The sequence below is a fragment of the Phalacrocorax aristotelis genome, chromosome 1 (assembly GCF_949628215.1).
Source record: "Phalacrocorax aristotelis chromosome 1, bGulAri2.1, whole genome shotgun sequence".
Taxonomy (NCBI): domain Eukaryota; kingdom Metazoa; phylum Chordata; class Aves; order Suliformes; family Phalacrocoracidae; genus Phalacrocorax; species Phalacrocorax aristotelis.
Genome location: NC_134276.1, coordinates 176,117,769 through 176,261,947, shown reverse-complemented (window position 1 = coordinate 176,261,947; position 144,179 = coordinate 176,117,769). Strand labels below are relative to the sequence as shown.

The window sequence follows — 144,179 nt, the reverse complement described above, 5'->3', positions numbered from 1 at the left end:
TCCAGCCTCGAGGCAAGCAGCAAGTGGGTGTCGCTGGTGCCCTGTTCTGCAGGTGCTGTGATAACAAAAGTTTAAATGATTTTTAGAGGGGTGAGAAAGAGAGAGCTCTGAATTTCTGCTGTGGATGAAAATATGTTTCAGCAAAAGGTACATTTTTGTCCAACAAGTGCCCAGACTGTACAATTTAGATGGCTAAATATCAGCCTGCAGTGTTGCTTAAAATGTAGGGCTGTACTGTGTAGTCTTTCATCAGTGGTTGCTTGAGGCTTGGGCAGCTGGATCTCCTGAAAACTCAGCTGAAGGAGCTGATGTGAATAGTGCCATGGCACGGGTACCCCGGCGTATCTGTTCTCCTGAGGCATGGGCTCCTGGCTGCACCCCCTACCTTTTGGGGGCCTGAGAGGGAGGACATGCTCCACCACCCTCGTATACAACTCCTTGATCCTGGAGTCAAGGCTTTGACATCTCAGAGATGTCGTTTGGTTTGTTTATAATTCAAGTGAAGTGACAGGACAGGGAGTATTGGATGGGAAGAAGGGAGGCCATGCAAAGAGTGCGGCTAGCTCATGGCGTCAGGCTGGTGAGCAGCATATCGATGAGGGTTTGAAAGATGTGTATTTTCATGTATTATGTGTACATGCGTATGCTAATCCTGGCCAGATCCTGAAGTCCTCACGCTACTCTGCTCAAACAGGCTGTTAACATTAGAGGGTTTGTCTGCATGAGGTGAGGTGTATACACAATGAGGACATCGGTATTTGATGTCTCGTAGTCAGGGAGAGAGCTGTAAAGCTTTACAAAAGAATAGATTTTTTAAAAACAATTTGAAGGGCAAGAGGGGGGTGAGGAGTTGGACAGGAAGGCAGGTCTCTTGCTCTATAGCTAGAATGGGTTTTAACACAGAAGAGCATTGCAGGCACAAGAAAGCTCAGCTTCTTTTTGGTTCAGTGTTTTGGCCAGCTCATCGTTTTGCTTGTTTTTGACTGAGTGGCTGGATTGGCTTGTTTCCATGGTCATCATTGTCTCATCAGTTTTATTAAATTCTTCGGCATTTTTCAAAGGGCCCAATTAAGACCATGTCCTTGAACTTCATCATTAGGGACAAACTGAGCACTGGCTCAGTTTGTGCGCTCCAGTTACATGCCAGATCTGGTGCAGCCATTGCATATTTGGGGAGTTGTGTGCTGCTTCCTTTAGTGGAACTGGGATTTCTTCTATCTGTAGGAGAAAAGTTTTCTATCTGGCTTGAATTTCCCCAGGCCTAGAATGATTCCCAGGAGGAAACTGGAACCCATGTTTCTTTTATCTTAAATAGATCTTCATAAGCATCTGCCATAAAGGGGGCTTTGAATTACTGGAAGCAGGGGCAAACGGCATCCCACCGGGAGCACTCCAGAGTGCAGGGGAACATTCTGTAATGCATAGGATTTGGGTCTTAAATTGAGGTTTAGCCAAAAGAAAGGTGTCAAAATATTGATCTTTCCAAACTGTATCCAGCATGTGTTAGAGCTGGCTGCTGAGATTTCACTTCAGTCTGAATCAGGATTGCTGATACAAGTCACTAATATAAATATTACTAAAAGGTTCATTTTTCTCTATTAGTGTGGCTGCTAGTGCTCTGGAGTTTTCAGTTTCATATTTTTTTCCTCAGTATTACTTAAAAAACATACGTATTAAATGCGTTGGCTTTTTGGCTAGATATAGATCTATTTTATTGTGTGGTCAGTGATGTTATTGCACAAAACTACAGTCTGGGTCAAAGTCATGCCAAATTGCAAGCGTGCATTCTTTATGCCTTTTAACAGGAAAGTAATGTTGAAGGAATATAGCTAATGTCCTACAGTATCTGGCAACAGATGCATTCTCCTACTTGAAGATTTCCTAGCATCTTATTTTTGTGGGAAAATGAAACGTATTACATTTTTCAGATTGGATGATCTGAGATACAGATCATCGTATGAGAGGCGTATGGACGTTTTCGTCTTTGCTCTGGCTATAAACATTACTGCTCAGGAAGTTAGGATCAAAGAGCAGAAATGATATTTCATCTTTGTTTTGTTTCTTAATGAATTAAACAAGTTATCTTCTCTTGTCCTGGGCTCTGGCAGATCTGAAATGCAGGAATGATGGATGTGGTAAAGGCTGTTTTTCAGTAACAGGTTCCTTCTCTCTTTTTTTCCTTTTTCCAGCTCACCTGTTTGTTTCAAATATATCTGTTGATTTCTCTAAGTACTTGTAACTAGGTTTAATTGCAAATACTGAAAAATACTGTTTCAGATAGTAGCATAGCTAGAGACAGAAGTTCAGATCAGCCCAAATTAGGCTGTATAAGCAATAAATATACTTCTGCTACAGCAAATCACTTCATTTGCAGTGTTTTAAACAAATAAGTAACCAAAGTGATAAATGCCATCCTTTTACCATTTTTTTTTCTCAGAGAAGACTATTAAAAATAGACTTAATACATTTATTTTCAATTCAGTACTCAGCTGGGTTTGGTTCTGAGTTATGGAGAAGCTGGATCCTACTTGTGTCCCTACTACCCCTTTCAGCAAGTCACCTCAGCCTAAAGCAGTGGGGGTTATCTCACATTAATATGCTGATATATGCCCAGGACCACACGTACGTTCCCCACATGCTGTGTATGAACACCCTGCAGTGAATAAAAGCTGGTCCAAGTAGTTCCATCAGATGCAATCATTGACAGAACTGGTTTTGGATGAGGCAATGAACTTGGGCTTCCCTTTGCATCCGTGAAACAAGCTTTTGCCTTTGGAAACTTGAATAAGAAGCTCATTTGCCAGTAGATTTCCTTGTTGAATAAATGAATGCAGGAGGGAAAGAAAAGTAAGTACAGCAGCAGATGTAGGTGAGGGTTTTACAGCCCAGAAGGCGCAATGAAAGTTCTAAGATGTGGACATTTTTCCCCACTGCAGTGTTATGACTCTCATATATTGTGAAAGGGAAGGTGATTACACCGTAGCTGTGTTACTATAATGTTATAAAATGGATGGGATGGTGTCTTTGAAGGGGACTATCAAATGATTCAGTAGCATGGATAGCTAACTGCGGATTTCTCTGCATGACAAGACCAAGTCGTAATAACAGCTTGGGAATAATGATGTTATATTTTTTCCATTAAATAAAGTTTTATTTCTGGAACCTTGACAGATTTTTAAAGTAGCATAGACTTTTCTTACCACTGAAGCCCACATCTTTATTACAAAGCCAAACTGTTCTCTCCGAAACCACATTATGCATGTTGTAACAGTACTCTCCCACAGACGATGAACACTTAGAACATATTTTTCCATGTGAATCATCCATTCACTTAAAAATAAGTTCTCTTATTAAACAAAATACAACATGTGACAAGTTTCGTAGGTTTGTACTACACCTCTCCTTTTCATGAGACTATTAACATTTTATTGCTGTTTCAAATAATTTTTGGATGATTGCATCATTTTTCATCTTTGCCCCCTCCCCATTTTCTTTTCAACATAATATAAAGCCGTTTCCATCCTCACTTTGTTGCAAGCACACCTAAGTAAAATAAATGACCAAGAACCGATCCTGCAGTAGGATGAATGCAAATAGCTCTGTATTGCTCCTTGAAATCAGTGGTCACACAGCTGCACATAAAGTTGCCTGACTGCATTTCTCTGCTGGATAAAGCCTTTAAATTGGTACAAAACCATCATTACAATCCCTGCCACTGATCACTGAGGAAAACAGAGTTTCTGCAATTTTTTATACTTCCCTTCAAAAACTAGAAGGTAATGAGAGAGCATGAAAAGCGTATGCTGCTGTTGTAAGGCTGGCACTCTGGGTGAGTATTCACCACCAGATGCTAAGTCTTGCCACTGGTGATACAGCTTTTCATGGGTATTATCTGTCCATTTCACACCCCAGCTAAAAGGTAAACAAGATCCCAAGTTCCAGGAGTTATTAGTTTTGATAATTGTTCTGCTGCTTGCTTTGTGCAATTTACTTCTATAAATACTCACTAGGGGAATCATTTGTCTAGTGTACCATGGCACAGTAATTTCCTATATAATTTCATCCAATTGCTGCAGGAACTCATTTGAGCAATTGTTAATTAATAATTAACAATCATTAACTTCAGGTAGTAATGATTGCTAATCAAGATTTCCATGCTTCTCTCTTAATTTCTGAAGGTTCACCATTTATCAAATTAGTAACATTTTTTGTTATTTGAGGAAAAGAAACAGTATGCATCCCATGCATTCAAAAGACTTGTTTGTAACATCTTTGCCTTTAAAATCATTGCATGCCTTTGGCCTGGCTGTTGTGAAAGTCAGAGGCTTTTTTGCTGCATAAATTACTTGAAAATATTTTGCAGTTTAAATTAACAATGCTTTCCCATTGTTCATGCTACTGACAATTATGCTGTTAGGACCAACCACGAAAGCAGTGACACCACTGCAACTATTTCCCTCATGGTTAATCTTCTTTGCCTCATACCTCATGGCTTTGAAAAAAAGCCCCAGCTATTGGTAATACTTTTAATGCCACCTTTATAGATGTAGCTAATAATAGTCTCTTTTTCTATTAGTGTGCCCTGATGGCCCATCAGCACCATGCTTGTAGCTGAGGTAAATGTAGCTGCATCAAGACTTTGTGCTGCTGTGCAACAGAGAAACATTTAATTCTAATTTTCTGTCACATTGCAGTGACTTTGCAGTGTCTCCTTGGAAAGAAGAGAGTGGCACAGCCCATGGATGGATCGTCCCTTAGGAAGAAAGGCCAGCCAGGTGTCTCTGCTCTCCTTCCTCCACACGTTCACCTGCCACCCTTGATAGCAACAGCGGTGGGAAGGAAGGAGCAAGGGTGGAGCGGAGCTGTGGCAGGGCTCCACCAGTGAGGATCTTCACCCTCTGTAGCTGGGCCGGGCTGCACCAGCCAGGCCCCATACTTCCAGCCCCACGTGGGACTTTGGGTGACCATGTGGGAGAAATCGGACTGGGGAAGTCAAAGATTTCCCCTTTCTGAGGCACCATGGAGCATGGAGAAGCAGCCCAGAAGCTGCCATGTTTACAGTGAGGTGTTTGCAAGCACTGGGAGGTTGAGGCCAACAGGATTTCTAAAGTCCTGGTTCCTGTCTCAGCTCCAGCACCCTGGCCTCAGACAAGCAATTCCCATGTGTGTGCTTTCGCTCCAGGCAGAAAAAGGGGAATAATAATTAACTCACAAGACTGTGAAGTACTTGAACAAGAAAAGAGCAGCACATAGGAACAGCGCCTCCATCCAGCTGAGCCTACCTCCATGGTGCCCAAGTGCATGCAGAACCCTGCCGTGCCAGGGCTGCACTTATCAGGGTGTGACCCACCAGCCTCAGGATGGAGAGATTAGCTGCTCCTACCACTGCATTTACCGAGATAAACTGCTCACACACTCACCTCGTGGGGAGCTGTAAAGACTAATGTTGGCAAGTCAAGGCCCTGGACAGTGAAAATGCTTTTGAATGGTGCTAACTATTTATCACTGCTGCTTGCTGCACAAATACTTGCTGTTACATTTATTATTAAAACACGTTTCCCATAGAGCTGCAGATTGTGAGACCATGAATAGTATTGGGCTGAAATAAGGGTGATCTTATTTCAAGGAATTCCAGAGGAATGAACAATAGTTTGCCACTAATTGCAAAGAAATTTGATAAAAACTCTGAACAGATTCCCAACAGCGCATATTTTCCAGAGCCTGCCTGGTAATTTTCAATAAAACCCAAGAACAATGTGAGCATTAACTCTTATGATAAATGTCATCCAGATTTGTTCATATAATTCTTCACTGCACTACATCTTTTCTATGCGTGTTTTCATAATTCATCGTGTGTGGCCACACTTGGGTTTGCTCAGTTATGCATCCATGGCAAAACGAGAGATGAAAGTCAAATGAAGCCCACAAGGGATGGCTGATTACCTTTCCCGTTTGACTCTTCTTTAGAAAGTACAGAAGTTATCTTCTAGCTTGTGGCTTCATTTGTAGACAGATTGCATCTGCAAAAACTGTTTCCCATGTAAAGGTTTAAATACATGCAGTAGATACTTTCTTGAAACGGACAAGGTCATGAGCAGTGATAGCATTTGGATTGCACAATGAACCGCACGGTGATGGCTTGTGGCAATGTCTGCAGCACTGTGTGCGTGCACTGCCTCCTCAATGAGTCTGCTGGAGAAGGAGAAAATGATGTCTGACCACTGACTGTGCGGCTTGGGATTGGGCAGGACATCTGCCCGTGCCATGGCAATGTCCTTTGCTGTGTTAGGAGGTTGTCAGTGGAAGCCTGATTCAAGAACCACTGTGCTCTGTGGAGACTTCTACTGACCTACCGAGATTTCCTCTTCGTGCTACGGCATGCTAAATAGCGCGATATGCTTGTTAAAAAAAAAACAACAAACAAACCAACAACCAAACCTTTTCATGCTTGGCTAGTGCTGCTCATATTGTTTGATGGCTGTAAATGTTCAGAAAGTTACCAGCTATTTGTGAGGTTATGCTGAAGGCTTGCCCATTGTAACAATACTGTTTCATTATTGTGAGTGCTTATACAAGGCACAGGTTGGTTTTGTTTAAATTTGTTGCCATTTAAAGTTCCAATACCAGTAATCAATACCAGATGTCTTAAGTTACCAGCCAAAAAAGACTGGTGGATGGTTGAAACAATTTGTAATATATCATGGGAAAGTTAATTGTTCAAATTATTCAGCAAATATTGCAAATTCACAGACAATTAGAACTCTCTTGAATATTTTGTCATCATAAAGATCTGTGTCTATACAGAATAGTGTTTTAAATTAATATTTCAGCTAGCTCATGTTTAATTTATTCTGTGTAGCTGGCCTGGTTTTGTCCTATTGACAGAAGAAGTAATAAATGTATGAATGTGCTCTGATTCCCCAACTCCCTATTTAATAAAATATATTAAAAAAATTAGGAACAAGCTTTAAGGCATGTCCCACTGTGTGGTTAGTTGTCTTAAGAAGATTAGCAGAAATTATGGCATCCCAGTCCTAGCTGCACTGGGGTCTTGGCTGCCAGTTGCTGAAAAGCTGGGATCTCCCCTCACGTACACGCAAGTAATTAAAAATATAATTGTTGGTATTTTAAGCTGACTAAATTAGGAGATGTCTTGATATTGCCTAAACTGGGAGATGTGCATGATATTCATTAGGCCAAACCCATTGCTGACATAAAGCCATGGAAAAAAATGGTATCAATGCAACTAACTCTGATGATCTAGAAAGACCTTTCGTATGAGATTTCTTATTTCAAAATAAAAATATCAGCTGTTATCTTTTTGTGTTTAAATGCCAAAGGATAGTGCAAATGAGATTCTTCGCACTGAACATTGTACTTGCAAACAATCTGGGTATAGTTTCTTTTCTGTGCTCTGCTTTAATATGTCCTTGCCACCTCTTGAGTCCGGTGTGACCACCACTCTGACCAGCAATTTGTCAGACTGATGGTACAAAAGAGGAATTTCGAGTGTCTTTCTTTCTAATCATTTAAACACACTCCGATTTGAAATGCTGAACACCATCAGATACTGATGTATTTTTGCTCAAAAATAACCTGCAGCTTGTTATGCGATGAAGCCTTCTCAAGAACTTTTGTGTGGAAGAAAATGGCTTGTACCCAAACAAAGCACTGACACTGTGCTGGGATTTGTTGGCCTAATCTTTCCGTGGACGAGAGTGTGACCAGGTATAGCAGCAGTGTTAAGTTACAGAAGCTGGTTTGTGGGCTAGAGTGAAAGAGCCAGGGTGTCTCTCTGGTTTCTGAAAACTCCTGCCCCGATGGCACTGCACAGCTGCACATTCAGTGATAACACACGGTTCTTAAAATACCTGAAAATGTGGTGTGGATACTCTCCACATACTTGGTCCCAGGTGTGTAGCTTACCCATGGGATCAGCCAGGCTAGAGACCGAATGTTTGAAAACTGGTACAAATGTTAATAACTGGGGTTTTTTTTCATAGAATATCAATTATAGATGCAATTCCAGGGTCAGGCACAAAGTAAAGACAGCACAGGTAGGACAGTTAGACAAGCTCTGGCAAATCTGTTGGGCTGAGAGGGACAGAGCATGTGCATCAGCTTCCCCCATTCGCTTTGCAGCCTGTTAGTAGACTCTGCCACTGAGGACACACATTCATTGAGGTACTTAGGGAATAGGAGTGGTCAAAGTGCAGTTACATATAGGTATTTCTCAACTTTAGTCTAATAATAGGAAAAAAACCAACCAACCAAAACCCGTAATAAAAACCACAATTAAACAAGACCCTGTTTTTCATCCAGTCAAATTCCAAGTCTATATCTGAATTCTGCTATAGTCAGAAGGCAAGCAACCCGGAAAATACTTATTCTTTCAAATATTTATGCTAAAAGAATGGGTAGCTATAGTATCTTCATTTTTTCTCATTTAAGTCCTTTTGTGTAATAATATATTTTTAAATTACTCCCTTCTGTCAACTTCATAGAAGAGCTATAATTTCTTTTCCCCCTCCCTTGCTGTGCTTTGCAAAGTCACATTACACTGCAACATTTAAAGCATGGATAGACTTTGACAGTACTTCATACAAAATGTACTTTTCAAGAACAGAAATAATAAATGCCCAGGAAATTGGTATTCTTTCTGTTATTGTCCATTAAATCCCTGGAAAGGGAAAAAATACACCACAAAGTTGCTAAAAGATCCGCCAGCCCAATCTGTTTTTTTTAAACACAGAGGAAAATTCAGGATACAGTGCTGTGATTCCTGCAAGTAGGACCTTTTGAAACGAAGAAAATTTCATTTGGAAACCACTATTATAATTTGCAAATTTATTTATACTTTGCCTTCTATTCTGCAAATAAGTTTTCCATACTTTTGTACTAGTATTAGATGTTGCATTTTAGGCCAGGCACATGTTGTAAGGCCAAGACTTCAGTTGTCATTAGACTTATGAATAGGTTTTGCCACAATAAGGAGCTCTAAAAGAAGTTAAGCAATCTGATATTCCTGCTATAGGAAACAAATATTATTCTATATACTTAAAAGCAATTTTTTTGGTTGTTTAATGATAATATTCTGTTCTTTTCCTAATTTATGTATTTTGGCCCTTAAGAATACCATTCATCTTCTGATTAGTTTCCCTATTACATGTATAATTAAAGACAAATCAGATTATGGTGATTAGCATGTATTATAAACCATTTTACTAATTTCTGAGGGCATATTCCTACAAGGGATAACATAGAAATTAGAAAGCTAATTAGGCCAAAATTACCTTTGCTAATGATTCTAAGCAGTAGTTAAATCCTCTAACAAAAGAGACGTTTTTGTGCTTTCGAGATTGAAGGTGTGACTCTCAGAAACTGACGTTAGCAATAGATCTGTGGAGTTTCCAGAAGATTTACAAAGGGCTCAGCTCTGAAACACCTGAACTAATTCTCTGAAAATCTGCTGCCACCGGGTCTAACTGTGGTTGCTTAAGACATTCACAGTATTGTAGAAGTCTGAGGGAGAAGAAATACCTCTGTGTGAAGTTCAGCTCTTCCCACCATTCTTGGGGCTCACAGGGACAAAGAAGGAGGTTTGAGGAGCGAGTGCCAAATTTTGCGTGCGGTGTGGGGCTATGGTCATATAAGAAGGGTGGCACGCCACCAGCAGGGTCGGTGAAGGCAGGACGTGTGGCCTTGCACTTGCGCCTAGACTATTGCCTGGACAAAGAGACTTGGTGTTGCAGTGGATGAGGAGTTGATGCAGGGTCATGGCCAAAGCATCAAAGGCAGAATCCCGCAGTGGAGGGATGCCAGCAGTTCTATCTGTCCATGTTGTGAGTGCAGTGGTACCACTCCCTTATTCAGAAAGGAAGTATACTGAATTTAGGACCAGCTGTAGCAGAAGAAAGCATCTCTAGGTGTTGAAGCACAGGCCCAGGGCTCAGGAGACCTGAGGTGATTTGCAGCCACAGAGTGGGTTCACAGCCTTTGAAGGCTACTCAGTCCCAGACTTTTACATGCATTTGAGTTCTTCACTCTCCTTTGAATTAGGAACCAAAATACCTCTGAGGGCTTCAATCTCAGTATTGCTGTCCTCAAGTCTCCTGTCTGTAAAAAGGAAAAAATAGTACTTTCTACTTCAGATATGCTACGTATGCTGAAGAGGAAGGAGTGGTTCAACGATACAAATGAAAAGGCATAAAAGTACCAAAAATCCCCCAAATAAGGAGTGCTGGAGCTACTGCAGGCACAGTCCTTCCCCAGGCTCAGACCCATAATGAAGTGGCACTATTCACCAGAGGCTTCCTTGCCCCCTGGTTCTCCACTGGGATAGATATCTGGTTTTGGCCTGGAACAGAGTGCTTCTTCCCCTCGTTCTCCATTGGGATGTATATTTGGAATATCAGAGTCAAACTGTTCCAGTTTAAAACATCTCTATTTTCAGATGCTAATTACCTGCTGAAACTTTCAGCCTCTGAGCTGAAGTTTTCCAGACCAGGTTCTGCCCCGGATTAATTTCATTTAAATGTGTAAGTAACAAAGCATAGCTATTCTTGTAGACAGGGAAAATTTTCTCCCTTCATCTGAAGGAAAAAGTAGGAAAGTGATAGATCGTTTTGAACAGCTCCAGTGTCAAAATGGGCGGGAGCAAGAAAAGACTGAAACACTATAGGAAAATAGTCCTTGGAGGTGATGAGCCTTTTGGTGTTCCAGTGAAGCTAGCCAAGGTTTGGGGATGATACTTTCCATATGCACAACTGGTTTGCACAGCTATTTCCCCATATTCTGCATAAAATGAGGCGGTGCTGTACATGGTGATACTATTCTTTGTACACACTAAAATACCTCACTAGCCGGTGAGGTGGGCTGTGCCTCCATTGCTTTGCAACAAGTTGGGGTGTGGGACGAGTGAACAAGTAGAAGGGAACAAGCTTTAATAGGAAAGACCTACTACTGCAGTCACTGAGAATGTGTGTGTGTGTGTGTGTGTGTGTGTGTTAGGCTACTCTTAAATGAAACCTGGCTTAGCTGACCCCAGCCTATGTGCATCAAGCTGTTGAAACTGAGGCAGTTTATGGTGTCAGAGAAAATGAACTATACATTTCAAGAGAAGTATTTGTGGACTTAGGAACTGCAAGATCTGCAGAGAACAGAACTAGGCAAAGGGGTAAAGGGATTTTTGGATTAATTGAGGCATATAAGGAGCTTGTAGCTGTGTTTCAAGTCTATCTCTAGCACAAGGGCAGTGTTGTTTGCAGACCATGGTCTCTCGTCAAAGGACTTGGGAATCCCAAATAGACCAATGGGACTAGTGTAAACTACTGTTTAATAAAAGAAGCAGTTTTCAATGAGTGTCACTGGCAAAACAGACTTGTCTTGGGGAATTTTACTTAATTTACTTTTTTTTGGCAAAATAACATAAAATTTTAATTACTGATTTGGATATTGAGGAAAGGAATACAATTAAACAAACACTTAGAGAAACACCTTTCCTCCCCATTCCCCAGACTAAACTTAAGCCAGGCACCTCCCGAGCCACAGCTTCCCTTGTTTCCACCAGCCCTCGCACTTAGTCCCTCCCAGCTCCTCCGGTGAGGTGATGGGCAGCACTGGATGGTGGGGCTGCACAGAAGGGTTTCTTTCAACTGCTCCTTCCTCCTCACTTGGTTTCCTTTGTCCACCAGCCACAGGGGTGTCCGTGGTTTGGTTTGGGTCGGGTCCATGCATGGCCACAGACCTCTGAGGTACCTCCTCTGGCACAGAGTGGTTTCTCCCAAGAGCACATCTCCAGCCATGTCCCCAGCAATGTCTTCCCATGTGTCTCTGCCTCCTCTCAGGTACCTCCCACACCTGTTTCTCCTCCTGTGTCTCCTGCCCCTTTCCTTAACCATGCCAGAGGTGGGCACCAGGGATGCCTGGGTGGCTGGGGCTCTGCCTCATGCCCAATACAATGAAAGAAACAATGAAACCTGTTGAGACAATGGTGAATAAGAAAGAATTTTCCTGGAGGGCATGGTGGCCCAAGGTCCTAGTGGCAGCTGAGCAAGCCACAGGCACTTCTGTCTTAGGGAGACTGTGGGGCACTGGCAGCTGGTGGGTGCTGCCAAGGAGGGAAGGACAAAGTACCAGATGCATGCAGTAGGTACAGAAGAAATGGAAGGGAGGTCAGAGCTGAGCACGTGAGTTACTTGGCCATGCTTTGGAAAGAGGAGGCGCCATCCCTGATGCACAGGGAGCAGTGTGTCTGAGAGGGGTGAACACTCCTGCCCAGGCAGTGAGCCGTGGCGGGGCTTGGGCTGGCAGCCTGGCCCTGGGAGCCTGCGGGAAGACATCCACACCCGGGAGGAGTGGTGGGGTTAGGTTGTATTACACCCTTCCTTTAAGCATTTCCTTTTGGCTAGCTCAGGTTTCTGCCTCTTACCCTTCAACATTGGCGTAGTCAAGGACTATAAATCCCTGTCTGGGAGGCAGCCAGCTGAAAGCTGGTCACCGCTGCAGCAGCTCTCTTTGTGGATTTAGGTCTGTTTGCTGGTTCAAAAGTCACTACTGGCAGCTCTGCTTCACATGTCCAGTTTTTGTGGAAAAAAATCTAAATCCCAGCCAGAATTAGGTGAACATTGTTATGCACACCATTACTGGACAGGGATTAAGGGGCTATCAAAAAAGAAAAAGCTGAGAGGCTCCTGGGGTTGTAAAACAAAATTGCCTTAAGTAGGTTATTGTCCTGTATCCTGAGTGTTAAATGGATGTGTTCCCTTTCATTTTCCCTGGCCATTGTTGCCATTCAGTACCTGTGCTTCCTCTTCAACACAAGGCCTTCCTACAGGCTTGTACAACAGTTTGTCTGCTGGTGCCTGTGAGCTTGGAGGTAGCAACTTCAGCAGTGACATGAAACAGTCATAAATCACAGCTCAGGCTGAATCTCCAGAGCAGCTCTCACTGCTCTCCTGCACTGGGTGTAAAGCCTTGCCACCAAAACTACCCTCTCTGCTTGGAGAAGACCTGCTTTGAGGCCTGGTCTGGCCAGCACGAGTGGAGCAGCCAGAGACTTTCTAACACATGTAGTCCCCAACCTTTCCTACCCCTGCCTGATCGTGCCGGGGGTTGCCATTGTTTGATTAATCTTCTTCTTTGCCCTTGTCCTATGAGGTTCAAGGGATGTCCTTGAACTTGAGATGACTGGACTTGTTCACACTGACTGTCCATAACCATCACTGCACCTTGTATTTCATCTTGTTATAACATTTGCTTAACCTCAGGAGGGTTTTCTGTTAAAGCAAGCCCTAGGACATAGCCTGATTAAACTGAGTGTAATTTTTATTGCCTAGGGAAGAAAGGTTTCCTGCAATATAACATGCAACAATTTATAACATTTTTCTTCCCTGTGGCACTTATAGAATATGTAAGCATAAAGACATGCAGCCAAAAATAGAATTCAAGACACAATAAACTTTAATTAATTTTCTGGAAGCATTTATCATGGGGGAATCAGTGGGAGGTGAGAAGCAGAGCTTTTCCCTGTATTTCATTTTCTTTAGCTGTATGTGACAGTAGCTGTCTCTCAGCGTGACTCTTTCTTGTAAGCATGCTCAGATGCAGGTGGAAGCTGGCTAGACTGTGACAGATGATGGCAAACCTCTATTATTTCACTGAAGATAGGTATTTTGGAGTGGTTTTACTTCACAAAGAACTGTCCTCCAAACTTTCCGTTCTCGCTGAACTCCAGGAAGAGTTCCCAGTGAGATAGGAATCATAGGAAAGGTAGCAATTTAATGAGTGTAAATCTACCACTACTCTGAAGTAATTTCTTTAGCCTAAAAGGTTAAAAAACCTGAAAGCATTTCCATGCCTGGGTAAGTATTACTGATGAGCCATTGCTAGAATATCATGCTCCAGGACAGACCTTTCACTACAGAACAGACAGACGCTGCCGGTTGCATACGATCACAGCCGGCTGAGAGCTCCAGCTAGGCTTACACTAGAAATGTTGGCTGCAACAGGAATGTTGGCTGGGGCAGAGGCATGTGTTTTAATACAGAAGGTCCATGCCAGCAGCAGCCGTAGTGTAGCTGCAGTCATGCTAACAAAAATTGCTCTTGCTAGCACAGCATATACGAAGTATAACAGCAACAGAGACTCTCTTTCCAGCTCTTGGCATCTACTTGGGGAATTGAAGCAGAGGCATCTGCTGTTCCCATGCAAGCTGGAGAGCTGAGGCATTGGAAGCAGTGTTATCCTCACTGGACTGGGCATAACATGCCTGCCAGGGGATGGTGGCTACTGCCACTGTCCTGAGTGCAGCCCCAGAAATCAGCGGTTCCCACTGGTGGAGCAGGTTGCACCTTGAGGCAGGGACAGGCTTTGGGTGCAGAAGGAGCTGGTTCCTCCTGTGCACTGGTGATTGCATGGATGTCCCTGTACCGGTGTCTGGTCTCCATGAGCTCAAACTGGGGCTAATCCCCATCATTGATAAGTCCTTATAAAAATCCTGCTAAGAGCTGTAAATCTTGCTAAACAGCCACTTGCCAAAAATCACAGCCAGCTGGCTCAAGCAGGCTGAGCTAACTGGTACTGACAATTTCTACAAACTGAGCACCCTCAAGGCCATGCAGAATGTACCGACATCAGTATGATCCTGGGGCAAGCATAGTGCAAAAGCCAAAAGGGTCTCAGGGAGATGAGATTTCGGCTTTGCTTGGGAATGAGATACCCCGTAATAACAGCTTACCTTGTTAGACACTAGCGGGTGCCAGTGGGAGGGAATTTATGTTCACTAGACAAATGCAAATTCCAGTGAGGAGATTAAACTTGTAAGAGTCTTAGGGAAAATAAACATCCTGGTTAGAGAGAGAGGCTGGAGAACCAGCACTAAGTATAACCATTGGGTACTTAAACCTCAGCAAAGAGTGTTAATGGATAACTTGATGCCCAAAGTGCTAAAGAAAACCTCAAAAGTCCATTTGAAAGGGGTTAGAGAAACTTTGTGTGTGCCTAAGATAAGGAAGGAGGCCAACAAACACAGGTCTGTTGAAGGCACTGGATGTCATTTAAGAGACAGAAAGAGGATCCAGAAAGCTGTTAAGGCTGTGGGAGGACCCTGCTTCCAAAGGTAATGGGATTCTGATTTTCCTGACCTGAGGTGCAGGATACTAGCAGGACAAAAGGAGTTCATTCTTAATGAAAGAGTAACCATTTGAGTAGAAAAAGAACAGCAGAAGGGCCCTTATTTCTATTCAACTCAGTAATTTTTTCTGACTGAAGCATATGCTTTTGGGGTGGTGGGAAGGGAAGATAGAAAGAAAGTCCCGCCAGACCTTTATCTGAGAAGCTCACACAAAAAAAAAAAAAAAAAGGAAAAAAAGGCATTTTAATATCCTTACATGTATCCTTATAGATTATGGGGAGATAAAAGACTGAACTACCTCAACAGCAGGACATGGACACTGCCAGGACGCTGATACTTTCAGATACTGGTAAAACTCTGTCCCCTGACTTAACAACCTCCCTAAGGTGGTATCTGGTCTATGATCACATCAAGTCTTTGAACACCAGGCCTATACGATTATGGCCTTCGCCTCCCAAGAGAGGATAAGTTTGTGCTACTTTTTATACCAGAGATCTTTTTACTTGTATGCATTACAAGTAACTGCATACATTCTTACATGCATCCTTTTAAGAATGTGATTTAACATAGTATAGGAGGCCTGATTCTGCACCACCTCAGTGTTTAAAATCAGAGTGAAACAAAAACGAATAAACAACTGCAAAGACTTTTGGGGTTTGCTAGCTTTTCCACTTATTTATTCTGTTAACCTTGCGCAAGTGGAAATGACTACAGAATGTGCAAGGCCCCAAAAGCTGCAGTGCAGTAAGATGTCAGTGTTACACCTCCATAGGTCTCTATACTCTAGCTTTGCTCTAAAAATAAACACTTCTTCATGTAAGCCCCCGACTGTGCTATGGCTCATCTTTGTCATTCTTCATTGTGCAAAAATGAGCTTTGCAGACGCAGCAGGAAATCTAATTTCTTCAGACAGTATCAGAAGACAGAAGCAGACAGATATAGAGCTGAATTCATTCTATGCATGAAGGTACAGTGGGCTTGTTTATATAACAAGCATTATGTTATAAAAAAATTTGTGTTTTAAAAGTGGTTCCATGTCTTAGCATCCAGGATGAAAGTTGAGAAACCTTTCTAGTTCCTGAACTTCTGAAGAGCATCTAGGTGAGCTCACAGAGGGGATTTCACTGATCCAAGCATCTGTTAGAAGGGCAACTTGGTGTTTTGCAGACAATTCAGGCAGATCCTAGAGTGCTAGTGACACTTCTGTAATGTAAATTTTGTGAAACTCTCCAGCGGGGCAATGCTCCTTTGATGTGTCATTCACGGGAGGGAAAGAATTGGGGTCAAGTGTGGCTGTGGATGGTAGCTTCAGCTGCAGTGACCACAAGATGGTTGAGTTCAGGATCCAGAGGAGAGAGAGGAATATCGGTGATAGAGTCAGGACTGGATTTTAGGAGAGTGGACTTCAGTGAGGGATTTGCTAGGTAGCATCCCTTGGAAAGCATCATGAACGGGAAGAAGGCTGATTTTCAAAGGAAAAATAGAGTGTGCTCAGGAACAAACCATTGTGTTGTGCAGGAAGACTGGGTGTTGCAGCAAAAGGCCAGCATGGTGAAGTGGGGAGTCTCTTGATGCACTACGACACAAAAAAGGAGCATGCCAGGTGCTAATACAAGGGCAGGGAGAAAGGAGTTGTATGAAACCATAGTTTGGGTATGTACATACAAAATCAGGAGCTTAAAGCCCTGGAGCTGGTCTTAAGGATACCAAGAATTCTACAGGTATGCTGGTTGCAAAAGTGCGCGTGGGTCTGTTGGAGGAGACAGGTTAGTGTTGGACAATATGGAAGAGGCTGAGAAATTCAAATAACTTTTTTTTTGCTTTGGCTTTCACAAGCAAAACTTGCTCCCAGACCACTGTGTGTTTCAGCACAATTTGGAGACTCAAGGGACAGGCAACAGTGGGGGAACAATGCAGTAGGCACTACCTGGAGACCCTGGATGTTTTCAAACCTATGGGGATGGATGAGATTTTCCCAACAGTGCTGAAAGAATTGTCTTCTGTGATTCCATCATGTGTTGCCTGTTATCTCTGACAAATCATGGTGACTGGGAGAGGTCTGTGACAACAAGAAAAAGACTAACAGTCAGTCCTTAAGAAGTCAAAAGAGAGGACCCAGGGAGCTTCACTGCAGTGAAAGCCAGGCAGCTTTCACTAGGTTCCTGGAAAGACTGTGGAACATGTTTCCTGGGGATCCATTCACAGACATGTGACAGTTAAGAAGGTAATCAGAAACAGGCAACATGGATTGCCTTCTACAACAGTGTAGCTGTCTGTGTGGAGAAGATGAGGGCCATGAATATAATACACTTGACTTTACTAATGATTTTGGTGCCATCACCCACAGCGTTCTCATCTGGAAACTGAGGAAATATGGCCTGGAGAAACAAACGGTTAGGGGGACTGAACCTCTCAGCTCAAAGGGTGGCTCACATTTGGTTGGTGAACATTTATGAGAGGAGTACTGCTGGGGTTGTTTAACATCATCATCAACAACCTGGCTGATAACACAGAATGAACCGTCAGCAAATTTGCAGAAGATATTTAGTTAGAATAAGCATCTGACAAGATGGGTGGCAGAGCTTTAATCCAAAGGACCTTTGCTAAATGTGAGGACTAGGCCAACCTAAACAGTTTGAATGGTTTAACAAGGAGAAATGCAAAGTTTTGCACCTGTAGCAGAATAAACCCATGCATCAGGACAGGCTGGGAAGTGTCTGGCTAGTGGTAGCCCTGCTAAAAAAGCCCTGCGTTTTTATAATGGATGTGTGCCAACAGGGTACTCTCACTGCAAATTAGGCAGCCCATACACTGGACTACACTAGGAAGAGCCTAACGTAGCACTCCATTAGGAAGAACCTTGGGATGGCAACAGTCCTGCTTGGAGCAGGAGGTGGGAGTAGACGGCCTTTCAAGGTATATCCCAACCTACAGTTTCCATGATCCTATAGCCTCAATCTCAATAGCAGCTTAGCCTCTGAATAACTTAATATTTTTTTCCTCAGAAATTATGAATGAAAGGCTCCACTGATCTATGTATATATCAGTGTGAACTTGAGACAGTACTTTAATTTTCCATACAGAGTCATCTCCTTCCCCAGAAAAGAACACATACTGTGAAATCATAAGGTGGGCAGAAAGTTATGAATGTGGTCTGTGAAAGTTGGGAGTTTGGTCAGTTACACTCCTACCCTGGATATTTCTGCTGGCTTAAAACTATTTGCTTTATAGCTTAGTAAATTGATGCTGCTTTTTATGAATTATGATGGCTGGGAGAGACTTGGTAATAGTCCTTTCTTGTTTTCAGTACAGGCCTGTATAATTGCAGTTAATAAAAGCAATGACTTCTTAAAATGCACTTTGTGTATTGCAGCTGTCCTCAGGCAAGAGGACAGCATGTCTGGTTAAACACTCGGCCTTCAGAGCAACAGCAGAAAGTCTGATATTCTCCTCTGAATTGTGTAAGAGGAGAAAGAAGCATATCCCTTCCCAAGGACAGGGGATTGAAATTATATTCTCTGTCCTGCTCTGGTTTCCCCAAACCCTTTTGGTGCGCTCATCTATACACCCACTCTTTTTCTAAATTGAAAAGGGAATGCTTTGTGCTTTTGGGGATTAGTGACTTGAGCAGAGCCACTGGGATGAGATCAAAGGCTTGTGGGAAAATGATGAGCTAGCCTTTCTCCAAGTAAAAACACAGCAGTAATCCTCCCGGTGTTCTGTTGTTGCAGTGGCACGAACACTTTCACCCAAATTCATCCCATCGCGTCATATGCACTTAATGAGCCACCTAAATTGAAAGTCTCATTGTCTTAAGCTCTCTTATTGCCATAGGCAAGGAACTCCAGAATGCAATTTAGTCCTCCTACGACCTGAATTACTCTTTCAGGGTGCTTGTCTCTCTCTGGACACCAAGGAAGCCCTGGGTGACTAATGTAAGCACTCCAGACCTTTCTTTTTGTTTATCAGCGTGGAAGTCAGGATCTAGATTTTTTTTGTCTATGTAAAGCTTACAAGTTGTAGTTAATTCTGTTGGCTGAACGCTTCAGTGTGGTGAGTCAGCCTGGGGCTGACACATTGCTGATATGCACTACCCAGACAGTCTAGAGGATACTACAGAGGAAACAGAAGAGTTATTAACCTCAGTGACTCTGCTGTGGACCGATGGACAAGAGATAAGCTAAGGGTAAGGTTTGAACTTGAAAAACATTCAACACATGAGCCAGCACAACAGCTAAATACTGGTAACATGCTGCAGCTGTCCTCCCTCCATTTATTTCCTTCTCTTTCTTTCTTGGAGGCATCAGAGGTTTGTTGTGCTGGTCTGTGCATGTTGAGGGGACAGACTTCCAAGAGCAACTCTGACTCTGTTGCTAGCTCTTTGAAGCTCTGAAACATAAATCTAGGTGAAAGAAGATCTGCCACAGAGATCTGACAACACTTAATTGGTCTTCTTGTCTCCCCGCCTTTCTCTTTTACGTATGCCTTCCTCCAGTCCCACTGGACGATCCAATCCCACTGAAGAGGTGTGCAAGCATGAGCTGAGGGGCTGTACCCTGAGCCTGTACCTCCTGTCAGCTGAGCTCTTCCAGAAGGAGTATGAGATAATCAGGGTAACATCCTTCAGTGCATCATTTTGCATTCATGTGCTGCTGCATGTTAACTGTGTTGAAAAATAGCATTTAGCCTTTGCATAGATAGCCATTTGGATTGCCTCCTTTTAGATGTTTCCTTACCAGGAGCTTGTCTGGAATCCTCTTGGGCCTCAGCTGCTGTGTTTGAGAAGGTCTGATTCAATCATGTTCTTTCTTAGCACCAGGTAAGACATCTTCAAACACTTTTTCTGAAAGGTGACACTGCCTTTTCTTCTGCCTTCTCCCATTCCAAGGCATGCAGTGATGTGTCCCCTTCCATTTACCATGCTCACCAGGATTTTTTCTGGACACGCCAGTTCCGCCATACTTTAAGAAAAGTATCTATTGCCAGTGTATGGATGGAAACAGAAAGGGGCACTGCAGACACAAGCTTTAGCTCTGACATCAGGAAAGGTTTTTTAAAACCTCTTGTCTTCAGGCATGTAAAATGGGTGCGAAAGAACCCAGTCAATAGAGCTGATTCCAGGTGGCCACTGGGTTTTTTTAGCTTGCCTGAGGTACCTTCAGAAAATCCCCATCTTCTTCTATTGTGCACCTTCCCTAGGCCAGGGCTGGACCATGCTGTGACTCCTGAGGTGTTGTCTGCATCCCGGAAATCCTCTTTCCTGCTGTGAGCCTGGAAAACACATCCCAAACCTCAGGCGTTGTTCCTATAAAATAAAGATGTTGGTACCCATAAAAGATGCTGGTTTTCCTGTTCAGATGTCAAGATACACATTTAGCTTTTGTTTCATACAGCTACCCACTTGTTTGAAGTTGTGAGCACATGCTGAGTGTTAGTTTCCTTCTTTCCTTGTTTCAAAGTGTACACTGCATGTCTATATAAAAGTATCTTTAAGCATAGGAAATCCTTCTTCCTTTCATTGTGCATCTATTGGATGTCATCCATTTGTGTAAACAACAAGGCAAATTTTGAAAAAGTGGAAAATCCCAAGCACTTAATTGAATTAACTCATTTTTTGCCTTTCAGTAGATTGTATTTACCTCATTCTCATTTTGCAAAGTGTAACACTCCTGAAACTTTCCATGTGCTTCTGAGGGATCCAAACCCCCTAGGGGCTCAAGGCATCCAATTAATCAGGGATGACTCAGATTGCTGTGTAAGCCTGGCAACAGACAGAGTGGTCTCCATCTCACTGGAATTCATCTGGAGGATGTAAATTATATTTGAAAAATAGAAATTATTAATTCATCTAGCCAAATATAAGTTGTATAAAGTTAGCAGTTGCAGAACTCGGAAGAGCTCTTCTATGGGGCACGTGCTCTCAAGCCGTGTAGATAGCCAGCCAGGCTGTGGAGTGATGGGGAAGGCTGTAACTGCTGCCCGCTGCAGCGTCTGACTTTTCAGCCCTGCAACAGAAGAAACCCAGAAGAGCTGTAGAGTCTCCAGCAGCCAGAGCGGGGCTGATCCAGCTTGGGCTAGCCCAAGGGACCTTGCTTGGTATGACTACAGCAACAACAGCAACTGTGTAGTCAAGTGTTTCCGTATGACTTTGAAGGTATTTTTTCTTTTTCATAAATAGATAGCTATCTTGTTTCCCCAAAGAAGAAGAGAGCATGGTTTCACTTCCCAAGGGCACCCACGTGCCTGTGTGCAGGAAGGAAACATCTGTGCACGTGAGCAGGGTTGGTGAGGAGTTTTTGCTCCGTGCTGGTTTGTGGCAATTTGTTGCAAGCCACTTGAAGGTTTCACTTGAAATGAGTAGAGTGCTAATGTCCTGGAGCTCAGGAGTATTTTAGGGCTGGGGTTTTATGTTTGTTTTACTTTTTGCTTGTTGTACATGAGATGACAAAGAAAATTAATTGGAGAGGCCATAGCTGCACTGTCACTGAGACTGAGTAATGGGCAGCAGCCTGCCTGGAGATCAGGTCTGTGTCTGGTCAGATGAGAAAGTGTGCCCGGCCTGACCAGGAGAAGGCCATTTCCAGGGGACCAGGCAGGACCTGGAAGGCATCAGCATGCTACCCATACTCTGTGTGATGCCCACACATTCTGCGTCACCTACAATGGTGTTCAGGACCTCTGTGCATCCCCAGCAGCTCCAAACTCCAAGGAGATGTTGGCACAGCCAGAGAGTCTATGGGACAGCAGGGAGCTAGTGCCCTGCAGCTCCTCTCCCTTACTGTAACCTACCAACAGTATTAGTGGGTCACATTTTATGAGAGAAAGCACACAGGTAGTTTATAGCTGTTGGAGAGGTGGAACAGATTAATTTCTCAGAGGCTATCAACTTCAAAAGAGCAAGAAGCCAGAAAGATGTAACACACAGCTACTGTTTGGATGCTGGCTGTTCACGCTGGTTGGAAAATGGTTTGGAAACTTATGGGACTTTAAGCTTCAGCAAACCAACATTTAAAAAGAAATAGGTTCTCCTGCCCTCCTTATCCATTAGACGATTATGTTGATTCAAAAGGTTTACAGTGCTGAAGGGCCTATTCAAAGTGATGGGGGCTCTGAATCCCACCTGGATCTTAACAGATGTCTCCTTAGAAATCAGTGCTACAGACCTAATCTGGCAGTCACTGCTTTGGAAGAACCCAGAAGATTTGTCGGTAAAAGGATGGCAGGAGAGTATTCTGTGGCATTTCTAATCCCGGTTGCTATAAACTGTAATAGGATCTGTAATGCTTCAGTTGTTTGGATAGGTAGCTTGGCATTTGTTTTCTTCTTCTGGCATTTTCCCAATTTTTTTTCTTAGTATAAATGCATACATAGGAAATAATATTCTATTTTATGGAATTGGTCAATAAATAAATAAATCAATTAGACTGAGCAGCAACTGATCCCATTCTGAAGTAGTTCCCTAATTAGAAATGGTCCTTGGCTCCTCATTGATCTCTCTTCTCCAAGCCTGGCAGCTCTTTTCATTCCCAGGCATTCTTTTCATTCCCAGCTTGTAATGTCTGAGATGAAACACTATTAAATATAATTAAACATATTAAGGAGACACAATCTGTTACCGTTCCGGTGTCTGTAATAACAGAGGTGTTTAAAAAGCGCACAGAAAAAGAGAACTCAATTTTTTCAAGTGTAGCACACCTACCACTCAGTAATGGTTCTGTCAGACTGAATCTCCATGCCCTACTGTTAAAAAGCTAGGCAGCTGGTATAGTATTAATTTCCAGAAATCTTTTTTTTTTTTTTAATGCTGTCTGAAAATGGCCTCTTACTTTACTCTGATGATTCTAAAATACACCAGAAATGTATTTTCCTGCATAGCTGTTCATTCTGCCTTAAGAATATAGAAAAAACAGATGGGACTAATTTTCTCTTACTTGGTCCAAACATTTCAACAAGTGGGTTGTTTTTCTTACCAGCCTTTGAACTCCCCATGTTCTTAATAGGATTAATTGGATAAATAAACTCCTCCATCTTTGGCCCTTTATTAATCATACACCTGAGGCAGAACATGCAGAAGTTAATGGAAAGAAAGGGTGTCTGCTTGGGTTAAAAATGAGCTAATGTTGCATTATTATTAAAAGGCATAAAATTCTTGCATGAAACAAAAATTCATTTTTTTGGCATAAATCTCTGGTTTTATTTCTGCTATAGTTCAACAAATAACAAAAAGTGAACAGGTTGGGAGATAGTTTGGCAAGGGAAAAGAAGGAAGACTTATTATAATTACCTTATGGTTTACAGGTGTTCCAGGTAGGCATATAGATGTCGCTTTGTTGCAGAGTTATCCCTCTACTATTTTGCCAATGTTCAAACTAATTTATCCCTTTAAGGCTCTATCTACCTCAACTACAGTTGGAAGAAACCAGGTTGCAGTCTAGTATGCAGCAAAAGCAAGGTAAGAAAATCAAACAATGAAAGAAACCCAGTTTCCAATATAGACAGGAAATAAACATTTCAAAAAAATGAAGTTATGAGGTAAAATAGGAGGGACATTCTCCTTCTTTTCCTTCAGAGGTGAATGAATTAACAATTCAGGGATGCGATGAGATACAAATATCACCGATAGATTTCAAAGACAATATTGAGAAGGAGATACTGAACTAGGGAAATCAAAGCTGAGCAGTGCTGTAAGTATGCAGATCACAGAAGAGGTGCAGGTTAAACTCCCATTTGTCATCCTAGATGGCCTTCATCTTCTTCCCAAGCTCTGATCATCAAGGAGCTGAAGCTGTATTAAAATGTGCCCATGGGTGGTACCTACCTTTAAGATGAAATATTTTGATGCTGGCAAGGACTGCCATGACCGAGGTGCTCTGACATGCCACACTACGTAATGTTTCTTGCTTTCTTCTCATCATCTTTCCTTTTTGTAGAGGGGTTACAGATTATGGAATAGAACTAATGCTATGGTGGAGTGGAAGTAGGAGTGGGACTGAAGCATCCCTCGTACCCGATGACTGAAGGTGTGTCATTGATACATTGTCCCAGAGTGTGAGAAAACATGCACTGCAAACAGGTACAACAGTGGGAGAGAGCATCATCTGCTCCTGTTTTTCTGCTGGGCTGCCAAAAACTCCGGTTTGCTCAGATCTGCTAGTAGGGCTGCTCATGAAACTCCCTTCATTGGTTCAGTCCACGTGAGCTGAGTTAACCAATACCTACGAATGGAGTTGTTTAGACTAACAGAAGTGGTTAAGGAGATGCTCTCCTGAGGCACAGGAGGGAGTGGTGATGAGGAGTTTGCAGCAAGCTAAGAGCACTCTTCTCTTCAGCTGATGCAGTTGCATTTTTCCTTGATATCAGGCCCTGCTGTGAATTTGGCCTGGTGAATATATCACCCTGTAAACATGGAGCTGGTACCAACTGTGGATTCAAAGAGCAGCCATATAATTTTAATGGTTTTGTCAACTCCTTCAGCTAGAACTGTACTAGGACAGTTAGCTGTGGCACCTGAGAAACTAGCCAGATCTGTGAAAGCAGTTTTTTCAAGCAATCCTTTTATTTTTGGTATATGGCACTCATCAAAAATAAGTCAAGTTGTGGAATAGTGTGTAGGTAATTGCACTGTACTGTAATTTCTGTTTATCTTGGATACTATAGGAATAAACCAAGCAGAGAGAGAGGCATATTTGACAAGAGGTAAAGGAGACGGCCCTGCCCAAGGTCATTTTAGTTTCTGGACATTTGTCACAGCTGCAGTATTGTTCTGCTTTGGATGAGAGGGTGTGCAATGTGTTTTTAATGAAATATTTAAGACACTGTTCCCAATGTGAATGAGGTCTAATGAACACTGTGTACTAATCTCTGTTAATGTTGGCTGTGGCTGTGACCTTGGATAAACCTCTGCATCTCTTTGTGCACATCCCCATCTATAAAATGTCTTCCTCACAGGTACATAGTGAAGATTCATTAGTTAATGTTTACAAAGTGCTTTGAAGATGTAAATATGGTTATTACTTTAATGACGCTGAAGTTTATGAGATTAAGAGGGCATCTTGCCCTTTGCATCCTACTCACCAGTTGGGGGCTACAGTAACCATCCCATAAATAAATGCATCATTCGCATCAATCTTTACACATATCTGTTATCTGCTACTAAATCTCCTTACAATTCTACATGGTCACTGGCTATCCACTGTCAGTGATGCCTGATATTTTATAGCAATTAAGGAATAAATTACTTAATTTTTATGAAAATGGTACACTAGAGATGAAAATTTTTGCATGCACCAGTATGATTTGTCACTCCAAGCATCTGCAGGATGATTTTTTTCAATCATTCCTTCATTTATATAATCTAGAGCACCTCATTTCCCAGGCAAACAGCAGAATCCTATCTGGACCCAGGGGTGCCATAAAAATGAAATAAGATTAAAATTCATAAGTTTATTGTGTGCCAAATCTGTGGAAGACATTGGCAGGGTTTATTGTAAGTGTCTTTGCTGGGCTTCCAGATTAATATACCCAACTGATGTACCTCTGCTTCTTACGCTGTAGTTTAATATGCTACAGGAGATCTTGCTAGCACAGTGAAGCAATAGAAGTCTTGATAAGCGCTATTGAAAAAGTGTGAATACTCATAAAAGTCGGACTAGAAACCACATGTATTGCTGAACCTCAGACTTCCACCAATGAAAACAGAATCAGACTTTGTCCTAAGTTGGTTGGTAATATCTTTTTTTGGCCTTTTTGGCAAAAAGGAGCTGCAGTGCCATGGAAATGAGCAGGAGCTGTCAACTCTTAGAGTAGTTCAACATTGCGCTGAATTATATGTTGATGTACAGTCCCTATGCTAATGATAAATAAGTGTACAGTTATTTATCATTAACACAGTCCATGCCCCATTTCCCTAAGTTCTTCTGTTCTTTTTATTGTTGAATTAGTTCATTTCTACCATGAAGAAAGGAAGGCTATGTGGAGATATGAGGAACAAGAGCTGTGTGTTTGGCATGGCCGTGAAAAACTGGATGAGGCTGCTTTCTTTTACCAGGAAGCAATTACCAGCAAATCCATGAGCATCTATTCATTAACGACAAGACCAACTGTGAAGAGACAGGTTTTTTGGCTTTGCTGCCATCTAGCAGAAGATAGACAGCCTGACACTCACCCACCCACTGGGAGAGACAAGCAAATTAGATTCCTGAGACATGTTGGGGATAACATGGATTTTGGTTGAGGTCTGAGCTAGCCATTCTAGCCTAAGGCCTCTGCATGTTGCTAGTTGACTGTTAAAAGGTGGCTTGGTTTTGGAAGAGTGGTTACTAGGCTGCTATTCCCTCCTGCTTGTCTTTACTTGTCTTCCTCTAGTGCAGAACTAGCTGAGACCACTCATGTCACTGGAGGAGTGAATCAGGCTGCTGCTGCCTGGTTGGTACCGTTACATTGAAGGAGACATATGCAGACAGTGATAAAGAGACTTAAAAGAATTCAGATATGCCCTCTGAAGACAAACCTTCTCAGCAAGAGAAGAGCCTATTTCTTGCTGAGGGCTGGATTTCTGGGAAAAGGAAAGCACTCCTCATGTGTACAGAACACGTTGGATAATAATCAGTTAATAAGTCCCCTTGATCTAGGTTTGGTCAAGGCTCATGCTAAAAAAAAACACAAAACCAAACAAAACCAAGCTTGAGCTTCTAAAGCATTTCAAGCAAGTCATTAGCTGATTCTCAGTTTATACTGCTTTATCATCTGAACAGTCTTGAACAAAGCTTAGTTACGTAATGACCATGTTAGGCTCCTAAATGAGTTTCCTTTCCTGTAATTATTAATCCTCCAGCTTCCCTCTTTCTTGCAATCTCATTTTCTCCTGCAGTGTATGTTCCTTTCGCAGAGACAGATAACTGGATCTTGCAGGCAGTCATTTATGGTCTGTGTTCATTAGTTCACAGGCAAAGGAAGCTAAGCAGACTTTACCCTGATTTTCCTTTTGTTCAATGGAAACTGAACATTTATTATGGTTTTGTTGCTGAGGGAAAGTTCAATTGCTAACGTAACACAGGCTAAAAAAAAAATCACAGAAAGAGAAATGTTTCATGTTCTGGAACAACTGAGCTCACATGTATTTTCTAGGGAAGGAAAAAAAATGCTAAACCTGAGCTGAGGTAATCGAAATGTGCCTGTGAGGCTAACAAACTTTATAGGAATCTTGTGATTAGGCTCAAACTGAGAATTAACCAGATCACTCAGCTTGAAGGTTAAGCTTTAAAAGAAACTGAGGCAAGTTAAGATACAGGAATATACAAATCACCCAGGTAAGTCTGCCCTGTAGCAGTGTTCATTATATGATTGAAGGTAAGTCATTTTTCCCACCAGACCAGATTAGACTGACTTTTTTAAAAGGTAAAGTGAGAAGTTTTATTCCTATTTTTTTCTTTTGGACATCACAACATGGCGACAGTTATTTGTCTTGAGGAGTATGTCAAAAGCAATGAGACCCACACTCAGCTGAGTTTCTGGGCTGCTGGTTTTTCCTTGGGTATATGAATACAGCACTAAATCATGTTCTTAGTCTCTAAATTACATTACATGTCATGTGCATGCAAATATGGGTTAGGTAGTTTAAGAAATCCCAGGGTTGGGGGGAATGTTGACCAACTTTCCTTCCCGCTCAGGTGCAGGTGGCCAAGGAAGGGCAGTGAGGGAGCACGGGGCATGCCTCGCCTTCCTCGCTGGAGCTGTTGGCTGGACAATTCCCTTCAGAACCTGGGGAAGTTCTCAAGGAGAGAGGGCCTGGCTGCATGTACAGCACCTCCAGAGACAAGTGGTCCACTTCACATGGGCAGGATGATGGGTCGGAGGAAGGGAGCTGAAGAGTGAGGGTGTCCAAGAAACCGTCATGGCCCTTCAAGATGGATGGGGCTGGTGGGAGGAAAAGCCTGGGTGCCCTGGGGCCATGCGCTATACACTGTGTGTGCTGGGTTCATGAGAAGGAACTCACAGCTCCTCCTCTAAGTCTCCTTTAAGTTTTGCAGTAGGGATATTCTTAAAATATTTTATTCCACAAGCCTTCTTCAACTATTTCTTTTTCATCAAGTCCAGTAGACCAGAAGGGAATGGTGTCTCTGCTCAGATGTGCACCAGTAACCAGCCCTGAAGAGCTCACCCCCTCTAGTGTGGTGTCTGCAGTGCAGTGACATGGGCTGCATATGCTCTTTATTGGGCTCAGCCTAGCAGAATTGCATGGTTAGCCTCTGCCCCTACTTAAGAAGTGAAAAAATCATATGCTTAAGTAAAATAAATTACCTTAATTGAGAGACAAAATAAAAGAATAACTTAAGCTTTAAAACAAAATAACTTTCAAAGCGTAGTGTCAATGTCACCCAAATAATTGTTTTAAATCCAGTAAAGTTAAATCAAATAGAGTATTTTGAAAAATGAGAATGTCTCATGCTGTAGAAATGTGCATTTAAGCCATCAAAACCACACTATTGTGGCAGTGCAATTATGTTTTAAAACCAGATTAAAATAAATTGGATTTCTGCATCAACCTATTGGTGCCTTTACAATCATGTCAGTCTTTCTGAAGTCCACCTTGGTGCATGGTTCCTTTATGGACTGGGAGCTGCTAAGAACTCCAGGGAACTTCCCTCTTTTATGTTCACCAGATCAAGGCTTGTTGAATTAGGGCTGTTTTGAAAAGAGGTTTGTACCTGCTATCCAAACCTGCCCTCTGAAAGCAAAGAGTCTGTAAATCTACATGCCAATCAGATTTGAAGAAAGTAAAGTTATGTGCATGCTCTTTATATTATTGTGACTAACTGCTTCTTCCTCTATGAAATCACTCAAGGTCCTGCAAGCACTTTCTGTGATAATTTACTTAACGTTTCGTCTAGCAATTGCAATGGAGTACGTCTATGACAGCACAGTCTCCTTAACTGTAGAATGTTATTGGTGATCCTCTGAGTATACTTTAACTTGAATTAAATTTTCAGGGCAGGAATTATGTTTCCAGATGTGTGTAACACGTAATGGGGCTCTCTTCCAGTACTTTTTACGCAAGCAATAAATGCAGCTAATTAGACAGAGAGTTGTTTCTTTCCGTTTGCAGAGGGTATATGGTATTGCCCAGAAAAGGACAGTTTGTCCAACCAACAAAGAGTTAGCTAATACAGATTTACAAAAATTGAGTATTGGGTGATGGATTTATGGGCTACTGATAAGTGACCACACGTAGGAAATAGCAAAGCTTCCTAAACAACCACCATCTCTATTATAAATGTGGCTTTATGTCTTTTAACATGCAATGCTAGTATTCATTCACTGTTCAGTGTGTTTTATTCATTCCTTTTAACATAATATCTGTTTCTCACAAAGGATGAAAAGGTTGATTTTTTAATGTCCCCTCTGTAAGATTTTCTCTCCCTCAGTCACACCAACAGTTCTTTGTGTGCAAATAACTGAAAGAGCAATTTTGCTTCCAGCAGTGACTTACAGGTTCAGCAGATGTCAGTTAGGCAAAGTCATGGAAAGATGCTACAGGAGCTGCAGTTTTGAAGCTTGATGTTACCCATGTTGAACCTATTTATTTTGTCGTGTGAAGGCTGATAGTTTTGTGGAAAAAATGTCAAGACCTGTCAAGGAAAGCACTCTCTGAAAATTCTCAAAAGCTGAAAGCTTGTTAAAACCACACAGAGACAATTTTAAATCTGCAGAAAATGTGAGGAAAGGTATCTTTCTCTCCAAGATGGAAACCAAGAGACATGATTGTCTGTGTCCCCCTGCCATTTGTGGCTACTTGGAAAAGCTCCTGTCTGGGTCAAACCACAATAAATATAAGGAAAACTGAAAAAGGTGCCAAGACAGTGTCATCTATGTTATTTAATCTGTTTAAAAAACAGAAAAAATGCTTTATGTTTTTGTCATGCATAGATTTAGTTTCTTGCCCCACAAGGAAAGTTGGGATTGCTTATTGCTCTTTGGAATATAAGTGCCATATGAGCACCCTGTGATGCTGGGGAAAAGAGTGAGGGGTCTTACCTGACAGAGACTATCTCTGGGGGCAGTAGCATTGTTTGACCCTTGGCACAGACAATGTCTTTGACATCATCTGAGACCAAAGACTGTGTCAAGTTAGTAGCTATTAGCGTTTCATGTTTGAAATGCCCATCCAGCAGAACAAATGCCCAGTACACAGGCTATACACTGCGTCATAGCCCGTAGCCTGAAGAAATAGATGTACCTGACTACAAAGTGGGAAAATGAGGGCAGGCACTGGCAAGTCAGCTGGACCCCGAGGCCTGTTACCTTCTTGCAGCTGCGCTAATGGCAGCAGTGCTGTGTGTCTAGGAGCAGAAACTGCATTTGTTCCAGCATGGGACAGTGCTAGTGCTTTCCAGAACACTAGACCAATGCATTGACATGCTCAGGGTCTTTGTACACTCCTCCTACATGAGGCCGTATGTCACATGCACATGTAAAAAAAACCATTTTGATTAAAATATATTTGGGTCATGAGCATATTTTGGTCTAGAGTGCAGTATTACAGATTTGGTTATCTAAGGCCATCATCACCTGGTGAGGCCTTTTGTGATGCAGAACTGAATGGCTGTAGTTTTGCTGCTGATGAGGATTTGTGGATGGTTAAAGTGAAGGTAAGGAAGCTTCTTGTTCAGCCTCACTGTTGGTGTTTGCTTAGAAACCAGCAATTATTGATATAGGCAAAGTTTTGCAGAACTCAAACATGCCAGTACTTCTGTAGTGAAGGATGATCCCACTTGTCTGTCCTCCGAGATCCCCATTATTGAGATGTACCTGTGTCTAGAACACAATTTTCTGGAAATTGTATTGGTTTTCGGGCCAAAATGAACCTTTTTTTTATGTTCTGTCTGAAGAAGGTGTTTGGAAGGGGAGCTAACTGCAAGCGCACCAAGAACGTGACAGAAAGTTGTTGAACAGGCAATGAGGGACACTGCTAGCTGTGCTGTTAAGAGCTTGTGGAGACCATATCACTTCTACCTCCCCATGCTTCTCTTCCTGAAAAAAAAAATCAATCCCCACATAGTCAAAAAGTAGTTTTATAGGGTAGTGGTCTTCATCTGTCTGTGTTAGCTAGAAAACCCATTTAGCAGTTTTCTCAGCTCTTCAAATACAACATGCTTGGTATGGATATTAATGTGATTTTCCTGGCCACAGTAGCTAGGCTTTTGGGCGTAGCAGTGATGTGCTCACAGCAATTTGTTGCTAAGCAGAAACATTGCTTAGTTTCATATCAACTGAAATGTTTTCAGTGCTCCCATCCCAGATGTGCATTCCAATGGTTTAAATTCAGAAGTTATGAACATGTAGATACCCCTAGTCTTACTTGGCTCCAGGGCCAAAATGTTGATAGGACAGAATTGCATTAAGATAAATGCAGTGAGGAAAATATTACATGACATAACCTTACTGCAGGCACTCAAAACCATTTAGCAGTGAGGCACCTTAGCCTAACTAGCATGGTACCAAGATATTTGTCTTAGGCATTACATTTCTCTGCATCTCCAGATACACCCATTGTCCTGAGTTTACTTAGAGAAGTCTGTCGTTTTCTGCTCTTTTGCCCTACCTTTCCTCCAGAAGTACAAAGTGAAATCCTCTTCATTTCTTTAACTGAACTGCGTTGAATGCAACTTCATTAACTTCAGCACAGTCTCACCAAGGATTAGCTTGCCCTGCTCACCAATCCTTAAGAGAAAATAAATTAATCAGATGTAACTGCCATAACCAACAAACAGCCCAAGAAAGATTACTTTACCTTGAGGTCTACTGTCTTCATAGTCTAAAAATGGCATGTGACTTAGGCACTCTCAGATGCTTAAATGCCCTCAGAGTGGTCTAAGTGATAGCCTCACAAAACTGAATGCCTTAGGAAGCAAAGATCAAAGCAAGCTTTTATTGTTTAGCTGTCTGTGCAACAAATTCTCTCCTTCTAGTACGTCATAACATGAATTCTGATGTTTTTCAAGTGCTATTTAATCCAGATCCCAAGTGGCTTGTTTGTTTTTTTTTTTTGTGTCTCACTATGGCATGATGGATGGCCCATACAAGTGACTCATCCCTAAAATCTCCTGGAATTGTGTCACTGTGCAACAGGATATTCACTGAAAAAAAAATCTATCCCTGAACAACAAACTAAAATTGCACTGGTGAGTTACAGACTCTTAAAAATAGGAGGTGATTGTGGTAAGGGTGAATGATGAATCCATTAAATGGAGAGTTTAAAAATTACCTCCAGTATTTTATAAATACATATATATGGATATTTTACTCATAGTATAACTTTCACTATCTTGAGAGGAAGCACAGAAAGATTTGACTCCTCAAATAGAAATCACAAATCTGATTTATGGAATCAAATTGATCTATGGATTTCTGCTGACAGAACTCATGACTTCATCTAAACTAGCAAAAGTTTTATTCTGCAATTCCAGTAGAATCAATGACTCAATAAAATACTAAAAAAGAAAATAAAAGGATTGTTACCCTGTATTTATGTTAGCTCAACCATACTGCAGCAAGGACTCAATTAAAATGTAGCAGAAATGCTCCTGAGAGCAGACTGACACAGATTCATTGGATTCCTTAAAGAGTACCCACCTGGTGTACGAATGTTCTTCTGGAGAAAGTACTGTGTGGAACAGCCCTCTGTTACCAGAAGGACAGGACTGAAAGCTTCTCTCATTTTCAGATAAATTCTCTACTGCTTTTTTCAAGAACTGCTGCAATGAGGGTAATTCCCTCTCCCCCCCCTTCCAGGGGTTTCTCCTTATTTCCTGTTCATTAGTATTGCTGACTTCTAAATGCCAACTGGGGGCAAGAAAGCAGGGACTGTCCTTATAGAAGCAATATAGTTATGTGCACCTTTTAGTCCTTTCTCAGAGAGTGTGAATATGGCATGGATGACAAGCTTCCCCACTCCCCAACAAGCTAGTACAGGGTGGATGGTCCTACAGCAAATGACTCCCTGAAACGATGTGGATGTGTGAGGGTGGTCGTGCCCCAGAGGGCCATGCCTGAACAGCCGCACCACCTTCCAGGCAGCACATTTATGGATTTGCTTACATCTTTCCCATTTTACAGAACTTATGTAGTATATTCATCTGGTTTGCAGTTTGGGGAAGGATGGGGCCCGTCAGGATATGTCATAATGCAGTGATATAACAGGAAGACATGGGAGGAGACCAGATGTTCATACAAGGGGCTATCTTCTAGAAATGCAGGCTGTTTGACATGAAGGGTTTTGCCCTCAGTTAATATAAACAGGCAGAGGCAGCACTGTCTCCAGCTGTCATATAGTGCTGTACGAATGACCAAGCTGTTCCAGCTACTGCAATCCCATGGAAGACCAGATGAACAGTTTCAGGGGACTGCCATGAAAAACATCACGGTGCAATACTCAGTAAGTGATTGCTTGGATTTGCTGACATTTCACTCTTTGTAAAATTGTTTCCAAAGCCATGATCATCTTACAGCTGCTTCACGTTTTCCTAGGTTGAAGTGGAACTGACCTAGCCTCTATTCTGGTTCAGCTGTAATTGACTTGCTGGCTGTCTGCTGTTACTGCAGAGGTTTCTGAATTTCTTTTATTATTCTCCCCCTCCACAGTATCGGTTTTACTTTAGCATCTTGTGCTCCAAAGTCTTTTCAATGTCTTTTTTTTTTCTTTTCACATACATTTCCAAGCTACTATAAACAAGTTGTATTGCTGGTGAGCAGACAGGACATAGAAACATTCATTCCCATCAGAATAGAGCTAGAGTATCTTCAGCTGTGGTTAGGCAGGTATTTGCACTTCTGGTGTGGCAATTAGACCATTCAGTGTTGGCCTGTCAGACGGGATATGCAAACTTCTTATAATACAGCTTTCTGATAAATTGCTAAGAACAAAAATCCATCAGTTCTAGAAAATGCTAGATGTACTCTGAATCTGCTTGCTAGAAGAGACCTTTAGCCAGACATGGCTGGGCAAAATTCCCCTTGCACCCCAAGGGTGAGTTACTGTTCAGTGAGCTGTACTGGCTGCTGCCATCATCCCAGGAATGGCTGTGTTCAACTGGTGCTGCGTGGGTATGATATAGAGAGTGACCACAGACCCTCTGTTTGGAAAGGTGTTTAACCCAACTCATCACACTGCTAGTCAATGATCCAAATGTCCTCTGTTTCAAATACTGCTGAAGGGGGAAGTTCTTTTTACTCCCATCTGGTTATGACTAATCTTCTCGGCCAGGTTCCCTGTGGCAAAGGAGGGGCCCAGGACAAGAACGTTCCCCCTCCCTCCTAATTACAGGCTTTGGTTAAACACAGAAAGACTAGTAATTAGGGTACAGAAATACCAGTAGGTATATGTGAACATGGAGTCAGTTTACAAGGTGATATGTTAAAGCTAATTCAAGCCTGTACATAACATCTTTCTCCTTATGGAGGTGTAATTAATCACTTTGTCTCATTATCGCACTGTTGGATTAAATAGAGTCATTTTAACCTTCCTCCCTATCTTGGAATCTGGTGCAACCGAAGCCAATTTCCTTTGGAATATGTGATTGAGCTTTTGTATCTGTGTGGACATGGCTCTGTAGAGATCTAATATTAAGTCAATTTTAGCCTTTTCATCAATCACTTGAACTTGAATAGCATGTTAAAGTCATTGCCTTGGAGAGCATCCCCCCTCGGGGTGTCTCATTGACTAAGCTGAGGATCTTAAGCTGGCTGAGTCCAAGGTCAGCTCCTTTGCTGATAACGGCTGCGGCGAATGCAACTATAGGCGATGGCCTGCCCCTCCCTGCTTTTCAGCTGAGGATTTACTGCTGGTCCCACCTGGGCTAGGTGGCAGCTAGGTAGCAGCTGTGCCTGGGCTCAAACCTCCATCTGTGATCTTGGCCTGATCTGGACGTGCTGGCTCGGCATCCTGGCTTGGCCTCAGACCGGCCTGGTCGCTGAGCTGGGTGATTGCTGGGCTGTGTCTGGCCCTGGTCACTGTCTCTGGGCCTGATCCAGACCCTCACGTGCCACTCAGCATCCTGGCTCCTTGCTGCTGAAGCCTCTGCCAGCCTTGCTCCCAGCTCTCCTTCCCTGGGGAGCAGCTAGGCCTTGCTCCACCCTGACACAAGTTTTTAGGACTCACCTAAGTCTACTAATAACCAAATAAACTTTCCTGTGTCTCCTTTCCACGGTCCAGTTCTGAGACAGGTCTGAAAGCAGTTTCACCTGAGTAAAAACTGAGGGCAACCCTGAAAGCCGTAACCTGACATAACCCAAAACTAGGCTTTAGCCCTGTGTTTTATTTCAACAAATCAAGTTTTATGGAATCACAGCGACTACCATCCTGCTTGTCAATTGATCCCCCAGATGTTCAGTGCCCGTGACCCCATATCTGTCATACTTGTGATGGGCATCAGGTTATGTTAAGTGAAGCTGACTGTGGAGCAGAGCTGTGGGAGGGAGAGCCTAGATTTACTGCAGTCAGGGGGACCCGTGACATCACAAAACTTCACAGGGAAGCAGCTTTCATGACTGATATTACTCACAAGGCAGAACAATTGCGATGCAAGGCAGAAACTTTTGTGCACTTTTGCTGTGGTTTATATTCTGCAGCGGGGATGGGCTCAAGCTCTGCAGTGGTTTGGGTTTTGATATCAGACTCCTTCAGGCCTCGTTTAGTCCCAGTCAGACTGCCTGTGGTAATGCAGGAACCATGTGGTATGGAAGAATCCCTATAAAAACAGAGAGCTTCACCTTCTCCCAGGTTCCACACACCAGTAACACACTCATTTGTGTGCTATCCAGTACCCTATCATTTGTAGCTGGACTGGAAATAAAAAGCTTCTCTCCATTTCACCCAACCCAGAAACATCTTGAGTGGCATGGAGAGTCCCGCATTGGCGAGTGAGCATTACAGTGAGCAGCAGGGAGTACCACGACCTGGGTGCAAAATGCACACCAGTGCAAGAGGCAGCCAGCATCCACATTTATGGGCTTTCCTCAGAGCAGCTTTTGCTTACTTCACAAATAGGCTGGTACAAATGCCCCACGGGGGACTGAGCTCAGCAAGATGGGACCCTGAAGCAGGAGTGAAGCCTGTAACTCTTGTGAGGCACAAGACGCTGCTCCTGACCAGACGGTAAGTTGGTCGCTGTGCTGGGTAGGACAGGGCAGACCAGAAGGCTCATACTGTGATGCCCGGCTGTAGCCTTGGCCCGCAATGGCCCTGGGTCCCTGAGCCCTGTGCTGGGCTGGTATCAGAAAGGAACCAAGGCTGCAGGTGAGTGCTTTGAGCCAGAGAGACTTGCCAGCAGCTCTGAGGAAGGAGGGACCATAGCATGCCATCAGGCATGTCGGAGGAGCAGGGCACCCTGAGCTGCTCATAGCAGAAGCAACGGCAGAAAAAAAATGGGATGTGCACCTCCTCTAGGAAAGGCTGATATTCTGTTTCCCCTGCTCTCACTGAGGAGGAGTTGAGAGGTAAAAGATGGTGCAAGAAAAGGTGATGGTGCAGGAAAAGGCAACGGGGCTGAGCACAGGCAGTCACAGTTTGCAGAGCCAAAGGCAGAGGACAGGCTGCACCATGCCAGGTGGGAGATGAGTGAATTGGGCTGGTTTGTTTCCAGCTGCCTACACCTTATAAAATGATAGTCTGCTTCTGGAGATACTGATCCAAGGACCTTCCCCCCTACCCCAGGTGACCTTGGGAGCTGTGTGTCCCTGAGAGCTGTGTGAGTGTTCCCGGCAGTGCCTCAACTCCTGGAAGCATCAGACCTCACAGCCCTGCGGCACTCAGCGTACCCCATCTGGGAGCTGGCCTGGCTCTCCTCTTCGCTTTAATCCATTCAGACATTTTTCACCTCCTCTCTGTTGTGCTGTAAATGCTAAAATGTTTTTTTTTTGCTGTAGGGCTTGGAGGGGCCTTCCCTTGCTAACCAGTTTCCTGCTGGTGACTGATTCCGACACTGCACTTGAATGCACCTCAGTGCTGCCCCATAGCCCAACACAGGAACATAGCTCAGGGAGGGATTCTGCTTCTTGTCATTGCACCTCTGGTTTTCCTTTTAATTATGGTCAAGCAGAATCGCTTCCTGAAAATAAAACAGAGGAAATAAGTATGACCTGGTTTTGCTTAGAATTATGAAAATAACATTTTTCCATGCAAAATCATAATCCAGACTTCCCAGGCTTCAACAGACTTAAAAGGTTTAGGAAGCGCTGAGATACATTTTGCTCTTCTTAATTCAGCTCTCCATGTCTTGAGAAAGCCAAAGGGAGGCTATAAGCATATTTACCTGACATAACGAACGGCAGGGACTTTGCTAGGAAAAAACTGGTAGGCTGGTACTTTGTTTCAGTCCTCTGGTTTCCCCCAGAGATAACAACTCACTAGGGTTGTGCAGGACTTTGCAGCTTGCACTAGCCTGAAGAAATATCTGAAGAGACTTCTTAACTGGGGGAGGAGGGAGGCTGGCGCCTGAGTGAATCCTTTTATCCTCTGCAGAGGCTCCTGGAGCTCAGCCCTTGCTACACTGGCAGGGCATTGCGTAGTTATCGGATGATAGTAAAATATATTCCCTGTCTGCATCTGAAATGTTCTTTCCTCTTTAACTGTATATCCTGGGAAGACTGAAAAAGCTTTTGCTTTCTCAGCCTCTTAAAATAATCTTTTATCTAATGCATTTTGAAGGGTTTTTGTAAATGTCTTATAGATGTAATGGGCTTCAATCTATGTGATTTCAGCCTCACACTTATGAAGAGGAATCTTGCATTAAAACTCAATGGTCAGACAGCAAAAGAAGGTCACTCCAAGACCATCAGGCTTGTACTGCAGGAGCACAAGGGAAGGTTTTGATGCTATTCCAAGCTAGCAGGCCCTGACATGTCTTCAGGGACAGCCTCAAATAATTTGAAGTCCCAAGCAAGGCTGAGCAGAAAAGCCCTAAATCATTTTCAAATCAGTGAATGTACTTGTCCAACTGTTTCCTACTGCCTGCCCAATGGGGCCACCCCCTGCCCTTTCTCCACATCCCTTTTCCCCTGCACATCACCGCCACAGGCTAGATCCTCAGCACTTGTGAGGCCAAGTGATATTCCTGGTTGACTGTCATTGCTCTGGTTTTAGAAAAGTCAAAGACTGCTTTGCTCAGTGTTGTGCAGTAGATGATGAGCAGAATTAAATTCCAGAACCAGAGGACAGATGTTCCTCCCCTTCAAGCCAATGTAAATCAAGAGTGAGTCCGCTGGAGCCACTGGCATTGCGTTAATATAAAGGAAGACAGGAACACAAGCATTTGCTACTTAACCCTAAAGGGTCTGCAGAAACATATTTCACCAACATCTTCCAAACATCCTCATTTCAGTGCAGTAATGACGGGAACCCTAAAGTAGGTGAGGTGCCAGTGGCTGGTTTTGCCATGACACCAGGCAAACCTCAGAGAACTCCAGCCACCTCCTCCCTAACATCTTCTACTTTATGTTCATTAAATGCCCAGTGCTTTTCAGGCACAGAACTAATTGTTACCCATTAATCAAGATTTTAAAGGCGTGTACAGTTATCAAATCACATGTCTGGCTATCAGTGAGATGCAGAGACTGTGAAGAGGCAAATAATTTTTCTTATCATTGAAGAATTTGCTAGCAAAGTAAGGGAGATGTTTCTTTCTGGGCAATTTATTGTTGTGGAGTGAAATCTTTATACCTACATCTTATTTTCTAGGCTTTAAATTTTTCCTTTTTCTTCCCAAAATATTAAACCTGTTCCAAATTGGCCTATTTCAGCTGTTGTTACAGGCACTTAATTACCCAGTTGCAGTATTTTATATTTATTGCAGATTTGTTCGATTTCCCTACAGCGCCTTCACTTCCACACCCCACCTAGGGGGTAAATCTGTAAACTGCTGGTTCACAGCTGTCAGTTTTGAAACAAGAAAGCAACTGTTGGAAAAACTCCCAAGTTTCATGCTCCCCTCCTCCCCAGATTTACAATGTCATCTATGAAGTTAAACTGCTGTCACATCCAGGGTGAGAAATATCCAGCCAGAGATGGGGGGAAGTCTGGTGTCTCACATTCAGGGTGAGAATGAGAACTTTATTTGGAAAATGAAGGAGCTCTGACTGAGGCAGACCTTTTCATCACCTGGGAGGTCCCGCAATATCAGACTTGGAGGTCACGGCATTTTGCAAAGAAGCAATGCAGCCTTTTGCCCACTCCCCAGCAAAGTTGCAGTGCCCTCCAAGGGGAGCGGGGGAAGGCTTCAGGCTCTCGGAACTTAAGCTGGCACTGACACCATTAGGTTTCATTTTATCACTCCAGAAGGTCTTGGAGAAAGTGCTTGAAAAAAATACCCTAAATTCTCATCACATTTCTGGTGCAATAAATGAATTTGGAAAGAATCTGGACATTAATGCTAAATGCCCATGTGGATCTTCTCAGAGGACCACAGTTAGCGTGGCTTAAATTTGCTTCATTTGTATATGAAGCCTTTCTTTTCACCCCTTCACATCCTCAGCTATTAAATTTTAAATTACTATGCAGGGCATGAAGCCTCTGTGAAGCCTCTCTGAGCTGGAAGGAGAAAGCGTTGCCGTAACCCACGCACCTCTCAGGAGACCCTCCTTGTTGACCAAGACGGTTGGCGAAGACCTGCTTCCCTGGACATAGTGGGAGTGGGCTCTGCTTTGCACCCCACTGGGGGCTTCCCTTTTGCTTCTGCCTCTGACTGGGTTTGCTGGCAGCGTTCAACATCTTCCAGCATCAGGGGGTTATTTTTGTCTCCCAGCTGGCTCTGGACTGCCCAGCCCAGGCTGTGGAGCATTAAGACATTCATTCACAATGCCGTTGCTTTTAATTTTCCCTTTTTATAGAGAGGACTAAATCAGAGGGAGTTTGATGTTCCCCTCTAATTATTTTTTACTTGAAAAGGGGGAGTTTTAAGCACACCAGTGAGGATGAGAACTACTAGGAGCTACAGCCTTGCTCCTCTGTAAGGAAATAATGGCCATGGTCCTGCCAGGGGAGCTGGAGCTGGGTTAGGGCTTATTAGTGCTCCTCGTACCATGTTTAATCTTACTGAATTTATCAGCCTTCCTCTGTCAGTTGAAAGGGAAAGTTAATATTGGTGAAGTCACAGGTCAAGAAAACCCTAAAACAATATCGAGTGAGCTGGTGAGTTTTGATTTTGGAAATGAGCTTGAGAAACTTGGCCAGTGGCAACTCAGGCATTTTGCAGCTGTTGTTGGTGACATGGGACAATAACTCACATCTCTAATTACGGGGCGAAGGGGGTAGTAATAGACTAGCTGAATTCAATAGCAAACCTGCTATGGATTTTAATGGGAGCAAACTTGGGTTTGGGTCAAGCTGTCTCTTACACCTGTGTGATTAGGGAAGGGAAAGAAGGCTATGGCCACGTTCTTCACTTCTGTCCTTTAAGAGCAGTTGGTGGTCAATAAACATGCACAAGCAAACTCCAGCTTGCACTTGTGGGAAGCTGGCCTCTGCAACAGGGCCTACTTCGCTCTTGGGCGTCTGCGGCCAGCGTTTGGGCAGGCATTGCTGCCATCCTGTGGAGAGCTGGGCCGAGGGACGGCTGCGGGGCCAAAGGGTGCCCAACGCAGGCTCCACGGTGGTGGGGCTGGGGATCCACTCGCGTGGATTTGGGTTGGGGCCATCGGGTGTTCCCCTGGCCAGACCCAGGACTTTTAAGAGCCAGTTTGCATTGCACTCGTCTGGCTGGAGCGGGAATCGTGCCCGTGCTGATTCACGAGCCGACACAAGAGCCACTGGGGAAAGCTGTCGTCCTCTGGTACTCATTCCGTGCTCAGATTCAACAGGGACTGCTCACCTGTACGCATAGTGAATGGATGTTTCTTTTCAAGGGCACCCTGCATGCTGAAATCACAGCCTCAGCCTTGGTTTTAATGCCATTTTTATTCTGTAAAAGTTTAGTATTTTGCTAAAAGATAGTATATAAAAAAAAATATTCAACCCAACAGTGTGATTGGAGTAAAGTAATATGCAGACAGCTAAAAAGATGGCTAGAGAGCAGGAAAAGCAGGACGTCTAGTCACTGAAGAACAGTTATAAACAGCAATAAAATTAATATCTATATTAAACTAGCAGTGCAAAGATACAAACTGGAAGCAGCTTTACATTAAAAATACAGCTTTTTAAATACAGAAATAGCACCAATTTACAAAAGACAATCAGAAATGTAAACGTGGCAGGTAGATTCAAGTATAAGTTATACGCTCACCCTCCTCAGCAACTGTCTTGGGACAGAAAGGTTTCACAAACCCTGCAGAACATCCTGGGTACGCAACTCGCCTCAGTGCAAATAACAAATTCTGCTCTTCCAAAGCTACTTTGCTGATGAATTGTTCTGAGTTGATTTTACTTCTTTCAGCGAAGGCAAAGATAGGAAAGGAAAACTCGTTCCCTCTTGACAACCAACCCTTCCCCCTCGCCGGTCTAGTTCAGCAGCTCAGGTACCGCAGTACCAAGTAGCATTGATCCCTTTGCCACCTGATTGCTTCGGTGGTCCCATTCCTATTTTAATGAGTATTTTAGTGAGAATTTTGCATTGACAAAAACAAGACAGCATATCAACCCCCTTCTTCTCCCGGGCCCAAATCTGCTTTCGCAACCATGACCCATCAAAACAGCTTTGATCATGAGGGAGTCGATCCTTATTTCCAGACCTGCTGTATTTATGGAAACTCAAAACCAGAAGCAGAAATTGGAAACCGAAGATCCATTTTCAGTCCCTGCATTTTCAAGTATAGTTAGGTTAGATATGGCACAGAATAACATTACTGACAAAGAAAGGCAATTTTTGCAATGATGCTTCAACTGCAGTGAAGAGCCAATATTAGCTCTAATCTTCCTCTCTGCTCCCAGCTGCCATTTCACTAAAAGGCTGCACCATACTGGAGGGGAAAAGACAAGGTTTGGAGCATTGACATCCACCATGTCATCCTGAACCCTAGCAGCCTGTTTCCAGCCCCAGCAGCAACAAATGCATGCTAGCAGAAGGGCAGGGGCAGCACCGTGCCAATTACACATTGGTTTTCAAAGTGAAATTCATTTAAGTGGGCGTATAAGAAGAAATAATTCAGAAGCAAAAATTGTAAACTTTCACAACTGTAGTGTAATTTAAAAGGAAAAACAAACCTTAAAATTTAGCAGTCTGAAGATTTCTCTTTACCACCCTGGAAATTTCCTATGACAATCCTACTACAGATTTTCTTTCAATGAGGGCTAACCAGCCCTCCTTAAAAGGCTGTTATTGGTCTATTCTAAGATAAGGCCACGTTACTCAAACTCCCAGCTTCACTAAAATTCTTTCTTAAATTCCATTTTCATAATACATTTCATTATAAAAATAAAAAACCTCATCAAATCCCCAACCCCCCAAACAAAGTCCTAGTCTCCCTTGACCAACAAAGTAGCACATCCGACAGTGTCTCTACCCTTGGAAAACCAGTACCAATGAGAGAAGGGCTGATAACGCTGGCCGCCTGTTTGCTAAAAATCCAGAGCAACGTGATGTCAACAGCCACAGTGTCTGTCTTTTAAACAGGAAACTGCACACATTTAATTGCAGGCTGCTACATGAGTGAAAACATACCCAAGCATAAGAGCATTAACTCTTAAAATTATGTCCTATGTTATTTATAGCACCATCCATTAGTTGAGGACTCTGAATGTTAACTGTTATACTTTCCTTCCTCTTTATCTTCTCCTAAGGAACAGATCATTTTTTTCCATTTCCAAAATTCATAGCTCCTGCTCTTTTCAGCTTCTTTTTATGGTTTAGATAAATATGTGCCAAATGATAAGATCTCCCTTGTCTTCCAAGTACACTCCAATGCACTATTAACTAGTTACAAAATTCCCATAAGAGAAGAGTTAGGCACTTAAGTACATACCCCTGAAGTAGACTTAAGTAAACTGCTAAGTAGGCACTTAAGTAGACTCAGGTTAGACTGAATCTAATCATGTGGTTAATGACTTACCAGTGTTACTTGGTCATAAAGTCTAGACTATATATTTAAACGGGAGATGAAGCCTTAGCACAGCCCTCTCAGGGGCTTGTCACTCTCAAATTACTTTGTCAAACTTATTGAAGGAATCAGGTTTTGTATTCTTTATATCTAACTTGTACATTTTGCTCAGAGTAAAAGAAAAAAAACCCAAGGACTAATATAGTTCATTAACACAATCAAAAATGTTAACATTCACAGTTATTTTGGTCTTAATATTTTTCACATGTATACATTCGATCATGTTGTGTTAAGTTATTATAAGGTTTTTCTAACCACAAGTGCTGGGCAAATTGTACAACAACCCACTGAAATTCAAGTAATCCTACCCTGAGAAAATCTGTTACTCTGAAGCTGCAAAAAAACCTTTTTTGCACTAAATCCCACTCCAACACACAAAATAAATAGCAAGAGGCTGCACTGCAGAGGCAGGATTTGACAGATTGGAACCGAGGAAGCAGTTGCTCTCACAACTGCAGGAGTTTATCAATTTCACCACAGATTTACTCAGGGTAAGTAGAGCACATGAGAAAAAAAATGCTTGCCCCAGATAAGTGCTAGACATCTCACTTAAAAAACCATGAATAAAGAACCCCTGGGGACTCCAAGGAAATCTGTTCGCATCTCCTCACAGCAATAAAGAGAGTTTTCCAAATTAAAAGCCCAAATACAATTTGATGCCCACAAGGCTGTGTGAAGCGCAGCATCTGAATTCAAATCAGTACTGAAGGAACAGTTCAGTAAAAGGTTTTCAGTACCAAGAATGATTTGTGAAGAAGGTGGTTAACAGAACCGGTGGGTGAACAGATAGCGGGGAAGCATGCCAAAAGGGGTGACATTTTAACTTGCTCTTCTTGCCAGATAAGAGCTTGTTCTCTTGTAATCGACACAGGGTCCTAGGACAATCTGCCCACCCTTTGCAATGAGTGGAGTTAGTCAGGGCTGGTACTAGAGATTTCCAGTCTCCTCTGCACAGAGCTGGCATTTCTGGTCTGGTTGCCTTCATTTTTCTTCCACGCAACAGGGTCTCCAAGACTTCCGGGAGTTTTGAAAAATGCCTCATGACATGCAGGACGAATGCTCTTGGGAGTGAGGGGAGTTGATGAAGGCTATTGGTGAAACAAAACCAAAGTGATTCAGTAGGGTTTTCTCAAAGCCTACATGCAAGCACGCAAACAGAAGACAGCTTGTAGACATTAAGCCCTGTACCCTGCTACTATAGGGAATCATGTCACACACCCTTTCAGAAACTCCACATGAAAAGCTAGGGGCTTTGCCCCCTGCTTTTTGTTCTGGAACTGTCTGCCAGTACATCATTGCTGGAAGCTGAAAGCCTCTATCTCATTTCCAACTTAACTGTATTCATGACTAGCTCATACGCATTTGTTCTTATGCCAATCTTGTCATTTAGCTTAAATAGCTCTTTCCCTTCCTTGATGTTCTACTCGCTTTTGTTATTTGTTAGAATCAAAACAGATCTAAAATTAGTCTCCTAAACCCTGGCCACTTCTGTTTTAAGTGCCACTCTACTGTAAGCTCTAACGCTAATATCTATAATCAGGTTGGCTGCCAACCAGTCTCTATTACAGCCTTTTTCTAAAGCTCGAACAAGATAAACGTAAAGTAACATTCATAAAGCTTCCGAAAGTTCGACCTATTTGTCACTGTGTTAGACAACAGGAAAACAAATGACTGATTTAAGGATGCAAGTTAAAGTAGTGCCAAGATGTCACTGCTGATCATTGTAAAGACCCAGGTAACAGAGTGTGACATGACTGTTTTATGTCACTCATTGTACTTCAGATAAATGAGTCCTTCTTTGCTTTTGAATTTCTCACTTTTTTACTCAAAAAGTCTGTTTCTATGGTAGACTTTTAAAAATATCTTTATAAAAATATCAACAAACCCCACAAGAATCATTGTTTTCCCCCAGTTCTGATGCTGCTATTATGTTTCCATTATTTAGTGAAGAGAGATGGGAATGGGTGTGAGGAGGTAGCCGAGGGCACTACTACCTGAGAAGTGTTGCAGCCAGCTCACTCTTGAGTTATAACAAACAACCCTCCTGTCCACCTAATGTGTTTCTGTAGCCATTGCATAACACACAATGATAGTGTCAAATGGGGAACAACATACTGACTCGGACTTCTGGGGGGAAAAACCCTGTAACTTTTTTCTCTATTCCTGTAAGATTAAGATTTTTATGATTTTAAAATTCCTGTAAGTTTTTTAAAACTCACCAGGTCACCATTCAGGGCTAGACGTGTTATGCTGGGCTATGTCTTTAACACTGTCCCAAACATTGCCACCACAATAGACGGACACGCAAACTAAGTGGAAGACACGAGGCTCCCAGCATGCCAACTTACCACGCCGCCACACTGGCACCAGCCTGCAGCGCAAGCTGCCCTCAGTCCCACTGACCTGGCACTGCTGTTTCATCGTCACTCAACCACCTTTCACTCTTACCTGCTGCAGCTTCAGAAGAGTCACCGGATGCCCCATACACATGGGAGAGTCCAGTTTGCAAGACCTTGCAAGCACAGGACTCAGGTGCAGAGCGGGGTGAGCTGGTTGCTGGGGATCCACTGAAGGCGTGGGTGAGACCTTGGGGGTAACCACTGCCGTGGTGCCTATGAAAACAGGCGTCGTTGATGCCAGGCCAGACATACTGAAATTCATGGAGGCAGCAGCTGAGAAGGAGCCATCGGGAACTGGGGAAAGAGCGCTGTTGGTGACTGTGGGAGAACAGACGACAGGGAAGGAAGCCAAGGCTGCTGATGGCACCATGACACAGGGGATGCTCAGAGAAGGTAACTGGCTCGCAGCCAGGCTGATAGCACCAGGGGCTTGGTTTGCAGAGAACAGGAAATTAAAACTGCTTAATCCTAAACCAAAGAGAGAAAAAGCAAGACATTAATACAGTTGACAAATTGGAATTAAGCTATTATAACTTCACCTAGAAGAGGGGTGACAACAAAGAAAGATAGAGGCTGCCCAGGAAGATAACTGTGGCAAAAAAGAAAAAAGAAGGCAGAAACCTGTCACAAACCTGTGACTCTTCTGTCAAGTTCCCTTTCCTTACCTTCCTCCATCTTCCCCCCCTACTGCCTGTTCACTATATCTGCATCCATTGACTTTGTTCATATTAAGTACCAACCACACACCTTGCTGTTTGCTGCTTCTAACTTCAGTTACAAGCAACATCTTGGCTAAGCAAACTCTTGTTTCACTAACAGGATTCGTATCCTCTGCTACATGAAACATATGCATTGCTTTTAATAAGAAAGAAAAAAAAAAAGGAACACACCCAAAGAGATACACCCCAAAGGCAGTAATTTTCCTAAGAATGGCTCAAATACTGTTTTGAAACAGAAGCTGCTCCAGTTCCCAGTTTGTCTGACCTTGCAAAACAAGAGAATCAACATTTTCAAACCGAGCATCTCCATCCTGAAGGTGAAATCCCATAGATCCCACTCTGTGACACAGGCGAATCGAACACTAAAGCAGTATCCTGTTACCACACTTTTCAACTCAACACAAACACAGGTACGCAAAATGGACAAAAAATCCTCCTATAGTATTTACAGCTACTTCCATCTTTACTGTGTCCTACGAGCAGTCCTGGCTACACTACCAGTGCCTCAGTTTTTGTGGGGTTATCCCAACGACACACATGAGAAGACAGTACAAAGTTCGTAGGTGGTTAAAATCACTCACTCAGGGGGATGCTGTTGCAATACTACGGCCATCTTACTGCCAAGCCTAGACTTCCAGCTCCTCCAAGTTTTGAATGCTGGATAGGTGTCTTTTGCTGCATACAATTCAATCATGCAACCCCCACGTTATCCATCTCTATTAATTCTTCGATACCTCAGAAAAATGCCTGTATTTTCACAGAAGCAACACTTCATCTGGAGTCAAGAGAATTCAGAGCTATTAAACTACCACAGAGAACTGCTGACAGTTTTTGTGCCAAATACAGACTTATTCACCTATCTGTAATGTCTTCCTATCTCAACAGCTCAGTGAGGAGATGCAGAAGTTTGAGGGCCTCTAGATCTCATGGCTATCCTTACCAGCAGTAGGCTGAACATAAAGATACTGTGGTAGGAAAGGTTGATTGGCATTTTCTTTAGAGATGTGCTCTTTTCCAGGAGAGGGTTCATCAGGGTATTTATTCTGAGACCATTTTTCTTGCTCCTGAGAATCTAAAGGCTTAGTAGATTCCTTGTCTGCAGCCTCTGGAGCAGCAGGACTTGCGAGGTCACGATGAAAAGCTTCTAGATGTTCAGCAGATGTACAGCCACTTCCTGGGGTAGATTCTGCCTTGGGTGACTCAAAAGGCTTCTAAGCAAAAACAAAGAGAGGAGATGACACCTCCAAACTGAAATAACACAGTACAACGTCCCTCATGCACTTTCCTCAGCTACGGAGTAAAACGTGCACCACTGCAAAGGGGCAGCACAAGATTAGCAAGTCATCAAGTTAAAAAATTTGTTTGAGGGTTTGAAGAGCAATATTAGTGATGCCTAAGCCCCGAGCTGTAGTTCACTTTCTGTACTTGGAGACACTAGATAAGAAATACTTGAGCTTGGGGATTCATTTCTCTTTATTGATAAGGAAAAAACACCTGTTTCACATGGCTTATATTCAAATACTGATACAACCTTGAGCCTGACCCCCATTTCCAGTAGTTCGGAAAAATGTGAGATAGATGCACTTCACCTTCACCATCATCTCCTCTCTCACCAGCCTGCTGTGGGCAGCACTGGGCATGAGAGAGGGGGACTCAGGCTGGAGCGCAGGGGGAAGGTGCAAATCACTATTGCTGTAGCTCAGTGGAGTAAGGAATGCTGCTGCTGTCTGGGGAAGCCCAAGCTAACAGGGAAGATGAGGAGTAACAGTCACATTGATTTCTTCCCCTCTGGCAGGCTGTTTTGTTGAAGTCAATGATCGGAACACTGGTTACAAAGAACAACTGACCATCACTTCACTATGCAAAGCAATCACAGTCCATTTTCCCCTGGTAGTGTGAAAACATCTCCCAGTTAATGCCTATGCTTCCTGGCACAGCACCCTTTCAATTTTGTTACAAATGCTGCCTCCCACATGGTATCTGTAAGAAGAGTGGCATAGCGATTTTTCACTTCTGAAAACACTGTCTTGGGCAAATGTCTTTCCTCGCTAACAGGAAGCCTAAGTGATAATGAAATTCACTTCTTTACCTTGGGTACTACAAGTGAGAGAGGCACATCGCTCTGTTCCATGGTCTGCTTTTTAGCAGCTGGCTCTTCATCACCTACAGGTGCAGAGGGCGATGCGCACTTGTGGGAGCTGCGTTTCTGGCAGGCAGCCGGAGGTACGGTGGCCTGAGCTTCTGCCCTCCTGTTTCCCATGTCTCCTGTGGTGGGCAGGGTCTCCCTCAAGTTATTTTCCTGAAGACCACCACACAACATAAAAAGGGATGAAGAGGGGAAGCACAGGAAGGGTTGGTTGGGGAGCAGGGTAGGTTTTCCATTTTCTGTTTTGGAGGCTGCTGGCGTGGAAGGATGTAGAACTTGGCTGCTGATGCCATTTGGCAGCGAGAGGCTTGGCACATCTGCCTGAACCACAGGGAAAACTGCCTGAGGCAAAGGGTTAACACAAAAATCGGAGTCCCCAGGAACTGGAAGAAGGGAGAGAGGTGAGGTTATGCTTGGGTTCCTTGCTGAATTTAATGTAGTTTCTGTGGCACAAGCTTTACTCCTAAAAAAGTAACAAAAAGAGGAAAAACATTTAGTCCAAAATTAACCCCCTATTTAATCCTTAAAAGCAAACAGGTACATTGTTGGACATAAATGTGGTAAAATTCCCCCCCACCCCCAGATCACTACTTTTACACAGTTCACAAGGAGGCTCACTTTTTATTATTTCTAATTACACAGAAGCTGACTTACCAGCTTTTTGGCAGAACAATAATGCTTTCAATTGCACTTGACTAGAGTCAGTCATTCAGAAATGAATTCAAATTAGGATAGGTGTAGAGAAGACCCACTGATATGACAGAGAGGCTCTTCCATGGCATCAAGATTTGCTCAGCCTACCTAGACAACAGGTCAAAGGAGGCAGGGATAGCCTATATAAACACACACGAGATGAGGAGCTACTGAAGCTAAAGGACAACAGTGGTACAAGTACAGGTGGGTATAAATTGGCCATGAAAAAATGAAAAAGCCACACTGAGACCTATTAGCATAATAATAGTAATAACGAGACACTCTGGCAATTTTCTATCTCAGTTCCATCCATGGAATCTAGCCTTGAACTAAATATGACAAGCACAAAGCTGAAAGTGGACAGGAGTTAAGACCAACCTACCTAGTATCTTCCTCTATTTTCTGCCTGCAGACAGCTGCTAGATTTATCATTTTGGAGCAATATTCATCAGAATTCACAATACAGGCTGAAAGAACAAAGGAACATTCAATTAATAACAGGTAGGTTTACCAAGGATTTTGTTGATACTGGCCATAGAAAATAATTGATACAATTTTTCTATACTGGCACATTTTTATAACATTCATTAATCACCTAGAGCCAGAACCTGCAAGACACTCAGAACTCCCATTCTCATGGGAGAGGTGCTCGACATCATCATTTCCTGTTACAGGGAACTGTGAAAAACACTGTAATTGCTTTATCTGTTTTAACAGCTATCCATTAGATTGCTACCGTAAACTCCACTGTATTTGGAACCATAAAATAAAGAAACCTTTTGTGGCTAAAGAATCTTTATCTATACCAAATTTTAACAAAAGAAATTGTAGTATAGTTGCAGTTAGTGGAGAACAGAAACATTTACCAGGAAAACAAACTGCAGATTCAAGGCAGTATAGCCCAGATTCATCTCATCTACCTTGACTGGAGGGTCGAAGACAGAAGTCTCATCACACAGACAGTAGAAATATAGGCACCTTCCAAGGGTAACTCCCATGTTTAATTAGGCTGATTCACCCAATCAAATGCCTTAAAATGGTGGTCCCACATTTGGGCAGATCCAGCGGGATACAAAAGAACATGCTCCCTTAGTAGTTACCTTGCCTCTCTTGACGTGGGCTGTTGGGCTCAGAACTGACCTTCCTTCTGGTCCCTTCACAAGGCTGTGCAGCGTTAAATGAAGCATGACGTGTAAACCTTTGCTTTCCAGTAGCACAGACCTGATACGGGGCACAGGCTCCCCTCTGTGTCCCTGGCAGAGGATCAGATGTTGGGCTGTGCCCTCTCAGCTCATCTGTAGGAACATAATTTTGTGCAACAGTCCTTCAGGGAACGCAGCTCATCATTTAGGCTTCTGCCACGTTACTGAACTTGGCCATAAGATAAGAGGTAACTTTTATACCATCCCAAATCCCACAGCAATGAAGCAGACCTAAGCTCGGTAAGCACCAATAGACAAGATAAGGGCCTCCTTCCTTTCCATTCCATGGCAGCTACAGCAGCAGCTACACTCTAGTGTGCGCACCCAGGAGGGAAAAGGGTACTAAGCTGGCATTAACACTATCCTTCACTTTTACTTGGCACTGGCCTGGCCCAAATACATTAGCAAAGAGCTTGCCTTTGCTCTGCCTTCCAGCCAAGAATCATCAGCTTACAGAGATGCTCTGGCCCACTGCCTCCTTCTTTGCAGACAAACCTCGTGTTCCAGGGGACACATGCAAGAAACATCCCTGCTCTACTCCGGTAATTCCCCTTACAAAGACAATAATTCACTGTCCAGTTATGACAGAATTACTGAGGTTTTGCAACTCAGAAAAGCTGTGGACCCAGTTCTGGAAATGTAGGCATTGTCTGCCATTGCTCTAAAACTAATACAGCTATTCATACAGTTACGTAAGTTGGTGTAAAAAAATAGTAGCAAGACAAAGTATTGTTCAACATCCCTCCACAGCTCCAGCCCTACAGCATGAAGTCTAACAAGGGCAAACACTGGGCTGGCCAGCAGTTAACAGTCACAGGGTGGACAATGAACACTGAGCCATTCTTTACACACAGGTAACAACCTACTACCACCGGGGAAGGGATTGTCAAAACAAAAAGAAAGGAGGTGTAAGCTACACAAGTTACCCGTCTTTCCAGGGAATTCCACAGGCCCGATCCACTTGAAGGCTGGTTTGCGCCCTCGTTCCTCTGTGACATGAACTTTCTTGATCAAGCCTAGGCTGGTGAGAACATTGGCGATATCATACAGTCTTCGTACCTTTGCTAACAAGAAAGGGCAGAAACAGTCAGGACAGTCATGTTTACAATGCATACAGTAGATATTTACATGGTAACTTCATTCCAGAATATCACCACAGCTTTCATAGATGAGGTGGGTAAAATCAAATTGTGATGGACTTAAGCCACCTCCTATAAAGCCTGCCATGCCAGCTTCCACCCGCTTGTCACTGCTTTTCATGTGTTAGCTGCTCAGGTTTAAGCTCGCCTACCTCATTTTAATGAAAATGGGTTAGGGAGTGGTTACATCATCAGCTTGCCCAGAAGAGGCAGCTACCTCCACATGGGGTAAAGACGAGCACTTGGGGGCAAGAGGCACAGCTGATCGTAAGAGGAAACATGTTTATAATCTTAAAAATGTAACACTCAGAAAAATCTGTGACTCCAGTAAATAACATGCTTGAGCTGAATATGATACCTACAGGTTGTTCAGCTACACTTCTCACATACCTCCCAGTATTTGGGGTAGAATTTTAAGACTGAAGGTCAAGTACTTTTAAAATAAAGTACTTTAAAGACTTAAAATAAAGGTCTTTATTTTAGAAGAGTTATTTACCAAATGCTGTCCAAGGGATCTAAGTATTATTCCCTACTAACTGAAAAGAAAACTGTGCCATCCAGCTCTAAGATTTCTGGGGTAAAAAGGAGAAGTAACACATTTCTGCAGAGAAGAAAATTAATTCCATTAAATTAATCAACATGTTTCATTTCAGTAAGTTCTAAAACATCATTCAGAATGGTACAGGAAACAGGGTTAAGGTATGAAAAAAATTCAGAAAGAAAAAAAAGAACTTTCTTCATTCTGAAGCTAAAAATTTGGAGGTAATTGTCAAATTGACTCTTCCCCACCCCAAGCTCTGTTTTCACAAACTGGCATTTGTAATTACAAAAAACCCCAAACCACACTTTGGCAAAAAATTCCTGACCTGCTCTTGCCATTACCTACTGGTGTCAGTCCAAACATGCCCATACTTTCTTTACTCACTGACCGATCGATTTGTCTCTCAACAGCCAGCTTACTTTTGAATTTGCTGTGGTCCACTGTATCCTGCGTTTCTTCTATAAGTATCTTTGCTGCGATGTCCAGAGTGACTATCTTGGTCTTGGAGACAAGGAACAGCATGACAAACTTTTGGCTCATAATCCGCAACGACTTGTCCTTTCTGCTGTTTGCAGATGCTGTGTTACAAATAATACCCAAGCCTCTTAGCATATGTCATCCATCACAGCCAGAAAACTAGCAAGTAGGTTTCTTGCACACAAAAAGGGTAAAGTATTTCCTTGTTGGGAAGCAGAAATCTTTTGAAAGGCAGCAAATAACGGAGCAATGCAGACAGAAGTCTCTCTTCAAAAGGCAATAAAAACTAAAGCTTGCAGAAATAGCTTTTAGAAAGTCAGAATCCAAAGCTGATTCTATGTTACGTTAGACAATTTTGCACCAGTCCGATGGACTTTGTAACTTAAAACACTACGTATTATATGGGCAGCATGCAAACAGTGGATAAATGGAAGATGGCACTGTCTGTCAGGATAAAGCATTTACTGTCAGTAGAGGTGGGGAAAGAACTGGACTGCCTGGCAGAAGCTCCCACCAGTCTGAAGGACAGAGGGAAAAATCCATCCTGAGACCTATGCTAGAGACAGGATAGAAAGAATTGTCACCTCTGTGCTGAATTCAGCACCTTTTTGCAAAGAATAATTTTTTATTATTTAATTTAAAAGCAAAGCAAGGGAAAAAGTCACATAATAAACTGCAGAAAGAGACTTGTGTCTGTGTATCACATCATACACAGTAGTTATCTTACCACAGGTGCAATCTGATTCTGGAAAGTCCAGTAACGGTCTGTCTTGAGAATCTGGAATAGTTTCCTTTTTCCGTTCCCCAAATTTGTACTCCAAGTCCTGCTCCTTGTGCTGGAAGAAGGTCATTAGCTCTCCATACTGCAGCTCTCCTGCTTCCTGAAGCGTTTTCAGAGTCTGACTTAGGTTGTGCCGGCCATGCCAACAGTACTGGTTCTTGGCCACACGGCTAACCAAGTGCAGCGATTCCAGGACGTTCACTATATCGTAAATTCGTCTCCGCTCAACTCCTGTTTTAAGGTGGGGGGGACATAAAAAACAGACATTGATGCTTATCTAGATTTAATGTGCTCTTCAGCAGAAGCGGAATAACGAACAGGCTGTTCCTAACACTTAGTGTTCACAACACATTTTTCACTGTTCACCTGGACACATTATATTTGATCCATCCAAATTTGCACAATTAAGAACTGGCTTATGTATGACAAGTCCCGTGCTATGATGTTCTTTGCTAACTACCGTCCCAGCCATGGCTTCAGCTGAAAGCATCTACACTGTGTTTAGAAGAACTGATTGCAGTCTGCCCAGCCCCACTCACTCAGACCTATCCAGACTACCCTGAGGTTTTCAGAGCATTTTGGCCCTTCTTGTCAGACAGCTTCAGAGCTCAGGCACAGACCTGTACACAAGCCTGAGTGTAAGAGAGGGCCAGAAAGGGTCTGAGCCTGGCACTGACACAGGGTAGATACAAAAGCCTACTGGTTCCTACAGGAACCTGTAGATAAAAAAGCCTACTGGTTCCTACAGGAACCAGTGGGAGTGTGGTCCTCCACTTTCATTTCCAGTGGCACAATTACTTGCTAAGTACATACCAAGCAAAGGCACATCAAAGGCTTCACAAGGTGCAAAGCAGTGGAGAATGAGAGCCACTGTTCCCAAATGCTGCAGAAACGAGTCCTCGCTGCTGGCTGGATCTGCACCAACAGGAAATCTATGAAATATGTCCAACTTGCATTCAGCATGACGTGAGCAAGGTTGGGGACTGACTATGAACAGGCCAGAGGCTCTGCTCACTGTCCTGAGTACTTGTGTCCAGCACAGTTTAAAGCATGGCTGTTATAAAATATAACACAGTGCGCTATATGCTGGTGGCATCATCTGCATCAGAAATCCCATAATGGTTAGCATCATCTGAGCAGAACAAGTGCTAGCAAAGGGGAGGGGTTTTGAAAGACTTCTCTGCACAAGGCAAGGCCTTGATGCATCTGTTTACCCATCTGGAGAATGGGGATAATGCTTACCAGCCTCAAACATATATTAAGATAAAATGTGTATATCCAAGTGTGTGGAGATCTTGGAGGGAGGCATACTCCAGAAAAACAAGAGTGCTGCCCATATCCTGGTGTGTGTCAGGCACCAGCAGCATAGCCCCCCTTTGTGGTCCTTCCATAGGTCTTCAGTGAACAGAGCAATATACATTTGCAGCAAAAGCTGTGTTACAACCAGCATTTGTTACACAGGGAGCAGCAACATCAGCAATGAATAATTTTGTGGTCCCTGAAGCAAGTGGATACAGGCAAGCCAGGAAGTGAAAACCAAAGGAGAACAAACATGCCTCCTTCTGGGAGGTAAAAACCCCAACAATAAGTTTTAAAACAAAGTTTCTAGTATTTAGGAAAGCAAGGTAATGCCACTCCCGACACAGAATAAAACACTACTCATGTTTAGCTGTACAAGGCTGGAGCACGAGCATCTCACACAAACACAGAAAGGAGTAACTGCAAAATCTAAAAGAACAGTTTGTCTAAAGATCAATTTATTTAACTATTTACTTTGTCTGAATATTCTCCTATTTCCACCTCCCATTTCCAATGTGAGTAAATGAGTATCTCAAGGACTTTCTTACCAGAGTCACAGAGGACATCACTCTTCTGTTCCCTTTCTTCCCAAAACAGACATTTCATTTTTGCTACCTCTTTTCTGTTAAATACCTGACTTCTAAACATAGATACAATATTTATTTATTTAAAGTCCAATTTTGTAAAGCCCTTCCAAGCTAAAAGACAACCTCTCCAAGGACCTGGATCTTTTTGTTGTTGGTCGTGACCAGGCTCAGTCCTCTCTCCCAAGTTTTATTACTTCTCTCAGATATCTCATTAATCTCTTAACTAAGACATTAACAACAGACCCAGCATATAGGCTACTCAATACCTTCTTGCCACCTCAATACAACACATTTTCTCATTCTATTCTGGCAGGTCTCTGGTAACCTCCCCTCACAAGACAATATTTAAAGCTAAGATAACCTCTGTGAAAATCATGAGATCTTGGAAGATAAAATGTCAGACACATTACTTAAGTCAGGCGGTAAACCCAACTGATCTCCTGCATCGACTAGTTTGCAACTGTTTCCCCAAACATTCCATTTTGACAACATTTATTGTTTATAAGTCATCCTTCAGAGGGTTTGTAACTGATAACTCCTTCAGTCTTCGGCAAATGGAAAATTTAAGAAAGCAAAAGAGTTGGTAAACAACTGGAGGATACATCTGTCTAGTAAAAAGTACTGTCAGAAAGCAGTTTCAGGATGATAGCGTTATCAAGCAGTAAAGACTTAGGAACATTAGGCATCTTCAACTCTTGATTATTATGATTAGAAGAGCATCCAGACCCAGGGAAAGGTAGACCTTGAATGTACTCTGTAAGAAGGATGATCTTTCAAAGGCCCTCTTGTCGGGTTACCCCAGGTAACCAGTTACCCCATTTTTGCAGATATACATACCAAGGACTGAAGCCACTTCATCCAAAGAAATAGTAGTTTTTTCTGTTGACAATGGATAACTTGGATAGCGAGCTAGAAACTTTTGGCACAAGAGTCCTAAGCTTTTCTGTTTTCTGCTGGGCCTCTGTTTTTCAAATTCATCAACCGTGTTGTCGTCTACCATATCGTACTGTTAAAAAATAAATGTTAACCAATTAGTGCAGAGCTTTAGAAGCAAGGCACAGCCAAGAGAGACATATTTCAGATGTTAGCAATATTTAAGCTCAGACTTTCTAATAAGGAAAACAACATAGACTTCTTGCAAGCACAGAGCGCTTGGGTGACCACTTTTTCTTGAAAGCTCTTTTTAATTCATCACACAAGGTATCTACAGAAAAACTCTTATCTGCAAGATCTTAAAATAATGGTTATGCATAAGGAAACAAAACAGTAAGACCAAACACCCAAGACTAGCACATGGTAAGACCCCGTTGGGAAGGAATATTTATTTTTGAGAGGGGGAGGAGTATTCCCTGAAACACCTCTGGATCTGATAAACCAAAAGATGTACAAGCCATTCAAGAGTTCCCCTATCAAGACATTTTACTACCCTTTACAGTGCCTCTGTAATTTTAAGAAACTAGGGGGTGGGGGAAGAGGGGTAGGGCATGATGCTAAGAGACTATGAAAGGCACCATCCAGTCTCTGAGCTTAAAATTCAGTCAAGCTGTTAGCTTAAGTGAACTCTGTAGGACGGTCTGAATATGGTCTTTCTGTCCCTGCATGGGGAAAAAAAAACAAACCAATGTGATTGCAAGAATGTATGAAGAGGTATGTTTGTTTATTAAAAAATAAGAATGAGGGAATATTTTTCTGCATTGGTAACTTGGGGGTTTTGCTTCTGTATCAAAAAAAGGGAAAAAAATCTTGCTCTCTGGCAAAGAAAAGCTGAGAGTGGTGGCAGCTGTTGAAATCCAAGTTCCCTTGCTTATGAGATCTTAACTCTCTTTTGCTGGTTGTGTGACTCTGACCTTGTGGCAGGCTGTTGCTCTGAATTCTCTGACTTTTATATCATATGGAAACAGCAGTATTCTTACAGTAACACTTTTACATCTTTTGTAAGTTAACTTTCTGTGTGTAGAAAATTAAGTGTAAGTTTTACTAACTAGAAAATATTTGAACCCTTTATAGGAGCCAAAAATGCCATATGATCTTAGCAGGCTTGGAGCGGTGATGAACTAACCTTTAACACTGACTGTTTTTTACTTACTAGAAATTATGTTAGAAATTATCTTTAGAGAACTCTTGGTTCCTTTATGACTATCTAAACTGAAGAATTTTGTAGGCTTTTGTCACTGTAGATGCTGTAAAATCTACACTTGTATAGTCATCTGTACCTATCAAATGATTGCTTCTCAGTAGGACAACCCCAGAACTATCTTTCTCTCACTGAAATCACCAAGGAAGAATATTCTACAAGAAATAATCCAGGAGAAGGAAAGCAGTGGTTGGAACAAAGAAGTCTGAAGGAAGAAAACTGTAATGATGCTTATTACAACCCAACATCATCCTTTCCATGGACGGACTTCCTAAAGCGAGACAGGGATCAGCCCCCACATTGCCTGAGTCTTGACATGTAAAAATCTTCTGAACACTTGACAATGCTGTCTGACTACTAGTTTGGGAGCTGTGGTGGAAAAGGGGAGAAAGATTTTAACTGACCATGCTGAGGGGCTGTTGTGGACAAGGTCTAAGATTTCAAAAGTATATTGAAAAATATGCCCTCACCATTGTTGAGTTGCTTTTGAAAATGCTGCCTGTCTGTTTACAATGATCTGGCAATTTTCTTTCTAATGCAGGTCAGAAAACAGCATCAGAAGTAATTAAGTTGGGGAAAATGACACATTTAAGCTCTACTTCCTTCACTGTCCTTTTGAGTAATATTCAGGCTCTTGAGGAGTCTCAGGTCAGTTACTAGTAAGAGAGTTAATTCTAGTCTTTAAAAGTCCTACTGCTCAGCCAGTGCTGTGTAGGCAACTGTCCTTGGGAACGTTTTACAATTCTGCAGTTTTCCATAGGGAGCAAAGGACCAGTCAGAAGAAAACTGAGGCACAACTTAAGGAAGGGCGGAGTCCTAACTATGCTTAAGGCAATAGTGTTCTGAGTCTCACCTGTAATGAATCAGGTGTGTCACTCTGCTCACTGTTTTCTATGGGTCTGAAGAGCTCTTTCTTCTTTTCCCGGTCCCTCATGTCAGGGCTAGCAGCACTAACAAGCATCTTCAGGTTAGCAGTGGGGGTCCAGGGATCAGGCTGAGGTCTGTCAACGAGTTTAACAGGTGTAATTGGAATTCTTTCTGGGGTGCAGCCTTTTTGCTTTGATAAATCAACTGGTTCATTCTTAATGGGAGTCTTTGGGGCCATCCTGGATCGATCAAATATGTTTTCCTGTTAAAAAACAAAGTTCTTTAGAAACAACAGGGAAGAAAACAGTCCAACAATCAATTTCATCGTTCTTACGAAGGTAATTGTAGTGACTCATGCCTTGGCACACATGGCTATATTTAGCACAGTTGTTCTGCCTTTGTTGGAAGCGGTAAAATATTCTACATGCTATAGTACTGGAGGCAGTGTGTATAAGATACTGCCCTGAAGTACAGAACCTGAGGTCAACCAGTCAAACTCATGGCCTATCAGGTTTTTAAACTCTGACTGTTATTACAAGACAGCATTGCCCACGAACACAAATCACCAAATCTGATCAAATTTGAAATAATGCATTGGTCACGTTACACTTAGCAAGAAAACACATCCTTCTACATGAAAGGTCCCTCTTTTCTTTTTGACCTTGAAAGGCCAAACTTTTTTTCACATTTCATCTTTGGGTTGAATTTTAGGCCTTCCTCTTACTGCAAGTATTATCACTACAGATCAACTAATTTCAAGTGACTGACCGAAGAAAGCATTAATAGTATCCTTGAGCCAAAAGATCCATTTTTGAGCAACAAGAGATACTACTTCACTCCAGTCTGTTAGTGCAAATAGCTCATGAAGACTAAAGCAATTAAGTAGATGGGATGCCAGACTGACTTTCCTCGCAGGATATCAAAAATTGAGGTCCAGGTATCCTAAACCTGGCACAACACAGGACTTCCAGAAATGCCTGTGCAGAAAGCTGTACTGTTTCTTTTTGCCCAGGGACATAAACATTCTGTTCTTAGATAGTCGGGCTATCACTTAGTTCTCCTTAATACCCTACAAACAGGACACTGTTTTTTGGAACTCTAGCTGGCAGTAGAGTGAGCTAATATTGCTCAGTGGTTTCTAAACTTAGTCCCTCGAAACGATCATATGCACCTTGAGTGAAGTGAGAGAGAGAAAGCAAAGGGGACAGATTATCATCAGAAAGCTAGCAGAGCTATAACCTGCTGGAATTGGGGGTGAAGCCTTTAGAACCACATCGAACTGCTTTTCAACTATAAAACAGGCTTGAAGTTGTTTGCTCTTCAGTCTAGCTGCAGCTTTTTTGGTGCTGGTCTCAAACCGAGCAAGTCTTCCTGTGGAGACTAGATTTTTTTTGCAAATGAGTTTTAAAAACCTAACATAACAACTTTGAGGCTGGATATTGTTATTATGTATTCTATTTTGTGCTGCAAGAAGTCCAATTCTGAAATGGAATATAGCTTGAAAGAAAATGTTAAGTTACTATTGGTTTGCTGTAGGAACTTTCCCAAGTTAGGTTTTGTTTTTCATTTGGAACAATTCTCCTATCACTCGTTGATAGATATATTTAAATAGGTGATTCCAAATATTACCTTATTAGGTACAGTCTAGCTAGAAAGCAGAAAGAAGTTAGTAACAACTGAAGCTGGCTTTTACTAGGAGCAATTCTATAGCATTCAAACTGGAAACGAATTTGGCACATCAAGAGCATTGCGCTCTGAGCACTGATGAACACCTCTGCATACATTCACCTATGAATTACCCAAAAGGATGTAATAAATATATCTCCTTTTACAATTAACAGTTAGCCAGTTGTAACTTACTGCACTGTGATAAATAGGGGTCAATTTAGAGGCCATGGTACTTCTTGGAATATATGTTCACACAGTGTTGGCACTCAATATATTCTTGCAATTTCACATTTGGCAGTGAATCAACACTTAATCTGTAATGGAGAAAGTCTACCTTCCCCTCAAGTTCCTGCTCGCTACGGCTAGTGCTAACGGAACGGCAGCGAGGGCAGCTGAAGCAACCTGCTGTTCCACTACCTCAAATTTTCATGTTTGTGCAAATATCACAATGAAAAAACTAGCGGCGCTACCCGAGCAGCACACATCTACTATCAGCCTTTCAGATCTTTATTTCCTGAAAGTCATAATTGCCTACTAAGGTAAGAGACTCTTTTACCCCCATCCCCCCTTTTTTTCCCCCAGCAGCTAAAATGCTCTATGAAGTCCTAGCTGTATTCCACACAACTGCAAGGGCAGTTGGTAAAAGTATGAGATTCACCTTGATCCAAGCAGAGATGGCTTATAAATACAAGAGGACAGGAAAGGCTGGCTTAATGAACTTAGTATGTAAGCAGGAATTGAAACAAATCTCTGAGATAATAGGAGCTGAGTCTGACATGAACTATGTGATCGTTGGAGCGCTCAGATTGAGCATGGACAGCAGGTCATGAATTGGGTCTGGTTCAGGACACATTACTGAGCAAGGTAGGCCTGAGGCTAGACATCCTGTCTCCTGGCTGGTGGGGCAGGAGGGGAAAGATGAGCTTGTTCCTTGCTGTGTGGCACTGCTTAGCCCCTTGACCTGGGAACGCCACTCTATGGCTACAGGCCAGAAGGCAAGCATCACAGCCATGTGCATCAGCACGCTCAACCTGCTGCTAAGTAACAGGACTATACTAGTCCCGTGCCATGTCAGGCCTGGCGTTGGTTAGCTTTTGAACAGTGAATCTGTACAAGAGCCCCCTCCACCTTACTCAATGGTAGCCACTGCGATGCTCGAGATCACCTAGCGAGTTTTACTTACTAAGTGAAAGCTAAAAACTGTTTCCCTGGGAAAAACACCAGAGTGTAATCACTTCACTTACTGACAACGGTGGCATAACTCACGGTTGTTTTACTGGATTGTCTTTTTAATGTTAACAGAAGCACCGGATACCAACAGGCAAGATGCTGCTGTACAAACAAACCACCTTGGCAGGACAGACCAAGTGTGGCATTGCAATGGGCAGCCCCCTGAACACCGCCAGTGGGAGTGACGGGGGGCACAGGCTGGGGCTACATGCCTGGCCCGGCCCACCTCCGAGCCGCCGGGGCCGCGCACCCCTGCAGGCTCGCAGGGGGCCGGGGCGCCGGGTCCCGATCCGCTCCGCCCGGCGGGGTGGCCGAACCGGCGGTACCGGCCGCCCACCCCCGGCGCTTCGCGCTGCGCCCCGCGCGATGCTCCGCACCGGGAGAGACGGAGTAAGGTGTGAAGGGACCCCGCCGCCACCCCCCGCTTCCGCTCACCTTCTGGGCCGCCGCCGCCGCCTCGGTGCGGCCCCGCCGCCCCGGCCGGCCGCTCGCCAGGTCCCGTAGCGCCAGGACCCTCACCTCCATCTGCAAAGCGACAAGGCGCTTTTAGCCCGGCCCTTAAGAGACGCCCGTCCCGTCCCGCCCCGGGGCAGCGCTCCCGCACCCGGCGGGAGGCTCGGGGAGCGCAGCAGCCCGGGGCCGCGCTCCCGGAGTTAGGGGGGCGGGGGGCGGCGGGAGACTGCGCGCCCTCGGCCCGGCAGCGGCGGGCGGGCGGGCGCGCGGCTCTACCGCTCCCGCCACCCGCCCTCAGACATCGCTTTACAATCCAGCCAATCAGCACGCCACCCGCCCGGCAGCCCTAGCCGAGCGGCCAGCCAATCAGGGTGCCAGGGCTAGGCGGCGCGCGGCAGCGACGCGCGGGACGGAGCTCCCGCCCGCGCGGGGCCGCTTCGCTCCTTTTCTTCGCGCGGTCGCCGCCGGCCCTCCCCCTCCTCTCCTCCCCCGCCCCCCTTCTCCCGCTCCCGCCGCCGGGCCGCCAGCGCGCGGCGGGCTGTTGGGAGGCGGGAAAGGGTCGCCCGGGGCCGAGCAGACGGCAGGTGGGGTTGGGGGTGGTCCTCCGCCGGGGCGGGGGGGGGTCGGCCCCGGGCTCCCCCCGGGCCGCTGCAGGGGCGGGTCTGTCGCTAAGGGGCTGATTCCTGAGGGGATAGCGGCGGCGCGGCGGGACGGGGACTCAGGCGTTCACGGCGCTTTCTGGATCGGCTCTTAAATCTCTGAGGGGGGAGTAAGGGCCGCGGCAGCGTGAGGCGGGAGAAGCCTCTGTCGCTTCGCTCGGCCACCGGCTCCGGCAGAAAACGCCGTCGGGTTGGGCGGGGGGGGCTGGGCGCTGGCGTGCTCGGTACGGGGCCTATGCTGCCGGCAGCTCCCCTCGGGGTGTGGGGGGAGGCCGTGCAGGCAGTCTGCAGAGCAGCCCTGGGCGTCCTGAACAGGGTGTAATGCTTCACGGTCACCCCCTGAAACGCATCTGCTGCCGGGAAGATTAAGGGAGCAGAGGCTTTGGGAAGCAGCCTGGGCACAAGAAAGTTTTCACGAGCCCCGAGTCAGTCTGCTCAGTGGGTTTCCCTTCCTTGGTACCTCATAGCATAAAAAAATAAGGGAAGCACGGGGCGAGAGCTTTGTCCAAAGTTCAAATCCAGGCAGCCCGTGGAGCTGTGCTGTGATGAGTTGTTAGTTTGCCCTATTTTGACTACGGAGACAATGTTACCAAAAAAATGATAGAAAAATCGTCAAAATGATAGCTTTCTGCTCTGCAGAACTACTTCAGGCTCAAAAGCAATTGCTCTAAGCTTGAGACCCGTTCTGGAGAAATTTCCTCCATGCAGCATAGTTAATTTTGCTTTTTAAATTGAGTTTGTACTTGAGATAATTTTTTTATTATGCTAATGACAGACCTGCTGCTGCATTGTCCTGTCTTGTTTTGTCGTAGGAGGGTTTCCTCCTCAAATTGCTCATGAATTAGTGATGAGTTGTCACAGAAGAAAAAACTGCAGTACACGCTTCTGATGGTTTATAAAAATATTTGTTAATTTTTGAGGAACAGTTTTTTTCAATAGGGATGTAGATAACAGATAAATGTTATGTCTCTTGCATTAAGTTTAATTTATTTGCTCTTAGCCTACTCTAATATTTTCTTTCCAGCAAGTTCTGGTATACCGCAGTTTGTAGAAGAGAATGAATATAAAGTCCCAGCAAACATCTTTTTAATTAAAAAAAAAAAGAAAACCACCACAAAAAAACCCTTTACGCTTTTAAGCCTTGGTCTTTCTATTGTCGAGAGGAAGATTAGTTCCATAATTGCAAAGGGTGTCTCTCAATATGTATTTGGATCTATAGCAGTTATATATGGAAAGAGACATTTCTAAGGAGTAAGCTATTACTACTGCTCTTACTCACAGGAACTCTGAAAACAGACTTGTGAGAATCATAAAAGATGCAGAGTCATGGAAAATCTAAACAATCTTGCGTTGCAGAGTGACATGCTCAGGCACGAACTCTAGGCCAAGGTAAAGAAGTTGCTTAGCAGTTGAGAACCTGCTTGTGTGCTGCACCGCCAGTGATTTGAAATTGCCATCTGGCCCCTTGCATTCTCAGACCTTTGTCTTAGATCTATCACAGGCAATTGTGTATCTGTTGCCAATTAGTAACATCTATGATAAGGCATTTCATGTTGTGAAAGTTTAATAGGTCATAACTGCATTTGCAGCTCTAGTCCAGAGACTTTCTGGTGAAAAGCTCAATAGTGGTCAGGACCTTAATATTTGAGTCGCTTGCTGAAGTACTGTGTCAGGTGTGTGTAGAAGGTCATTTGATCATTGCACCGATCTCTTCCGGCCTTAGAAATCTGGTCATTTATAAGCAGTTAAGCAGAATATCTGTGGGGTGGCATGAGACCCAGGAGGCCTAAGTTCAGGTACCTGTCAAAAGCAACTGCAGGCTGTGTAGGCAATGCGGCACCCCTAGCTGAGACGTTACCAACTTGTAATACCGTGCACTTTGCTGCTGGAGCAGACCTGCAGCCTTTGATCGACGCTCAGGGCTCGTGTCTTCTTACTTCAGGTTAAGGATGCCTCAGAATATAAATCACATTACAGCTAAAGCTCTCTCATCAAGGGAGAACTAGTTGGAATAAAGTTTGACATCTTTGTTTAATTTTGCTGACGTTTTACATGTGCAGCATTCTTGGCAGCTGAACTGCTGGCTGCTTCGGGGAAGTGGGCTGAAATTACGTAATAGCTCTGCCTGGGAAAGCCCACAGTCTGTTGAAGATGAGACAGGTGAGCCAGATCTCTGATGGGCTGGATGTCCAGCCTGTTCGCTAGGTGAAATTCAGCCCCAGGAGGGGTTGTGGAGCCCAGCACATGGACGGGCAGCAGCAAAAAAAGAGTCAGAGGGAGAGAGGGGGGCATGCCTGTGTTTAAGGGGGTGCCATAGCCCACTTTGGCGCTGGGTAAAATGAGGTCTGTGAGTCACGTGTATAGACTAAGGTGGGAGAAGTGAGAGGCAGCACCAGCTGGGCGGTGGTGGGAGCAGCGGTGGGTATGAAGGGGCACTGGGTGCCATTTTAGTCTGAGGAAGGCATGTGTATTTAGGCTGGAGAAGTCCCTTTCATGGGAGTTATTGGCAGTGATTTGGATTACGGTAATTACTCTTCCGAAATATGGAAATGAGAATTTTCAGTATTAACATGTTAATCTTAAACTGTTAGACAATGTGAGGATCTTAAAATACACCATATTTGTTAATTGGCGCTAATCTTTTTCTTAAAATCAACACACAGTATTGTAATTCATTTCATAAGCTAATTCTTTGTTCCAGGAAACAAACATCCAAATCTCTGATGTTGAAATGCAAACCTTAACTGGTTAATGTGTTCTGAATTAGTCAGAACAGAACTATGACGCTGCATTTCCTTTCCTGCGTGTAGCAGCTGAAAGAAGCTGGCTGATTATCAGATAAGGTTAATTATTGCAGCCATACACACATATACTGTAATATGCTCCAAGGCAATTTTATATCTCCCTCTATATGCACAGGTGATCTACCACAACTGGCAGGAAAGAGTTAACAGAATACTAAATTTAAGTACAAGTGCCTGTTCTTGAATGTTTGTTGCTATATGACTTTGTTACAGGACAAACACCACCTGTCTGATTATTTATGATTTTGTATGAATGATACATGGACTAATAGGTATATTTTTCTATTTAATGTGAATATTATTAAGAATTTAAAATTCCCATTAATTTCCTTCCATGTGTTTCCAGACTTCGAACCTTCATGCAAGGTAGAGGTGAAGGTGCCAATTCTTTGTGGTCGAAAGCAGATACCTTTGGCAGAGGAGATAGATACTAACAAGTCATGTCAGTGTATCCAACCAGCCTATTCTGTGATAGAGAGTACGAAGACATCAGTACCTTTAAACCTCTATGGCTTCTTGTAATGCAAAAAATATGACCTAGTAGTTCCTCTCTTCTCTTCCCAGCTGCCTTTTCTTATGAGCTCAATTGTGCTGGAAAATTATATTTCTCTGTTGTGGCTGATGTTTGAAAGTTCAGCTCAAGAAGCAGAGTGAGGAAGAGACAGATTACATCATGAGGTTTTATTGCCATGAATAGCCAGACTGAGTCACCCAGTTGCTAAGTCACCAGGGAAGGTAGCGGGGCGCCTGTTGACGATCGGCTGTGGCTGGCTTGAGTGTCATCTCCACCCTGGGGCAGCTTGGCGGTCCCCACCCTTTGGTGACCTCAGGCTGCCTTGGGCTGGGCATGTTTGGCACTGCAAGGGCAGTAGCCATGACCATTTGACATTCAAGAACAGGCAGAAGAGGTAGCATTAGAAGCAATCCTATGGACATTTGGCATCAGTAGCCGTGGCTGAAATACAGAAGCAGGGCTGGGAGCGGGACCTGGATGCAGCAAAGGCCCTTCCCTCACCGTGCTGCGGGGTCGTGTGCTTTTGAAGCTTGCATTCATGGTGATACAGAGCCCCAGCTCTGACAGGAGAGGCAGAGGTGCCACAAGTAGACCACAGCTGGGTGGCTCAGGTAGATAAGATACGCACGTTTGAAATCATTCCAGTAGAGGAAGGCACAAATGAGTCCCCCATTTTTTGAGTGCTCTGCTTAACTGCTCTATCCCTATCATTACTTTGTCCCCTGGCTCTGTCTTATCTGTAAAAAGAGTAGGTGGTCTCCCTGGATCCAAATCAAAGAAGGCGATGATGGCATTTAACCTGAGGCTACAAGTTGGTAGAAGAGCTTCAGATCCCCAGTGTTTCCCATTGCCCAATTTGGGTGCAGCCCTGCTCAGGGTTAGAGATTCACAGGAGCCTGCCAGCCGTTTGCCTAGTGGATGGCATTGGTAGGTACTCCAGCTGCTTCAGGAAATCCCATCTGGGAGCTGAGCAACTAGCATGGCCATGCCTCAGCCCTTTTATGGGTCTGAGCTCAAGTAACCTCCCAAAGGTCACATAAGGAAGCAGGTAGCTCATAAATCACATGTCGCTTTAATCAGCCTTGCACCTGAAAATCACTTCCAGCTGCTGCTTTTGCTGCATCCTTCACAAAGGTAGCATTACACCCCCAGTGATTACTGCATACTGGAATTAAAGTGCTCTTTGCATACTGAAATTGATGGTCAGCTCCATGTAAGGTTATAATTTCATTTCTCTGAGTGGGATATAGTTTGCTTAATGTCCCATACTATAAATCTTCTCTACTAGGGCTTCAGGTAAATAACTTTTCAGTAAAAAGAACTGAACAAAGGATCAATGCATTTAATGCAAAACAGTTTTAAAATTATTAAAACAATTACTGACGTATTACGTGGTAACACCAGGCCACTGTGATAGTTGGTTGAAGCGCTGTCTGCCTGCACCCCGTGCAGTCTCTTTACCCTGCACAGCCCCCTCGATCTAAGAGAAGGGGCTATGGATATCTTTCAGCTGGTTTCTATATCATAGAGATGCAGTGTGCAGACTTTCTATCTTGCCAGGTTACCTGTAGTGGAAAGTGCTTAAGTACCTCTGCTTAGCTTGTTTAGACTGATCCCAAGAACAATCAGGACCTCAGAGCATCAGATGCTATTCAGGTGTGAGACCACACATCTCCCACACAGCTGCATTCTCCATTGGTTCAAGTTAAATTCCAGAGTTCTTTGTTTCTTCTGTGGAATATGAAGAAAATACTGATACACAACCATTTCTGCCTCAAATTCACAGAAAAGAGATTTGTTGCTCCATAAAACCATCAGTAGTTTAACTCAAAGAAGGGTGTGCTCCGTGCTGTAAATATTCAAAACTGCTCTCTAGTGATCATTTATGACTGTTTCGTTGTGCAGCACGGTTCAGCAGCGCTAGCTTCCTCCACAGACCTGCCACCTGAAAGTTTGGCTTTTTGAATTGGCAGTGAAATAAAACACCAAGTATCTTCTTACACACAAATGGTTTTCCTCCTGATTTCAGCCCCAAACCAGGACAACCAGCCTCCCTCAATCATTTACAAATTTCTCTTGAGACCGAAAATGGAAAACACGAATTTGAAAAGCAGGCTTTTACCTGGAAGTTACAATCATAAATGTTATAACAGAAGTCCCGATGTGACCCTAGTGTTGTGCTACCCAGAGAATTCTGAAAGAATGTTTGTTGTCGGTGGTGCAATCTATCCACAAAATATCCTCCGATGGAGGAACAAAATCAGCAGATGGACAGGCACGAAAGAAGAAAGTAAGTCCTGTACTTAATTTTGTAGCACAGTAGTCCTGGCAAAGACTGCCATACGCACTCCTGACTTGTTTCATTACTCTGCCCTGTACAGTCTGATCTTACATGATTGTCCCTGGATTAGAAAGCCAGAGGGACCATTAGATCATCTGGCCTGACCTCCCATGTGTTGCAGGCCACTAAACTGCATTCATTACCCTTGTATTGATCAGAAGGACTTTTGCTCGGCTAGAGCATGTGTTGCAGAGAAGCATGCGTTATTGATCTGAGGACAACAAAAGACTGTGAATCCATCATTTCCACTACTATTTCTTTAAATATTATCCTGTTGTCCCTATTTTTTTTTTTTTTGCTGTTATTTCTAATTGGATTTTGTCTGGCTTCAGTTTCAAGCCATTGGTTCCTGTTATACTTTTCTACCTTAAACTGCAGGGCCTTTTGAGTGTGGCTTTTTCCTGTGGCAGTATTGGAACTGTAAGCAAGTCACCTCTTGCTCGTTTTAACAGACTCAGAATAAGAGCCTTCGTTTCTCACTAAAAGCCATTTTCTGATGCTCTCAAATGACCTTCTGTTTTTTTTATCAGCTTCTCCAATTTTCTCGTGTGTGTTTTTGAAATACAGATACCCAAGCTTTGTATTTTGTTACTGTACCAGTTTCACTAATGCTTTATGCAGGTGCAAAATCATTGCCCACCGCTGACCTGCACTCCCGTAGAAAACTGCATGCAGAAAGGTTCTCCTTCAGCAGAAGTAAATTTGAAACGTCATGTGGAGATTTATAATTGTATTCTATTTTGGGGTTTTTAATTTTTCACAAAGCTAATTATCAGACAAATTGTATTTATCAATCAAAGTGTGTATTTTGATTTCTTCAACTGGCCATCCTTCCATGAAACACTCAGTTTTGATAAATTCAGCATTTCAGTCAGGATAGGAAAACCTTGCAGAAGTTTCCAGACTGCTCTGCTCCTTGCTTCTGATACAGAGATTGCACTAGTCCTCCTTATACCTGCGCTGCAATGACAGCTCAGTAATAAATGGTTGTCTGCTATGGGCTCTAGGTCTTTTGAAGTCACTGCTGTGTAGCCTCAGAGCTACCCAAAGGGACCTGCCTTCCCTCTTCCTTGAGTGTGTACAGATGTTTTTCATTTGCCAAAGGCTCTTATCAAGCAGTCCATATCTCCTATATGACAACTCTTCTCTTAATTTTTGTCTTTGTTTACAGTTTGCACCCGCTGAGAAGCCAGGCAGGCACAGCTGTCCATTTACAGTATGTCTTCAAAGCTTGCTGCTTTGGCAAGTTACCATGCGTCAGTGAAACTCACTGGACTCCCTGCCCAGCAACCTAGTACAGAAAGGAGAGCCATTCCCACTGGTCCCTCACATTATGTATGCACTATGCTTAAATAAAACTGGCCTGTCTGATGCCAGCTCCTAAAGGCAGGGCTACCAAAACAGATCAAGAAAATAACTTTTTAATTTAAAAATGGGGAAAATCTCTACTGCTAGCAGGACTGAAAAAGCTCTTAGTTATTAATAAGGAATTGATCAGATCCGAACTTAAAGAGCACCTTAGGCAGACATTAGCCTCTAAGAGTAGAAAGTTTTCGCCAGAAGAGCTTCTGCACTGTGACCACCAAACCCCAGAATTCAGCTTTTCTGGGCAAGTAGGAGGAAAAAAAAAACCTTTTCTGAGTTTTTCACCTGAGCAGTTCCTGCCACCTGGAAAGGTGCTAGGCTACAGCCAGGGCTGAAACTGGCCTACCTACCCCACCACCATCAGCTGGAGCTACTGTTAATAGCTAGCCCTAAACTGATGTAAACATACTTGCATGGCCAGCACAACACAATGTATTTGCTTTTTGTAGTGGGAGCCAGAGCTAAAAAAACTTCAGGCATGTAGGGGATGTCAGTGCCAACTTTATGGCACTGACAACCTTGACCTTCAGAGTGGAATCTGAAGCCCAGTGCTGGTCAGATTCAGCATTTGCAGAGGTAGGTGCCCCACCAAAACCTAAATCCCATGTACTTAGTAGGAAGCCCTTTTCGCCCCGACACCAGGACATAGTAAGGACAAGGCTGAGGCCCTAAGCCTGGGTTTCTGAAAGCATCTAGTCTGTGTGACAGAGCCTGGTGCAGCAGTCTTTAGAGCAACTGAAGTTTGGGGTGAAGTCTTCAACTCAAAAGTGTACATCACACACTCTGGTGACTACGTGTCACGTTATCTGGAGGCTTTTGTTTCAGAAGTGTGTTGCTCTCATGTTGAACCCAAGCTGGTACCATCTGACCCTGTACCCAAGCTAATAAACCCTTCAGGAGTGCTTGTCCCTGTTGTCATGTTTGCAGCGTCCTTCCTTCCATCATGGGAGGCATAGCAGTCAGAGCTGCTGTTGCTTATGCCGCTTTTCTTTTTCCCTTGTCCCAGCTCTTCCTTTCTGCCCCAAGGCCACTGGCCAGTTTGCTTGGAGCTGCCCTAGATCTGTCATCTTTTATGCAGTGGTATCTCTATTGCTTTTCAATATTTTAGTTCTTGGGAGTTCTGAACATGGTTCTTCAGGGAACCAGTTGCAATCTGGCAGAGCAGTAGTGTTTACTAGCTGGGCTTCTCCCACCCAAAAGTGTTGCTTCCAGACTGGTGTGGAGCAATACAGGTGCACTGATGCAGTGTTGTCCCTGGGGTAATAAGCTAGCACTGAGCCGGTTCTGCACAGAGCCATATGATGTGTCTCCACCTGTGACGAGGTTAGCCTGTAATCCAGATAAATTGCCAATAAGTAACTGAGCAGAGCTGACTATATATCTGAAGTCCTGTACAACTGCATTTTTAAAAAGAATGACAGTAACAGAAAGCAATGCTTCAGCATTGCATTTGATAGACAGTAGGGGCTTGTTTGACCTGCAAAGGAATGAAGACATTTAGGACCTTCCAGGAAGAGACCCTGAATCTCTTGGTATTTGTAAGGATTTAGTATTATACTTACAATGCACATCAAGGAAAATAGAAGCCCTCTGATACTTACGGTTGGCACATGAAGGCTGTGATTTAATGAAATTTCCTCCCTGATATGAAAGGAGGCTCTTGCAAGTGGAATAAACTGAAACACCTATGTGTAGTGGTCCTGTCAGGGCTAGAGAACACGATAACATTGTTATCCTCTAAGGTTTGTGGGATATATTATATGACAAAACGTGTCTTAAAGATTTTCCTAAATACGTTTCCATTTCTCCAATGTTTGTAAGCCAAGAGGAATATGTCCTCTTTCTCTGATGTATGAATGTGGATCATTTGGCAGGGGTCAACCAATGCCATAAAAATAACACTGGAACCCTAGCCTAAAAGGGGTTAAAGTGCCGATACAGAATGGAGCTGCAAATATCTTTTAAATAAAAAATGAGTACAATTTGTCTGACGCTCAAGATGTGCCCTACAAGCCTCACAAATCAACTGGGGAACTGCTAGGAATTTGGTGCATTTTAAGACCCAACTTACTACAACAGCTCGTTAGTCGCAGTGCAAGGGATTGGATATGAATCTAGTTTACAAGCCGAGAAAGGCTGCCTACCCTCTAGACAGCTGCTCTTTGTGTTTCCCTTTTTGCATTTCTTGCTTCAGTACACTATAGGGAAAGTCAGGGGAAGATATCCTCTTTCATATTTCCAAGTGATCTCTTCTTAAAAATGTTTAACTTAAAAACCGAGTGCTTAAGCCTGATATAGTTCATAAAAAAAAAAAAAAAAAAAGAGGAATAAGACTTTCTTGTCTTGCCTTTGGAATGTATTTTGAGCAGTGCTTTACTAGAAAGATTCACAAACTCACTTATTTTAATTCTTCTAGAAAAATACAAACAATACTTATCTTGGAAGTAGAGATAACATTACCCTGTATGAAATATAACTCTGGCATAGGCCCTGTGGGGGAGATGACAGCCAGAAGTCGGAGGAAGGACAGAGGAGGAGGTCACTTAGCTTGGGTCTGGTCAGGCCTATTGGCTGCAGTTAACTTGTGTAAATACACTTGATATCACTTTTATTGAAGACTCCCACATACAGACATTCTGTCAGCGACAGGAAGGGTACCAGATGCAGGGATACCTTGAGCAAAACTGTATAACATCCGTGTTGCCCAGTGATTATAGTTAGTGCTGGTAAGCAGAGGGGAACATAAGAACAGCCGTGTTAGATTAAGTCAGACTTCTGCCCTGAGTAGCCCTGTGTCCCACAACAGGCAGTAGCAAACACTTAAGGAAGATGCATAAAATCAGAATATACTGACAGTGATCCTTCCCCTGATCATTCTTCCCAGGTCCAGAACTTTAGGGAACATCCTGAGAAGGCAATTGCATTTAGACTGTCATGTTGAGCCTGTGAACTTGGCCTCCACAGACTCCTTTTTGAACTCACTTGCACTTCTGGCTACCTCAGTGTTCTGGAGCGACAAGTTCCACAATGTAATTATACAGCGTGGAAAATATTTCACTCTGGAATATGCTGCCTGAGTGAGTACAAAGGTTTTCTTTTCATTAAGCTGCCTGTTAAAACAGTAAAAATGAACAAATGAAAGGTCTGCTGTGGTATCCCACTACAGGATTTATCTCCAAGTGTGTTAATGCTACCAGTTGATTTGCAGGTGTAAATCACATATTTATGTGGCAGTGCTGTTCTGATTCCCCAAAGCCCTCTAGAGTGTATGAACGAGCTGCTGTGTTTGAGCTGCAGTGTGTGCCATCAGAGGCTTCTGGTTCCTTTGGGAATTCAGTTAGAGCATGAAATTAATCTCTTTCAACTACTCTGGTTGAGCAGGTGAAAAGTGAAAATAATTATCAAAGCTCTGTAGCCTCTAGTAATTGTGTGAAACCTCTGAATATGCCCGCACTGCAGCTTGCTAACAGAGTTTGCAATTGTCTGAAATGACACAGTGCTTAAAATAGATAACAGCACTGTTTTCCTCTTGAATGGCTGGAGAGCTGCAAAAACCAGGTAGTCAATCACACGCCTTTAAAAAACCACTCATTTTCCGTGCAAGCACTGAATGAATTGCTTATTCAACATATTCAGTGTCCTCCTGACATATCCTGGGTAGCTGGGAATGCAAGTAATTAGGCTCAGTGCAGTGACGGTCTTTTTAGATGGAATAACAAGAACTGATTTTACTGGTACTGCCTACACTATCAAGAAAGAATGCAGTATCTAACCTAGAGAATTGACACCAAACCTTAAATGGAAGCTACTGCTACTTTTTTTTGACTGAATACCAAGGATGGCTAAATATTAGCTCATGGCTTACTTTAATTGCTTGGTAAAAATTGTTAATAATCTAGCATTTTTACTTAAACCTTCTCATTCACTAAGGAATCAGAATAACTTCCAGAAAAGTCAGTGACTGCTTTTGCCCATTTTTCAGTTAGCCCTTTTTAAAATATTCAGTACAAATGAGAAACCTAAAGATGCTCAGGAGGGTTGTTAAGGAACCACCTGTTCTTGCTCCACAACTATGTAAAAAAGTAATCATGATAAAATTGTTAGCAGATATATTCTGGCCTTGCTTACAACAGGCTTTGTTCAAGATTAGGCTTAATGGTCCTTTCGTTGCTGCATCAACAAAAAATAATAATTACTAGAGCCAGAAAAGGACCTGGATGTCTAAAGCTTGGGAAACTCACCTGAATGGACTCTGGAGTCCACAATTAGAGGCTCACACTCCTGCCTGGGAGATTGGGTTATCTAGCAATAACAGTTAGACAAACCTGCCCCTGAGACCTGACCTCCTTGGCTTTCAGGAAACTACGATTAACAGCCACTAGAACAACTTGGTATCCAAAATCCCGAAGGTGTTTTCAGCCTTGCACTTCTAACCAGGTTAGGGCCATGGGGAGATGCTTGAAGCACTGCTTGCAGGCCCAGAGGAGAGGCAGGATTTCAGATCATCCTGCGGTCAACTGGGTTAGGCTTGTCCCAGGCTCAGCATGTCATGTGCTTGTGTTGAATACCTAATTCTGCCCTTTCTGCAGCAGGTCCTTGGCTTTAGGAATTCCACACACAGCCTGGCAATGCCCAAATTTAACCTGAAAGTGAGATCCAGCTGGGGTTCAGGTATAGATGCTGAGCGTTGCCAATTATGTTGCATCTGGGCACTCCTACGGGCTTTGGAGGAGTCACACAGACAGGTATCTAGCAAATTTAGGTTCCTAGGGCACTAGAGGAAAACCCTGAGTGATTTGGAAGAGGAAATTGCATCCCAGTGCCACCAGTGATGCATCCTGGTTGCACTTGGTGCAAGAACAGCAGGTATTCCCAGGCATCCAACTCACACAAAAACATGTCTTTTTGTGCAAATCACAGAAGAAATGGGTCTGCTGCCACTGGCTGGTGATTGGTAACACCGATTCAAGGTCAGAATCTTGTTATCATCGCTAGAGATTAGCACAAAGTATTCACAGGCATGAAATGTCTTTGCTTTGCTCGAAATTTGTTGATAACTCATTAGCTGAGGATGGGGAAGCACCTCTTTTCATGTAAAAAGGCTTGTATTACCAGTCTTGCAAACGTGTAGATGGATTGGTTAAAGCTTCTGCATTCCCCTGGAAACTGGAAAGCGTGCTAGGGACAAATTATTCAGCAAGTACATGTGTGCGTACAGTGAACTTAGCCACATCAATCATAGATGTGCCTAATTGAAGCTCTCAGGGTTTTGCTTTTCTTATGCTGTGTGGATGTAGTGTGATATGGAGTAAGATTTGATTCATGAGAATGCTGATATTTAGAATGACTGGCTGTCAGTCAGTATCGATTCTGGAAGTCAGCTGTTGCTGGAACGAATTTGACAGAATAAAAGGTCTAAATGTATACCTGTCACTACTCATTTGTCCTTCCTGGCTATTTTTATAGGTGGGACACTGGCATCTGAAATGAAAAAGCATGTTAATAGTTCAGAGGTGAAAATAACGTTTGATGTATAGGACGTGTTAAAAAAAAAGTGCAATGGACAACCTTCTGTTTGCCAAGTAATTTCAATGAAGGTACATTGATGTTCCATCTGTTCACTGAACAAGGTAACTAAAACTGAACTGTGAAAGGCCCTATTAAATCAGAGGGAAGGACAGAAGGACATGCTTCAGCTACCATATTAAGTCCTTTTAAGACTCCTGAAACAGCTTGCGACTGTTCTATTCCTACAGAAAGATCTGTGACCTGTACTATGTATGTCACATGGGCAGAGGATGAATTGACCGTGCTGTGGGGGAGAACTGTGAGGACTTAAGTGTGCACTTATATCTGGTGCTGGTATATCTTGCTCGTGCACTCTGGTGACAGTATACTGTCACCAGGCTTGAGTTTAGAGGTGCTGTTGGGTATTTTTGTCCCTTACTGCAGCATGGGGTCTTGTTCTCCTGCTGCTTTGTCCAGACACTTCCCGCTTCAAGAATTCCTTGCCCTCTTGGGGCTTCCAGTGTTCTGTACTCTACTTGTAGCATGCCCATGACACACCTTTTCATATTTTTAATAATGGAGATATTTACATTTCGCTAAGTGAATGAGATACTGTGTCATTTCAGAGTAGACACTCTTGGCTTTTGTTCTGTGACACTCTGAAAGGCACAAGGGATTTGATACATTGCACAGGATGAGTGTTTGAGAACTTTTCATGTCATTCATGTCTGTTTGCCCTGTGTGTTATTATTGAGACCAATAATTTTGACACACCTCTTTAAAGTAACGACATTCCCTTTTGTTATGGAAGTACAATATGTGTTTCTGAAGAGTATTTAAAGAGGCGTTCTCAGAAAGGAGTGTGTTGTGTAATTGCATTTTGCAGGAAACTGCCTTTTATGAGCAACTGAGCTTCTCTTTTCAATATGTTGTTCAATGTAACTAGTCTTGGGCCCAGATTCAGACATCTGAGTTTGATCAATTGGATGTCAGTAGTAATTAAGTAAAAGGATATGACTGACTTGATTCTGCCTGGACTTTAGTCTTTAAATATACTTTCTGTTTCTTGTCAGCTTGACAAGGAAGTAACAGGAAAAGAAAACAGAGGTGGAAAGGAAGTCAGATTATTCATTAAATGTTTGATGTGACTGTGCTTGAGGTGTAGTAATTGTCCTCGCTGTTCATTCCAGTCTCTCTGCCCCTTGCCTTTCTGGAGGTCACTGCCAGCTGAGCCGTTTGCCTGACTGCTCTTTAAATCTCTGGAATGATTTGGCTTAACAAAACACACACACTCTCAAATCCAGGTTATAGCCATTTTGTACTTTCTTTAGCAGGTGTTCTGGTTTAGGAGTTGTTCTGACCTGGAGCAGTTGCCTGGCCAAGCTCCCAGTACAGCTCCGCGAGTGCTTGGCACTGTGGAGAGGGACCAAGTATCTGAAAGTAGGAAGAAACAGGAACTCCTTGGGACAGGATTGCCTCTTTCAGAGGACCACATGGAGCCCAAGGACAGGGCTGGCATCGCATGGGTGTTATTTCTGCATCCCAAGGGGTAGCTGATGTTTCCATAGCCTGCCCTCTCCTTCCCACCTCTGTTCTGGAGTTCACCAGCACCGTTTTAATGTGTGCTGATACAAGTTTTAATGTGGATGCAATGTATTCCAGACCCTAACATATACCAGGCTTTAAAAAATGTCTGTTTGTGGAATCTTTTTAATTTGGATCCATTTTTAATCTGGATCATTTTACTGACACGGTTTAGAGCATGACATGCTAAACAGTTGCCTCAGCGTAACATTGGGAAACAGTGAAGGGAATAATTTCTGGAGTCCAGAAAGGAGGGACAGGGAGAGGAAAAGTCTTCTAAATTGGCTTTACAAGAAAAGAAAAAAATGGTAGTGCTCTCTCTCCTAGAGTAAAAGTGTTAGGGTTTTGTTTCAGCCAAGACCTGGCTTAGAGAGCCTTCTCCCTTCAATTGACACAGCTGAGTGAGCTGCAGACTCCTGGGGGGCATGGGGCTGAGGGACTAGTTGGCTCTGGAAGATGTAACTTGCCTAACCACTTCAGAGGCACAGCCATCATACACAAGCCCAACTTTTCTCCATAGTAGACTATATCTATAATGTATCTTTACTAGTCTGATGTAGCTGATATTGGTATATGCAAAACTTTTATGAACCTGAAGGAGATTTGGCCTTTTCATGCAGTTTCTTGTACTGCTCAGACAAGCACAGAGCTGCCTGAAAGGATCTTCAGATATTCCTGTTAGAGAGAAGGTCTGAGGCAGCAGAAGATGGTACGGCTCAGCACTTTTTCCTGCGTGATGGGCCAAAGACAAGGCTGAGTGTGTAGGAAGAAGCGGTAGGGCGCTGGTACTACAAACCTTTTAAAGACAATTTCTATGAAGAAAAAAATTTTTCTCCACATCTTAGCTATTGTAAAATGCAGACTTGGCAGAATTTATTTTTCATCTTGGCTCTAGTATTTCAAAGTTATGGGTTTGATTCAGCAACATTGTGATGGAATTTTATGGCCTGGGGGTTTTGTTGCTATTTTTGTTTTGTTTCCGAACAAAGGAAGTCAAACTAGATGAGCAAAATGGTGCTTTCCAGGGTTGGAGTATATGAAACATTCATTCACTCTTATTCATATTCTCCTTTATAGTTACAAGGCATAAAATAGCTACCATAGCAAACTTTATTAAAAGGGGCAGGGCTCTCAGAACTGGTCTTGCTTTCCTGTTAACTATTTGTTATTCCACAACTTTCACTTGTAAATAAAATGTGGCATTTAAAATCATCCCATATTAATATAAATATCTTGTAGGCAAAATAAATAACTTTATACCACTTACCAGACCAAAAATACATGTAAGCTTTGAAGCCGAAAGCATCTCTAATGCATTGGCAGTTTTAGCAGCTTTAAAAACTTCTGTGTAAATTCTAGTCAGCCTTAGATCGCGCAGTATTTGAAAGGTTCCTCTGTAGAAGACAATTTACAAACCAAATATCATTGTAATAATTATTGGGAAGCAGGTGGAGCCCTGGCTGGAGACACACGAGGTATGGGCTCTGTCACTGCTTCGTTGTGTGACACGGAGCTGGTCACTGCACTGTGCTGTGTGCCAGTCTCTCAGTCTGCAGAACAGGGAGGAGGTTGCTGGTCTTGGTAAAGCATTTCAGAAATCTATTTACGAAAATAGCAAGATATTAGTACTTCTTTATGCAGTGTCCTATTTGTGCAACCCGGTGCAGGTCAAATTCGGATATCTTGAAGCAAAATCTTCAGTCTGTCAAGGGGGAATGTGATGTCTGGAAAGGCTGCTGCAGAAGAGCTGGTAGACCAGAGGAACAGCCTGAGCAGAAAGCCTCATACTTCTGCTGCATACAAGCTCCTGTTAACTGTTCAGGTCCTGGTAAGATGATACTCTTCTGCCTGAAAATGACTTGATTTTCATCTCCCTGTTTTTTGGCACTTGTGTGGCAGTCACTTTGGAAAGCGCATCTGTCATTTCCTCCAGCAGTCTACAAGCCAGAGCTTGTTTTCGCAGTCATCTGGTAGATGCTCCCAGCATGAGCAGCATGTCACCTTCTGTCAAAGAGAAGGCAAGGAGGGAAGGAAAGAGAGACAAAGAAGGAATAGTCAATTAACAAGGCAAAAGGTTAAAGGCAGAGAAAAAGTAAGCAAGAAAGGAGAACAATGGGTTCCATTAAAAAGAAGCAAGTGAAGAAAAGAGTAAGATTAACAGAGGGAGGACAGTGAGTCCCATTTTGCACTTAAAAGGCAAAGCACGCCTGTTCACAAGGCCTCATGCTTTTATTTTCATATGGAAGAGTGGCAGTTGGAGATGGGCAACGAGGTCCATCCCCAAGAAAGATCCCCCAAAGGTATTGACCTGCTGCTATCTTAATCACCACAAACATCACACAACAGATGAAATAGCAGCGCCATTGCAGTTGCCAGGGCAGCCCACAGCTCACTTTGCCCAAGAAGTCCCACCATCAGGCTTCTGGTTCTCTGCCCTGGTGCATGGCAGTCTAAACTGGGAAGAAATGTGCTCATTTCAAATGATCCAGACTAGTCTGGAGCAGGGGTAGGGATCAGTTTGCCAAGGCTATTGAAAACCCTTCAAGGAGACAGAAGAGCATGTTCTCTGAACAAGTACAGGCTGTTCTTCAAGCTCATTAAATAGATTTTAGCTTGGCCTCCAACAACATAATTTAGCTGGTTTCTGATCTTTGCCATGTGTAAACCTTGTATAAGTTGCTGTTAGTCTCAATTCTCGCTAAAAGTAGGTTAAAGTCTACCAGATTACTGGTTTAGGAAAACACAGGCAGCTAAACTTAATTTCTCTACCAAGCTTTTTAAAAGCACCTCATCTCCATCTAGGTATAGCCGTTCCAATAAATATAGCCTTCAGTCCTGAAAGTGTCTTCATCTTTGTAAACTGAATATTCATCTTTTTGTTCCCGTGGACCATTTAGAGACAGGTTGCAAAAGGCGCCCTTAACCAGATTTACAGTTACTTGTCATTCCTAAAAATTACAGAAAATTGTTACAACAGAAGACAGGGGTTTCATATGCTCTTGCACATACGGATCTTTGCAATATTATAACATTATAAAAGCTAGTAATTGCATGTAAGGTAATATAGTAGAGGAAGGTGGGTGTCTGGGAGTGGGTAATGATCCTGATTGTCTAACCAGGAAGCAAACCTGTACATTTGGTTTTGTTTGTCAGGAGTCACATAACATCTCTAAGTCCCTGGATGTGTCTGTGAGCACACGCTGCCCATCAGCCACCCATGGCACATGTAAGGGCAAGTAGTAAATGCCAGGCAAAGGCAGCATATTGGAAAGGGACAATAAAACGGGAAAGGTTATAATAACCATTTAACTGAACAATTTCTAAAGTCCAGAAAAAAATATTGCCTATGTATGGGTCTCATCTTCTGGAGGGACAGTGTCAGCATATGTGTCCACCAGACCATCTTTTTCCTCTTCTTCACAACAGGTCTTACCACTGTATTCCCTTTTCTAGACACCAGGTCCTGTTCCACCAGGAGGAAATTGATGCTGTGTAGCAGGAACCTTCTAATCTAAAGCGAGCTGGGCCCCGAGCTGCAGGCAGCATGGGGAGGGCACCATCTAGTGCCTGTGGGACAAGGGCAGTCATTGCCTGTGAGTTCCTGACTGTTGCTGCTGTTGTTCAGAGGGACAGAGAGACTGTAGCGGTCACTGGAAAGAGTGTGAGGAGGGTATGAGTGAGGCCAAATGCCAAAATATCTCGGTACTGCTCTGGCTGGGCTGATCAGTTAACGTCTGGCAAAAGAGATTATGCTGAGATATTGGACTTCCACGGGTAGGAAGCTTTTCTTCTGGAGGATCTTGAAAAGCTGTGTTAGCTGGCAGCCTGCTGGTCCTGGCAGTCTTCTGTCTCTGCCTTCCCCCAGAAGGGTACCTTCTGCCACTAAGAGGAAATTTCAAGGGTACCGTGTAGCCTCCTGATATTTTATGCTGAGAATTGGCCCCTGCAGGCACCACACTAGAAGTGACAGCTCCGAAAAGTAAAGGACAGAATATTAATGTCTTCCTTCTAACATTAAGCAGGGACTTTACCAGGAAACTGCAATATGGACAAGGATTCCCAAGGACTGTTCCAGCTGGGTGCCCCAAACAGTGTGTGGAAGCTAAGTCACTTAGGAGAAGCTGTGGCTGGTTCAAGGTCCTGCCTGACACGCTGGAGCAGTCATCCGCAGCTCAGGATAGACTATATACGGCTGAAGCCACTCAAGTGTGTACTGAGTCCAGAAAGACACGGTCCTTGGGAGGAAGGTGTTGGCAAAAGAAGTGGCAGGGAGCAAAAGCACAAACAGCTGGTCCATTGGGCTCCCTCAGGCAAGAGAGGCCCTCCAAAAAGTGATGCAGTTTTGACATTTCCTTCAGATTTTATATTAAGTCCCATAATACTTGGTCTTTCTCCTGAGTAACCTTCTGTGACAGCCTGTGCTCAAGGAAATCTTTTACCATATCATCTCTAAAGATAGCTTCTATCTTTCAGAAGAAAGCACAAAACCCAGAAATCCTAAAATGACCAATATGCAAAGGAAAAGCAGACTTTGTGATATACCTGGTGGCCATTTTTGATGTCAGCGTGTGGCCCTCAACCTATTCCTCATCCTGAGCTTTGCCTTCAGCACAGAAGTTTCAAAATTGCCTTCTCCCCTGTCGCCACTGAAGAAAAGAGGACCTTTGCAAATGCTGCCTCTGGTTGTGATCGGCAAGCTGAGCATGTTCAAATTAAGGGAAGTATTGCTCTGAATGAATTATCATGAAACATTTGTGCTCGTTCATCGTGTCACTTGCAGAATATGTTTTACATAGTTTTTACATAAAATAGTGTGAGACATAAAGGGGCCTTGGACAGCAGCTAAGACATGGGCCTTCTCTCCACCCATCCATGGATGAGATGGGCTGCTTCTGCTCTAAGCTCCCTAACAGTGGGCTCCCGTGTGCTTAGATGCTGCCATTTAGCTCTCCTTCCGGTAAACCCCTGAAGGAAGCCAGTGGTTCAAGTGGAGACTGAATGCTAACCTGATAGTTAGATGCCCTGTATTTTCAAGGTAGACCATTATTTCAAACTGTTCACCAGATCCCTTGCAGAATGGGAGCTACAGGACTGTGACTGTCCTCTGCTGGTTTGCAGATAGTGGTGATCTTATATTCTACCATGGTCCCCTCTGGCTGTGAGCCCTTTCTGCCCACCAAACATACATTTGCTGTGCTCCATATCACTGTTTTTCCTGAATACTTCCAAAAGCTAGGCTTTTCCTTGATACAAGGCAAAAAATCCCCAATCAACGGCTATATATTAAAAAAAGTCAAAAGATAGATTGTTCAGTTGACAATATGTCATTTTATTATTTGTTACTTAGGTGCTTCTTAATCTGATTTTCCTGTTTCGTATTTTTCCTGCACTATAAAGTTTGGTTCTCATTCTTTGGTTTTGGTCTCAGTAATGAAATTAGACACCAGCCAAAGTGACACAGGTCTATCAAATAGGTGCTGGCATCGAGGGATTTACTGGGCAAAGGAATCCCTAAGCTGTACATAAAAACATCAAATGGCGGATCTGGTAAAGTATATGTTGACTTCAAGGGAAACATTATAGAACTCTTTAGAGCCTTGAGAATGGCGAGACATGAATTATGCTGATATATGTCCACATTACTGTTTCATTGAGGAAGATAAGGATAAAACAGGAAAATCGATCATATTCGAGCAATCCAGAACTACCAAATACATCTTCAACTGCATTAGGCAAGTATTTTTTTATCCATTTATGTAGACAAATACTTTGGCTTGATCATAAACAAAATAAGAAGTGTGTTTTTGTCACTGGTCAATTTAAGCTTTGCTGCAGACATAATGGAACAAAAAGGCACGAATGCCTAAGGTTGCACATTTTGTCTGAGGAGCCAATAATTTCTTTGTGCCTGAGTGAATGTTTGTTTTGGGAGGAAAATGTTCTTTTACCTGGAAAGAAAATATTTCTCAGTGTCTTGGCTTTGATTTTAATGCTGAACATATTTTTAGGAAGAATGCAGTTAAAATAACTCTTCTGGAAACAAAAATAGAGTCTCACCCTTGAATGTTTATTAATGTGGAGTCTGAAAATCTAAATTTGTAGTAAGCTTCTATGTATCCAAGGTATTTTCTACCACAAAAACTTTAAAGTAAAACCCAAATCTGGCCATTTGGAAAATATATCATATAACCCTACTGCAGTTATGGAATTTTAATTTATTTCTAGAGGGAGCTGTGTTATCTAATTCTGCAGTTCACTAGGATTCTACTTCTTATTCAAGAACACTCCCTGAACCAAAGAAATATAGGCTTGACTCAAACTAATTAAGCTTGTGAGGCTTTACAAATAGCAGTCAAAACCTTGCCAGCAAAATATTCCATGGGAAACAGTGTAGAAGCTCAAACCTCTCTCTGCAAATTGAACAGCTTTCCTTGGAGCTCCAGCTAGGAGTCTGAGACTTAGGGGTTATCTCTGATTTTAAGAGGGGTTTTCAGAGCACAAAATGAAAACAAAATGCTTAAAGACCAAAATATTTTATAAACTTTTCCTGGTAGGCTGTGCTGAATGTCTGAAAGTATTAATGGTTGAACAGATGATCAACCTGCAGATGGAAAGCTGAATTATCTTAACCTGGCTTGTGTATACACTCCTAACTTGGTGCCACAGTAAAGCAAAATGTATGAAGCAAAGCTAAATATATAGGTTTTATTCTTCAGTTGCAATGAGTCAGAGAAGCATGCAGATGGTTAGTTAAAATCCTTCAGATGATGAGTCAGCTTCTCAGACCACAGTAACTCAGTCGTTTGCAGTTAACTTGATTGACTGTACTCTTGCTAAACAATGAAAAACCCAACAGTCTTAATTTTTCATTCTCTGAGCGATAATATTGCACCTGGCACCACATGCACACCACCTGGGTGTAACACAGCCCAATAATGTCCTTCAGAGCCTACATGTCTTCCCATCCTTTCCATTCTCGTCTTCTTTTTTTGAATCTTGAGTCAGGTGGGAGGGTTTCTGTCTGGCAGATCCGTGTATTTTTATATCGACACTGAGTCAGCCTGAAAAGTTATGAGCACATTTAAGGATTAGCGACCCATCCAGTATTAAATTTGCTTGTGTTCATGGAACTGGCTCCCCTCTTTGAGTCTGTGTGACGTTCACCAGCACATGCCAAAGGCTGATGAATGTCATGCAGACTCAAAGAAGGGAGCCAGTTCCATGAACACAAGCATGGCCAACCCATCTGTTACAGGATTTAGGCTCTTTGGGATAAATCTGCTTCCTTCATGTAACTTCTGCCTCTGCTGGGTACAATCCTCATAAAAGGATCCCTTACTTAATAAAACCCAAACTGGCCCTGTTAGGAAGAAAATATTTACTGAGCTGCAGTTGGCTTTCTGAGCTGCATTTTTGTAAAAGCAGATTATTGCTGATACTGGCACTGAACTTTTCCCACCTGCCCCACCTCTCATGCACTGTGCTGCACAGCTGAGTGGTAAGGGATGCTCAGAGATGATGGAGAGCCAGTCTCAAGAGGGTGAACCCAATCCCATTCAGGAGAAATCCCATGGGAGATAATTTTCTGGCAGTGAGAAGTAGAGGGGGAGAGGATAAGGCATAGAGGCAGGCAGCCCAATTCAGTTGCATGAACAGAGGTGTCCAGTGACCTCTGAGAGGCAGAAGGTACCCAAGAGATGCACATGGGGCTGTCGGCTGTGAAATAGGACCTCTGGAAGACTTTCACTTTAATGGAGAGGCAGCTGTAAGTGGGTTGGGACAGCCTAGGATGTTAGATGCCTCTCTTGAAAGAAGTGAATTGTACCGAGGATGTTTCAATTATCATCAGAAGAGTGTGATGGTGGAGAGGTATTGGGACTCTTTTAGTGGGAGGCTCTGTAGGATATGAGTTATGTCAGAAGCTGTAGCACTTACCTGAGCCATCATATTCAGTGGTGTGTGGCACCAGGAACTCCTCCATCTTCTGGTGAGGAAAGCTCCCCAGCTTCAGGAGCGAGCAGGAAATACCCAGTCCAGGTTTGACCAGAAAGAAAAGCAGCTGGTGGGGGATAGGGTCAGGAGTGAAGTGTCTGGATCAGAGCTGATGAGCTTCTTCCAGGGAGCAGGAAGAGGAGTCTCAGAGGCAGTTATGGATCCAGGCTGACAGGAAAGCTTTAACAAATGGAGATCAGTAGGGCCTTGTGTGTTTGCAAAATTTTCTTCAGCATTTACCTTAACTTGAGCTAGAGGCCACACAATACAGAACTCAACTTTACATCAAAACCAGTATTTTTTAGTGAAGCCACTGCAATTGCGGTCTGCCTGGCCTGTGCTAGATGAGTCACTGTCTTGCTGACAGTCACCACTGAGGAGTAAAGAATGGCATTGTCGTGCTGACTGAACATCTTTCTCAGAAGCTACTGGAGATCCCAGTCTGCTCTTAAGAGCAGTGTTACATTGGCACTGTAACTAAATGGGAACCTTGATGAACTATGAGACTCCTGAGTAAAGATTTACTCTACAAGCATTTCACCTTTCCTCTTAGCAAACTCTTCTTGCAGACATGTATGTTGCTGCATTTGCACCTGTGCTATCTTTAGTTATACCTACACTCAGAAAGTGAGCTGTAAATTTGGATTTAAAAGGACAGATGATCTCATTGTGACAGTATTTATTGCCAGCTCCTTCCTCCATCATGGAGAAGCAATAGGTTGTGAGTGATTTTTTTCCTTACTGGAGATAGCCTATGAATAGCAGAGCAGAAATGTAAAGAAGACATTTTATCTTAGAATGTATTTTTAGATTATGCAGATGGACATCCTCTCTTAGAACACTGAGATATTTAAAGAACTTTATAAAACAGGCTATTCCAAAATTGATAAAAATAATACTAAACAATGAATTGTATTTCATTAAATACTTTTTTTTTTAAATCACTGCTGCATTTTTTCCTTCACCAAACCTTGTATCTAACTGTATGTTTCTATTGTACTTTTCAATAATTCTTCACATGTAGGTCACCTCCGTAAGATGTTAATTGCCCTCAGCACCAATTACTTTCTCAGTCAATAGTTATAACAATTAATACAGCAGTCCTACACCAGCTCAAGTGCTTTCTGCACAAAGGTGATCCAATCAGGTTCCTACTGAAATCACTGGCATAGCTTTTTATTGGAATTTGATCAAACATTTAATTTTGTAGACTGTTTTGGGCACTGAAGCTTTTCAGAATCAGACAAAAGGTACATGGGAGCCTTATAAAACTGAGTTGTTATTGATGAATAATACTGAAAGATTGCTTGCCAATTACCATTTGTTATTCAGTTAGTTTCAGCAGCCAATGGCGTATTATTAATCTTGCTTTGAATGATTAAATCTAACGATGATTTTCTTCAAAGTCTCCTCTTTCATTGTACAATAAGCTCTATTTGCCATGTTTTACATGAGCTATTTTTTATCCTGTCTGAAGTATTGAAAAAAAATTACTAGCTTAATAATTACTTCAGAATAGAAAATTTCCAGTAAGTCACAGCATTTTTTCTTCTGAAAATAAAAATGCAACACCTCTAATCCTCTGTTAGGATATAGCAGTTTATTCATTCCATTGTTTTTCATTCTATCTTTTTTGAGGGAGAGGGGAAGTGAGTTTTTGTTTGTTTGCTCTCAAAAATAGACAGGAGGATGAGCAGCACTTGACAGAATCATCTCAGCGGATAGATAACTGGGCCTGTGTATACATATATATGAACCAAAGAAGGTGAAATGGATGTCTGCAAAGAAATTTGAAGTAGACTTAGTGAAGAATGGTGTGGGATGCTTGCCACTGCTTTATTTTTAACAGAATTTATTCTACCAAGGTCAACATCATGAATAATGCTGTGTGATTAGCAGCAGAGATAACTGTGAGCAGAGGAGTTTACCCGCTACTGGCTGATGGTGCTTGACAAGCTCTGTGGAAAGGGCAAGGCTCCTAAAGGTCTCTGAATGAACAGGCAGCTACTTCTGGAGTAAGGGAGGAGGTGTGCTCCTTGAGCCTGATAATGTCAGAGGCAAGGACAGAGAAGTGGAGACAGTATGACTTGACTGGAAGGTGCTGGGGGTCCATGCATGGCAGGGTTTTAGGCAACAGGTCCTTGCTTTAACAATAGCATTTTGTTACTAATCACACAGCTATAGCTCCATGATACTCTGTAGACGGTGCTTATCCACAATATTTTCAATGTATTTTTTCTTTCCCTGGAATACGTTCTGAAATTTATTCTTCTGTACACTAGATCACTTGCTTACAAAAATGGAAAAGGTAGTTTCATCTATTTCATCTCTTTCAATTTTAAGTTTAGAGTTGCGAGGAGAGAATAGGGAGTCCAAGGCTTTTCGAAGTCAAGCTGTCTACCTTTGTCTGAGGTAGGAAAACACGGGTTTTATACCACCATCTGGGACTATGGGTGGGACCAACTGATCCTCAAAGTAGGCTGAAATTGTGCATGAAGTCTGTAGCAAAACAATAAGATTTTGTCAAGAAGAATGAAGGTTTGGGGAAAGGGTTTGCTAAAAAATGTCGGATGGGGGGCTGGGATGTAACAAAAAAAGCTTAAAGGAATCAAACATCACGGTTTATAGCAGACAATGTATAAGGTACAGCAAATTAACTAATATCTGTAGTGATTTAATTTGTTGTTCCTTATTTTTCTGCTTATTTTGACAGTTCGCTATAAAGGGAGGGGGACAGACTGATGATGAGCAAGGTAGAAGAAGTGCCATAATTATTCTGCTCAAACTGTGCAAAATGTGTGCCAATGTTTACAAAAAGTGATTCTTGTTTGGGGGAGAGAAATCAGGGAGTTTTTAACTTTCATATACAAAGAGAGGTTACCTATGGTTTGGATCTATTAAATTAAGTTTATACATTGTCTCTACTCCAGGTAGAGGCAGGTGAACACCATACCGCTTTTCTACTTTTCCTGGTTATTCACAGGTTTTAACTCATGTTTTTAAACACTGTTCTTAAAGCCCTTTTTTGTGTACTTGTATTGGGTTTGCATGGCAAAGTTTTGGCAGCCGGGGAGGAGGCTACAGGGGTGGCTTCTGTGAGAAGCTGCTAGAAGCTTCCCCTATGTCCAATAGAGCAAAATGCCAGCCGGCTCCAAGACAGACCCACCACTGTCCAAGGCTGAGCCCATCAGGGATGGTGGTAGCATATTTTAGAAAGAGGAACAGAAAAAAAAACCAGCGCAATTGCAGCCAATGAGAGGAATGAGAGTATGTGAGAAGAATAACCCTGCAGACACCCAGGTCAGTGAAGAAGGAGGGGGAGGAGGTGATTCAGGCTCAGGAGAAGAGATTCCCCTGCAGCCCATGGTGAAGACCATGGTGAGGCAGGCTGTACCCCTGCAGCCCGTGGAGGTTAATGGTGGAGCAGATATCCACATGCAGCCCATGGAGGACCCCATGCCAGAGCAGATGGGTGCCCAAAGGAGACTGTGACCCTATGGGAAGCCCACGCTGGAGCAGGCTCCTGGCAGGACTTGTGGCCCCATGGAGAGAGGAGCCCAGGCTGGAGCAGGTTTGCTGGCAAGACGTGTGACCCCATAGAAGGGAACCCACACTGGAGCAGTCTATTCCTGAAGGACTGCGCCCCATGGAAGGCACCCACACTGGAGCAGTTTGTGAAGAACTGCAGCCTGTGGGAGCCACTCACATTGGAGCAGTTGGTGGAGGACTGTCTCCAGTGGGAAGGACCCATGCTGGAGCAGGGGAAGAGTGTGAGGAGTCCTCCACCTGAGGAGGAAGGAGCGGCAGAGACAACATGTGACAAATGGACTGCAACCCCCATTCCCTGTCCCCCTGTGCCATGGGTGGGGAGGAGGTAAAGAAAATCGAGAGTGAGGTTGAGCCTGGGAAGAAGGGAGGGGTGGGGAAAGGTGTTTTAAGATTTGGTTTTATTTCTCATTACCCTACTCTGACTTTTGATTGGCAATAAATGAAACTAATTTCCCCAAGTCGAGTCTGTTTTGCCCATGATGGTAATTGGTGAGTGATGTCTCCCTGTCCTTATCTTGACCCACAGGCCTTTTGTTATATTTTCTCTCCTCTGTCCTGCTGAGAAGGGGAGTGATAGAGCAGCTTGGTGGGCACCCAGCATCTGGCCAAGGTCAACCCGCTACAGTACTGTACAGAGTATATTCAAAGTGCCTCTCCTACTCAAGCCTTTACAACCAGCCTTAAAATTTCTTACTTCAGTAATGGAACCAGGGGACCGAGGAGAAGTTCAGTACGCCTGGAAGTCCAGGGGTTTAGCTTCATCACAGTGATTATAACAGATATATGATGCCTCTTGAATAGTCTTCCCTGTTTTGTTGAAGAATGGTTCATGCTGGTATTTTGTGATAATAAACAGCTATAAAGTAAATACTGCTCTCGTGGTTAGCTTAACATAATGAGAAAAAAAATATATTTTTAAACAAACTTTAAGGTAGTAATTTTTCTGTTTCCCCTTCCAGTTGTTGAGAGTTGGGTGGAAGGAGGAAATTTAACCTTGTTGGAGCCAGATGTTCCTACCTGATGCCCTCAACTCCATTATTTGGGACTTATGACACCACATTTTCCACTTGCAGTAAACCTGGTCATATCCCACTACATACACGTATTAGCAATCAGCAGGACTAGAGATGAAAGTCCAGATAGTAGGCTTGGCTCAGTTAAATTTATGACAATACTCTGATTTCCATTTCAAGGCAACATTGCTGTGTTATTCCTGACTCTGGCCTGCTGTGTGTCGATAGAAGGGTTGTTTGCTTTAAAAAAGGACACATACACAACTGTGCTGTGCTGTGCTAATAGTTGATTTGAATGATGAAAAAAAATATGAGGAAGGTCTTATGTACCAGACACTTTTTCTTTTTTGTTCTTGCCAAGTGCCTTTCATCCTTCTTACAGCTCGGATCAAGCCATAAAAATTGCTGTGTATATCTATGCTGCATTGTTCTTCATACTACAACCAGGCCAGAGGATGGCGAAGTTCCCTCATCACAACTGTGGCTAATGTATTTCATTCAGTGTTGCCTTCTGCACTGGCAAATTATTTGTGGGAGAAGGGACAGAATGGTTCAGAGAATAGCTAAAGAACTAGTGAGCCTCTAGAGTACTCATATAAGACACTTTCAATTAATAGTTACCAAACGTAATTAACAACCATCCTGTTTTTAAACTATATGGCAGTCAGTTGAGGTTCTCTGTTCTGGAGGAGGCTGCCAGCAAATAGTTACAGTCCAGGGATCTCAGTGGGTGAGGACCTACCTCTTGAACCCCTCCAGTGCAAGTTTCAGGTCCATTTTTGGGGAAGCTAAATCAAAGCAACATCTGATGCTGTGTCTTATGGTGACAATGCTTGAGCTGGCAGGTAGTCCAGTCTAGCACCTTACACTGTCTCTAGGATGCATGTAAAGAAGGTGCAAATATATTTTCCTCATGGAGTCTAAAAATGGCTGATAGTTATCAGAAGCCCTCATCATTATTTGGGTGTAAACTAAACCTAAATGTCACCAGTGTCTGTTGTGTGCACAGGACTCAGATGGCTAGGGCACCTGCTGAAACATTTGTTAGACACAGTTCTATTTAGTGCTTAACAAGTGGTTCACTTGTGGAAACATTCAGAATCAATCTAATCTTATCTATCACTTTTAAATGGCTTTTGCTACTTTCTGTCTCACCATGGTGTTGCTCTGATAATGTGACTGGCTGGGAGTGGGAGTGCACAGGCAGCTCCCAGGACCTTTAATACACCCAACGTGTAAGGGGTTGTTAGTGGAAGGTGATAAGTCATTATGATTAGAGAAATTTTAAGCATTTCTTTCCAGATTTCCTTGTTTGCCGCAATACTTTACCCACAGCTTGTTTAATTTTTCTGGTTTCGGGCTTGCCATAACCACGCTCAAGTCTCTTAACCACATTAATGAAGTCTCTGGGCTGGATCTTGGAATGAAGTCACACTCTTACTCTGTTTGCACTAAAATTTAAGTTACAAAGTGTTTTTGTAAAATCTACAGACATGAGCTTTTTGTCCCCTTTGGCATTGTGCGTCAAACTAATATTCTGTAATACAGACGTACGTACAGTGTCCTTGCAGGAAACTGTAAGAGCATTTCAGAGATCCAGTCCTCTGCTGAAGGTTGTTCTACATGTAAGAGTCCTTGCTGATCCACCTGCAGACACAACGTGCCCAAACCTCACAAGGGAATAGATAGGGCAGCAGAGAACATGATCAGATTACTAGAGGCCTGGAATAGCCTTTTCGTGTGCTATTTACTATTCCACACCTCTATCTCTGTTTCAGGTCTGGAAAAAAAAAAGAGATGTTGCTGCTTCTGAATGTTGTGAGAGAAAGAGAAAGATTGACAGTTAAGACAAAATATGAGTTGAAGGACCCACAATTGTTGCTGCCGTGAGCCCTAAAAGTCAATTTATGAGCCTCAGGGGTGCATTAGCCATTCAAATTTCACAGAATCTCTAGAAGAATGTGGTATTATGAAACTGGAATCCATAAATATTCACAAAAGCATATAAAAAAGAAACATCAAATTGAAGTTTAACTTCTAACTTTTCTAAATACTTGTAAAGTGTGCCTGTGTAACTTAGGAGTTACATGGCCATTCTTTTCTCCTTCAAATGAAATGGTTACCAAATTATTCATGGTAGACTTTTCCATACACTGTTCAAACAACAAACTGAAACCACCTAAGTCAACAAAAGAGGAGAGGCAAAAGCAGTATTTCTCACTGGCATGCTTCTGAAAGTGTTTCTAGGTAGTACATGCTGTAAATTGACTCTATGTCAGTTTTTCCCTTGCAGTTCTTCAAATTGTATGCAATGCTGATCAAAGGAGCCGCCAGTGCAACACCTGTCTGTGTGGAGGTGAGGGGCATACTGAGCATACATCAACACAGCACCAGAATCCAAAATGAAATGCTAAATAAATGGTCACTCGGTGCACCAGGCAGCAGCTGGCAGAGCTAAGTTATGGAATGAGATCTTTGAATGGTTAGTCCTAAATCACAAGAAAAAAAAGCCTTGGTTGGTTCCGTAACTCAGAATTCATCCTTCAAGAAATTGATCTGTAAAACAAATCTTTTTACTGAGCCTAAACTTGCAGACACTTAGAATGTGCAGGACCCTTCTTAGGTAACCTGTCAAGTTTGTCTCTCCAGACAGATTGCCAACCTATTTTCTCTGTGTTCACATCCCAAAGGCAATCTAATGGAAAGAGATGAAGCACAAAGTAAAAAAGAGTGTGTACGTGAAGTCTAGGACTCCCTGTCAAATAAGAGGGTGCAGGTTTTTAATTGTTATTTGATAGAGTTTCAGGTGCCTCTTTCTTACAGGTGTGTTAAAATTATAAAAAAACAAGAGTCATGAATGTTCCGTTATTGATGCATCTGCTTCATCTGCCCTTTTATATGACATGTGTACCTCAAAAGACAATGACCAGGTTTCAGAAGGATGAAAATTTCGTTGTGATTATTTCACAAAATAGCATGGAAACTGGGGACAGAGGGGAGTCATTTGCTGATGCCCTGCTATCCTGTGTGAGCTATACAAGACCATTCATGAAAACTATTCCCTGGCAATAGCCAGGAAGTGCTAGTTTCCAATTAAAAAAAAAAAAAAAGGCACGTTACTAAAATATTACAAAGCAAACTAGGTGTGAGTCCACATTCTCCCTCCACACCCACCCAAGTCTTGTCTTCACTGGGGACCTTAGGGGTCAGCATTTCTCTGCTTTCAGGGTCCAAATCTGCACATAAAAGCAGTATCAAACGGAATAATGGGGAAGGGAAGAAAGAGGGCTCTTTTGTTTTAATAAAATCATGGCAGCAGTGAATCAGCAGGATGCCAATGGTAAGTAAAATATCCCTTCCAACAGCTCTTTGGTTGCCTGTCTTCTTCCTCTCCAAGCTATTGTTATCTACAGGGACTAACTCATAGGTGTTCCTATCATTCTTCTTACCAGGGTTAACTAGGATCAGATCATGAGTAAAGACTCCCTTTTAAAACTTGCTTCTTTCATTACAATGATCAGCAGTAATTTTTCTAGCCTCCATTCACAGACTGAAACCTTCCCATCCCTTTGCTGCATAGCATTGAAGAAACTCAAATAAATCTTGGCGTGCCCTGTGCTTGCAAAGATGCGGTCACTTACGGCCAGTAAACCCCCACCATTTACACTCAGCCCAAGGGTTAGAGGCCTTCCAGGTGACAGCCATACTTATAACTCCACCACTGAGGCAGATCTGGCTTCTTTTTCTTTTGACCCCTTTGATTTTTGCAGCATGTAGTTGGTGAGCGTGACCTTTTTGTGCTCTCCCAGTATATACCGTGAGCATACAGGAGGGGACTGTCTTGGATCTCAGCTGACTGGCACTCTGGGCATTGCCTCTGGGCGGATCACCTCAAGGGTGCTGAGCTGCTTAGGACTGAGGCATCCAGTACCAGGCTCAGCAGGCACTGAATTCTCTTTACCTGGAAGAAAACTGCTCCCGAACCAGAGTGGCAAAGGCAGCTGCCTTTAGGAAGGGTTGCCTCACAACCACTCTGCTTGCTTCTAGTAGCAAAGCTTCCCCCCCGCAGTGATTGCAGCTGCGGTGGTGTCACGCAGAGCAGCTGTCATGGGGGTTTTCTGCTCCCATGGGATGCTGCTCTCATCTTTGTGTGCTGCCAGTATTGCCTAGGAGGCTCCCTCCTTTTCCCAGGTCAAGTGACCTCAGTGTTGTGGGTCCTGGATGAAGCAGATGATCACAAATTCATGCAATTTCTTGTTGCAGCTGCAGTGAACAGATACCATGACCTCTCCATAAGGTGAGTCCCTTAAAAATCAAGATCTTAATGCTTCCCATTCCACTGGAAGAGGATGCAATAATTATATTAATGGTGTTTAAAGCTCTGGAGTTTACCCCATGCTATGACGGTGAGCTCTGCTTTTAGTCATGCTTCTCTCTCAACCCTGCTGTGCTGGGCTAGGTAGCTAAGGTCTGGTTGCAGTGAACTCTTGGCTTGAGCTATGTTAATTAATTCTGCTGCCCTTAAGCCACCGAGTAAGGTTTTCTCTCAGAGTACCACATCTCAGATCTATGGGATTTCTAACCCAAGCAAGGAGAATGTCCACTGAGGGGCACCTGAGTGGGGACTTGCTGGTCCAGTGCCTTCCTCCAGTGCATCAATAGATGGCAGCAGGCAGTTCCTCCAGGAGCAGTCTCCAAAGCAGCGGCAGCGGCAGCAGCATCAGGTGATGATGTTCCCTTATGTTTGCAATGGTTTGAGGTTTAAATATTCCTGGAGACACTTCTTAGGATACTGTCCCCTTTAAAAGCAAAATGTGTTGGTTCTCAGGTAGGGTGGATGTTATTATTGTAGTATCATGGAAGCAGTAAATAAGTATTGGCCTCTAAAACAATAGTAGGGTAAGAAGATTAAATATTTGGAACCCAACAGATTTTGTGCTACATTCAGCTGGTTTATTGGCAGTCTTGAGCATTCACAAATCCCACTTCTTTCATTCCTTCTTAGGTCGAATAATTTTGCAACAGTCTGGCAAGGGATATACTTTTATGAGAAGAGAAAAGGACAGGTAGACTCAGGGTTTTGAGAAGATAGGGGAAAAACATGTCTCGAAGGCTAGTGTGCTTCACGGGCTTACACGCTCCCTTTCACTCTGAACATTTCAGTTGTGAGTTTTACGCAGAGGTTGTTTGTTAGACTTTGTCAGTCTGTGTTGAGCCATGAGCAATAGCCATGGATTGTGTTAAAAGTGAAGCTCAAATTCTACGTGGGAAAATATAAACCCAGATCAAGTGTTTGGCCAAATCAATCCCCTACTCACTTAAAAAAAAAAAACCAAAAACACAAGGGATGGGGGCAAGTTTTGGTATGTCCAACACTCCTAATCACACAGTGTACAGCTGATACTGGTCACTGACTGGGAAATGTAGTAGCTGGAATTTTACTGTGGGTCCAAGCCAGAGCTGGCAAAAACCTCTCTTGCCTAAGGGAGCTATTTGGGTTGTGCTGTAAGGCTCTATGTCCATAGTTTGAAGGTACAGCTTTGTTTAGTTCTTCCTAATGAACAGTTGCTTAGCACTTCAGAGTGGTTGTGTTGAAAATTACCTGTAATGACAAGAGTGGACAGAATTGAGCCCCCCGGTGTTTTTATCCTGATGTGAGACTAAAAGGCTACGTAAGGTATCAAGCTTATGGTTAATGACCAAGCTTCTGCCTTGCAAATAGTATTAGCAAACCCTTTATCAAGAAGACATGGTGTCTCTGTGAGCTGGCTCCACAGTCACAGGCATCAATTCATCATATTCGTTTACTGTGAAAACTGCAAATTTCTGTCTGCAGTGTGATATAATGCTTTGCTTCCCAGACTTCTGCAACCTCCAGAGTCGAAAAAAAGAAATTTAAAGCCAAGTTTTCATGTGAAATGATGTAAACGTAAAACTGAATTAAAGTCAAGGTGAGCTGTCTCCCAAATTGCTGATCTCAACCTTTCAAATAAGACCTTGAGGTGATGTTCTGAGTATGAGCACGTAAGGCTGTAAGTCAGGAAGTGCTGGGTGAAGAAATACAACTGAAATCTGTGGGAGCACCCCTGCATGGAGGACTGTATTCGTTTTGGGGGTATGAAGATGCTTGGCCCTCTCTTACGTCTTTACCTTCACAGCACATAACATTTTTATTTTGACACATCAGCTGTATTACAACATTTGGGGAAAGGAATACAACAGCTTGTTAATGTTTCAGGGCTGCTGTGGGCATAGAGGATTTTCAGACTTCGTCTCACTGATTATTTGTACATGGTTTGAGTTTACCCACTAATAAACTGTGCAAGCTAAAGAGAGAGAGGAAAAAAAAAAGTGAACAGAGACAAAAGGTGGTAGGTGAAAAGTATAAAGGCCTAGAAACCTGATTAGTTTATTTAGAAGCTCTAGAGAGGCGTTAATGTGAGAAAGATTATCACTTTTCAAATATCCTCTTAAAAATCATAATCTGAACAGATGTATTTTGCTTTGTTATCACTTTTTTGTTACTATTTTTAGATTGGTAAAACCAGGATGAATTCCAGTATCTATAAGCTACATGAACGTGTAGCCTTGCCATCTCTCCTTTCCTGTAGGACATTTTCAGAAGCACAACAACTGAGGCAGAATTGCTCCGTATGCTGATAGTCCAAGCCTTGACATGTGAATACTGTCTATGTAAGCATTAACATACTATTCTATTTTTTTTCCCATTTGAAACAGGACCTAAATAGCAGAACAAACCCAGCTGCAGATACCAGACATCAATATCTTTTCATTTTACATTTCACAAATATGGCAGAGCTGCTGTGTTTGTAGTTTTCCACACAGCTGAAAAAGTCAGCACTGAATTACTCACCAGCCTGTGGAAGTCTTTTATATGTGCTCGCTTCTGCGAGCTGTAAAGCACTAGCATTCACGCTCTAGAAGGCTAAATCACTTTCCTCCTCTATCCTGAAATATGTCAGGATGCATGAGTCTTTATGATTCCTGGGTGATAAGCTATCAGCTTTACATCCTCTGCTGATTGTTCTGGAATTCCTTCACAAATAAGTCGAGGAAGCTAAAAAGATGTACAAACAGAGAGTGAGAAATGTCTGTGATAAATAGCGTCACCTGAATCCTTCACAAACAAGCGCTCTTCAGCTACATCACACTTGATACCTGCTGTTTGTTCTGCAAGGCCTGTGGTACCCTCCATCCAGCAGCTGGGATAAAAAGGGGGAGATGAGATACTTTGCCAGGTTTTTGGTTAAAGGAAAGTTGTGCTGGAAGAGGCCCGAGGCCATTTCTGGGGATGCAATTTCATGCTGTGGATAACTTCATTTAACAGCTAATTGTCCCTGAAGTGGCTCTTCCTGCACTCAGCGTGCGCTCACACCACTTTCCTGGCACTGGTGCTCCCCTGTCTGCCCAGAGATGGTGTGGTGAGTCGAGAGCTTCTGCCAAGTAGAAAGTGTAAGGAAGAAGGGGAAAGTGGGATCATGCCTTTTAGCAACAACTAGCTCTCATCTTTGCTTAGCTGTATTATTAATGGCACCCTCGGGGCCTGGAAGAACATGCTGACCCTTGTAAATCCAGCAGTTTTTGTGGCAGAGACTTCTGGGGTGCAGGGCGTTGCTGGATACAGAGAGGATGGGTTTTACTCTCCGATTCCAGGCTTACACTGGTGACATTTCTCTCATGTGGAGCTAGCAGAATTTGGTCATCCACGTGGATTGAGTAACCTAAGCTTGTATGTCCAGTAATGCTTGTTTTGACAACAGGTTCACACCAGTCCAGCTAACAGTGCTGTTTTATCCGCTGTGCCTGAGTAGGCACAAGAAGAATAGAGTGAAAATTGCTGCAGTTTGTTCTGAGCTTGCTTTGATTCAGTGTTGGCCACTGAAGAATTAGCTTAAATCTAACTGCAGCAAGGTGCTTTTATTGTAATGCCAGCTCCAAATGTATGTCCCAGTCTCCAGAGGGATTAAATCCATAATCAGTGTAGGTCAACAGCACTTCAACTCAGCGTTGAAGGGCAAAGCTAAGCAAGAACAACCTCAGCTTTTGAGAGTGTCCTGAAAGGCATGCTAGGCTTGTGAGGCCATGAGCTGTGTGCTTCTCAGGGGTTTTTCTGAAGGACCAGTGCGGGGACTGTTGGTTGGTTTGCAGCCTTGGTTGCCTGAATGAACACATCTGGTGCTATTTGCAATGCTCTAGAGTAACCTGGACCTCCAGGTTGGATTTTTTTTGCCAGCCCCTTCTTGGATATGCCAAGGCATCTCAAATGCATGAGATGATGTCTTCTTTTGGACAGCTGTGACTGCTCTGTGACAGGCCTGGCTGGAAGGTTTAGCTCCAGGAGGAGGTGTACAGCTGAGAGTCATTGTCATGGCAGTATGAGAAGTTAGTAAGCTTTGCAGTTCCACTTTTGTCCTCTTATTTCTGCCTGGCTAGATATGACAGCTCCATGCTCAGCATGGTGACTTCTCAGCACTGCCTGCCTGGGTGCCTGGCTCTCCCCATGCATGGTGTAAAAAACCATGTGCCTCCACTGCAGTAGTGATCTTCAGTGTGAGAGCTGGCCTTCTTAAAGTTTGGCTTTCTGCCTAAGTCATCTCAGAGTCTTCTGTAAATTTGCATCCACTGCTTAGTCTGGTGTCTCAGTTAGTAGCTAGTAGGCAGGATCTTGTGGCACAGCTGAGAAATATGTGGATGCAACCCAAAAGGACCATAAATCTGACTTTGCACATGGATGTTTCAGCAGACAGGTAAAGCAGTGGCTAGAGGAGGAACAAATCTGGTCAGACAGACCTCCCCTGGGTCATGGAGGTGAGGGAGCAGCCAAGAGGGAGCTCTGGCACTGTGCACGCTGGCACTGCTGCCCACATGAATTGGACCTGATACATCCTGGTGTTTTGCCCCAGGAATTCAAGGGGTGGTTCAGTATCACTGTAGCCCCTCAGGAAGATGCGTGTCTTGGTTGGAGAACAGAAATATCACACCAGGTGTGTGTGTCACTGCCTTTCCATGTGGAAACTGATTCAGTCTCTCCCAGAGCTCTCAAAATAGCATATGGAAATGTGTTCCTGCTTTCACATTCATTTTGTTCCGTCTTACACCTGTTAGACTTCACATTTTCCACAAAAAGAAGCAGCCATTGCCTTTTTTCAGAAAAAAAATCCTTTTTTTTTTCCCAGAGCCAGCTGAACAGCTTGTGCTCCTGATCAATTTAAAAAAAGCTGTTCACCTAAAACCACAGATAAGTGAATCATATTCAACGAGGTCATCTATTCCCAGCTAAATAAATTACTTTTCTTCCAGGGTAATATAATCTTCTGTTTTACAGAGATTAAATTACTGGATTAAAAAAAAAAAACAGACGTCTTACCTTTTAAAATATCAAAAGTTTGGGAATTTGCTTTCAACAGTCTCACTAGCAGAGCAGTCTACCAAAGCAAACCAAGAAATGCTTCTGCTTGGACATCTTCAGAAAATATGTGAAGATTCGTGCTGTTTTTTTTTTTTCTCTACTGTCCCTAAACCCATCTATTTATTGCCGTTACTGCTACAGCTACAAATGGCTTATGACTTCAAAAAGTCAATTAGGAGACTGGCTTTGAATCTTTCTTCTACTTAACTCCCGCCTGTGGCTGGTGTGTTGCCAAGGGAGCTGCATTGTTTCCTAGTGCAGCAAATGAATAAAGTTAAATTTATATCTTGCTATGTGCTAGAGAAATAGAGATGTAGTTATATATGCATTACCTTGAATCTAAATCATATAGAGATCCCCACCTCCTCTGTCTGCTACAAAGCATGCATGAAAATATCCCCCTGGAATAGAAATGAAACCATAGAACTCCATGTCTGCAGCTAGAGATGAGTAAGATGCAGACTTCAAAAGTGGATCCAGATTTCAAATGCCACCCAAATCTCTTTGTGTGATCAAAGGGTTTGGTTCTGACCCAACTCTAAATCACCATAACAGCCTGGATGAAATTCTGAATCCATAAGTCTCTACCATTTTATACATCCATTTAACCATATGGGGCTCCTTTCTCAAGCTGGAGCCATGCAAAGAAGGGGAGGATGCCTTGCTGGCATTGAAGGACGTAGGTACAACTCCCCAGATTAGCTGCAGAGCTGTCTTGTGGCCTTGGGTAACAGTTTAATCCTCGTTGGCATTTCACAAGCAGCAGGCCCCAAAGGGGCAGTGACGGGGCTGGTGGTACCACCCTTGGGTGCTGGGAAAGGCACAGCCAAGCCACGGCACCCACAGGGACACAGGGTTCAGCCTGCAAGTTGGAGGCGCCCTACAATGAGAGGCCTCCTGTCACCCACCAGCAGGCTCTGCAGCGTACGTGGGGCTCATCCGGCGTATGGCAGGTATGGGAAGAGGAAGGGGAATAGCTGGGCTCAATTCCCCCTTTTTTAACGCAGACTTTTTGTCCTCCTCCCAAAGTAAGGCTGCCTTCATGCTCTTGAAGACAAGATGAAGAACAACCCACTGCCTTGATATTTCTTCCATCAGTGGGATAAATGCTTCCTCCACTTCACAGAGTTGTAGGTGGAGGGGAGAAATATTCTTTAAACTTTGGGGCACTGACATCTAGCAGTTATGAAGGTATAGATTGACCAGCAGTGGGGAGATGACTGAGATATTTTGTGAATTTAGTCAAAACCGTCAGGTGACCTTTAATGGTATATTATGTGTTTGTTTTGGTGCTTTTTCCTAAGTATAATCTTGTTTTGAATTAAACCTGCTTTCAGCCTTATTGAGATATTTAGTTTTGTTTTCCACCTTTCATTTGGGGTAAAATGTTTTGTCCCAAACAGGTCCCATTTTAAGTACAACAGGCAAACCAAGAAACAGCTCTAAGCACAGCTCTCTTAAACCATGTTTCCTTTCTCTTTTACTATATTTACAGTTGCTTGTTTGGTGAGTGCAGGAGTTGAATCGAGGTACCAGCTAACCTTCAGGTCAGACAAGGGTATTAGACTTGGGTTTAGTCAAGTCACCCAACTCGCTGTGACTGATTATGTTACATCCCCATATGTTACATCCTTCTGAAGCACCATGCATATATTTTGCCTTCCGGAGATGTCCTAAAATTAATTAATGAGCTATGAAAGTGTGATGAGGAGTGCTTGTATCTCCCTCAGTGAGAAAAGGACCTTATGTATCACTGTATAATATGCCATTAGGCTTGACTGAAAATTATCCTTCTTAGTCATAAATAAACATGACTTAGCTCAAATTTAGTGTGGCTTTTAAAAATCAGCAAGTGATTTTTGTTGTTAGGGCAAAGAAGGGGATGGGAGAGGGTGGCAGGAGATAAGTTCTCTCCTTCTTAGGCACTGTTCATACCCCCACACCCTGTTCTTCTCTTTACAGAGGGAATTGCTAAAGCTAGGAAAAGGACAAAAACGTTCCTTGTCTACATTTAGCGAAAAAGCCCACATTAGTGTTTTTAAGGTTGAGACATGAAGTGAAAGAAAGCATTACTTTCGGCATACAACTTTAAATGGGAATGTTATTTCAAAAATGTCACATTTTATAGCGCGCTGTTCCACTTCAACCTTCTAAAGCTGTTTCCCATTTCCTCAGTAGGAGAAGAAGCGAAAGGGATGGGGTGGGAGGCATTTAGGATGAGAATTAGAACACAAATTTGGAAAGCCAGAAAGCTTCCAGATACTTAAAAAAATAAAGAAAACCTTTAAAAATATTTCTGAGGAATTAGTGCTGTTTCCTGGATGCTTCCAGTTTGACAGAGACACTATTTTATCACTTCAGTCCCTTGCAGAGAAAATCTCAGCTCATGAGCACTGTGTGGAGATGCCATATGGGAAGCTTTGTAAGCCTCTGGCAAATATCTGTATCAAACATGCACTTGTGTGGTGCCTTCTGCATGCAAAGCACAAAATGGCAATGAATGGAACCTCCCAGCACCAGCGGGTGGCAACAAATTACCTTCTCCACTTACAGATGGCAAAATTGGACCCACCTGTGCTCCTTGTAGCCTCATCTCTGAGGATGTAGTGTAAAATGTTGCTTCTCTAAGCCAGCATTTTGTGTCTGTAGTTAACAAGAGAAGGCTTGGTGGGAGGGATGATGAGCCAGCACCTGGCTGGGAGGAATGCGATCTAGATTAGGCTCCCGGGCCACCCTTCTGCCTGGGACTGTCACCCCACAGCTGGTAAGCATGAATACTCTGCAGAAGTACAGATGTTGGTATTGTATTTCTTTGGTAACTCAAGTCTGTCTACATTTTAAAACTTCTGTGAGAAATAAAAATGTAAATCAGCTGTGATTTTTAGCAGCATGCAGCATCCTTCAGTGCGTGGTGGATCTGCTCCTCCTCCCGACACCCCTTATCATCACACTAACTTGCCACATTAATAAGCTTTATCTTGGTGGACCGTAGACCTGTCAAAGCTCGAAGTGAGGAAGCTGGTTTTCAAGGACCAGTGAGCCGGACGATAGCCTTTATGGCATTCACCCAGGGAAGACACATGCTGCAAAGCGGAAATGTAAATCAGTTCTTCCAAGGCAGACTGTGAAACAGGGTGACTGTTTTCAGGTCCATCCACAACGAAAATGAAAAATGGGAGCATCAGTCTTTCCCTTTTCACATATACCTTTCACACTCAGTATTCTCCCTGAGCCTGGAACATTCGCACACCTTTATTGAGCATTAAGATAAATGGTACAAACATTAATTCAGCTTCATAATGCCATTACAAAACAAGCAATTACAACTATCTAAACTGAGCTTCATAGCAGGTAAATATGGGGAAGCAGCCTTCATTCACCCTATAGAGTCATTCAGTTCAAAACTATCCTACCTTCTAATTATTCAGGTGCCATGCAGAGTACTATGAATTCTTCCCCATGCACAGCAATTTTTAAGTGTTAATTTTTTCCCCAGCTATATTTACAGAAAGGTAGTTAAGACACTGCAACTGTTCCTTCTACAGACTCTCATCAATAACACTGGTCTCCCTCGCAGACACCATTAATAAATGCTGAATTTAGCAGCCATGTGCACAGGCAAGGAAATCTAACCGCAGGATTGTTTATTGCCTGGAGCATCCACCGATAACAATAGAAGGGATACAGTATTTATGGAGATCTTACATGCAAGCTAGATTATGCATCCGTAGTTTAATTTAGCTCCCTTATGCCTAGGCATTATGATACATTTGCTAATTGCATGATAACATACGGTGTTTTCCCCATTTAACTCCTGCTTCAGTTGGTACATAGGATGCTCTGTGACGGGCAGCTGTTCAGCAATCCTCTTCTTCCAGCTCTGCCATGCAGGGGCCCTGTGTCGCTCTGATTAAGCATCATGCTGCATGAAATGGAGATAATCACTTCTTCCTCATGTGCTCTTCTGAAGCACGGGTCGCTGGGAAATCAGTGTGCTTCACAAATATCAGCACAGTTATCTCTAGAGCTCTCCTGTGACAACAGGTATTATCCCATTTCAGAGGCACGGCTGAAGTTCATGCAGATCTTGTATCTGCTGCAATACATGCCTGAATTTGACCCTAGGTCTGCCAGAAGTTACTCAGCCCCACCTCAGCAATCCAGTCTGGGAAATGAAAAGTGGATACTGGGTTTACAAGGTAAGTGCATGAAGCCTTCTTCAGAAAAGCTCTGAAAGTCAGCGAGCTCTTAACACCCACCCCTGGACAGGCTCCAGACTGTAACTCATAGCTTCCTCTGACTCCCAGTATAGATCATCTTCCCAGAGGAAAGCCAAAGCAAACTGGCAGGTTTCAAGTGGGTTTGTGCAACAGCCCTTGTACACAGGGAAATGGATAGCCCCATGTGCCATCAGCCAGAAGCAGACACCTAGGTTGGGAAGGGGAAACCATGTACAGCTAATTAGTCTAGAAAACGGTGAGAAAACTGATTAGAGAGCTATGTAGTAACTATAGCTCTGCCTGCTCTACCTGGAGTACATCTGAGGACCAAAGTCTTCCTGGCTGTCTAAGCAAGCACAAATGCATATATAAAACCAGCTCGTGCCTCAGCTGTGGGGAAAGCTGTGTTTCCGCTGAGGCCACTCCTATCAGTCCAGTGTTACTGATGTTAATGAAATTCTTTGGCATCTACACCTGCCTGCAAGCCAGAGCTGGCCCAGACTTTATAGCCATAATGTTACATTAATGACTTCAGATGGCAGGTCATGTCATTAATTTCAGCAAGGTTGCAGCTGCAGGTAGAAGTGATCCTTCCTCTTTCAGTAACCGTAGAGGAGCAGCGCAGGAACATCCCACAAGGGACAATCAATAGACTGAGACAAATTAAAGGTGGCAAAAGGTATGGTTGTTGACAGAATAGTATTTGTGGTAAGAAGTCTGTCAGTTTCAAACAATCTTGACTTTCAAGTGTATTTGTTATTGGATTTTCCATGCTTTCCATTCCCAGTGAGAAGCTTTGTGTATACCAGGCAACATATACAAATACTATGGGAGATTAAAACATTTATTATAGACATTTTTAATTGGGTGAAAAAGCCTGAGCACAAAGGAAATGTCTTTCTACATAATGATCTGGGGAAGTCAGTGCCCTAGGAAGTCATGGAGGACATGAACATTCAAATTACAGAGAGCAGGTATTTATTCCAATAAGAAGAATAAATAAATTTAGAACAGTGAACTCCTTTAAAAGTTAGTGTGGGTGAAGAAAAGCCTGAAACCTCATACTTCCAGGTTGAGTGACTAGGGGTCTAGAAAAGCTGTCCCATAACTCTATTTTATGGAATTTCCTGTACCTTTTGAAGTGCCTGCTGCTTCAAACTTGGCAGCTTGATCCACTATGGAAAAGCCTGTATCTCAGCCTGAATAGGATTAATCTCCCTTTGTATTAGACCTATGTAAAATCCCCTTCGGTCTCAATAAATGCAGCAATTTATCATGCCAATGCCAACTGGCAGTGTGAGAACTGACATCACAAAACACAGTAGTAGCTGTGGCTTTTCTTCCTCCAAGGAAGAGCAGGAGTGTTCATTGGCTTGAGGGTAGGAAGGCTCTGCAGAGGGATCTGGACAGTCTGGATCAATGGGCTGAGGTCAACTGTATGAGGTTTAACAGGCCAAGTGCTGGGTCCTGCGCTTGGGTCACAACAACCCCAGGCAACGCTACAGGCTTGGGGAAGAGTGGTTGGAAAGCTGCCTGGCAAAGAAGGGCCTGGGGGTGTTGGTTGACAGACAGCTGAACATGAGCCAGCAGTGTGCCCAGGTGGCCAGGAAGGCCAACAGCATCCTGGCTTGTATCGGGAATAGTGTGGCCAGCAGGAGCAGGGCAGTGACTGTGCCCCTGTACTCAGCACTGGTGAGGCCGCACCTTGAATATTGTGTTCAGTTTTGGGTCCCTCACTACAAGAGGGACATTGAGGTGCTGGAGGGTGTCCAGAGAAGGGCAACGAAGCTGGTGAAGGGTCTGGAGAGCGGGTCTTATGAGGAGAGGTTGAGGGAACTGGGGTTGTTTAGCCTGGAGAAGAGGAGGCTGAGAGGAGACCTTATCGCTCTCTGCAACTACCTGAAAGGCGGTTGTAGTGAGGTGGGTGTTGGTCTCTTCTCCCAAGTCACTAATGATAGGACAAGAGGAAATAGCCTCAAGCTGAGCCAGAGGAGGTTTAGATTGGATATTAGGAAATATTCCTTTACTGAAAGAGTGGTCAAGCATCGGAACAGACTGCCCAGAGAGGTGGTGGAGTCACTGTCCGTGGAGGTATCAAAAAACTGTGTAGATGTGGCACTTCAGGACATGGTTTAGGAGACATGGTGGTGTTGGGTTGGCGGTTAGACTTGATGATCTTAGAGGTCCTTTTCACCCTTAATGATTGTATGATTCTACGAAACTGGTAGTATCACCTGCAGCTCATCTTCCACATGGTAGCCTGAAGCTCTGGGTCAAGGACTGGGAGGTGTGGATTTGATGCCCATTTCAGTGTAAGTAAGTGAGGTTTAAACCTGTTGCTCCCAGTTTTTACGAAACTATTCATTATGGTGTAGCCAAGATGAATGGGGAAAAAAGGCTAGAGAAAACAGAAGACAGGTTTACAGGAAAGCTGGGAGCAGGTCCTTTTAGCTCTGCCAGTTGAAATTGTTCAATTGCAAAAGGTAAAATTAATGGTCTAGAGAGCAAGATTTCAAGCAAGACCCTGACTTGTACCCCAGGAAGGTGCTGACTCTGTGCTCTGGGCTGCACCCAGGAGTAGTTTTAATACACTTTTCCATTAATCATTGGATAAAACTGGGAGGAGGGAAGGACCAAACCAGTAGAACAGGGCTTAGAACAGACTCTGGCAAAGTCACCCCCCAAACCAAAGCACCCGATAGCTGGGATGGCATCACTCCTCAGTTCATTTTCACAAAGGCCATTGAGTTGACTTTGTGATTAAGGACCTTGCAGGCTCGCAGGCAAATGCTCGGGTTCCTGTAAATTTTCTTTGCATAGCCTGGTATTAAGGTGTTTTAAATAAAAAATGGATAATTTGCTTAATTGAAAAACTTGACATCTTGTCAACCACATTAGGGTGTGCTGTAAAAGGGATTTTCTCATGACTCTGTGCTCCTTTGATCAGAAATGCAGCAGAGTAATTAAAGTAGCACTTCTAGTTCCACTTACCTTGACTACAACCATCTAGTGATATTTTGCACATGGCTTCTTTGTAGGCCACCACACATCAGCACAGGGGGAGTCTTCTCAGCTACTGCATGCACAAGGGACAAATGCCAGGCACCTGCACAGAGTGCCAGGCCCCAAGCAAACAGCATGGGTCTCGGCTTGGTGGGCCATGTGCCAGCAGGTTGTGCCTCAAACCCAGCAGGATAACATACCCTCAGCACTGCCATGCTGGTACAGAGCACTTTTTATCCCTGGTCTAGCAAAGAAGAGAGAAATTTCCTTACAATTCACAGCAAAACCAGCTGTTACCTCCTCCCAGCTATGCAGGGTTGGCCTCACATCTATCTAAAGAAGCAGCCTCCTCCTGCAAGCAACCTCTTGACATGTAATTAGCTGTGCAGAAGGAGACACACACCCTTCCCCATGGGGCTAGGATGAAACCTTCTTTCTTGGCTCTGGGGGCTCGAAGCACATTTAAACCTGCCAGCTCTGATGAAGGTCCCTGGGCTGAGTCCCAGCATCTGCACTTAATTTTCATCCAGAGCAGGTGGGGCCAGTCATATTTTGGGGTCCTTAAAGAGGTTGCACTCCCTTCTGTATGTATGCTGGAGTCTGTTGGGTTTGGCGACACTGTATCTTGTATGAGGCTTGAGCCAGCTGAGCAAATCCTGAAGTAAGTTATCAATCACCATCCCACCCCAGGGGGAAAAGGCTGTTTCTAGGTGCATGTAAGGGTCTACCTCCTGCTGCACACCCCTCCAAGTGCCACAATTCAGAGGGACACGTGTGCAAAAATTAAGGATCCAGGACATTTTTCTGCTTAAACAAAGTGGCATCATTTTAAGACCTGCCACCTGTCTTCAAGGGATTATGGCAGTCCAACCTGGAAGTGCTGTGAGCCTCTGTCCTCTGCATGGGGAATGAGACTGTTGAAGAATTTTAATGAGTAAAATCCTACTTCAGCTGCTCAACTAACTAAAATAACACTGTAAAGTAGGCACTAAAACCTGTTCAGTTTGTATCACTCTGTGGCTGTTTGCAGGCTAATTCACAAAGGCTTTTACACAACAAATACTACAACCTAAGCCCTGTTCTCATTTACATCCTTGCAATTTCGTTGGAGGTCATGGGGTTGAATACTCTATCACATTGAGTATTAAGTGGGAAATGTGCGCACACACACACAAATAATCAGATCAGTCATACTAAAGCAGGACTGTTCCCTGCAGTCTCCAGAATTGTGCTGTTAAACCCTGAGATGTAGGGTTTAACAAAGGCTGGAGACCATTATCTCACAGTCTGTAACCACTTGCAATTTGCAGTCGGGGTTTAGCTGTATGAGCACTGCAGGATTTGGCTACCATTGAACTCTTTTAAATGTTACATTCACTCGAAATCTGACAGAGGCAGATTTTTGTCAGGAAGCAGATGAATGAGATGCTAGCATCTCGGTAATGCATGGATTTTTCAAAATTCAGAAGATTTACTGTGAATCTGAATAAAAAAAAGGCATCATTTAATATTTGGCACATCATTCAAACAGTACCAGTTCCCTATTTTTTTGTGTTACATGTGTGTGTTCAATATAATTACACTTTTGTACTGTGTGTACATATTTTTTTGTCATGCATAAATGTGTGGCCTCATGTGGGACCTCTTTGTACAATTCATTCCAAAGAGCAATTAATAGTCTGTTTCCCTTACTTGTATCCTAAGTAGCAATATCTAGTCCAAAAACACAGTAGTAAGGCAAAATGTTCCTAGGGAATCTCTTTTGGAAAACAAGAAAACTGTATAGCTGTTATATGCACATAAATATTGCTTAAGTGTATAATTACATGTAGGAAATTATTTCAAACACAGAAACATAAGACACATCAAATCAAGTGTGATTCAGTAAAGGCAGCCCTTCACTGTGCTTTCCAGGAGGGGAAGCCATCAACCTTAATCTGACATAGTGGTAGTTTCCAGAAATGAAAGAAAAAGCTGAAAGGGGGATTCATTTCAAGCAACTTTTTAATCTAAAAATAAGGTCTCTTGCACAAGCTGTTCACCTAGGCTCCCTCGATGATCTGAGAAGTGAGAGAAGAGAACAAGAGGGAAACCCCACCAGGCATTTCATCCCTTCTTATAATAGGGTTGTCAGATGGAGTATTTTCTCCCGAAGCTACCAATTCTGATCACTAGCTAGAGAAACAGAGGATTAAATCCTTATTCTTTTTAAATGGCTAAAACTATGTGATTAAACCCCACCCTACAATACTTGCCAGAAGCCTCAGAGGGGTACCTGTGGACGGAATCTCAGGTACGGCAACTCAGCTTTTTGTTAGAGGTGAAATATCACTGTTCTTCCTCTGATCCACTGGAAACCCCTTTGAACTCCACCTTCCAGAGTTTCAAAAGGACTTTATTCTTCCACAGGATTTCAGTGCTTGTGTTTGGACATCTGGCTTCTGCTGGAGTCCTGTGCCGCTGTGTGTCTTATGGGGATGGAGCCAGTTGCTCTGCTCAAGCCAGGTGTGGAACAGCCAAGCAAGGTGCTCTGCACCAAATAAACACCATCTACCCAAGCTTGTTCCCTGTTGGGCGCATCAGCCTTATACAGCTCTAGATTTCTTTAACCCTAAATTGTTTATTTGCCCCAAATGATTCAAGACATTATTTCTGATAAATTTTTTTTCTGTTTTTTTTTTTTTTAAATCTTTTTTCTTCATTCATGAAGCTGTTCATTACCATGTAGTTTTTTTAATATGTTTCCCTCAAGCCTAAATTATCCATCACCTCTGCCTTATTTGGGAGCTTGTTTGGATTCAGTGCTGAGAACAGATAAGATGGGAGTAGGACCATTTGACCTCCAAGCATATGCTTCTGATTAGGCTACCATTACTAACTACCCTAGGCTTAATATCATTAGTCATTTAAGCATTATGACAACGTATTTATTATGGTTTTGGTTTAAACAAAGCCAAATGAACATGCCAATAGAAATTATGTTTTTTCAAAAGCCATCCATCCCCAGGCACCTCCCTCCCAGCTATGCCGAGGCTGCTTGCATGAACGCCCCAGGACAACACAGTATTGCAAAAGCCCTGGTACCTTGCAGAAACACATCCACAGGCACCAAGCTGGCTGTTCTGGGCCAAGATGCTATGTGCGAGAGCATATGAACACCAGGATCCATGCTAATGTCTGTGAACACTCATAAACCAGCCTAATCTCACTGTATTGTGTTTCTCCAAACAGCCCAGACACAGATGCAACCTTTGCTGTAATGGGGTCATGCCCTGCCTTATAGAGGATTGCTCCTCACATCAGATGCACTTGCAGGTTAGGTCTGTGAAGTCCTATTGAGGGGACTTGAGGATGGGTGTATCTGGCAATCCGTCCTCCTTTCATGCCATGTTATTTCACTCTGCTGTCTGGAGATATATTTTAAAGATTTTTCTTCCTCCCAAATTACTCAATATATCATTAATGTTGCTTTAGATAGTACAGAAAAGGAGAGCTAAAACAGTAATATAATATTTTCCTCGTTCAATGAAAAGTATAAATTCTTGTTTGCTTGTTTTTAAATCAAAGTGTAAATCTGCAATCTTATTAGAGCATGGCCTCTCTAAAAGGTTTTATGGTTATTTAAGAGGAATGTGGGCTGTAAAGAAATATGTTCATTATACACTTGGATGAAAAGATTTCAGTTTCCCTGGTTAAAAATGTACAGTTTTTTAAAACCACATTGATATGATATTTATGCTGAAGACGTTAGCATTCCTTCAGATTTTTACACCAGGGTATGGGTATGAACACAATGCATCATGATGGATGTCAACTATTTGGACTTTTGTAAAGCCTTCAACACAGTCCCTCACCGCATCCTTCTATCTAAATTGGGGAGATATGGATTTGGTAGGTGGACTGTTCGGTGGGTAAGGAATTGGTTGGATGGTTACATCCAGAGGGTTGTGGTCAACAGCTCAATGTCCAAATGGAGACCAGAAACAAGTGGTGTCCCTCAGGGACCTGTACTGGGACCAGTGCTGTTTAATATTTTCATCAATAGCATAGACAGTGAGATCAAGTGCACCCTCAGCAAGTTTGCAGGTGACACCAAGCTAAACGGTGCAGTTGACACGCCAGAAGGATGGGATGTCATCCAGAGACACCTAGACAAGCTGCAGAGGTGGGCCTGTGAGAACCTCATGAGGTTCAACAAGGCCAAGTGTGAGGTCCTGCACATGGGTCGGGGCGACCCCTGATATCAATACAGGCTGGGGGATGAAGGGATTGAGAGCAGCCCTGCTGAGAAGGATTTGGGGGTAGTGGTGGATGAAAAGCTGGGCATGTGCGCTTTCAGCCCAGAAGGCCAACTGTATCCTGAGCTGTATCAAAAGCGGTGTGGCCAGCAGGTCAAGGGAGGCGATTCTGCCCCTCTACTCCACTCTGGTGAGACCCTACCTGGAGTCCTGCATCCCGCTCTGGGGTTGTCAGCACAGGAAGGACATGGAACTATTGGAGTGGGTCCAGAGGAGGGCCACAAAAATGATCAGAGGGAAGAAGTCCCTCTCCTATGAGGACAGGCTGAGAGAGTTGGGGTTGTTCAGCCTAGAGAAAAGAAGGCTGCGGGGAGACCTTATTGCAGCCTTCCAGTACGTGCAGGGGGACTATAGGAAAGATGGGTGGAACCTCTTTATCAAGGTCTGTTGTGACTGGACAAGGAGTAATGGTTTTAAACTAAAGGAGGGTAGATTTAGACTGGATATGAGGAAGAAGTTTTTTACAATGCGGTTGGTGAAGCTTTGGAATGGGTTGCCCAGAGAGGTGTTGGAGGCCTCATGCCTGGAGACATTCAAGGCCAGGCTGGACGGGGCTCTGAGCAACCTGATGTAGTTGAAGATGTCCCTGCTCACTGCAGAGGGGTTGGACTAGATGACCTCTAAAGGTCCCTTCCAACCTAAACCATTATATGATTCTATGATTTTATGAAATGGTACAAGTAATGACAATTCAGGCTAGACAGCCAAGGAGACTTGATGTCCAAAATTTTCCTCTTCATTGTTTAGAATAATCTCCTGCAATCATGAGAATATAGATCTCTGTGGGCTCACCCCACTGTGTCAGCACACCCGTTTGCTGCTGCTTAGCAGGAACTGGGGGCTGTAGGCACTGGGGCATTTCTAGAGGCATTTATCTCAAAGTCACTAAAGGTGACAGTGAGAGCTGGGCTGTTTCCGGGCCGGATCTTGATGTTTCTGTGCAGGCTTGGTGTAATGACTATTTTCACTCTGAAGATTTTTTAATTTTCCTTTGCATCAGGCATTTTTCAGACTTTGCATCATCTAAAAAGTAATTTGCTCTCCTTACATGCTGTGCTTTGGGTCCGTCTATGTGGTTCTGCATTTTTAACCGATTAACTAATACAGAAATAACTGCTGTTCGCTACTGCAAGACATAGGTGCCAATCATGGACCTATACTGTTCTGTGCTTGGTATTATCTGAGTTCTTTATTACTCTAAGCCCACATTTAAAGTTTTTTCATGGCAATATATAGGAAGAGTACTAAAATATTTATTAAAAACAGTTTCAGCTCCTTGGCAAATTAGCGTGCCATTTCCAGACTGGCAATGTCTGCAATGGATTTGCCACCCTGTCTAGTGAAGAAGAGGAGATGTCTTCTGTCATGGCAGCTTCTGCTCCTGCTCTCATCAGTGTCAATGCATCCACAGAAATCACTGGCACAGCAGCATGTTCTTACATTGTAAATAAAAACAGCCGACAAAATGCCTTACAGTTTCCCACAACGAGTTCATGAGATGCACGTGGCAAATAACTCCTATTAATGGCAAGGAAGCAATGTGTGAAGCTCCGGTGAACTGAAGAAAAAATAGACTGAAATAAATTGGCAACGTTGCAGTCTTGCTTGATTCGCATACTTAAATATTCGTGTCCTCTGCACTTTCTCAGCAAGAATACATAATGTAATCAGGAATAAAATGCAAATTTCTAGCTAAGGAAAGTAACTGTTTTTTAACAAAAGGAGCCAGAAGTGACTCGTGTGATGCTGTGCTGGGACTGACAGAAATACCTTTGGTTTACAGCACTAATTACACTGTGATCTGTTTTTCTGTTGTTTTGGGGTTTTGTTTTGTTACTTTCATCTATTCAGTATTATAGAAACCAGGTCACATTCAATGTCATTGCAATCTTTCTAACTGTTCTGGAGAAAAACAGTACCATTTGTACATCTGGCTGAGGGAGGTAAATATGGAGGGTGAAGCAAAAGGAAAAAGATGGTGAATGTCATCTACAGAAGCAGAAAACTTGCTCTGTGTATATCCCATAAATGTTTAAAAGTTTCTATTTAGAAGCATCCCTTCTAAACTGATGATATGTTGACGTATCCTGTGTTTGATCTTTAAGATATCACTGTTAGTGTCATCTATACATGTGAACCAAATTTCCTTTGATTTGGCATTTAACCAAAACAGAAATACCCAGAGGTTTGTTCTTAAAGGTAATTGCTGTAACTGCCTGCCCTAAAAGATGTGCCCTTTTCGTCACACCAACTTCTGCCATCCATTTTGTCTGAAGGCTTGTAGGAAATGAGGAGATCCTTTGCAATCCCTTGTTTTACTAGTCTGGGATTGTGAAATGTTTCTTGAAATTAGTATGGGACCCACAGAAAACTGTAGTTGCAGGATCTAAAATGAAGCTCACGTGTTTGCTAAGCTTTAGGCACAATATTGCCTGGTTTAAAAGGGATTTTCCTTGTAAAACACTGGAGGACACTGTCCTCTCTGGCATGCCATTATTTAGCTTGCTCTTACTGTAGCTACTACATTCTGATCTAGCATTCCTTTTATACGAGACATTTCTATTGAAGTTAATGGAAATTGGGGATGTTCAAGGAAAGGAGCTCTATTTTCATGTTTTAGCATAAAGATGCAAATTAGGACCAGTATTAAAAACCTAACAAAAATGGATGGAATTGTAAAGCAGAGTTTGTGCTGGATAGAAATAATTTGTTCTGACATTTTGAATAAACATTGCAAACAAACGAGGATCTTTATTATACATACCACTTACTGTTGAATAATCTGGCAAAAAGGTCACCGCTATTATGGAATAGCTTTTTAGCTAGCGCTTTCAGCATCAGTTTTGAGCTGGAATTAGGAATTTAATGGAGTACCCTTCCATGATGTTTGCGTAGAGGTCCTGTGGACAAACTGGGAGGATGCATGCATTAAGAATGGGTTTGGTCCCTTAATAGGAAAAGCAAAATTTAGGTGTCTAACTGTGAGTCCAGACTCCTGTCGCAGTCAGTAGAGATCTAATTCATGTAGAGAGTACCTTTGCTCACCCTAAGTGGATACATCCCAGCTGGCCAGCTGACATAACCCTCTGGTCTCCAGTGGCAAAGCTGACAAGACCTCCATGGGCTATCATGGGAACTATGACAGTTCCCTGAATTACAAACCTGAGTTTCGGTGTCATAACTAGAACTGTATTTCACTCCCAGAATTTTTCTGTCATACGTGCATCCTTATAAAAGGGTAACTCAGGGGCTACTTCCAATTGGAAGCCAAGGAATGCAATTAGTACTTTCTACTGTCACAAAATTAGTGCCTACTCTTCCCTCTATATCTGTGGGGTTGAGTCTCTCTACCTGGTGCTGGCTGCCACGCAATGCTCAGCCTGGCTTCTGCTGCACAGTCAGGGTCACTTCTTTCAAGTGGCTCCTTGCGTGGGCTCCCAGCTGGCCCAAGAGGCTGAAAGGAAGCCCCTTTCCATACCATGTCATGTGCTGAGTTACTGAGTGTTTTAGAGGTTTCTAAATCCCTGTTTAAAGTTTGCATCCAAAAGAAATAGAAGGTCTTGTATTTTACTCTGAAATAACTCCTGGAGACAGGCCAGACTGAAGTAAATGGAAAAATAAATCATTTGGGGGGGGAAAAAAGCCACACAAGTATTTACAAAATCTAATCTGTAAGTGGACTTTGAGTCTGAGCTGTTCTTATGTGAATTTAGCCAGGAAAGAAAACATGTAAGTCTCAAGGGAGGTGACTAATGTCAGCATGAGTCTGTAGCTTAGGACCTACAGAAATTATTCTCCATGCTGCTTCTGCCTGAAATATAGTGATTTATATATAAATGATCTTATGGCAAGCAAGATAAGATGTTAAGTACGGGAAAAGTGAAAGGGAATGAATTGTGGTAATAATGTGAGATGGGAAAAAGAAGACGCTGACTCAAAAATTCATTTTCTTGGATAATTTTTACTTCTTTAGTTACAGAAGAACTTAAAGCTTAGGCAGATGGTCACTGATAATGGGTGTCAAATTATGGACATGGATGTTCTCATAATGTAAGGGCAGGCAACCCACTGCTGAAGCACCAGCAGTCCTCCCTGGTGTACGTTGCAACAAATGCCCTCTATCGTCTGTGTTCTGGTTCTGTGTATTTACCCTAAGTGTAAGAGCTTCTGGGTGGACACGGTATCAGAACAGCCCTTAGCCTTGCAGTTGTCTCAGCCAGTGCTGGGGAGGTGTCAACTCAACAGTAAAGTAGAAAGTATTGGAGACTTATTATGGAAAACATCACATTTCCTCTGTAATTTTCCTCCATGATATCCCTTAAAAAAACCTCCAAAGTGATTCTTCTATTCCTACAGCCCTTTTTCAAACCAAGGGGAGTTTTATCTGACTCAGGACTTAGGACTTGGGATCCTTCCTGCCTAGGGTGAATCCTGACCACTCTGAGGCCAATGGTAGACATGTTCTTGGTAGTCTGTCCTGACCAGGTAACGTTTCTCCTGGACCATGGAAAATGAGCTAGCTGCATCCCTGAGTTGTGGAGCAAAAGGAGACTTGCTTTCAAAGGAGTGTTGTAGAGTCAGAAACAAGATTATACCCTGGAGAAAATCAGTTCTCCTTTAGCCACTACTTCACAGCTAAAATCTATTAGAGATAGGTAAATATAGCTAAAACATCAATGGCAAAGTAGCATATGTTTTAATTTGTAGATCAGACATAAATATAATAATAATTACACAGCAGTTACAGTAAAATTACTATAGTTCCATGTTACCTGCAACTGCTAAGCAATATAGGCTGGTTACTACACAACAGTGTGATTACAGCGTAGGCTCAACAGGGTTTTTGTATGTGGGGTCTAAAAGCACACTAAGTGATCAGAAAGTAACTCAGTGATAGAGACAACCCCAACTTTTAGAATCAGTGTGTTTAGGGAAGTAGAGCCAAAGTCTAACTATAATGTGACTGCAGTACAATTCAAGAGCAAGTTGAAACCACTGCATGATGTAGCCTTAAAACAAGATTTTGCAATGTTAAAAAGTAATGTAGTTAAACGATGCAGAAATCTTTATAGTTACATTTGCTTCATGGCTAGAGTACAAAATGCTAGTACAAGTAGCCATTTCCATGTGTCTGGAAAAAATCCCCCAAATCAGTATCAGTTCTCTGAATAGTCAATGTAGGTCTGCAAATTCAGGATTGAAAACCTGCCTGACCGCAAAGTGTATGTAATTTGTGTTTGCATTTTTTCCATGTCATGCCATGGTCTCAGAAAGGGGGAACAAAAGCCATGCAGGATAGTAGCAGACTTCCAGATGAGTTCCAAGACCTGGGAAAAATACCAAAATAATAAAGTAAGCATAGAAGGGCCTTATGTGATCTACTGTTTCTCTCAAATAACCGTACACAATAATTTCTCCTTCCAGCCTAAACTTTTGTTTGAACCATAGCATATAATTTTGTAAGACGCTCACTCATGTTTTAAAAGCTGCAAGTGAAGGATCAATTATTATTTACCCTCCTTGTTGAAATGGAAGAGTTTCTAGGCTGAGTTTGTCTGGCTATGGTTTGCAACCATTGGATTGCATATCTTTTTCTATTAGATTGAAGTGTTGCCAGTTGTGAAATATCTTTTGCATGTAAGTTCTGTTACACTGTGATAGAATCACTTCTTACCCTTGTCTTGGGTAATCAAAAGAGGTGAAACTTCTGGATTTTCTCACCAGAACACACTTCCCAAAACTGAGCGTTCTTCCCCAATTCTATTTTAATTCCCAGGTATAGCAGTATAGCATCCCTCATCTCCCAACCTGCAGCATCTCTGGATGCCCTGGGAGCAGGAGTAACCACTGCCTTGGCATTAGCTTATCCTGCCCATTGTCCCTGGGACACTGAGCCTCGCCCCGCCACCAGGGCATGGTAGCAGGAGGGAAAAACCAGAAGTTGGAAACATAGACAGGCCACCTGAGAAACAAAAGTGACAGCTGCATCGACACTCATAGTGAATTTTGTATTTTGAAGTAATAAACATTATGTACAACAAAATGATGTTATTTCCTTACTCCTCCTTGGCATTTGTCTGTTTATACAGTGATGGACATGGTTTGCTCTTTCAGCTATCATGTTGTTTTGCTTATCTGTTACAGCTCCTAAAAGCCACTGCTTCCTCTGATATGACTCCCTCTCCCCCTTATAAATGGGATTTATTTTCTCCTGAAGAATGACCTTACATTTGGTTGTGCTGAAACATGCATTCAAATGAACGCCCCCTTTCCAAGTGACCCTGACCTATGCCCATCATCTTTTCTCTCTTCATTGTTTTCTTTTTATTTGCTACAAATCCTATCAGCAATGATTTAATATTTTCTTCAAGATCATTGACAAAGATATTGAAGGGGATAAGAGCAGCTCCCTGGAGGCTTCTGCTCAAAAAACCCTTAGCCTTTCTGAGATCTACGAACTGAGCAATCCCTAATCTTTTTAAAATGAGTCTGCATTGATTTTCTTGTACAGCTAATTTTTGCAGAACGTTATGAAGGACTTGCTCTAATGCCTTATAGAAGTTGGGTAACTGAATCAAATTTGTGATGTCACAAAACTTTTGAGGTAGATTGTAAAATAATTTTAAAAATACTATAGTGATTGAATCACTTGTTCTTTTGACTCCTTGTTGATTGTTTTCCCTGCGAGCCTTTCCTGGGTTTTATCAGAGACCAATGTCAATCTAAGCTTGTTTATAACCTTGCAAGTAGGATTTTTTTTTTGATCATTCTAGGATTTGCTAGCATTAATAACTCAAAGAGCTCCTTGGCTGCAATTGTTAATTCTTATAGGTGCAGGTTATCCAGTCTTGCAGAGTCAAAGCTGTCTGAACAGGATGCCTGGGAATAAGTGTCCTCTTGGCTGTGCCCGTCCCTGATGGCTGATTCTGGCTGACGTCACCTCAGCTCCTCAGCACCCAGGGGAAGAGCTGCTCGAGTACTTCAGCCTTTTGTACTTTGTGATAGATGATCCTGCCAACCCTGTCTAACAGCAGGTCTGTGTTGTCAGTGGGATTTCAATTAATTTGCTACTGATGTATGTAAATAACTCCTCCTGTTTAGCCTTACCCTGGCTGGCCAGTGGTGCCTCTTGTCTCCTTCAGCAATTGACTTTTGTTTCCACATTTCCTTATTTCTGCCTATTGTTATCAGTATAATTTTGTTTTTAATAGTATTCCTACCTCCATTTCATCATTTAATGAAGAGAGGCATTTCTTCTCCAAGGAACTGAAAAGTCTTTGCACAGATACGGATGATTAGGAGTTGCTGCTCTGCTTTCTGCAGAATTTGCGCTCTCTCAACCTGAAATTGAGGAAATATCCACCAGAGCACAGATGTGGGCTTTTCTAAGATGGTGTCTTTTGGGTTCATCAGCTGTGCAGTCAGCTCTGTCCCTGTGGCTCCAGCACTGAATTTCCTCAAGGCTTCTCAGCAGGTTGGACAGACTGAACATGGTATGGAGCTGCTGCTACTGGAGGAGGGGCGGAGGTGGGATGGGATTTGGGATGATTCCCTGAGGGACCTGACTCCCTTCTCCAGGCCCATGTGAAAGGGGAGGAGAGGCTTCAAGGTGGTAACAGCTTAACAGCTGCTCCTCTGAAGGGCTCCTCACTGCCCTACCCCAAAAGCAACCAGTGCCTCTGTGTTTGGAGCCCTTTCCGCTTGGAGGTAGCATGGCAGCCTTTCCACCCACAGCAGCCTACTGTCCTGACCTGCCTGGGCTATGGCAGGTACGGCCCTGAACTCCCACTGGGATGGCTGGCTACCATGGGCTACGGCAGCATAGCCACGCTGGCTTGTATCCCTGCCTGGCATGAAAACTCATCCAAGAAGAAGGGCAAATACCAGGCAACGACCCCAAACTTACTTTAGTGCTTTCATGGGTACCTTCATATCCCAAGCCATTGCTTATCAGTGTCATGAAGTTGATGTTTAAATACTCTCTCCTACTTGCTTTACTTCTTTTTTTTCAGCTTTGAGAAAGTGATGTCTTCGAAGAAGCAAGCATATGTACTGCTGGTGAAGACCGTACCTGCTAGTCTATAGCAAGTAAATGATCATGCGCACTTGCATCTACATTGACTGACACATTTGTGTTCATACATAATATGGATTTATTCCCAAGTGTTGTAGTACATTTTGATAGACAAATCAGTAACATTACAGAAATCACTGTCTAGAAAGGGTATATTTGCCTAATAGGTAAAGAGGAGGAGACTTTGGTATCGTGCAAATGCTAAATGTTACTGATACTTTGTAATATACTACAGTGTATGATGACGTTTGTATATGAAAAGCCAGGAAATGACATTTGAAAGCATACCTGCAGAATTAATAGTGGCTGATAGACTGGCAGAGGATGTCTCAAGCAAAATTACTATTTCTATTAAATAGTAAGCAATTTAATACTTTACCTGCCAGAGTCTAGTTGATCTTTTAATACATCCTTTGGATATCATAAGCAAGTGTTCATAAATATTAGTGTCCAAAAAAAAAAGATACTGCAGTTTAGTCTTAGTGACACAGATCTTAGTACAGTCTAATTTTTCCAGTTTCTTAGCTGGACCCTCAGTGCTGGTAGCAAATTTACCATGGGGTCCAGGGGAGACAGAGACCCTTGGGTGCGGTGGATGATAAATGCCATGTAGGAAAGGGCAGGCTGTGCCACTCGGCAGCAATCCCACCATTGATAGTATCACGGACACTGGATCAATTACAAAGAAATGGCAAACCCTTCATATCAGGCATGGGGCATGATATGGCTCATGTGAAAAATATATCCCAAAGAGAAGTTTTTCTCTTAAGTGGATTCTTGGTTAACATTGGGATCAACTTAGGATAAAGCATGGATGTTTGCAACCTGGACCATTATTTAGGAAATGTCAGCTAAACTGTTCTGAGTTTGCTGATAAGCCGTGAGCTCTAAGTAGCACATGCAAGCTGGGGGTGGCAGAAGCTTGCTCAATTACAAGACCTTAAACTAATTTGTAATGTTTCAGTTCTGCTTTCTCCTCAGATCCATCAGGGACCACTAAGAAGATACCAAAATTATGCATAGACACTGAGGTAATTCAAAGACATTTGCTTTAAAATACCGTAACTTAAGGAAGGCAGTTTTATTGCCAGTGCGTATCATCTGAGAGAGTAACATGCACTTTTATGCAAAGATCAGTCACTTGCATTTGCAACAAGGCAGAGCAAACTAAATCCAGACTGAAAGGGATTTGTTGGCAACTTTAGATTTTGTTTAAATTTCCCCATAGGATATCCAAACCATATGTGGAAATAAAATCCATGCATAAAACTGCATATTCCTGTGCAGTTTGTCAGATGCTTGACATCTCAATCAACATACTAATGTACTTCCTGAGACACCTCTTAAGCATCTGCAAATATTTCCTTTTGATTGCTTTTGTTTTCTTCCTGTGAAAGAAATCTTCCTCTTCTGGCTGTTCTCTTCCTGAGCATGTAACCCTCCCTGCCTGTCCTTGGCTCAGGGCTAGGCAAGCACAGTCCTATCTTCCTAGAAATGTGGTGACTCAGAAATCTGTCTTCTGATGGCCTCACACTGGGAGTGTCCAGCTTCTCAGGAGAATCTCCTTTGGCTTTTAGCCTTGGGATTTAAAAGAGGGGCACTCTTAAGTGTAGGAAAAATATTTTAGAACATTTGAAGGGTTATTTCATGTCTTTGTTCTGAGGGTTTGTTGTTTGGTGTTGTTTCTTTTTTTCAGAATCTATGCCATTCAACTTATAACATCAACAACAACAAAGTCTACAATCTGACTTGAGGTCTCCCTGAGTTCATTAATGTTAATAAATGAAAGAGTCTGTTCTCCAGCCCTGAAGGAAAGTGGCAAACTCTAGGCTGTGTTCCTATAACAAAACTCTCTTTCCTTCCCTTCCTCCTGGGCACGGTGACTTCATCCATTCTGCCTTCTGGAAACAGTTCCTGGCCTATGTATCACCCAAACTGTACTTGGACGTTGTCCAGGAAACCACCACTTGGCATGGGTCAAATCCATGCTGGGTAGCATCACTCCATCTACTCAGTTAAATAGGATGATGATCACAGGCCAATGTGCTATCTGTCACCCTGCTTCGTTTGCTAGAGTAGGCATAGCCTCCAAATCCCATCAGTAGGCATTTCGAGGAAGCTATTCAGAGCATCTTGTCTCAACAGCTTGCTGGAATAGCTGGGTGGAGAGATGTAGTGTGTTTATAGGGGGAATAAAGAGCCTAGCCCTGCCAGCACTTGGCATTGCTCCCCTAGCTCACCTGCTTTGGGGCTTGCAGAAGAGCATGCAGAAATCCTGAACAGCAGGGTAGAGGTTTTATTACCTCTCATTTGGGGTGACTGTTGATGCACACTATCACTGTGCTAACATGTAGATAAAAAACCTTTGTGTTACGCCGTCCTGTTTTCCTTATATATCTTCCTCTCGCTCTCTTGCTCTCACTCTCTCTCTCCTTCCATCTGTCTCTAGGCATCTTTTACAAGGGCTGGAGCGCCACAGATTTTGTACACTGACAGTTCCCAAGTATGCCGAATATCAGGAATTTTCTCAGACTTATTGGTACAACACACCCTCTCCCTACCAAGGTAGCCACACGCTAACAAGATGACAAAGTGAGCTATTTGGATGGTGAAAAATCTCCTAAACATAACAAAGCCCTTCATTTGCCCCATTTGAGCTCAGAAAGACTCCACAAGCTGGGCTGACTAACTCAGCACAAACGCTAATGAGCAGCTGATGAAGACTTCTGTCTCCAGACAGCTCAGATCCTCGAGTCGAAGCAAATGCCAACCCTACCAGTACAGTGAAAGCAAATGAAGCATCACTCGAACTGACAGCCAGCCTAAGAACTAAGAACTAAGAACCTAAGAACAGCCTAAGCCTGTCTCTCCCACCGGAGGGAGAATGGCACAGCTCTCACTTAGCTTTTGCTCTTTTCCCTTCCCAGGGCCAGTCTGTGTCTGTGCACCAGGGCCATATGCTTTGACACTTCTCTCCGGCCACAGTTTGTATACCTTTAGTGCCCTGTGCCTCCTTGGCCCAAGGTCCTTTGCTCTGCTGCTCCTTTGCAGCCCTAAGACCTTGGAGACTTGAGCCCGAAGTGTCCTGAGCTCAAAGGACCCTTCAAGATATACCAGTTGCTAAAGCTCACCTCTTCCCAGACTGTAAAATTCTGTGGACCCTTTGATTTACAGTGTATTGGTCCAGCGACAGAATGAAATGTGAAGGCAGAGCAAAACTGACTTTACAGAAATTACTCATAACTTTAGGCAGCATGGGAAAGGTCCAGCTTCCCACTGAATTCATGTCTATATCATTCGTGTGTCTTTTTCCCGGCTCTTTCCCTAGTCCCTCAGTTTAAATCAGAATCTCTGAGGATCTCATAGGATCCTTACTCATCCTCATCCTGTGCCTTCATCCTCATCCCCATCCCCACCTTGTTAACTCTGAGCCATTGCGTTTGGTTGGATGTGGAAAGCAAAAGAAAAGAAAGAGTTTGTGTTTTGGGGTATATTCCCCAGCAGGTCTCAGGGGGCCATCCCTGCAGCAGGAGAGTGCTGGGGTGTCACACCAAGCCAGAGGTGAAAGAGCCGAGTTACTTGCTCGATACTGGAGGAAAGACACACGAGTGCTGGGTTGCTGCAGGAGCAGATGGGGCCAGGCGAGGGTTGGTGCTGGAGCCAGCCGCTGCGTGCAGGTGGTGGTCCTGCTCACGTTCAAGCAGGGCTTGGCTCCGGCTGCAGCACCATCAGCCTGGCCCTGGCATCAGCCACGGCAATGGCTGTGCCTGGAGAAATGCAGCCAGGGACCTGCAGCACTGACAAACTGGAGCTGACTGAAGCCCAAGTTTTCTAACACAGACTTGCCCAGCAGTCCCACTGATCTCAGATACCTGTGGGCTCTGGGCCTTGGTGGCCAAAAGGGGCCCTGGTGAGAATAGGATGTTTTCAGGAGCTTGAACAGACTGGGCACCAGCTGATCATCCCTCCCACAGACTTCTGGTGTCTTGGTACAAAGCAGCTGCCTAGCAAATAACTTACAAATTTTAGCCCTAATTACACTCCTGGCAAATACCATGTTAAGGTAAGCTGTTGCAGGAGTTGGATTTTTAGAAGAAAAAGGAAGGTTAATTTCAACTGTTCCCAGATAAATAATGAGCATGGATAATAATTCAAACATTTCAGTGAGCTAGATCAGTACACCTGAACTGCCTAAGGGCATCCAAGGCAATGGTGCTGATGGAGAACATCACCTTGTTTTTTTTTGGTTTGGGGGCAATTTTAGGACGCTGCATTGCTGAAGCAGAATATTGGTTTCTGTTGGTAATGCTATCAACACCTGACAGATCGGGATGCTTCATAGTGACAATTATGAAAGCAGAGATAGGCAAAAATAATTGTTTTTCTGGTCTTCAAGCTCCCAGAATGGCCTGATAGGAAAAAAAAGTTGTTTGAAGATACCATAATAATTTTCCTGCTATTTGGTGCAGGGAAAAATAATCAGTTCATCAGTTTTTGTTCAGCTTATTCACAACTAGCTGAAAATGAGGAGGAGAAGAAAACAATTCTTACAAGCATTTCTGGATTTTCAGGAGGTTCTTTTGCAACACCTACTCATTACAAAATTGGAAAAAGGAGCTTTCTAAGACTCCAGAAATGAAAAATGAGACTGGTTTTAAGCACATGTAATTAAAATGCTCTAGAACTTCAACAGTTTAAAACCACAGTATTTGCATTTAATGTTTCAAAAAGATAAACATGTATTTTGCATTTTGTGATGGCATGTTTAGTCAACGCCATCCTCTGCAGCGTAATGAGAAAGGGCCTTCAGACACTGAGGCAGAAAACTTGCACTCAGTTTCTGACAAATGTTATTCAGTAAAAGAATGTATCTAGTTAAGATATATACATATATGTGTGACTGTAAGCACATCTAGTTAAGGTATGTCTTAGCTAGATATACTTATATACCTTTATAAATTATATATAAAAGATGTATTTAATAAAGAAGGAACAAACCAAATGAAATTATTTAGGAAGCATGCAAGCAGTGACATTTTGGTATTGATGTTCAAAACTTGCCTATTGCTTTACAAAATGCCCAAATGGATGTCTATAGTGATGTGGTCCTTGGTCCTCTCATGGTCCTTCAGCACTGCTTTGTCCTGGTGCGCAGGACAGAGAAGCAGTGTGGCTTGGTGGGTGGAGACCAGGCTGGGACCTCAGTTCAGCTCAGCTCAGCCTCTCTTCTGCTGTCTGACTTCAGCCCTTCCACTTATTCTTCCAGTGGGAGCAGAGTATTCACAGCATCTCCTTTTAGATGTTAGCTAATCTGGGCTCTGAACTGTGTTCTGGGGATTTCACCTCCTTCTTCATCAGCCAGGTATGAAGCCTAGGCCTGAAGTGAAACATTAGTTTAGTAACCTTATGTACACCCATAAAATAGCAGTAATGGTACTAATTTTCTTTATAAAGTGCTCTCTATTTCTAAGAGGAAAAGTAGCTATTATTATTTGTAATTATTATTACAGGGTGTAAGGCCCAAAACTTCAGATTTCGTTTAGTAAATGCAGGAACCACAAGGCTATTGCAAATATAAGGAAGTACTGTCTATTTATCTAACTTACAATAGGCAAATTTTGAAAGGGCACCACTGCATAAAAGCCCACAGGAGGGAGGAAAGAGCACACATACTTAAACCCTGACAAGAGAAAGACATGATACATCTGAGCAAACCAACGGAGATGTTAAAACTCAGAAGCCCCACAGACATCTACTGACTCGAACGTGCAACTGGCAGCTATCACCGAGCCGTGCTCTCATGTGGTTCTTGGCTGTTGCTTGCCTAAATTTTCTAATTCCAGCATGCTGCCTCGGTGTTACTCCTACATGAACTGGCAGTGTTGTCAGAGGCAATCATGTCAGTGCACTGCAGACCACTTTTTCCTTTGTGAAGAGGAAGTTAATCTGATGGACCTTGTTGCTCAAAATAAAAATGCAGGTTTCATCCATAAAAAGCTTTAAAATGTGTGCTGGGAACACTGGAACAGTGCAAAGAAATCTTCCAGCCATGAAAATAAAATCAAGTAGGAGGAAGGTGCTTCCTTTTGCTGTAGGGTGATGAGGTCCACAATCAAGTGCAATGGATACTCTCAGGGTTCAGGGGGAACAGTACTAAAATGTCATCTTTCTCCAGCAGTCACAGAAACCAGTATGATAAAAAGCAGATTGGCAAAACCCTCCTGGCTTTGGGCTTACATGGGCTCTCAGTAGAAAGCTGAAGTAGGGTATAATTAATTATCAGGGATAAACAAGCTCTTGCAGTCTGCTGTTGACATGGATCGTTGGCTTTAAACAAGACTTTGAATTTCTGATAATGATGGAGCAGGGTTACTCTCTCCCTTCCCCTGTTCCCGCGTGATGGATAGAAGCACCTCTTTTTGTACCACCCTCTAACTAGAGTAGCATGCACCCTGGATCCTGTTCTAAAATAAACTCTACTAAAAAGACTGTAAAAATCCCGACTAAATATGACTCATGTCTTTCAGTCGTGTTCATAAAATCCCCTTCCCATGCATTAGCCTTTGCCATTTCCAGGGATGTGCCTGGCAGCAGAGATGCTGCAAACCTCGGTGCTCCTCTCGGGGAGGAGGAGCAAGGTAGGAACTGCAAGCTGTGGGAGGCTGTGCAGCACTCACCAGCAAATGAGGATCCTCCAATGCTCTCCTTCAGCCCCTGGCCCCCTGTGGCTTGTGCTTCTGCCCAAGAGAAATGTCTTGTCATGGTTCTTGCTTCTACTTGCAACCAACCCTGTCAGGAGCTGGGAAGTCTGTTTTTGGGACAGCTGGGAATTTTTCCCGTGGAGGTCTTCCCTCCATGATCCTCTCAACGGCAGCTTCTGCAGCACCTTCTCAAGTTAGTTCACGCGTTCATGGTCCTTGGGTGAGTGAGGGCTGCAGCTGAAACGGAGCTTGAGGAGACTTTACTTGCCCCTCCTTGCAAGAGGCTCCTGCTCTCAGTGGACATCCCCATGACCAGAAAGGCCTGGCCCTTTTTTCTGGCAACTGAGTCCAAACTCCAGAGAGCAGTACTGTGCCTTTAGTCTCTTCCTTTTCCTTGGGACTCTAGGTTGACTGGTAGTGGAAGGAAAAGCTGACGGTAAAAGTTTCTAAAACTCTTCTTTTTTCTTGCCATGGCTCAGGGATGCCATTGAGACTGCAGCCCCACACCTGCACACAGGCCTCTCAAGTCCTTCTTGTTTGTTCCCCGTGCTGCATGTGTTAGGGTACAGGCACTTCGGAGAGACACCCTGTCCTGCTCCCTTCCCAGGCAGTGTGAGACCTTCTCCCAGAACTGTCCTGTAAGGAGTCCCTTTTCCTTTGAGGTGGTGACTTGACCTTTCAAAGGAGGCTGTGTTCTTCTGGCTCATCCCAAATGTGGAGCAAAAGAAAAGGGAAGTGTATAGGTAGGGGAACCACTAAGTCATAGATCCACACGGCATTTTCATTGATAAATAAGATTAATTGGCATGAAGGGTTAGAGACTTCATTATGAAATATTTCAGCATACACATTAGTTCATAAAATGGGAATTCAGCCAGAAGGGTGAGGTTTCCTCAGCACTAGCAGTAGCAGTCCAGAAGCCATCCTTGCACCTCTTTTGAAAGACCAGGACGCAGCAGCCTGTTTTATTTTGCTTGCACATAGACTTGGTACTCACCTTGCAGCAAAAGCCAAGTCTCTCCACTGGTTTTCACAGCACATGGAGGAGGCATAAACTCCATGTTCTCTATCTCAAGAAAACTCAGTACAGCTCTGAAGAGTAAGAGGTAACAACTTGTGATACCATACCTGTAGGCCCAAAGAGACTAATATTAAACTCAGACTTTTAAATCACTGTAAAAACACCTCTCTGTATAATCTGTAGTCTTTGCACTGGCTAATAACCATGTGTTTTGTGGTACTGGACAGCTGCACTTTGTCTATAACTTTCATTATCTTTATATCAAAGGACCTGTTTCATGGCATTGATAAAATTCCCCTCTCACTTCCCATGAAACAGACCCCTAAAACTGAAGCCTGCAAACAGGAAAACATTTGCTGTTGTCTTTAAGCTGGGAGTGATGTTGCTCTCCGGGAGCTCACCCTACCTCAGGGCTGGCTTTTCAGATGAAAAAGAATACCAAAACAGATTGAAAAATACCCACACTGGTCAGAACAAAAGAAATGAGTCAAATGCAGCGATCTACTGAAGTGCTTAAAAAAAACCAACTTGTGAGGCAGCCTCTGAGACTGAGCCTGTAACTGTGCAGGTGTCTCACTGCCGTCCATGGGATGCACAGCAACAACGTGCAATGCAGGAGGACGTGGCTGCATTAATGCAGGAGGAAAGCAATCAGAGAGAACCTTGTTGGGCAGCCTCCGATGTGTTACTGGGAAACCTTTAGCAGCATGCTGAAATACCTTTCGGGAAGGTGCAGTGCTGTACTGAATATGCCAATTGCTTGTGACAACTGTGTTATTCAGAGTTTTGTCACTCTAAGCTCTAGATCTTATTTTCTATAATATGTTTGCCTTGTGGATAGGGTTGAACCTAGTAGTGCTCTGTGGCCTTCAGTGGGGTCAGATAATTGTAAAAAATGTACATCAGCAAGATAATCTTCTCCGTTTTTATCACTTCCTTTTCATTTTTACCTCTGGTAAACTCCCTCTTCAAATAAGGAGATGGCAAATTAACTAAGTTAAGTGATTCAATCAAAGGTCACCATGTCGCAGACAAATCATGCTCTATGAAACTTCTTCAGTCTGAAAATCACAGCCTACCCTCTAGCAATTGGTGTCTGCTAATGTAAAGCCAGTCAGTCTGATTAAATGTGACTGTGAGCAGTGGGCGGTTTTGTGGTTGTCTTTATGCGTAAAGGTAAATGTCAGCAAAATGAATGGAGCTTTGGGTGTTACTTATGTATTTGACGAACCTCTTATACTCTCCCTAACAAGTGTATTGTAAGCGCTTGACTAGATTTATCAGCTGCTTTATAAGGAGCAGCAAGGAACCCAGATTAAAGGTTGCTAAGTTACAAACTAGATAAGACATAGGCGTATTTCCAAATTTATACAAACACCATGCCTAAATTCAAGAGAAACGTAAGAAGCGGTCTGAGCTCAAGAATAGGTTAGCGTGCAAGATGGATTTCTCTCTCTATTTCTCTGCATGGCTTTACTTCCAGCAATATTTCAAAGGGGCATTACAGCATTCAGAATCTATTTCAACATGCCAAGTATGAGAGAAATAATGCCTAATACCCAGCATGGGGGCTTTTTAATGGTAATACAAATATTATGCAGCATTTCCCTCCCCAAGTCAAGCTGTGCTTGCCTTGAATACAATCCTCCTACAAATACAAACATGTACATCCTGGGCACGCAGGCCCTTGTTACAATGGGGTCAAAGTAGAACTCTCTTCACACACAGATAACATAGACATTAATCCGATGGTTGAAGAAATGGGATTTTGAACTGTGCAAATTCCAGTTCAAAGGAGGGATCCTTCTCAGTATAGATGTCTTTATTATCAGCCCATGTTTAGCTAATAAATGGTTTATTAAAAATGGCCTGGCTGTTAGTGGCTTACATACATATTACTGGGTTTGGAACAGTCAAAAATTACAGCTGACTGCTTTGGAGAAGCTGTTAGGAGATGCTTGCGTGCACCGCACAGGGAAGCAGTATAAGGAAAGATGTAGGTTTTCTACAGGCAACATATTTTCAGCCTCCTTAAGTTCCTAGGCTTTATCTTTTTCTCATATTGTTAGTAGGCATCATCATGAATGGCTGTGTTCTGAGATCTCTGTGTTTTCCAGTGAGGGGAAAGCCACTGAAGCGTTCAGCCCCCAGACTGGAGGTGGGACTCTTTGGTGTGAGCACAGGTGTGCTGGCAGGTACCCTGTGGCTGTGATCCCAGCATGTTTCCATGTCAAAAGGTGTGCTACAGAGTCATACTGTGGGAAAGAGCAAACTGGCTAGTTTAAAATATCTGGCTGAGAGATAACTCTATATTTTGCAGGCCATCTTTTTCCTTCAGAAAGGGTAACCAGAAACATTTAGCAGATGATTTCCTCCACATATCTAGTTTTGTTTAGAAAAAAAAATCAGAAAACTTTAATTGAATTCCACCTACATATGGCTTGATGGCTAGAAAAGTCTCCAGGAGGCGCTGGCTAGCTGGGGTACAAAAGCACATTGCCTGCAGGACTTTTTCTTGTGCCATTCCTTATGCAGGTGCAGGGTCCAGCAAAATGAGGCAGTGAGTTCTGCTACACCATATTGATGCCTCCAGGGGATTTCCAGAGGAAAGGTCAGCTAGGGCTTCTGGCTTCATTCTGGTAGTTAAACACAGAATAATCACTTGGCTTCCAGACCTTGGCTTCCAGACCGTGGACACCCCCCAGTCTGGCTTTATCATCACTTGGAACTCTGCAGTATAATGTCTTAATAAAGTCAAAAGCTGTTGGTGGGCTGCACTTTCTTCTTTTTATATTTTTTAAAAAAGTATTTTCATTTACATGAAAGATCAACAAAATCCAACCTGAATCCCATCCTTTCTTCCATTTAATTACCAGCTCTTGTGTTTTCAAGCAGTTTTAAGGTAAGGGTAATTATCATGAGAGGAATTAGGAAGCATGAAATAGCTGGGAGCCAAAAAGGTGCTTCAAAAGCCTTGGCAGGCCAGACTGTAAAATACACCTCAGTGTTATTCATTTATAACAGGAAAAAAAATGGCATGGCTCTAGATCATCTGATGGCAGTTATGGATAATACTTGGCCTATGAGCTGTCTATGCCCTGTCTGTTAGCCGGGCAGAGAGTACCAGGGACCAAAGTCCTGTGTTTTAGGCACTGATTTAAGTCCAGCCCTGTCACAGGTACTAAATTTACGTTAACTTCCAGTCACAGCAACAAAAATGCTCACTAGAAATGGTGTGCTTTAATCTGGAAATGGTGTTTTCAGTTACACTTCAGATTTTTTTCCTTCTTCTTACAGTTCAGTCTTATACTCTGTAAAGATGCACTTCCTGTCAATTTTTTATTTCTTTGACATGAAGCCTGTCTCTCTTCTTAGTTCTAAGAATTATGCCCTAGAGAGAATGACACCTGGTAGTTCCTCTGTGCTGGTAGGACCACTGCATCTGCACCAAGCAGTTCACCACATAGTACGCACTCCATCCTCGCTGCTCTGAGTAAAGTCAGAGCTCGTACTTAGCACTGCAGTCAAACTGATAATGTTTTGTAATATAGAATCATGGAATGGTTTGGGTTGGAAGGGATCCTAAAGATCACCTAGTTCCAACCCTCCTGCCATGGGCAGGGACACTTTCCACTAGACCAGGTTGCTCAAAGCCCCAGCCAGCCTGGCCTTGGACACTTCCAGGGGTGGCACATCCACAACATGGTAATCACTGTTAGGAGTTTTTTTGTAGACACATGCTCTACGTCTTCCTACCGTTCCTTGCTCGAGGCAAGATAGTACCCTGAGAACATCCAGTAGAAATGAACCCTGCCGCAAGATTAAGTTTTGAACTGAACCTTTGAGTCATTAGCCTTGTAGCTAGGTGCTCTGTTTTTATTTTGTGTATTTGCTGACAACTTGATCTCTTCCTGTCTGTCAGCTCTTGACTGTAAAATCCTTCAGTCCATGCTCCTGGAGATATCAGTCATCCCAACAACCAGTGCCACTGTTTTAATCATTTTGACCCTCTTTTGGGTATCTGTGGTGGTGAGCAGATGAGCGAGCAGCCTGAAGAATGAGTTTAAAGCGCTTTTCTGTAGTCATCCTTTAATTTTATTATGTTACCTGAGTTTGATTCTCTCTTTTTAGGAAAGGAATAATATAACATTAATTGATCTATCTATTCTTAACCAAGCCAGTGGAAATTCCTTCAGGAATATAAGGAAATTAGGTCTTGCAATTTCTATTTCACACATACATGGAATCTAAACCCCAAATGAGGGAAGTCATTGGTCTTGAAAGAGATGCTGCCTGAACAGATGATGCCTGTATTTTCTGCTCTTCAAGTTGTGACACAGACCTCACAGTCCTATTTAGAGCAAAATACCTGTTGATTTCAATAGGAGTTTTGCCTGAAGTATCGAGTCCTGGACGTCTATGCAGTGAGCCTATGTCATGCTAACTACAGAGGTCACATGCCAAAGAACTTTTTGTCAGATCTTTGCATTTAAATTTGCCAGGTCTGGTGAATAACAGAAAATATGCTATTACTGGGGGGCTGGTTTATATTTAGACCTTTATTTGGAGATTATCATCTAGGTACAACATCTCCTTGTCCTAAATGGGAGGAGGTACAGCTATATGAGCACTATCTCTCGTGTCCCCTGCTGGTTTCTGAACTCCCTTGCAGGGAGACTAGAAAAGAGAGGTTCAGAACATCTCTGTATTTGATGTCTGTCTAGGTACCCATTCACAAATATTCAAAAATTCATTTATATGACTGTTATTTGGTCAACCCCACTCACTTAGAATAGGGTCCAGGTGAGTTGTAAGGTGTTCAGATGAGTTTTGAATGCCCAGAAAATAAAAGATTTCACAGCCTGTCTGCATTGCTGTTGTAATGTTTGAACACCACGATAAAAATTATCTTCCTTAGAAATAGAAATTTCCTTTGCTGCAGCTTGTGCACATTGCCTTTTGTGCTTTTATTAGGTACCTCCAAGAAGCATCTGTCCCCATCTTCTTTCTGCCCTCCCATTGTGTAGTTAAAGGACTCTTTCCATTTTTTTCTTAGGAAAACAGATTTAATTCCTCCCCTCCCCTTTTGAAATCCTTTGTCTTTAGCTGTGGACATGTAGAAGTACCTGGACTTCAGTGAATAATGGAGCCCAAATTTAGTCACAGAACCTTACTGTGTTGTGTGTATAATTCTTAAATTGCTTTTTTACATTTTACTTTTTGCAATTCTCCCTCTTCCCTTCTAAAATATGCCAGAAGCTTTTAAACCTCCAAAGGAACAGCATAGCAAAGTGTTAAAACAACAGTGGCCTTTGAAGCTCCTTCCCTTCATACCCATCTTCTCTTTCCTGCTCCCTTAGAAAAACTGAGGCTTTGTGAAGGATGAAATCCCATGGGAAAGCTGATGCAGGGATTATGACAACAAATTTAATGGGGCAGTCGCTGTCATTTCTGAAGTGAGGTCTGCACTGCAGCTTTTTGTAAATCCCATAAAGACTGAAGTCATTTGGGGCTGGATTGATTTTGATTAACTGTGCTTGTCTAGCTTGAATTTGATGCCCAAAGTTCAGTCACCTAGGATCTTTTCTAATTCACAGCCTTACTGGTGAGCCAGTCACCCTGCAGGTTGCCTGCCTTTTCCATTGATTGCATAGCAAACAAGCTGAGATGAGATTTGCCATTTTTAGGCAGCTAACTTTAGAAGAGATGAATCACACCTCACTAAGTGTAGTGGCTTCTTCCTGTCATGAGTCCTGTACAAGTTGAATCCCTGCATCCCTTGAGTTACCCCTGTAACTTAACTGGATTTTATGAGTTTCCCTGGCCCAGATGCAAAACTCAAGTGAGCGAGTGATGTTGAATGTTACCGACATTGGACCAAATAAAAAAGCACGCTTATGGAGCAAGAGCAGTACTTCACACCCAAAGACCCCTATCTAAACATACTCCTATCGAGATTTTACTTATGATTTGCTACATCTGCAGAAACAGTTGTTTCTATCACAGTAGTTTATAAATTACACCATAGGAGATTTCAGTGTGTGCACTCTAACCTAAACACTGTGATTTACAGAGAGGTTAGAACTTGTTATGGAAAACAGAGCTGAATGGAAGAGGAGATGAGGTCCACAACTAAAGAAAGGGAGCAGGAATTAGCATGCATCTTTCCAGCACCAGCTGCGATAAAGCCACAAAGATGTAGCACGGTTCTATCCCACTTTCATGTGATTGTATTCACCAGCAGCGGAGGTAACAGCAGTGTTTTCAAAGGTACATGAGAAATTCCAAAAGACTTTATTTTTGAACGATGCCAAACCAGAAAATTCAAATCAGCTGTGGCAAAACAGTGTCTCAGACCTGTAGAGATATAGATATTTTAGACTAACTGTAAATGGGGAAAAGAAACTTTCACTGTATACTTCTAGTCTGTCTATTTTCCATGTAAGGTACATTTTCATAGCCTGCCTACATATGCATATGACATTTATTATGTATCTGCTGCAAACAAAGAAGCCACACGCAGACACCCCCCAACCCCAGACCTGCCCCCCAGCCATGGCTGGGAGCTGCAGCATACCAGCAGTTCCCTGGGGGGTGGAGTGGGGGTGTGGGGGGAGGACTTTAATAGGGAGATGCCGAGGTCGGGGTGCTCTATCTGTGGCACATATGCATTTGTGGAGAATCCATGAATAATCAGGCCAGCAGGGACATCAGAAAGCCAAAACCACCACGCAGCATCTCCATAACAATATCTAAGTCTGTGGTGGTTGCTAATGTAACTCTGCAGATGGAGAACCATGAGAGCTCAGGACCAGTGGAGAATCTGGGCTAACTGGAAGTTAAAAAAAATTAATCTATAAAACATGAGAGGTTTAAGGAAAGTTTATGTGAGGAATACAAGGCTGAAATGGATTTGTTCAGTAACAGACAGACTTAGTCAAAGGTTTAAATTCAACCTAGATATAAAAACCCATCACGTTTCCTGGTAATAGCACTAGGCAGGCAAGCAGGGATGATTCCCTGCTTGCTGATGAAGCAAACAGATAGGAAAGTGAAAAAATCCAGGCTTTCTGGTGCTTGGTTTCCCCTCAGTGTCACTGGTTCAGTCCCTTCCCATCTCCTTTTCTCTATTTAATTAAAACACGTTAATGGCAACACCTATCAACTGGCAGCTTTGCATTCGGCATCCATATCGCTCAGACTAGCTGCCGAGTTAATCTGACAGATGAGGAGAGTGGTTTGGCTTTTGCAGTCATTTAGCTGCAGCCTCCGCATGTCTGCAGTGCGATGCAGAGGTGATGGGAGCCGTTCCCGTGCCAGGGGCTTTGGAGGAGAAGCCTGTGACTGAGCACTCGCTGCTCCATGCCCATCCATCCTCTGAGCAAACCCGTTCTACTATCCCTTGCCATTAACAATCAGCTTTCTACTTTTTTTAAACTGTTTGTAACACTCCATCCCTGGTAAGGAAACTTTTAAATAGTGTTTTTTCCTCTCTTTGTTTTTTTTCCAATATAATTTGCAAACAATACAGATCACTGTACTCCAGGGAAAGGTAGTTATGGGAGAGGAATAGGGGATTTGTGTATTGTTTTAAGAGGGAAAACGAGGTCATAAGCAGTATCATGAGAAAAACAAATAACTGCAGATGCTTAGGTACTATTGGCAAAAAAACAAGACCAGGAAACCAGTTCTGAACTGGGGAGGTACCATGCATGGGGCCATTGAATAAATAAAAAGATTTTTTTTTTCTGAATACATTCAGTAACACCAACTAGCTGCTGATGTCCAAGTAAAAGTGATACAGATAGAAACAAGGTCTGATTATTTTATTTTTCATGTAGAGCTGTCATGCATCAAAGAACTTCATATACATCAGTGAAGTCTCCTGACACCACGCTGGGCAGATGAGCATCACATAGCAGATGGGTAAAATGAGACTTAAAGAAGCTGAACAGAAGTGGCCCCCCTGGAAATACAGCTCAGCAGCCTCCTGCTCAGATAAGCATCCTCAGCCTCTTTCCCCATCCTCCCCTTTGCAGCCGCAACATGTTTGAAGCAGTCACCGCAGTAACATTATCCTGGGGACAGGAGCGGGACTGGAGCATCAGACATGGGATCTTTTGTCGTTGCCCCCATGCCATGCCGGGGAGTGTGATGTCAAGCCTCCCACCCTGTGCCCAGTTGTGGAAACTGAAGCCCATATGACCTTCACTGGAAACAAAAAGTTGCCAGAATTATCATCCTGCAAGAAACACTGAGAACTCCATTGAACTATGTGTCACACTGTGAACATATCACTTCCTCATGCCTTAGCTGTTAGGATATCTTTAGTGTTACTGAATGCAACCAGCTATAAACATTTAGGGTCAAAGTCTAAGATAACTTCTTCGGACAACTCTGCACCTGGCAGTCACCCAGATGGCAAAGGCAGTAACTGGTAGAGGGTATGTTTCACCACCAAATTAGCTCAGGATGCTGCAGGATTTTTAACGGAGGCCAACTCTTCGGTCTCACAGCAACCCTTTGAAAAATGACAGTAAGAAGCAATTCTCGCTCATAGAGAAACCCTCTAGTGCACTTGAAATCGAAATTTCAAAATGGCCATCAGCAAAAGTCATCTATCTGAAAGGCGCTGTTTTGCTTAATGTGCACTAGAAATATAGTGAAGCCAATTTCATTGGCAGTAAGGTATGTTTTTTCCTCTGGCTTTAACACCAAACTTCTCAATCTGACAAATAATTTCAGTCCTTTGACTCAGTGTTCGAGAAAATGTTTAGTTCTGTGCATAAAATGGATGGAGGGCCAAAATCTTTCTCTCATAACCTGCAGAAATTGCTGGAGTTACTCCAGGGATGCATTTAGTCCCTTCTGTTCAAAATTTAAGACCCGCTGTTTTTGTGACAGCACAGGTAATTGCTACAGCTGGAGCAAGGCTGTATCTCATCGTCTCTGACCTCAGCCCCACCTGCCGTTCTCTTTTCCTGCAGCAGAAACACAGTGAATTCCTCAGAGGACACCGAGGGATGGATCCAGTGCTAAATCCTCACCTAATGGGAGCTGGTGGAGGAGGCCTCTGCAATCTACAGCACATCCTGCACTGGTTTCTCTGCAGGAAAGGAAAGGCAAAACCTGACCCTTGGGGGTGGCTTTAGGAAATCCTGTAGATTTTGAGGTATGCACAGAGACTCCTTCCTTCCCCCCTACTAGGCCCAAGAAGCAAGGACAAACCCTCCAGTGGTGGGGTCAGATTGAGGGCTTTCTCCTGCACTTCTCCAGCTCTTACACCCCAGCCCAGCTCCTGTTTACCCCTTTGAGGTTACTGATTTGGCCACAGGATGAAAAGCAACCAAAGGCAAAGAGTCATCTTCCAAATATGCCAAGGTGAAAGCTTCTGCCCTGGGAGCTTTGGAAGAAAGATACAGAAAAGGGGCACTAAGGAGATTATATTAGCTCTGTTTTACAACTGGAGATCAGAAGCTAAGAGCTGATATCCCCACAACAGTGATTTATGCAAGACCACGAGTTCACCCAGCCCCATGGTGGGGTACGAGGCAGACACCTCCACTGAGTCCTGCAGTGGCATCTCCATCACACAGCCACACCTGCGTAGCTCTGAAACCTTCCTGAGTGGGAGAAGAATGATAATTTGTGCGTGGTGACGAGATGTTTCTCAGCTTTCAGGCTTCCTAGCCACAATCATTCCTTGAGAAACAAATGGCTGTGAAAAGGGCAGGATAAAGAGGTGAATTGTTGGACACTGTGCTAAGAACAGTTTTTCTGTTACGCCAGTCTGTTGCTGCACGGATACACATGCTCACTCATAAAACCAAATGCCAGCAGATATATATTTCCTTCCAAACAGGATCATCTATGAATATATATAACTCTATCTTGAATTAGAAAAATCCATCAGTTTTTCCTCTCCCTGTAGGTTTGCACATAGACGCGCATGAGTTTGCGTAGACATCCAGCTACGGTGCAGTACACTACAAACAAAATGTGTAAGTGAAATTATTATATCTAAAATAGCACAAACTCAAGAGATACATATCAGCAGCCCCTCAAATTCTAACACCTCCCTGGCTGCATATCTCCATCCCATAAATTTTCAGACTTACCATTACAAATAATTTCAATTTGCAATTGTTCCCTTACACTGATTTTAGCCAGATCAGACTTACGTCCTCTTATTAGACACATCTTTCATGCAGAGTGTAAAACAGTAATCCGCTTGTAATGCTTACTGGCATTGGCTCTCATCAAAGAGACAGGTGGAGAATTGCAGTTAATGGCAATAACGGAGAAAGCCCGCTGTTTGGGTGGCAGCACTTCAGAGGGTTTTCTACCTGCCTGCCATGGGACTGAAATCCATGAATTTGAAAGCTGCTTGTGTCTTTACAGTCATTATGAAGGTATCTCTCAGTCAGTACCAATCAATGACAAATGAAACTTTTTATGAAGAAAAATTCCAGTACCATCTGGAATTCCTGGAGAAAGAAAAACCTATGGACTTGTCTTCTGCAGCGTGGCAACCCCCATCATTATAACCAACACAAAAGCAGGCTGATGTATTACCATTTTTGCTTCCACCCATTATGCTGTTTGCTCACTAATATGTGTTGCAGTATGTGGATATTGATGTCTGAAGGGCAGGATTTTTCCAGTTGTTTCACCTCTTAATGGTTACCGGAGCAGCAGTGGTCCCTGACTGCACACTGGGAAGCACCATTGTTCAGCCTGCTCTGCCCCAGCTTGTTTCCCCCAAGAAGTTGTGACTGTGCAAATAACAGCACTCATTTTGACCACACAAAAGATGAAGTCTGACCTTGCATTATACAATTTCCTTAAGTAAAAATATAATAATTGAGTGAACAGTGAGTTATTAGGCTGACTAAAATTCTTCAGGCAGTGAAACACCATTTTTATATGACATGCAAGAGGACAGATTTCCTGACAACACCATGTTTCAATCTTTCTGACAGAAAGCCCAAGCTAGAAAATTTTCCAGTGTCTATTCCCAGTCAAGTGTGGATATTTTTCCTGAGATAAAATGCAAAGCGTTCAGTTAAAAATTGGTATTTAGCCTGTGAAAACATGTTATAGATCAATCATTTCAGCCTTCTAATACTACCTGATATTTGCAAGCACAAGTTTTAAAACCTATACGAAGACCTTGCAAGTAGTTTTGCACGTGTCCTTCTTGCTGGAGCACTCTGGAATGGCCATGCAGAAACACAGCCCCACTTTTGTCTAGATGAATCTGGAAATGAAGACCCAAAATATGCTGTTCGGCTGAAGGAATATGAGGAGAGCAGAGGTACAAACACTCGAGATTACATCAAATGTAGAATGTTTGCCCTATTCAAATGAAAATGCCCCTCTTTTCCAAGCTCCGAGTGTCCTGGATGAATAAGAAGCAGCCTTTTTTTCTGCTCTGAGCTCTCTTAATGGCCATTTTAATGACTGTCTCCTCAAGTTTACAGCCAGCTGTCAAATTACTGAATGCCAATATTTATGAAACCCCAGCATATACAGTGATAATGACACAATTCAGTATTTATGGGGAGCGCATTTTTTGTAAATACCAACACTGAGCAATCACAGTAACTACTCTCTTGGTAACTCCACTAATTTCAGAGGACAATGAGCAAGAATACCTTGAAACTTAAAAATCAGAGACTACTCACCCCTTACCCTTTTGGTGACTTCAGGCTCAGCATGTAGTAGCAGTAAGAAAGAACTACAATTTCTTATTCTTGAAAAATCATTGCTGAACTAATGAGGTGAGGGATATTTTTAGGGTGCTGTGATTGTTTTGCAGGTGGTGGGGAGCCTGACAAGGTAAGCAGCAGGGAGGGAATACTCCATCTGTCACACAATAGCTCAGTGATTGGAACAGTGTTTGGAGAGGGAGGAGAAGAGGTGAGCAAAGTATCAGACTCCCTTTGCCTCTCAAAATTCTCTTATTCTCGTTAGCAAACTCCGAAGTCTCTGCCTAGAAAATTGCTCAGAAGCAGAGGCAGTCCCTGATTTTAGAGCCTGTGAGATGAAGCAGTTCTTGAGAGCAAAGTCGTTCTCCAGGACTTAGATGACTCAAATGCACCTATGCTGTGGTTTCCCTGGAAATTAGCCAGTGGGCACTGGATCCAAAAGGCTGTGAAGATGGGGCAGGACAGACATCATGGAGGGAGGAACCACACTGGCAAACTTTGTTTCCATGTAGTAAGGGAAAGATTGCAAATTTGAACGTTAAGGAAGCTGTTCCTGCCTACTGCTGACTTCTGTACTTCCATGTTCAGGTCACAATTATATTTACCACATAATTGCAACCAGAGGAGAACTTCGGGTTTATATCTTATTCAGTAGAAAATTCTCTACTATTGTGATATTTTCTAATGCTAGAAATGATGACAGAAATTATGTCATTAGCTCACACCATTTCCTGCAGAGCCTGTTTCCTTAAGACGTGCTACAGAGCAATATTCATCCAAAGTAACAGAAGGTGTAAATTAAGTTGAATAAAATGGAATCAAACTGAGGAAATGTTCATTCTGCCTGGGAATGACCACACAAATATTTAATGCTGTTTAAATAATGTATCCTAAATGTTTTTCTTTAGGTAATTTTGTTACTGTTCCTGACCAGCCTATGTAATAATCAGATGTTCTTTGCTGGAGTATTAACCAGGCTTGCATTTAGGAGTCTGCTCTGAAGATCTGAAAAAAGATTCCACTGAATCCACTGGGTTTTGCGTCAGATACCCAGCTTGCAGGGCCAGCTGAAACAAGTCTGAGGAGCAGAGGAGTGGCCTGCCCTGCTGTAACATCACCACATAACATAACACAGAACATCCACATTATGTCAGTGTGAAGGCTCATCTGGTACTGCTTTATCTCTCCCATGCACACCATTAGGGGACAGGAATATAAGAACAAAAGAGTATGCGTTTGCTCCTGTGTGTGTGGAGCAGGGGAAGTACCGAAGTAAAGGAAGAGGAACCATCTCTGTATACCTCTAAAGCAATAGGAGAATCCCTGAACTACAGGCTTTATAACCAGATGGTCATGTTTAGTAGCCACCAATGGATGGCTCTTTCATGAATTTATTTTCCCCCTCCTTAAAATTTTTATACTAATTAAACTCCATGTGAAAAGGCCTTTTGTTTAAATCCATTATGCTTCAGCTGCAGGTATCTGTTTTGTTCCATGTTCTCTCCTAGTTTTCTGTCCCCAGCAGCAGTGGCTTCAGTATCTGAAGTAATAAACAAATAGTAGCAGAAATGAAGCTTTTTATTATCATCATTTACTGGGGCAGGCAGGGGGGGAAGATGATGAGACATCAGTGATTAGCTGCCTAAAAAAATGAAATAAAAATTAACAAATTTTCAAGTAGAAGGATAAGTAATGGGCCACATGGAGTCAGAAGCCCTGTGTTTCTACCCAGTATTTGATCAACTCACTCAAACTCTCTCAGTTTGTTTCCCAATGCGTGAAACAGAAACAGAAATGTGTAGCATAAGTGAAAACATGGACTACTATAATTAAAATTTGTACCATATTTTGAAGGTTTTGATTACAGTATAAAAGCCAAATACAAGGGGTTTCTTCGTCCTTATTGTGACTGGTTTGCTTACATTGGCACTGTCCTTACTTAAATGGGTTAATTTACTACACATATGTACATATATATACACACATAAAAATTGTTACATTCTTATTGAGTGTACTCACAAGGAACTGTAAAATAGCAGTTACCAACTTCTCTAGATCCTGCCCTTCTCTTCTGATTATCACTGGCATAACTTCTGATACTTGATCTTCCCATGGCGCAAGTTTGTTCTTTTGCTAGATTTCTCTTTTGTGCATTGAGACGAAGAACTCGTGTCACTTGGAGCAAGCTGATTTTCTTGTGTGAGGGTATGGGAATAGAAAATAAAATCTCGCTTCTGTTGAACAAAATGTACCTATACTTATGGCACATATCTGAAAGCTTCATCAGCAGTGATCCGTGAAACTAGATCTCTGACATGAAAGTGTGAAGTAGACCCTGAAAAAGAACAAAAGGAAAGGGTCATGTTTACAAAGTCATACTAAACATTTGCAATTGATTCCAATAGTGTTTGCGGAACAATAGTGAACGCAGATTTTACTTTGCTGTGAAAGGCTGCTCTTGGCCACCTGATAGGAAGAATGAATCAACAGTTAAACAAATTGCCCCATTAAGCACCTATTATCATGAAACAGGAATGTCTCTTGCTCATTAACTTTCAGTAAAGCATGCTGAACAAAAGACTGGTGTTTAAAAAAGTTATTTAGAAAACTGAATAATAAGAGCCTTGGATCTACAACTTTGTCTCCATGATTCTCTCCTCCCTCCTCCCCCAACCAAAAAACTTTCAACTGTTAGGCATGATGCATTTTGTTTCTTAACAACCTCTTTTTTTCCAAGTCATTCAAAACATTTTGTGTGGGTAGTTCCTATCTTAATTTACAAGACAAGTGCAAGTCTTTTTACTACCCCTAAGCATGTATATTGGTTTTGAGTCTTGGGTAGTTTACCCGAAAGACATTACCTTTCCTTCCTTTAATTTTTTTTTTTAATTGCGATTATGGAAGTGCTGAGAAATTACCTAATGTGCACGTGGCAAAAAACAGAGTTATGGTGCAAACTATGCAGACAACGTGGTTCTCCTTATTCCCAGATACTGCCATTTTTATGTAAGCCTTTTCTTAGAAATATATTAATATGTAACTACTATTTCTGGGCATTGCACAGGGAAAACCAATGCAAGTCTTGACACTGCCTGTGCCATGCCTGTAAGGGTGAGGTGCAAAGCCAGCAAGATAGCAGTAGGATTATAACTGGGAGGCTTCACTAATGGGTTACTGGCACAGTGTGAAGACTACATTAGATATGCACTGCTGACATGACAAGATAGTCTCCCAACAGAGACCATGGACTGAAAGAAGAGAAACACTGCCAGCCTGAAATGTAAGCTGCCCAGCCACATACCCTGGTATGTGCCTGCCTTCAGCTTTCTGCAAGGTTTTGTGAAGTTAGCTAACATTTATTATTTATAATAAGCCTTTAAACAAATTCCATGCATGGAATGAACTAAAGGGATTTGCCAAGTCTTTGTACCCTCTTCAGCCTTGGCTGTAGCCATTTGGCAGCCACTGTCCTCTATCAGAAGCATTGTTGCCTAAGGCAAGGATATAGCTGCTATGTACCATCCCAGCCTGCTTCCTAGGTGTCTTTCTTCAAAGGGGCCCCATGTGAGCCAAATGATGGAATGCAGCTGGGTCAAATAGGCACAATACAGACAAGACATTCAGGAATAAAACCAATGCCGAAGCACCTGTTTTCCCTAGCTCTGTATCCATCTCTTTCTCACTAAAGGATGTACATATTAAGGAAGCCACTTAAAACTTGCATAGGTTTAGCTTTTCAGAAAGATAACCCCATACCCCAAAGGATGTGAGGGTGATCAGCTGAAGTACCTCTTAAACTCTTTTCATTATTCATTGGATGTCTAGAAAAACGTTTTGACTGGTGTAATTCTATATACCCACCAGACTGGTGCCAGAGATTCCATTAAACGGGTGCAATGACTACCTGAGCTGCCTGCACGGGTAGAGCCACAGCCCTGTATTAACCCTTATCGATTTATGCACAAGAGAGAAAAGACAAAACTATGCACTGAGGAGCCCTAGGCCTGTTGGCCTGTCTGCCCAGGGTAGGCTAAAAGTTTCACTTACAGTAACTGTAGCTGGAGATACTCAGGAAAATAAAGGCAGAGATGTTAATTTGAGGACAAGATTTCTGCTACTCTTTGAATATTAGACAGGGAGCTCTCTCTGATTCCCCTGTCCTAGACCTGGAGGGAGAAGGAGAGTTTCTGCTTTGGTAGTATAAAGAGTCTGGAATTGGGCAAACGACAATGAATAAAGGCTCACTTCTGCTATGTATTTAACTCTTTGCCAGTTGAAGCCATCGCATCCCCAGCTTCAATGCTGGCTCTGGCCCCGGGCTGCTCCATCACTCCCGCTTATACCCACTGCCCCAGAAAGCCTTTCAGGGTCCCGACAGTGCTTGTCATCTTTTCCTCAACCTTGGCTGAAACAAAAATCGGGAATGAGGCTGTTCGCTGATTTATGTAGTCCCCAAGAAACTGGATTCAACCCAGGTGGGGTGTGGACTTCCCCCGTCGTGACCCCACAGGAGCCCATAGCAGGGAGCATGCACATAAGCACATGCAAAATGAAGGAATGGAAAGACAGCTGAAATTCAGATGGGCTCCCTCTGTTCCAGAGAAGCCCAGCATTTGTTTAAAATGCTCTTTTGTATGCATTTAGGGTCACTTTCATTAGCCATGTTAATCCCCCAAAGAAATTTGTATTTACCTATTCTTGCCCCTTCCCACAGCACTGTCATCACAACTGCTTTTTAGTTTATGAAAATACAAGGAAAAGGCATTTGTGTATGTACAGAAAGAAACCTTCCAACTAAGATTTTTCTAGAAAGCAGAGTAGTTCCCTGATTTTACTGTATGTAAGAGCAGGACAGTGGCGTGGCCTCTTTGTCTTCTTTTCTTTTGGCCTTTTTATATCTGTTCAATGATCTTCTTCACTTTCTTACAGAAAAAGACCCGTCTCAAAGACAGAAACAGTATATGCAGATATATCTTAAAGGAAGCCAGCCAATACTTAGGTACCATGTATCTTGCTTAAACCCTTAAATTAGAAAAATCCCAGAAGCCCAATTGTTCCAGGATTTTTCCTCCAACAGAGTGGGGTGAAGTCTCTTGGACTGCCATGGAAACACACTGGGGTGTTGTCAAAAAGAATAAGAATTCGATTGTACAAATAATCTTCAGTTAATGTGAGTATTGCTCATTGCCAAGGTATAAATGTCATACTTTGTAAGAAAAAACATTTTCCAGCAGATGTTCCTGTAATCCTATTTACTGGTTCTATATTATTTCCCCCGGTCACATAACATGACTTTGCAGTGTTTTTCATATGTTGGAAAAAACTTTAATAAACACAATGTAAGAAATAATTCATCCCAGGCAGAGGAATGGAGTAGATGACCTAAACGATTTCCAGTTCCTACTGGTTCTTTGTTATACAAAGTATGCTCATAATTAGAGGACAAAAGAATAATTATTCTGATGTAAAATCATCCATGTTATATGTTAGAATAGTAAAAATCATTTGGTAGAAAGTCATGCCCCCAAATTAAATAATTATATTGTACAAAAACTGTGCATCAGCCAGGCTTGGCAAACAGCTCTCCATGTGGGAAGCTGTGCTGGAGTGTGCCCTGGCCCCAGCATACTACATTTCTCAGGGCATTTACTGTATGATTTCCTGAAATATTAAACTAGGCACTGTTTCTCACTCTTCCTTACTGAACACAAATTAAATCCACAAAAGGCGCGTCTTCTCATATTCATAGGGCTGTAGCTTCTCTCCTTCCCCTCTTCCAGTGTGGGGTCTGTATGGTTGTAAATTTAAAAAATGTCTTCCTGGGAAATCATCCTGACAATAAAAAGAGAGAGATAGAGAAGCAAGTAAGGCAATGATTTGGCTTTTCTAAAAAAAAACTGGAGTGGAACAAATAATATGTTAACCCTAGATGTGGTAGTAGTCCCCATGAGTTAGTATTGTGAAAGGACCCCAATTATTTTTAGCACTAACTCTTTCTTAATTTCCCAGCAGGAGGGTATAGGCAACTGTTCCTATGTCACATATTTACCAGAGATGCATAAATCACACTGGAAAAAGGAGGACCGGTTCAAGCAATGGTACCAGACAGATGCCCCGACAAAAGGATGGAGATGGAGCGTCCTTCCCACAGGCCACAGTGCCATTGCTGTTGTGCAACGTTGCATTGACCTGAGGCCTGGTCCTGGCAGTGCCGGGCACCCTGGTCTTGGCTTCCTGGTGAACAAAACATCAGCAGATGCCGATCCTGGCATCACTGGCGCAGGTCCATGGGGTGACAGGGCCAGATATGGGTGAGAGCTTGACTCCTCACCCTTTTTTAATAGGTGTGTTAGTATTTTGACACAATTTTCCACCTTCTGTTGGCATGTGTACAATGTGAGCTGACTGTTACCTGCCTAAACAGATACTTCATTGGAAACTGCTTAAATTTATTCCATGTTAACAATGGCCCAGTGTCAGGCACAACTTCACCAGCAAAAATGGATTTGCTGAGCATGATCATTTGCTTACCTGGTACCGTCTTCTAGTAAGACCGTCTCAGGGAGGTGGAAATGGCAATTGGGAGCAGTGGGCACTTCTTCATGGGCAGCACGAGCCTGTCTCTGCCTCTCAGTCCCGAAGGCAAGCTACCCCTGGCCATCACTGCTGGGTTTTTCATTTGGTTCACGTCATATTTATGGCATGGGTGACACAACTGAGTTTTCTTTAGCCACTTCTCAGCAGCACCAGTAGAAAAGACTTTTCACAGATTTCTTTGTTCTGTAAATAGTTGTCACAAACCCTTTACAGCACATTTTTCTATAACCTTTTAAAACCCAGAACC

The 144,179-nt window shown here is 43.0% G+C and overlaps 1 protein-coding gene and 3 long non-coding RNA genes across 5 annotated transcripts; 3 read left to right on the top strand and 1 right to left on the bottom strand.

The window, feature by feature from the left end:
• Positions 1 to 33,431: 33,431 nt before the first annotated feature.
• LOC142051563 (uncharacterized) lies at positions 33,432 to 57,659 on the top strand. The gene is made up of 3 exons (XR_012658545.1): positions 33,432 to 33,566; positions 33,659 to 33,735; positions 57,432 to 57,659. It is a non-coding gene; the product is annotated as an uncharacterized LOC142051563 (long non-coding RNA).
• On the bottom strand, positions 41,062 to 61,849 carry E2F7 (E2F transcription factor 7). Its single transcript, XM_075080755.1, has 12 exons — positions 61,531 to 61,849; positions 58,184 to 58,459; positions 56,034 to 56,202; positions 53,257 to 53,541; positions 52,472 to 52,630; positions 51,299 to 51,436; positions 50,271 to 50,465; positions 49,553 to 49,637; positions 48,421 to 48,940; positions 47,272 to 47,542; positions 45,662 to 46,080; positions 41,062 to 44,301 (listed from the first exon to the last, which is right to left on the bottom strand). Exons 1-12 carry the CDS (start codon positions 61,618 to 61,620, stop codon positions 44,125 to 44,127), a joined length of 2,784 nt encoding a protein of 927 aa, XP_074936856.1. The 5' UTR covers positions 61,621 to 61,849; the 3' UTR covers positions 41,062 to 44,124.
• Positions 61,850 to 71,310: 9,461 nt separating this feature from the next.
• On the top strand, positions 71,311 to 82,050 carry LOC142051566 (uncharacterized). The gene is made up of 3 exons (XR_012658548.1): positions 71,311 to 72,308; positions 77,991 to 78,151; positions 80,797 to 82,050. It is a non-coding gene; the product is annotated as an uncharacterized LOC142051566 (long non-coding RNA).
• A 9,105-nt stretch (positions 82,051 to 91,155) lies between these two features.
• Positions 91,156 to 139,863, top strand: LOC142051564 (uncharacterized). 2 transcript variants are annotated; one of them, XR_012658547.1, is made up of 5 exons: positions 110,460 to 115,180; positions 116,660 to 117,321; positions 117,841 to 117,916; positions 118,884 to 118,933; positions 133,466 to 139,863. It is a non-coding gene; the product is annotated as an uncharacterized LOC142051564 (long non-coding RNA). The 2 variants fall into 2 exon arrangements; XR_012658546.1 differs by lacking the exon at positions 110,460 to 115,180 and adding an exon at positions 91,156 to 91,233 and having other exon boundaries at positions 116,660 to 117,916.
• Positions 139,864 to 144,179: the final 4,316 nt, after the last annotated feature.

Excerpts from the sequence above, each read along its gene's own strand:
- E2F7 (XM_075080755.1), bottom strand. The coding sequence starts at position 61,620 with ATGGAGGTGAGGGTCCTGGCGCTACGGGACCTGGCGAGCGGCCGGCCG. Across the intron at positions 58,460-61,530 it reads CGGCGGCGGCGGCCCAGAAG|GAAAACATATTTGATCGATC; the intron begins GTGAGCGGAAGC and ends GTTTTTTAACAG. Across the intron at positions 46,081-47,271 it reads TTATGTTCAGCCTACTGCTG|GATTAAGCAGTTTTAATTTC; the intron begins GTAAGGATAGCC and ends TCTTTGGTTTAG.